At 32.0% G+C, this 144,179-nt stretch overlaps 1 protein-coding gene across 1 annotated transcript; it reads left to right on the plus strand.

Moving 5' to 3' along the window:
* Positions 1–117,545: 117,545 nt before the first annotated feature.
* LOC139870729 (uncharacterized) lies at positions 117,546–120,170 on the plus strand. The gene is made up of 5 exons (XM_071858511.1): positions 117,546–118,290; positions 118,429–118,485; positions 118,600–119,129; positions 119,303–119,443; positions 119,553–120,170. Exons 1-5 carry the CDS (start codon positions 117,546–117,548, stop codon positions 120,168–120,170), a joined length of 2,091 nt encoding a protein of 696 aa, XP_071714612.1.
* The last annotated feature ends 24,009 nt before the right edge of the window (positions 120,171–144,179 follow it).

Here is a 144,179-nt window from a genome sequence, read left to right on the forward strand (position 1 = left end):
TATCTCAAGATTACATAATATACAATACAAGTTGATTAAGTTATGGTTGGAATAGATTTGTTACCAATTTTCACGTAGCTAAAATGAGAAAAATTATCCAATCTTGTTTTACCCATAACTTCTTCATTTTAAATCCGTTTTGAGTGAATCAAATTGCTATGGTTTCATATTGAACTCTATTTTATGAATCTAAACATAAAAGTATAGGTTTATAGTCGGAGAAATAAGTTACAAGTCGTTTTTGTAAAGGTAGTCATTTCAGTCGAAAGAACGACGTCTAGATGACCATTTTAGAAAACATACTTCCACTTTGAGTTTAACCATAATTTTTGGATATAGTTTCATGTTCATAATAAAAATCATTTTCTCAGAATAACAACTTTTAAATCAAAGTTTATCATAGTTTTTAATTAACTACCCCAAAACAGCCCGCGGTGTTACTACGACGGCGTAAATCCGGTTTTACGGTGTTTTTCGTGTTTTCAGGTTTTAAATCATTAAGTTAGCATATCATATAGATATAGAACATGTGTTTAGTTGATTTTAAAAGTCAAGTTAGAAGGATTAACTTTTGTTTGCGAACAAGTTTAGAATTAACTAAACTATGTTCTAGTGATTACAAGTTTAAACCTTCGAATAAGATAGCTTTATATGTATGAATCGAATGATGTTATGAACATTATTACTACCTTAAGTTCCTTGGATAAACCTACTGTAAAAGAGAAAAATGGATCTAGCTTCAACGGATCCTTGGATGGCTCGAAGTTCTTGAAGCAGAATCATGACACGAAAACAAGTTCAAGTAAGATCATCACTTGAAATAAGATTGTTATAGTTATAGAAATTGAACCAAAGTTTGAATATGATTATTACCTTGTATTAGAATGATAACCTACTGTAAGAAACAAAGATTTCTTGAGGTTGGATGATCACCTTACAAGATTGGAAGTGAGCTAGCAAACTTGAAAGTATTCTTGATTTTATGAAACTAGAACTTTTGGAATTTATGAAGAACACTTAGAACTTGAAGATAGAACTTGAGAGAGATCAATTAGATGAAGAAAATTGAAGAATGAAAGTGTTTGTAGGTGTTTTTGGTTGTTGGTGTATGGATTAGATATAAAGGATATGTAATTTTGTTTTCATGTAACTAAGTCATGAATGATTACTCATATTTTTGTAATTTTATGAGATATTTCATGCTAGTTTCCAAATGATGGTTCCCACATGTGTTAGGTGACTCACATGGGCTGCTAAGAGCTGATCATTGGAGTGTATATACCAATAGTACATACATCTAAAAGCTGTGTATTGTACGAGTACGAATACGGGTGCATACGAGTAGAATTGTTGATGAAACTGAACGAGGATGTAATTGTAAGCATTTTTGTTAAGTAGAAGTATTTTGATAAGTGTCTTGAAGTCTTTCAAAAGTGTATGAATACATATTAAAATACTACATGTATATACATTTTAACTGAGTCGTTAAGTCATCGTTAGTCGTTACATGTAAATGTTGTTTTGAAACCTTTAGGTTAACGATCTTGTTAAATGTTGTTAACCCAATGTTTATAATATCAAAAGAGATTTTAAATTATTATATTATCATGATATTATGATGTACAAATATCTCTTAATATGATATATATACATTAAATGTCGTTACAACGATAATCGTTACATATATGTCTCGTTTCAAAATCATTAAGTTAGTAGTCTTGTTTTTACATATGTAGTTCATTGTTAATATACTTAATGATATGTTTACTTATCATAATATCATGTTAACTATATATATAACCATATATATGTCATCATATAGTTTTTACAAATTTTAACGTTCGTGAATCACCGGTCAACTTGGGTAGTCAATTGTCTATATGAAACCTATTTCAATTAATCAAGTCTTAACAAGTTTGATTGCTTAATATGTTGGAAACATTTAATCATGTAAATATCAATCTCAATTAATATATATAAACATGGAAAAGTTCGGGTCACTACAGTACCTACTCGTTAAATAAATTTCGTCCCGAAATTTTAAGCTGTTGAAGGTGTTGACGAATCTTCTGGAAAGAGATGCGGGTATTTCTTCTTCATCTGATCTTCACGCTCCCAGGTGAACTCGGGTCCTCTACGAGCATTCCATCGAACCTTAACAATTGGTATCTTGTTTTGCTTAAGTCTTTTAACCTCACGATCCATTATTTCGACGGGTTCTTCGATGAATTAAAGTTTTTCGTTGATTTGGATTTCATCTAACGGAATAGTGAGATCTTCTTTAGCAAAACATTTCTTCAAATTCGAGACGTGGAAAGTGTTATGTACAGCCGCGAGTTGTTGAGGTAACTCAAGTCGGTAAGCTACTGGTCCGACACGATCAATAATCTTGAATGGTCCAATATACCTTGGATTTAATTTCCCTCGTTTACCAAATCGAACAACGCCTTTCCAAGGTGCAACTTTAAGCATGACCATCTCTCCAATTTCAAATTCTATATCTTTTCTTTTAATGTCAGCGTAGCTCTTTTGTCGACTTTGGGCAGTTTTCAACCGTTGTTGAATTTGGATGATCTTCTCGGTAGTTTCTTGTATAATCTCCGGACCCGTAATCTGTCTATCCCCCACTTCACTCCAACAAATCGGAGACCTGCACTTTCTACCATAAAGTGCTTCAAACGGCGCCATCTCAATGCTTGAATGGTAGCTGTTGTTGTAGGAAAATTCTGCTAACGGTAGATGTCGATCCCAACTGTTTCCGAAATCAATAACACATGCTCGTAGCATGTCTTCAAGCGTTTGTATCGTCCTTTCGCTCTGCCCATCGGTTTGTAGATGATAGGCAGTACTCATGTCTAGACGAGTTCCTAATGCTTGCTGTAATGTCTGCCAGAATCTTGAAATAAATCTGCCATCCCTATCAGAGATAATAGAGATTGGTATTCCATGTCTGGAGACGACTTCCTTCAAATACAGTCGTGCTAACTTCTCCATCTTGTCATCTTCTTTTATTGGCAGGAAGTGTGCTGATTTGGTGAGACGATCAACTATTACCCAAATAGTATCAAAACCACTTGCAGTCCTTGGCAATTTAGTGATGAAATCCATGGTAATGTTTTCCCATTTCCATTCCGGGATTTCGGGTTGTTGAAGTAGACCTGATGGTTTCTGATGCTCAGCTTTGACCTTAGAACACGTCAAACATTCTCCTACATATTTAGCAACATCGGCTTTCATACCCGGCCACCAAAAATGTTTCTTGAGATCCTTGTACATCTTCCCCGTTCCAGGATGTATTGAGTATCTGGTTTTATGAGCTTCTCTAAGTACCATTTCTCTCATATCTCCAAATTTTGGTACCCAAATCCTTTCAGCCCTATACCGGGTTCCGTCTTCCCGAATATTAAGATGCTTCTCCGATCCTTTGGGTATTTCATCCTTTAAATTTCCCTCTTTTAAAACTCCTTGTTGCGCCTCCTTTATTTGAGTAGTAAGGTTATTATGAATCATTATATTCATAGATTTTACTCGAATGGGTTCTCTGTCCTTCCTGCTCAAGGCATCGGCTACCACATTTGCCTTCCCCGGGTGGTAACGAATCTCAAAGTCGTAATCATTCAATAATTCAATCCACCTACGCTGCCTCATATTCAGTTGTTTCTGATTAAATATGTGTTGAAGACTTTTGTGGTCGGTATATATAATACTTTTGACCCCATATAAGTAGTGCCTCCAAGTCTTTAATGCAAAAACAACCGCGCCTAATTCCAAATCATGCGTCGTATAATTTTGTTCGTGAATCTTCAATTGTCTAGACGCATAAGCAATCACCTTCGTTCGTTGCATTAATACACAACCGAGACCTTGCTTTGATGCGTCACAATAAATCACAAAATCATCATTCCCTTCAGGCAATGACAATATAGGTGCCGTAGTTAGCTTTTTCTTCAATAACTGAAACGCTTTCTCTTGTTCATCATTCCATTCAAATTTCTTCCCTTTATGCGTTAATGCAGTCAAGGGTTTTGCTATTCTGGAAAAGTCTTGGATGAACCTTCTGTAGTAACCAGCTAGTCCTAAAAACTGGCGTACGTGTTTCGGAGTTTTCGGGGTTTCCCACTTTTCAACAGTTTCTATCTTTGCTGGATCCACCTTAATACCTTCTTTGTTCACTATGTGACCGAGGAATTGAACTTCTTCCAACCAAAATGCACACTTTGAAATCTTAGCGTACAATTCTTCCTTCCTCAATACTTCTAACACCTTTCTCAAATGTTCACCGTTTTCTTGGTCATTCTTTGAGTAAATAAGTATGTCATCAATGAAAACAATGACAAACTTGTCAAGGTATGGTCCACACACTTGGTTCATAAGGTCCATGAACACAGCTGGTGCATTAGTTAAACCAAACGGCATGACCATAAACTCGTAATGACCGTAACGTGTTCTGAAAGCAGTCTTTGGAATATCATCTTCTTTCACCCGCATTTGATGATACCCGGAACGTAAGTCAATCTTTGAATAAACAGACGAGCCTTGTAGTTGATCAAATAAGTCGTCGATTCTCGGTAGTGGGTAGCGGTTCTTGATGGTAAGTTTGTTCAACTCTCGGTAGTCGATACACAACCTGAATGTACCATCTTTCTTCTTGACAAACAAAACAGGAGCTCCCCACGGTGATGTGCTTGGTCGAATGAAACCACGCTCTAAAAGTTCTTGTAATTGGCTTTGCAGTTCTTTCATCTCGCTGGGTGCAAGTCTGTAAGGAGCACGAGCTATTGGTGCAGCTCCTGGTACAAGATCTATTTGAAATTCAACGGATCGATGTGGGGGTAATCCCGGTAATTCTTTCGGAAATACATCGGGAAATTCTTTTGCAATGGGAACATCATTGATGCTCTTTTCTTCAGTTTGTACTTTCTCGACGTGTGCTAGAACAGCATAGCAACCTTTTCTTATTAGTTTTTGTGCCTTCAAATTACTAATAAGATGTAGCTTCGTGTTGCCCTTTTCTCCGTACACCATTAAGGGTTTTCCTTTTTCTCGTATAATGCGAATTTCATTTTTGTAACAGACGATCTCTGCTTTCACTTCTTTCAACCAGTCCATACCGATTATCACATCAAAACTCCCTAACTCTACTGGTATCAAATCAATCTTAAATGTTTCGCTAACCAGTTTAATTTCTCGATTCCGACATATATTATCTGCTGAAATTAATTTACCATTTGCTAATTCGAGTAAAAATTTACTATCCAAAGGCGTCAATGGACAACTTAATTTAGCACAAAAATCTCTACTCATATAGCTTCTATCCGCACCCGAATCAAATAAAACGTAAGCAGATTTATTATCAATAAGAAACGTACCCGTAACAAGCTCCGGGTCTTCCTGTGCCTCTGCCGCATTAATATTGAAAACTCTTCCGCGGCCTTGTCCATTCGTGTTCTCCTGGTTCGGGCAATTTCTAATAATGTGGCCCGGGTTTCCACATTTATAACAAACTACATTGGCATAACTTGCTCCGACACTACTTGCTCCGCCATTACTCGTTCCGACACCATTTGTTCCTTTCGTTCTATTAACCCCTGGTCCGTAAACCTCACACTTCGCCGCGCTATGACCATTTCTTTTACACTTGTTGCAAAATTTGGTGCAGAACCCCGAGTGATACTTTTCACACCTTTGGCATAGCTGCTTCTGATTGTTGTTGTTGTTGCGATTATTATTGTTGTTGGGATGATTGTTGTAGTTGCTGTTGCTGTTGTTGTTGTTGTTGTTGTTGTTGTTGGGCCGTTTATTGTAGTTGCGATTGATGTTGCGATTGATGGGATAATTGTTGCGATTATTGTTGTAATTGCTGTTGTTGTTGTATTGGTGATTCTTATCACCGTTATCCTCCCACTTTCTTTTGACTTGCTTCACATTGGCCTCTTCAGCAGTCTGTTCTTTAATTCTTTCTTCAATCTGGTTCACTAGTTTGTGAGCCATTCTACATGCCTGTTGTATAGAGGCGGGCTCGTGTGAACTTATATCTTCTTGAATTCTTTCCGGTAATCCTTTCACAAATGCGTCGATCTTCTCTTCCTCATCTTCGAATGCTCCCGGACACAATAGGCACAATTCTGTGAATCGTCTTTCGTACGTGGTAATATCAAATCCTTGGGATCGTAACCCTCTAAGTTCTGTCTTGAGCTTATTGACCTCGGTTCTGGGACGGTACTTCTCGTTCATCAAGTGCTTGAATGCTGACCACGGTAGTGCGTACGCATCATCTTGTCCCACTTGCTCTAGATAGGTATTCCACCATGTTAACGCAGAACCTGTGAAGGTATGCGTAGCGTACTTCACTTTGTCCTCTTCAGTACACATACTTATGGCAAACACCGATTCGACCTTCTCGGTCCACCGTTTCAATCCGATCGGTCCTTCGGTTCCATCAAATTCCAAAGGTTTGTAGGCAGTGAATTCTTTGTAGGTGCATCCTACACGATTTCCTGTACTGCTAGATCCCAGGTTATTGTTGGTATGTAGCGCAGCCTGTACTGCGGCTATGTTTGAAGCTAGAAAAGTACGGAATTCCTCTTCATTCATATTCACGGTGTGTCTAGTAGTCGGTGCCATTTCCTTCAAAATAGTCAAATGGAACAAGTTAATCATACAGAATATTAAGAGTAGTTAATAGTATTTCGTAGCATAATATGAACTCATTTATAAAAGCTTTTTCTTCATATTAGCATTTTATAAGTTTAAATTCGGGTAGTACCTACCCGTTAAGTTCATACTTAGTAGCTAATATACAATTCAACTACTACAATTCTATATGAAAAACTGATTATAATAATATTTCGCGTTCAAACTTTTATACAATATTTTACAAACTTACAATACCGCTTATTTTACATAAAGCATGAAATATAGCACACAATAACTTTGATACAAGATAGTTGTGAAGATAATTCTAGCTAGTACACAAGTCGTTCAACAAAGACAATAAAGACACGTAATTCATACGTCCAGAAACAAGTCATGCATTCTGGTTTTACTAGGATTACTTCCCATCCTTGGTCTTGTGGAACATAACCGTTATGGCCGTTGATAAGACAGCGTGTTGTAACATCGTCAAAAGGACGAGGGTTACGTAATGTCCAACAGTCCCGTAACAATCTAAAAACCTCATTTCTTACCCCAATTACCGACTCCGTCACTTGTGGAAACGTTTTGTTTAATAGTTGTAGCCCGATGTTCTTGTTCTCACTTTGGTGAGAAGCAAACATTACTAATCCGTAAGCATAACATGCTTCTTTATGTTGCATGTTAGCCGCTTTTTCTAAATCACGAAGTCCAATATTCGGATATATTGAGTCAAAATAATTTCTTAACCTGTTGCGTAAAATAGCATTTGGGTTCCCCGCAATATATGCGTCAAAGTAAACACATCGTAACTTATGGGTTTCCCAATGTGCTATCCCCCATCTTTCAAACGAAAGTCTCTTATAAACCAAGACATTCTTGGAACGTTCTTCGAATGTCTTACAAACTGATCTCGCCTTAAATAGTTGTGCCGAGGAATTCTGGCCGACTCTAGACAAGATTTCATCAATCATGTCTCCGGGTAGGTCTCTTAAAATATTGGGTTGTCTATCCATTTTGTGTTTTTAAACTGTAAAATAGACAAGAGTTAGATTCATAAAAAAATACTTATTAATACAAGCAATTTTTACATATATCATAAAGCATAAGAACACTATATTACATATATTACACCACACGAATACAACTATCTTATTCCGACTCGCTCGTTTCTTCTTCTTCGGTTTTGGTTCGTTTTGCCAAGTTTCTAGGGATATATGATGTTCCCCTAATACGAGCCGTCGTTGTCCACATTGGTTTAGAAAAACCTGGTGGTTTAGAGGTTCCCGGGTCATTGTTACAACTTAAGGACTTCGGGGGTTGACGATACATATAAAGTTCATCGGGGTTGGAATTAGATTTCTCTATTTTTATGCCCTTTCCCTTATTATTTTCTTTTGCCTTTTTAAATTCAGTTGGGGTAATTTCTATAACATCATTGGAATTCTCGTCGGAATCCGATTCATCGGAGAATTGGTAATCCTCCCAATATTTTGCTTCCTTGGCAGAAACACCATTGACCATAATTAACCTTGGTCGGTTGGTTGAGGATTCTCTTTTACTTAACCGTTTTATTATTTCCCCCACCGGTTCCGATTCTTCTTCCGGTTCCGATTCTTCTTCCGGTTCCGATTCTTCTTCCGGTTCCGACTCTTCTTCCGGTTCCTCTTCGGGAACTTGTGAATCAGTCTACGAATCATTCCAATTTACATTTGACTCTTCATTATTATTAGGTGAGTCAATGGGACTTGTTCTAGAGGTAGACATCTATCACATAATATCAAACACGTTAAGAGATTAATATATCACATAATATTCATATGTTAAAAATATATAGTTTCCAACAAAAATGTTAAGCAATCATTTTTAAAGAAAACACGGTCGAAGTCCAGAATCACTAATGCATCCTAACAAACTCGATAAGACACACTAATGCAAATTTTCTGGTTCTCTAAGACCAACGCTTGGATACCAACTGAAATGTCCCGTTCTTATTGATTAAAAACGTTCCATATTAATTGATTTCGTTGCGAGGTTTTGACCTCTATATGAGACATTTTTCAAAGACTGCATTCATTTTAAAACAAACCATAACCTTTATTTCATCAATAAAGGTTTAAAAAGCTTTACGTAGATTATCAAATAATGATAATCTAAAATATCCTGTTTACACACGACCATTACATAATGGTTTACAATACAATTATGTTACAACAAAATAAGTTTCTTGAATGCAGTTTTTACACAATATCATACAAGCATGGACTCCAAATCTCGTCCTTATTTAAGTATGCGACAGCGGAAGCTCTTAATAATCACCTGAGAATAAACATGCTTAAAACGTCAACAAAAATGTTGGTGAGTTATAGGTTTAACCTATATATATCAAATCATAATAATAGACCACAAGATTTCATATTTCAATACACATCCCATACATAGAGATAAAAATCATTCATATGGTGAACACCTGGTAACCGACATTAACAAGATGCATATATAAGAATATCCCCATCATTCCGGGACACCCTTCGGATATGATATAAATTTCGAAGTACTAAAGCATCCGGTACTTTGGATGGGGCTTGTTGGGCCCGATAGATCTATCTTTAGAATTCGCGTCAATTAGGGTGTCTGTTACCTAATTCTTAGATTACCAGACTTAATAAAAGGGGCATATTCGATTTCGATAATTCAACCATAGAATGTAGTTTCACGTACTTGTGTCTACTTTGTAAATCATTTATAAAACCTGCATGTATTCTCATCCCAAAAATATTAGATTTTAAAAGTGGGACTATAACTCACTTTCACAGATTTTTACTTCGTCGGAAAGTAAGACTTGACCACCGGTTGATTCACGAACCTATAAGAATATATACATATATATCAAAGTATGTTTAAAATATATTTACAACACTTTTAATATATTTTGATGTTTTAAGTTTATTAAGTCAGCTGTCCTCGTTAGTAACCTACAACTAGTTGTCCACAGTTAGATGTACAGAAATAAATCGATAAATATTATCTTGAATCAATCCACGACCCAGTGTATACGTATCTCAGTATTGATCACAACTCAAACTATATATATTTTGGAATCAACCTCAACCCTGTATAGCTAACTCCAACATTCACATATAGAGTGTCTATGGTTGTTCTGAAATATATATAGATGTGTCGACATGATAGGTCGAAACATTGTATACGTGTCTATAGTTATGGTTGGAATAGATTTGTTACCAATTTTCACGTAGCTAAAATGAGAAAAATTATCCAATCTTGTTTTACCCATAACTTCTTCATTTTAAATCCGTTTTGAGTGAATCAAATTGCTATGGTTTCATATTGAACTCTATTTTATGAATCTAAACAGAAAATTATAGGTTTATATTCGGAGAAATAAGTTACAAGTCGTTTTTGTAAAGGTAGTCATTTCAGTCGAAAGAACGACGTCTAGATGACCATTTTAGAAAACATACTTCCACTTTGAGTTTAACCATAATTTTTGGATATAGTTTCATGTTCATAATAAAAATCATTTTCTCAGAATAACAACTTTTAAATCAAAGTTTATCATAGTTTTTAATTAACTACCCCAAAACAGCCCGCGGTGTTACTACGACGGCGTAAATCCGGTTTTACGGTGTTTTTCGTGTTTTCAGGTTTTAAATCATTAAGTTAGCATATCATATAGATATAGAACATGTGTTTAGTTGATTTTAAAAGTCAAGTTAGAAGGATTAACTTTTGTTTGCGGACAAGTTTAGAATTAACTAAACTATGTTCTAGTGATTACAAGTTTAAATCTTCGAATAAGATAGCTTTATATGTATGAATCGAATGATGTTATGAACATCATTACTACCTTAAGTTCCTTGGATAAACCTACTGGAAAAGAGAAAAATGGATCTAGCTTCAACGGATCCTTGGATGGCTCGAAGTTCTTGAAGCAGAATCATGACACGAAAACAAGTTCAAGTAAGATCATCACTTGAAATAAGATTGTTATAGTTATAGAAATTGAACCAAAGTTTGAATATGATTATTACCTTGTATTAGAATGATAACCTACTATAAGAAACAAAGATTTCTTGAGGTTGGATGATCACCTTACAAGATTGGAAGTGAGCTAGCAAACTTGAAAGTATTCTTGATTTTATGAAACTAGAACTTTTGGAATTTATGAAGAACACTTAGAACTTGAAGATAGAACTTGAGAGAGATCAATTAGATGAAGAAAATTGTAGAATGAAAGTGTTTGTAGGTGTTTTTGGTCGTTGGTGTATGGATTAGATATAAAGGATATGTAATTTTCTTTTCATGTAACTAAGTCATGAATGATTACTCATATTTTTGTAATTTTATGAGATATTTCATGCTAGTTGCCAAATGATGGTTCCCACATGTGTTAGGTGACTCACATGGGCTGCTAAGAGCTGATCATTGGAGTGTATATACCAATAGTACATACATCTAAAAGCTGTGTATTGTACGAGTACGAATACGGGTGCATACGAGTAGAATTGTTGATGAAACTGAACGAGGATGTAATTGTAAGCATTTTTGTTAAGTAGAAGTATTTTGATAAGTGTATTGAAGTCTTTCAAAAGTGTATGAATACATATTAAAATACTACATGTATATACATTTTAACTGAGTCGTTAAGTCATCGTTAGTCGTTACATGTAAATGTTGTTTTGAAACCTTTAGGTTAACGATCTTGTTAAATGTTGTTAACCCAATGTTTATAATATCAAAAGAGATTTTAAATTATTATATTATCATGATATTATGATGTACAAATATCTCTTAATATGATATATATACATTAAATGTCGTTACAACGATAATCGTTACATATATGTCTCGTTTCAAAATCATTAAGTTAGTAGTCTTGTTTTTACATATGTAGTTCATTGTTAATATACTTAATGATATGTTTACTTATCATAATATCATGTTAACTATATATATAACCATATATATGTCATCATATAGTTTTTACAAGTTTTAACGTTCGTGAATCACCGGTCAACTTGGGTAGTCAATTGTCTATATGAAACCTATTTCAATTAATCAAGTCTTAACAAGTTTGATTGCTTAATATGTTGGAAACATTTAATCATGTAAATATTAATCTCAATTAATATATATAAACATGGAAAAGTTCGGGTCACTACACCAGCAACCACATTGCTCCTTGGTTCAAATCTCTTTCCGACAAATCACTATATTTATCTATTGAAATCTCAACATGTACTCATCCGCATCTTGTAACAAGAATTGCCATACCAATTACCAGGAATCAGCAAATCTGTATTGTGAGTCTCGCAACGTTTCCACATTGACAGTTATATGTATCCATACAACATTTATCTCTTAAAACTATGACCTTCCATTCTGAAATTCTGAAAAGCACCCAGTCTACGAATTAATGCTCTAAATTTTGAAAAGTTGAATGAAGCAACAAAAACTGTAAACGACCTCAACAGTCAAAAGTTGATGATAAAAAAAATTGTATGTTGGCAAAGCTCAGAAAAATTTGAAACTGAAAAACTGATTGAGCAAACTACGAAGGAGTCTCTGAACAAATCACAAGGACTAAACTTGTACATTAAGAATCCTGATGATTATGTTTCTGATGAAATCTTTAGCGAATACCTTGCTTCCGACTCCAAACTCTTGCGGACAAATTTTCTTCACCATCCTTCGATATTAGAAATTCTAAAATATCATTGTATCTTTCATTATAAATATCCTCTATATTTCTGAAGATATTTTCATAACTATTTTTATCTGAAATCATAAATCTCTTCGTGCTATCAGTGTTACATCATATAGAAATTGTTAGTTTCTATATTCTGTAAACTTTCGAGCTTAAAATATCAATGCTATTGAAGTAATGTTGGGAATTGATGCATGAGTTAGTATAATATAATGATACTTGATCAACGTGATTATATTACAGTAAGTCATGCTGAGTTTCTAAATGGAACATGATGATTCACAGATTATAACGTCATCATGTGTCATGTTACATAACTCTTTCATTCTGATTAACTTCTGAACATATCAAGAAAGTATATTCTTGATAGTTCTATTCTCAGTGATTCTGGTAATTTGACAAATCAAATCATGCTATTACGTTCTTTCTTGTTTAGAACATTAAGTTCATTCGAAACTCCATACTTACGAATTCTGGACCATTACTCGTTTTACTGGAGGTCGAGAGGAGAATAAAAAGGCAAAGAGCTCCAAAATATAAAAGAAAATATAAAGCCCAATACCAACATGGAGGTTACAAACTGTGGATATTAATACGAATAGCAATATAAAGATACGGTAGAATTAAGAATAGTATCATCCCAAGGTAATAGTAGAAGTAACCAAATCTTTCTGGTAAAAGATTGAAAAGAAGGATGACAGAAATGATAATTAGAAAAATATCAAGGATTAGAATAGGATGAAACATTTTTACGATCTTTTGGATGTATGAACTAAGAAAGAAAATGTAGGAATGGTGAGAATAATGGAACGAAGGAGTTTAATTTATAATGGAAATATCAGGCAGAGTAATCGAGGCAGATCACCTTATTTAATTATAGAGATCTTAATCTCTTTATTCACCGAAGAATCAAATCTCTCAGATTTCGAAGATTTTCTTTAAATCCCTTGAATTCCGGAATTCAATCACGACTACGTCAAAAGTTATGGAAAATCTCCATTTATTCATCTCGATCTTGTCTGATAGCTTCATTCATACGCTTCGATTAATCGAATTATTTTTATTACTCAAAAATGATAAAACTCTACTTATCAACTCATATTCGTCATGAAAACATTTTTATTGTTAGCCATGACCACCTCACTCAAATTTCGGGGCGAAATTTCTTTAACGGGTAGGTACTGTGGAGACCCGAAAAGTTCCGACCAAATTTAAACTTAATCTTTACATTATTTTGGCACGACAAGCAAAGTCTGTAAAGTAGAGTCTCTAAAATTTTAGAACAGTTTTCATAAAACCATTTGACCTTTGATTGTTACCGACGATTCACGAACAATTGTTTGTAAATAAAAATATATAAATATATATGTACAAATATGAAAGTATATAATGACAAAAAAAATAATAAATACAATTTAAGAATTCGAATTAAAATAAATCTATGTATACCAAAATTATGATTTCTATATGTAAGTTAATTTTATGTGTATATTGTAATATATATATATATATATATATATATATATATATATATATATATATATATATATATATATATATATATATATATATATATAATATAAATATTAAATATTAAATATATGTTATTACATAAGTATCAAGTATTAGATAATTAATAATAGGTAACATCAATACAATAAATTTAATTACAAGTAAAATATAAATGTTATAAATATTACTTTCATTATTACTAAAATAAATATTAATACTAATATTAATATCGGTGTTAGTAATACAATAATATATAGATATAAAATTTGATACATATAAATTATTACATCATTATTAATTTAGTATCTCTACCATTAAGATTATTATTAGTATTATTATTAATATTATAATTAATATATAACATATGTGCATATGATTGACGAGAGATTTAAATGGAAAACAATCTACCCATCTAACTTTTACATATATATATTTGGATCCTTATAGTAAATTGAAAGATAAAAAAAAACCATTATTATTATTATAGTTAGAAAATAATACAAATTATTATTATTATCACTAATAATATTAATATTATCATCTTTATTATTATTATCATCAATTATTATGAAACTTATTAAAATCATTATCGTTGTTATTATTATTATTATTACCCAATTATTCTTATTAATTATTAATATTATTATTATTATTACTATTAGTATTTAAATTATTATTAATATAATTATAATTATTAATTATGGATTTATATAAAAATCAAATATCATATATATATATATATATATATATATATATATATATATATATATATATATATATATATATATATATATATATATATATATATATATATATATATATATATATATATATGAAATTGGAATCGTACCATTGTGGCAATCCCTTTCAAACCTTTATTTACTGCATCTAATTGATTCCTGTACCTAATTCAAGTACCAATCACGAATTTAATTTCAGAAGAAGTCGAAAGTTGTTAAGGGTCTTTTTCTTCTTTTATTTTTTTTGTATTCTTACTCCTGGTTCATATTATGTCGACAACCCTTGGTTATGAATCAATTCATTAATTCATGTGTTAGGGAAAAAGCAAACGAGTTTTCTTTCATCTATATCAATTATCAATTTCAGTTTTTCTTTATCAAAATTAATTAAACAGGAAAGACATTAATGGCTCAACATCTCTGTTCGTGACCAATTTCAGCAATTGTCAATTTCGAATCGAGTTTTAAAATTTTTTAAATGCAGTTATGATAGAATTTAATTTCTAAAACTATCTGCAAAGCCTCAATCTCAAATTTTTACTTTCGAATTCTAATTTTGAGGTCAAAGTGTCAATTTAAAAAGTCAACGAATATGTTCTTGAAGAAATTTGAATTCGTTTTTACATTTTAAGTTAAATTAATGGTTGAGAAAGTTTATAGGAAAGAATTAGAGCCTCTTTCATGTTATAATCCCAGTCTAAAACCTTCTAAAAATTCGAAAGTGATATTGAGTTTATAAGTCGTGTTCATCAGAGGTTTTGTTTATTTATTTTTTTTAATTACTGCTACTTCAAAACAATTTATTGCTGGATAACTCTATCTTAAATTAATAAACATTAGTGGGTTAGTTAAGTTAATTGTTAGGATTGATTTTGGACCGATGTTGAACTGAGGAAGAAGAAGGATTAAGGGAATAAGGTTAAACGGGTTAATATATTTAGCATCGGATATGAATCATAAAAACGAGCTAGACTGTATGGTTAGGGTGTTGTCGCGTGTGCGAGAGGTCACGGGTTTGAACCCGGTATGGAGCAATTCTTTTTACAGCAGTTTTTATAAAAGGGTATAAAGCTTTTATTTTTATTTCTTTTATTATTATTATTATTATTATTATTATTATTATTATTATTATTATTATTATTATTATTATTATTATTATTATTATTATTATTATTATTATTATTATTATTATTGTTGTTGTTGTTGTTGTTGTTGTTGTTGTTGTTGTTGTTAATGTTGTTATTATTATGATCGATTATTAATTATTATATTTACTACTAAGTATGTTAATTATCACTAGTATTATAATTATTGTTATTATTATTATTATTATTATTATTATTATTACAAATATAAGAGTATTTATAAAAGTTATCATTCATTATCATAATTATAACATTTGATACAATTATGAATATATTATTATTATTATTATTATTAAGAAATAATAAAAATTATTATTATTTTCATTAATATTAGTATTAGTTCCATTTTAGGTTTGTTAGTATTATTATTATTAACATAATTATTATTATAAATGTTATCATTATTAACATTATTAAGTATCATTGTTGTTGGTATTAGAATGAATAATTGATACTAAATATTAGTATTACCATATAAGTATTAAGATTCTATAAAAACTATCATTCCTATTATCTTTAACATTATTATTATTATGAGTATTATCTATATCATTATTATTAAAGTTTTTAATGACGTTGTAAGATTATAAGTATATAAATAAAGATTATACATACAATAATATATTACATAATTTAGCTATATTAATGTTATTATGTACAAAATGAAATTATATAAATAAATGATAAACATTTATAAATTATTGATATAACAAATACATTTCTAATAATAAACAGAGTTATTCGATTACGAGTAAATGTTTTAATATATATAAATGATATATTTAATACTTATAACATAACAAAAATTAATATTTTTATATACAAAATGAATATATGAAACACACACACACACACACACACATATATAGTAGCATATCGAATACACACATAAAAGGCATAATAGTAGCATAAAAGTAGCATCAGGAAGGCTGGAAGCAACAGTTTTGTGGAGTTAACCGTCCAACATTCTCCGCTGTACATGCTGCTCCGTCATGCGTAAGCCCTGAAGGCCGCCTAGCGTGTAAGCCCTGGCCGGAGAACGCCACCTTCAGCGTAAATTACGGATCACGAATAACAGAACGTATCATCATCTGACACGTGTCCCCGAGCAATCTGGTGGATCTGACACTATAAATAGACCCCTTGGGTCGTCATTTTACACAGTTCAGATATTCTGACAACTTTGAGAGCAGAGACTTCACTTCTCTTTCTCTCTTTACTTTCTCTCACTAAAAGTCATCCGGCTAGCACTCTTACGCTCTACGGACGACAGATTGATTAAGCCACCCCACAAGTTTCTACACTTGTGAACCGGGTCTGCAGGGATTATTTCCCGAGGGTAAAAATCAATCGGCAACACTCCGCCCTCCTAAAGCTAGATTACTTCTAGTATCTTGTTGGCACACTAAGCCTTACCTCATAAGGAAATAGGTGTTAACAATGGCGCCATCCACTAATGCAAAGAACACACGAAACGGAAAAGGAACAAAAACAACTGAAGCTCCATTTGTACTTGAAGCAGTCAACAATCCATCAACTGATGACATGATAACTGTTGAAGATGTACCCGTTCAGCCACTAGATGGTACGATTGAAGAAACAGTTGCTGAAACTGCAGAAAGGCTTAAACATTTGGCAACTAATTCAGAGAAAAGGCCAGTAATCGAAGAAACGACAGCCAAAAGTGCAGAAAGACTTTCAAATTTTGTTACTAATATAGAGCGACGACCATTGATGCAACCACGGCGATGTCCATCATTTATACCTCTTCGGCGGATGGCGGATGGCAGAGACAAGCAAATAATGAAAAGGCAATCTATATCAAAATACAAGTTATCCAGGCTACTCGACAAGCTGGGCAGTCTTATTGATGATTCTGGGGATGATAACGACCTGAGCTATGATAATAATGACTCTGATGATGAAATTGACAAAGATGAGTTCATGTCAGAAAAGCAGGCAGTGTTGCTATTAAATGACATTCTTAAGCAGACAGCTCCGGCAAAACATAAGCAACGCTTAGCGCAGCCCGCCGTCCGTGCTGTGGCAGTGGACAATTTCTTTGCCCTCATTACTGGAGAGCAAGCCACCAAGCCACCAGCCATGGTAGAATCTACACAGTGTTTCATTGATCGAATTGCTAATTATCCATTGCCCAGAAATCTTGCTATACCAACAATTGGAGTTTATGATGGCACAACGGATCCGGAAGATTTTTTGACTATGTTTGAAGGTGTTATGAGGTTGCAGCATTGGGAGGATGAAACTGCGTGCCACATGTTTCCTATGGTACTGCAGAAAATGGCACGCGAATGGTTTGCTAGTTTGCCGCCAAGGAGTATTACTAGTTTTCTTGACTTGAGAGCAAAATTTGTGATGCAATACCAAAATCTCCGGAGCTGTACTCTGACACATCTTGACGCACACGAGATCACAATGCATCATAACGAATCTTTGAGCAATTTTATGAAGCATTATACACTTGAAGTACAGAAGATCCCTGATTGTCCAGAATCACAGCTTGTATCTGGTTTCATTTTCTGTTTGGACCAGCGACGGTTTAGTGCACTTGTTCATGCATTACGGTATGACTTGCCAAAAACATTGCATCAGGCGTTGGAGGTTGCACAGAGGCATGTTCGAGCTGGTGAGCGTGGGTTGAACAAGTTTGATACTGGCAGTAGTAGCAAGCCGCACAACGGAGGACGGTATTTTGACAGAAATCAGAGAAGGAATGACAATTCAAATGGAGGATGGAGAGGAAACAATCACCCTAATGATTTTCACCACAACAGAAGGCCAATAGAAAGGCACCCGTTGATCATGGTGCTTACCAAAACTCCCAAGGAAATCCTTTTCGCTGAACCAATTCGGACCACTTTCAATGCTCCAGCACCTATGGAGGAAAGGGAGGGTCCAAAGAGTGAGTTGTGGTGCGATTTCCATGAGGCTTGGGGCCATGATACAGACAATTGCAAATCTTTGATGAGAGAAATCGTAGCGAAAATAAAGGCAGGAGAACTGAATCATTTGTTGCCTGGCAAACAGTACAGGAGGAATGATCCTCGCAGGAAATTTGCGTGGCAAAGGAATGATGGTAACAGAGGACGCCGTGGAGAGAACAGAAGAGAGCAGCATGGCAGAAGAGATAATCGAAACCAACCTCAGTACGGAGACCGGATCACAGAACGCGAGACAACTCCAGAAGTTGTAATTAGGATGGTTTGGATCAATGACAGTCATTATGAAGAAGGTGAATCAACAAACATCAATTTGAACAGCTGGAGATATGCTCCAATTATCTTTCAGCCAATTCAGAATTGGGCGTTGTCCGTCGAACCAGTGATCATTTCAGTAGTAATAGCAAATAAGTTTGTCAACTGTATCTACACAGATACGGGAAGTGAAGCTGACATCATTTACTGGCATTGCTTGAAGACTTTTCCAAGGCATGTGCAGAGCAGAGCTAGGCAAACGAGGTCGAAAGTTTCTGGATTAATGGAAGCACCGGTAAATGCCATGGGGCAGATTCGTTTGGAAGTTGTTATGGGCACATTCCCATTGTTGAGAACAGAAACAGTTGATTTCACAATCATAGATGGAAATTCTCGGTTTAACGTCCTTTTTGGAAGAGCAGCGTTGGCTAAATTCGGAGCAATAACATCGACAGCTCATGCAGAGATCATGTTCCCAACTCCTAACGGAGTAGCTGCCATACATTCACAGTAAGTGGCATCGGCTAGGGAGAGATCCTCATTTGTAAACTTACCAAAAGGCAACGTAAACTGGAGAAAGCATGATCGGTTGTTTAGTGATGATGAAGTTCATGAGTTTTTCATTCCATAATCAAGTGTGTAGGCCGGATAGTGCTGGGCGCTCGGCGTGTGAAGAATCAAATCTCAGCATGTTATCAAGAACAAAAGTTTATTATCAGAACAGTTTTTTAGCATTTTTATGAAGACATTGCCTTTTACAACCATTGTATTCATGCCAAAATACACATGTTTGGCATTAGAAGAACATATTTTCGCATTATATGAAGAGCAACATTTATCAATTTACTGTGAACCATTGTGGTTATTTTACAGTGCATATGTTAGCAATTGCATACATTAAACATTCATGGCGTACTAATTAGGCTTGATCCACCTAAATTCGTCATCAATCGTTTATGTACTGCACAGTACCGAACAATAAATTTTATATTTTTCTTAAACAAAGTGCTGCCCGTGACAAATGTAAAACATTACATTTATAACCTGCCCACAGAAGGAGTGTATTTTTAAAATACCTCTGATGGCGGAAGCTTTTGTGCCGGCCAGTAAAGGCACAAGGGATCGGCTAGAAAACGTTTAAGTTTTACTAGAACGCACCGAGGCATGATACAAAACTCAGATACTTATTATGACAAACATTATAAAAAACTTACTTCACAGAACGAAGTTCTATATTTTATGTATGAAGGCAAAATAATTAGCAATTCTTCCTCATATACTTTATGACAGAAGGCGTAAGACGGAGAGTCTATTAATTTTTAATCATTCTTCTAAAACACTTCATAATTCTTCCTCATTAATTTTATGATGATAAGCGTGTAACAGAATTCAGACATCATATTCCTTTAGCAAAACTTAATACTACAAGGCGTCTACATATGAATTACCTTATACATTTTTCAAAATGATTTGCTCAAATTATACACTGCACAATTGTGTATAGAAATTTTATGCTCAGGTGCATAATCGATTGGTTTTAAAGCATTAAGCATCAAAATATTTGCAACAAGCATGTAAACACACGTAGTCATCATAATAAAGTCAGTATGTATATAATGTCAAGGTCAGAAGGAAATTTATTACAAAACATTGTTTGACATTTTTACAAAAATCAATCAAACTGCACGCTAAGCACATCTTGAGCAGATGAATCTTCCTTACTGCATACCTCATCATAAACATTTATCTTTAAATTAATCAATTTGTCTTTAGTCTCATCAACCTTTTCCTGAGTACCAGGAGGCATAAGTTTGGTAATAGCAGCAGAAGGGGTCTGGTTGGGAGTAAGGCGTTTAAACAGCTTGCCGGTCACATCAGCAATAGCATGGGCGCAGACAGCATCAACATAATCATTGTAGGGATTCCCTACAAGACTAGATCCAAGCACCTTAGCTATCAGACCTGGTATACCCTTCTTAAGCTCAGCAAAATTACTTTCACCTTTCTCCACCCTCCGGAGAAGCTCAGCAGATTTTTCCCTCTCTGCATTCAGCTGCTTTTCCAGCTCACCCACTTTCACCTGCTCCTCTCCAAGTCTTTTCTTCTCAGCATCCTTTTCCCCTTGCAGAACAACAGCAGCATCTTGAGCACTTTTTAGCTCAACTTCTTTAGCCTTTATTATTTTATGCGCATCACTTAAGGCACGCTCAGCATCAGCAGCTCTTTTACGAGCATTTGCACCTTCAGCTATGTCTTTACGGGCTATAGCAAGAATAGACTCTTGATGCTTCTGCAGTTGCAGCACAGAGTCCAGATGATTGGTTAGCAGTACATGAGCTGCCATAGTTGATTCCCTGAGTTGGTCAGAATGAAGAGCAGTGAATTGGGGTTTCAGCTCAGGGATAACACAACCCTGTACAAGAAAAAATTTTATGAGTAATTTCAGGCAACTCACATCAATAAGTTACAAACGTATACATGCAGAAGGTCTTATCATTCATACCTGAAGAAGAGTTGCAAATTCTTTATCCTTAGTGGCAGGGTTTGCAATGATGGCCTGCAATGCCTTCACATGAGCAGGAAGAGTTGGCTCTTGCACATTAGAGGATGTGATAGCAGGGTTAGTGATATTAGGAGGAGGAGAATGATAAGAAGAGTTGCCTTCCAGCCTATCTTCATGAAATTAAGATTCATCGAATGAAGTAAAGTTTGGGTCAGGCATTTTCAGGCCCTTCTCCCCTTCACTTTCAAGATTCTCCTCCGTCCTCCGTTCACCGCCCTCCGCGGCCTTCCCTTGGCTATCATCCGACTCTGCTAAAATCACTAACAAGAACAAATTAGCATTATGAACAAACATAACGGTTGTACGCAAAAACATGTGCAAATTAACATTTTCAAGAAAGCACAGAATGGACATACTTCTCCTTCGTTTCTGCTTTTTGCCGTCCTCTGTACTCTTCGCCCTTTTGGAGCCTATGCTCTTCTTTCTTGTCTTTTGGGTTGGAGGAGGAGTGGGGTTAGTTTCACCCGTGATGTCAACTGACCCCGATGTTTGTTGATCGACGGTGGTGGTATCATCCGCTGTCCGCTCAGTGTCTGTATGTTCAGACCCGGATTCACTGTTTGAGCTGCTCACAGCAATTTCTTTCCCCTTTTCAGTGGCAGCAGTAGCATCAGCAGCAGCTTTAGTTTCAGCTGCAACTCTCTCCACCTCTAGCTCTTCAGCAGTTTTGTCACGAGCAGTGACCTCTACATCATCATCAAGGTCAGCGGATAAAAGAGCAGAGCGAACCTGCATCACGGAGTTGGCTGCAAAAATTACACATAAACAGCAATATAAGTAAGCATGACAAACAATAGACACAAATCTATATATATAATAGGATGATCATATCACATTCTACCCTGGTTTTTCTCACAAAGTACTGGCACAGAATTGCTTGGCCATTCTTGACTCACTTTGCACAGCACAAGAATTCCCTCATACCTTTCGTATGATCTGGGCGGAAGACGGAGCTCTTTCAAGCTATTTACTATCCGCTGCTCTGAGGGAGAAATCTTAACGCCCTTTCCTATACCAGCATCAATAGCACCCCATTCCCGGACAACAGAGTACTCTTCCGGAATAACGGTCTCATCAACAAAGAAAAATGGACTTTTCCAGTCCTTCAAATTTGAAACTCTATTCGGACCAACAAAATGGTTATTTTTCTTACTATCAATAGTAATCCAGCAATCACTAATTGTGCGAATTCTAAACAAAGAGATAAAAACTTTAATGCGAGGCTTTATATTAATAGCATTGCAGTACATTTCAAAAAGGATGATTTTTTGAAGGCCTTGGGGATGCATTTGACTAAGACAGGCCTTATAATATCTAAGAAGGCGAAGAAGAAAGTTAGTAAGGTGAACACGGAGGTTGCCGTGGGTAATTTGTAAGGCGTATAAAGTAATTTTCCCCTCAGGAGGGTTGTCAGCAGTTTGTCTATTGGTGGGAAGAATAGGGTTGTATTGATTGAGATGGCGGAAGGCAATCTTTAAGCCATCTAAATATTCACTTGTCAATGATGAAGCCATCGTGCTAACTTCTGAGATGTCAGCGGTATTTGACGAAGAAGGCTTAGCGTGCTCTTGGCCAGTACTCCGTGTAGAAGCCATGATAATACAGTAAAAGATATCAACAAGAAGAAAATAGCAGTAAGATGAAGTGTACTGACCTTAAAAAGTTGAAGATTGAAGAAGGCGATGAAGATTTGGGGGAGAAATATGCTTTTTAGATCTTGACAAAAGTAAAAAAGTGATGGTAACAGGGTTGTGACGGTTTTTATAGGAATTCATCGATGCAATTTTTATGGCCACGATTAAGACACGTGTAGGGGTGAGTTTAAACGAAGGGTACGAAATAGCACTTTTTACAGCTGGAGGCACGTGGAAGATCTCAGCCGTAAAAAATTAATCATAATAGCGTCAGTAAAATCCGTCTGCATTTAATGCCTAAAATGTCATCCCCGATGCAAGTGGGCAATGAACAGGCTGGTTTGGCATGCATTATTGCAAGTTTAACAACTTAATCATTTTTCAAATGCTTAAGTCATTAAACTGGGGGGACTTAATGGTGTATCCTATCGAATACACACATAAAAGGCATAATATTAGCATAAAAGTAGCATCGGGAAGGCTGGAAGAAACAGTTTTATGGAGTTAACCGTCCAGCGTTCTCCGTTGTACAGGCTGCTCCGTCATGCGTAAGCCCTGAAGGCCACCTAGCGTGTAAGCCCTGGCCGGAGAACGCCACCTTCAGCGTAAATTACGGATCACGAATAACAGAACGTATCATCATCTGACACGTGTCCCCGAGCAATCTGGTGGATCTGACACTATAAATAGACCCCTTGGGTCGTCATTTTACACAGTTCAGATATTCTGACAACTTTGAGAGCTGAGACTTCACTTCTCTTTCTCTCTCTACTTTCTCTCACTAGAAGTCATCCGGCTAGCACTCTTACGCTCTACGGATGACAGATTGATTAAGCCACCCCACAAGTTTCTACACTTTTGAACCGGGTCTGCAAGGATTATTTCCCGTGGGTAAAAATCAATCGGCAACACTCCGCCCTCCTAAAGCTAGATTACTTCTAGTATCTTGTTGGCACACTAAGCCTTACCTCATAACGAAATAGGTGTTAACATATATATATATATATATATATATATATATATATATATATATATATATATATATATATATATATATATATATATATATATATATATATATATATATATATATATATATATATATATATATGTATATATACTATTACTACAAAAAGAATATAATTAATAAATTCATATATATATTTATTCGATTACAATTATGTATATTAATGAATACATAAATGATATAGGTTCGTGAATCCGAGGCCAACCCTGCATTGTTCAATATAGTCATATGTATTTTTACTTTAAAATACATTAGAGTGAGTTCCTTTTGCTCCCTTTTTATATCCTTTTGCTATATATATTTTTGGGACTGAGAATACATGCGCTGCTTTTATAAATGTTTTACGAAATAGACACAAGTACTTAAAATTACATTCTATGATTGGATTATTAATCAAATATCGCCCTTCAAGTCTGGTAACCTAAGAATTTAGGGAAATGGCCCCTGATTGACGCGAATCCTAAAGATATATCTATGGACCTTGACAAGTCCCATTCGGGGTACGAATGCTTTAGTACTTCGAGATTATTATACAGACGAGAGGTTCTGTTTTAGGGATATTCTATGCATTAAGTTAACGTCGGTTACCAGGTGTTCAATCCATATGAATGATATTTTTGTCTCTATGCATGGGACGTATGTTTATGAGAAATGGAAATATGAAATCTTGTATTCTATTAAAATTATGAAATGATTATTTATGTTAAACTAATGAACTCACCAACCTTTTGGTTGACACTTGAAAGCATGTTTATTCTCAGGTACGAAAGAAATCTTCCGCTGTGCATTTGCTCATATTAGAGATATTACTTGGGTCATTCATGACATATTTCAAAAGATGTTGCGTTCGAGTCGTTGAGTTCATCAAGATTATTATTAAGTCAATTATAGTTAGATATATTATGAAATAGTATGCATATCGTCAACTTTCGATGTAAGGAAGTTTGTCTTTTCAAAAACGAATGCAACGTTTGTAAAATGTATCATATAGAGGTCAAGTACCTCGCGATGTAATCAACTATTGTGAATCGTTTGTAATCGAAATGGACTTCGTCCGGATGGATTAGGACAGGTCATGAAAGATATTAGGTGAGTCGATGGGATTTGTGCTAGAGGTAGACATCTATCACACAATATCAAACATGTTAAGAGATTAATTTATCACATAATATTTACATGTTACAATTTGTAGTTTCCAACAAAAAAAAATATTAAGCAATCATTTTTAAAGAAGACACGGTCGAAGTCCAGACTCACTAATGCATCCTAACAAACGCGATAAGACACACTAATGCAAATTTTCTGGTTCTCTAAGACCAACGCTCGGATACCAACTGAAATGTCCCGTTCATATCGATTTATAAATGATCCATATTAATTGATTTCGTTGCGAGGTTTTGACCTCTATATGAGACGATTTTCAAATACTGCATTCGAATTTAAAACAAACCATAACCTTTATTTTATCGATAAAGGTTTAAAAATATTATGATGATTATCAAATAATGATAATCTAAAATATAGCGTTTTCATGCGATTATTACATAATGGTTTACAATAATATTACACATCAATTTAAGTCTTCAAATGCAGTTTTTAAACAATATTATACATGCATGCTGACTCCAACTCTTGTCCATAAATTAGCATGCAACAGCGGAAGCTTTTAATAATCACCTGAGAATAAACATGCTTTAAACGTCAACAAAAATGTTGGTGAGTTATAGGTTTAACCTATATATTTATCAAATCTTAATAATAGACCACAAGATTTCATATTTCCATTTCTCATAAACAGCATGCAATCTGCATAAAAATCATTCATATGATGAACCCCTGGTAACCGACCTTAACAGGATGCATATAGAATATCCCCATCATTCCGGGACTCTCATCGGACATGATAAATCGAAGTACTAAAGCATCCGTAACTCGGATGAGGCTTGTTGGGTCAAATAGATCTATCTTTAGGATTCGCGTCATTTAGTGGCAATTATAATAAACACCAATTCTTAGGCTACTAAGCTAAAAAGGGGCATATTCGGTTCGATAATTCAACATAGAATGTAATTTTGATCACTTGTGTCTATTTTGTAAAACATTTATAAAACTGCATGTATTCTCATCCCAAAAATAATAGATTTTAAAAGTGGGACTATAACTCACTTTCACAGATTTTTACTTCATCGGGAAGTAAGACTTGGCCACTGGTCGATTCACGAACCTATAACAAATATGTACATATATATCAAAGTATGTTCAAAATATATTTACAACATTTTTAATACGTTTTAATGTTTTATGAAATGTCCCGTTCATATTGATTATAAACGTTCCATATTAATTGATTTCGTTGCGAGGTTTCGACCTCTATATGAGACGTTTTTCAAAGACTTCATTCATTTTTAAAACAACCATAACCTTTATTTTATCAATAAAGGTTTTAAAAACATTACGTAGATTATCAAATAATGATAATCTAAAATACACTGTTTACACACGACAATTACATAATGGTTTACAATAGAAATATATTACATCGACATATGTTTCTTGAATGTAGTTTTTACACAATATCATACAAACATGGACTCTAAATCTTGTCCTTATTTTAGTATGCAACAGCAAAAGCTCTTAATATTCACCTGAGAATAAACATACTTTAAACGTCAACAAAAATGTTGGTAAGTTATAGGTTTAACCTATATATATCAAATCGTAACAATAGACCACAAGATTTCATATTTCAATACACATCCCATACATAGAGATAAAAATCATTCATATGGTGAATACCTGGTAACCGACATTAACAAGATGCATATATAAAAATATCCCCATCATTCCAGGACACCCTTCGGATATGATATAAATTTTGAAGTAATAAAGCATCCGGTACTTTGGATGGGGTTTGTTAGATCCAATAGATCTATCTTTAGGATTCGCGTCAATTAGGGTGTTTGTTCCCTAATTCTTAGATTACCAGACTAAAAAGGGGCATATTTGGTTTAATAATCCAGCCATAGAATGTAGTTTCATTTACTTGTGTCTCTTTTGTAAAATATTTATAAAACTACATGTATTCTCATAACAAAATATTAGATTTTAAAAGTGGGACTATAACTCACTTTCACAGATATTTCCTTTCTCGAAAATAAGACTTGGCCACGGATCGATTCACGAACCTATACAAATATGTACATATATATCAAAGTATGATCAAAATATAATTACAACCATTTTTATTATGTTTTAAAGATTTGAGTGTATTAAGTCAGCTGTCCTCATTAGTAACCTACAACTAGTTGTCCACAGTTAGATGTACAGAAATAAATCGATATATATTATCTTGAATCAATCCACGACCCAGTTTATACACGTCTCAGGCTAGATCACAACTTAAAGTATATATATTTTTGGAATCAGCCTCAACCCTGTATAGCTAACTCCAACATTACTGCATATAGAGTGTCTACGGTTGTTCCAAATAATATATATACATGGGTCGATATGATATGTCAAATCATTTGCATACGTGTCTATGGTATCCCAAGATTACATAATATATTAGAATACATGTATAATACAATATAAGTTAGCTAGGATATTATTTGTATAGATTTGTTAAACATTTCCCGTAGCTAAAAAGATCAAAAATATCCAATCTTGTTTTACCCATAACTTCGTCATTTTAAATCCGTTTTGAGTGAATCAAATTGCTATGGTTTCATATTGAACTCTAATTTAAGAATCCAAAAAGAAAAAGTATAGGTTTATAGTCAGAAATTTAAGTTACATGTCAATTACTAAAGAGGTAGTCATTTTCGTCGAAAGAACGACATCTTGATGACCATTTTGAAAAACATACTTTCACTTTGAGTTTAACCAAGATTTTTGGATATAGTTTCATGTTCATATGAAAAATCATTTTCCCAGAAGAACAACTTTTAAATCAAAGTTTATCATAGTTTTTAATTATCCAAACAAAAAAACCCCCGGTTTCACTACTACGGCATATATCCGATTTTATGGTGTTCATCGTGTTTCCAGGTTTTAAATCATTAAGTTTGTAGTGACCCGAACTTTTCCATGTTTGTATATATTAATTTAGATTGATATTTACATGATTAAATGTTTCCAACATGTTAAGCAATCAAACTTGTTAAGACTTGATTAATTGAAATAGGTTTCATATAGACAATTGACCACCCAAGTTGACCGGTGATTCACGAACGTTAAAACTTGTAAAAACTATATGATGACATATATATGGTTATATATATAGTTAACATTATATTATGATAATTAAACATATCATTAAGTATATTAACAATGAACTACATATGTAAAAACAAGACTACTAACTTAATGATTTTGAAACGAGACATATATGTAACGATTATCGTTGTAACGACATTTAATGTATATATATCATATTAAGAGATATTCGTACATCATAATATCATGATAATATAATAATTTAAAATCTCTTTTGATATTATAAACATTGGGTTAACAACATTTAACAAGATCGTTAACCTAAAGGTTTCAAAACAACATTTACATGCAACGACTAACGATGACTTAACGACTCAGTTAAAATGTATATACATGTAGTGTTTTAATATGTATTTATACACTTTTGAAAGACTTCAATACACTTATCAAAATACTTCTACTTAACAAAACTGCTTACAATTACATCCTCGTTCAGTTTCATCAACAATTCTACTCGTATGCACCCGTATTCGTACTCGTACAATACACAGCTTTTAGATGTATGTGCTATTGGTATATACACTCCAATGATCAGCTCTTAGCAGCCCATGTGAGTCACCTAACACATGTGGGAACCATCATTTGGCAACTAGCATGAAATATCTCATAAAATTACAAAAATATGAGTAATCATTCATGACTTATTTACATGAAAACAAAATTACATATCCTTTATATCTAATCCATACACCAACGACCAAAAACACCTACAAACACTTTCATTCTTCAATTTTATTCATCTAATTGATCTCTCTCAAGTTCTATCTTCAAGTTCTAAGTGTTCTTCATAAATTCCAAAAGTTCTAGTTTCATAAAATCAAGAATACTTTCAAGTTTGCTAGCTCACTTCCAATCTTGTAAGGTGATCATCCAACCTCAAGAAATCTTTGTTTCTTACAGTAGGTTATCATTCTAATACAAGGTAATAATCATATTCAAACTTTGGTTCAATTTCTATAACTATAACAATCTTATTTCAAGTGATGATCTTACTTGAACTTGTTTTCGTGTCATGATTCTGCTTCAAGAACTTCGAGCCATCCAAGGATCCATTGAAGCTAGATCCATTTTTCTCTTTTCCAGTAGGTTTATCCAAGGAAATTAAGGTAGTAATGATGTTCATAACATCATTCGATTCATACATATAAAGCTATCTTATTCGAAGGTTTAAACTTGTAATCACTAGAACATAGTTTAGTTAATTCTAAACTTGTTCGCAAACAAAAGTTAATCCTTCTAACTTGACTTTTAAAATCAACTAAACACATGTTCTATATCTATATGATATGCTAACTCAATGATTTAAAACCTGGAAACACGAAAAACACCGTAAAACCGGATTTACGTCGTCGTAGTAACACCGCGGGCTGTTTTGGGTTAGTTAATTAAAAAATATGATAAACTTTGATTTAAAAGTTGTTATTCTGAGAAAATGATTTTTATTATGAACATGAAACTATATCCAAAAATTATGGTTAAACTCAAAGTGGAAGTATGTTTTCTAAAATGGTCATCTAGACGTCGTTCTTTCGACTGAAATGACTACCTTTACAAAAATGACTTGTAACTTATTTTTCCAACTATAAACCTATACTTTTTCTGTTTAGATTCATAAAATAGAGTTCAATATGAAACCATAGTAATTTGCTTCACTCAAAACGGATTTAAAATGAAGAAGTTATGGGTAAAACAAGATTGGATAATTTTTCTCATTTTAGCTACGTGAAAATTGGTAACAAATCTATTCCAACCATAACTTAATCAACTTGTATTGTATATTATATAATCTTGAGATACCATAGACACGTATACAATGTTTCGACCTATCATGTCGACACATCTATATATATTTCGGAACAACCATAGACACTCTATATGTGAATGTTGGAGTTAGCTATACAGGGTTGAGGTTGATTCCAAAATATATATAGTTTGAGTTGTGATCAATACTGAGATACGTATACACTGGGTCGTGGATTGATTCAAGATAATATTTATCGATTTATTTCTGTACATCTAACTGTGGACAACTAGTTGTAGGTTACTAACGAGGACAGCTGACTTAATAAACTTAAAACATCAAAATATATTAAAAGTGTTGTAAATATATTTTGAACATACTTTGATATATATGTATATATTGTTATAGGTTCGTGAATCAACCAGTGGCCAAGTCTTACTTCCCGACGAAGTAAAAAAAAAATCTGTGAAAGTGAGTTATAGTCCCACTTTTAAAATCTAATATTTTTGGGATGAGAATACATGCAGGTTTTATAAATGATTTACAAAATAGACACAAGTACGTGAAACTACATTCTATGGTTGAATTATCGAAATCGAATATGCCCCTTTTTATTAAGTCTGGTAATCTAAGAATTAGGGAACAGACACCCTAATTGACGCGAATCCTAAAGATAGATCTATTGGGCCTAACAAACCCCATCCAAAGTACCGGATGCTTTAGTACTTCGAAATTTATATCATATCCGAAGGGTGTCCCGGAATGATGGGGATATTCTTATATATGCATCTTGTTATTGTCGGTTACCAGGTGTTCACCATATGAATGATTTTTATCTCTATGTATGGGATGTGTATTGAAATATGAAATCTTGTGGTCTATTGTTACGATTTGATATATATAGGTTAAACCTATAACTCACCAACATTTTTGTTGACGTTTAAAGCATGTTTATTCTCAGGTGAATACTAAGAGCTTCCGCTGTTGCATACTAAAATAAGGACAAGATTTGGAGTCCATGTTTGTATGATATTGTGTAAAAACTGCATTCAAGAAACTGATTTCGATGTAACATATTTGTATTGAAAACCATTATGTAATGGTCGTGTGTAAACATGATATTTTAGATTATCATTATTTGATAATCTACGTAAAGCTTTTTAAACCTTTATTTATGAAATAAAGGTTATGGTTTGTTTTAAAAATGAATGCAGTCTTTGAAAAACGTCTCATATAGAGGTCAAAACCTCGCAACGAAATCAATTAATATGGAACGTTTTTAATCAATAAGAACGGGACATTTCAGTTGGTATCAGAGCGTTGGTCTTAGAGAACCAGAAAATTTGCATTAGTGTGTCTTATCGAGTTTGTTAGGATGCATTAGTGAGTCTGGACTTCGACCGTATTTTCTTTAAAAATGATTGCTTAACATTTTTGTTGGAAACTATATATTTTTAACATATGAATATTATGTGATATATTAATCTCTTAACGTGTTTGATATTATGTGATAGATGTCTACCTCTAGAACAAGTCCCATTGACTCACCTAATAATAATGAAGAGTCAAATGTAAATTGGAATGATTCGTGGACTGATTCACAAGTTCCCGAAGAGGAACCGGAAGAAGAGTCGGAACCGGAAGAAGAATCAGAACCGGAAGAAGAATCAGAACCGGAAGAAGAAATAGAACCGGTGGGGGAAATAATAAAACGGTTAAGTAAAAGAGAATCCTCAACCAACCGACCAAGGTTAATTATGGTCAATGGTGTTTCCACCAAGGAAGCAAAATATTGGGAGGATTACCAATTCTCCGATGAATCGAATTCCGAAGAGAATTCCGATGATGTTATAGAAATTACCCCAACTGAATTTAAAAAGGCAAAAGAAAATAATAAGGGAAAGGGCATAAAAATAGAGAAATCTAATTCCAACCCCGATGAACTTTATATGTATCGTCAACCCCCGAAGTCCTTAAGTTGTAACAATGACCCGGGAACCTCTAAACCACCAGGTTTTTCTAAACCAATGTGGACAACGACGGCTCGTATTAGGGGAACATCATATATCCCTAGAAACTTGGCAAAACGAACCAAAACCGAACAAGAAGAAACGAGCGAGTCGGAATAAGATAGTTATATTCGTGTGGTGTAATATATGTAATATAGTGTGCTTATGCTTTATGATATATGTAAAAAAATTGCTTGTATTAATAAGTATTTTTTTTATGAATCTAACTCTTGTCTATTTGACAGTATAAAAACACAAAATGGATAGACAACCCAATATTTTAAGAGACCTACCCGGAGACATGATTGATGAAATCTTGTCTAGAGTCGGTCAGAATTCCTCGGCACAACTATTTAAGGCGAGATCAGTTTGTAAGACATTCGAAGAACGTTCCAAGAATGCCTTGGTTTATAAAAGGCTTTCGTTCGGAAGATGGGGGATATCACATTGGGAAATCCATAAGTTACGATGTGTTTACTTTGACGCATATATTGCGGGGAACCCAAATGCTATTTTACGCAACGGGTTAAGAAATTATTTTGACTCAGTATATCCGAATATAGGACTTCGTGATTTAGAAAAAGCGGCTAACATGCAACATAAAGAAGCATGTTATGCTTACGGGTTAGTAATGTTCGCTTCTCACCAAAGTGAGAACAAGAACATCGGGCTACAACTATTAAACAAAACGTTCCCACAAGTAACGGAGTCGGTAATTGGGATAAGAAATGAGGTTTTTAGGTTATTACGAGACTGTTGGTCATTACGTAACCCTCGTCCCTTTGACGACGTTACAACACGCTGTCTTATCAACGGCCATAACGGTTATGTTCCACAAGACCAAGGATGGGAAGTAGTCCTAGTAAAACCAGAATGCATGACTTGTTTCTGGACGTATGAATTACGTGTCTTTATTGCCTTTGCTGAATGACTTGTGTACTCGCTAGAATTATCTTCACAACTATCTTGTATCAAAGTTATTGTGTGCTATATTTCATGCTTTATGTAAAATAAGCGGTATTGTAAGTTTGTAAAATATTGTATAAAAGTTTGAACGTGAAATATTATTACAATCAATTTTTCATATAGAATTGTAGTAGTTGAATTGTATATTAGCTACTAAGTATGAACTTAACGGGTAGGTACTACCCGAATTTAAACTTATAAAATGCTAATATGAAGAAAAAGCTTTTATAAATGAGTTCATATTATGCTACGAAATACTATTAACTACTCTTAATATTCTGTATGATTAACTTGTTCCATTTGACTATTTTGAAGGAAATGGCACCGACTACTCGACACACCGTGAATATGAATGAAGAGGAATTCCGTACTTTTCTAGCTTCAAACATAGCCGCGGTACAGGCTGCGCTACATACCAACAATAACCTTGGATCTGGCAGTACAGGAAATCGTGTAGGATGCACCTACAAAGAATTCACTGCCTGCAAACCTTTGGAATTTGATGGAACCGAAGGACCGATCGGATTGAAACGGTGGACCGAGAAGGTCGAATCGGTGTTTGCCATAAGTAAGTGTACTGAAGAGGACAAAGTGAAGTACGCTACGCATACCTTCACAGGTTCTGCTTTAACATGGTGGAATACCTATCTAGAGCAAGTGGGACAAGATGATGCGTACGCACTACCGTGGTCAGCATTCAAGCACTTGATGAACGAGAAGTACCGTCCCAGAACCGAGGTCAATAAGCTCAAGACAGAACTTAGAGGGTTACGAACCCAAGGATTTGATATTACCACGTACGAAAGACGATTCACAGAATTGTGCCTATTGTGTCCGGGAGCATTCGAAGATGAGGAAGAGAAGATCGACGCGTTTGTGAAAGGATTACCGGAAAGAATCCAAGAAGATATAAGTTCACACGAGCCCGCCTCCATACAACAGGCATGTAGAATGGCTCACAAACTAGTGAACCAAATTGAAGAAAGAATTAAAGAACAGACTGCTGAAGAGGCCAATGTGAAGTAAGTCAAAAGAAAGTGGGAGGAAAACGGTGATAAGAATCACCAATACAACAACAACAGCAATTACAACAATAATCGCAACAATTATCCCAACAATCGCAACATCAATCGCAACTACAACAAACGGCCCAACAACAACAACAACAACAACAACAACAGCAACTACAACAATCATCCCAACAACAATAATAACCGCAACAACAACAACAATCAGAAGCAGCTATGCCAAAGGTGTGAAAAGTATCACTCGGGGTTCTGCACCAAATTTTGCAACAAGTGTAAAAGAAATGGTCATAGCGCGGCGAAGTGTGAGGTCTACGGACCAGGGGTTAATAGAACGAAAGGAACAAATGGTGTCGGAACGAGTAATGGCGGAGCCTGTAGTGTCGGAGCAAGTTATGCCAATGTAGTTTGTTATAAATGTGGAAAACCGGGCCACATTATTAGAAATTGCCCGAACCAGGAGAACACGAATGGACAAGGCCGCGGAAGAGTTTTCAATATTAATGCGGCAGAGGCACAGGAAGACCCGGAGCTTGTTACGGGTACGTTTCTTATTGACAATAAATCTGCTTACGTTTTATTTGATTCGGGTGCGGATAGAAGCTATATGAGTAGAGATTTTTGTGCTAAATTAAGTTGTCCATTGACGCCTTTGGATAGTAAATTTTTACTCGAATTAGCAAATGGTAAATTAATTTCAGCAGATAATATATGTCGGAATCGAGAAATTAAACTGGTTAGCGAAACATTTAAGATTGATTTGATACCAGTAGAGTTAGGGAGTTTTGATGTGATAATCGGTATGGACTGGTTGAAAGAAGTGAAAGCAGAGATCGTTTGTTACAAAAATGCAATTCGCATTATACGAGAAAAAGGAAAACCCTTAATGGTGTACGGAGAAAAGGGCAACACGAAGCTACATCTTATTAGTAATTTGAAGGCACAAAAACTAATAAGAAAAGGTTGCTATGCTGTTCTAGCACACGTCGAGAAAGTACAAACTGAAGAAAAGAGCATCAATGATGTTCCCATTGCAAAAGAATTTCCCGATGTATTTCTGAAAGAATTACCGGGATTACCCCCACATCGATCCGTTGAATTTCAAATAGATCTTGTACCAGGAGCTGCACCAATAGCTCGTGCTCCTTACAGACTCGCACCCAGCGAGATGAAAGAACTGCAAAGCCAATTACAAGAACTTTTAGAGCGTGGTTTCATTCGACCAAGCACATCACCGTGGGGAGCTCCTGTTTTATTTGTCAAGAAGAAAGATGGTACATTCAGGTTGTGTATCGACTACCGAGAGTTGAACAAACTTACCATCAAGAACCGCTACCCACTACCGAGAATCGACGACTTATTTGATCAACTACAAGGCTCGTCTGTTTATTCAAAGATTGACTTACGTTCCGGGTATCATCAAATGCGGGTGAAAGAAGACGATATTCCAAAGACTGCTTTCAGAACACGTTACGGTCATTACGAGTTTATGGTCATGCCGTTTGGTTTAACTAATGCACCAGCTGTGTTCATGGACCTTATGAACCGAGTGTGTGGACCATACCTTGACAAGTTTGTCATTGTTTTCATTGATGACATACTTATTTACTCAAAGAATGACTAAGAACACGGTGAACATTTGAGAAAGGTGTTAGAAGTATTGAGGAAGGACGAATTGTACGCTAAGTTTTCAAAGTGTGCATTTTGGTTGGAAGAAGTTCAATTCCTCGGTCACATAGTGAACAAAGAAGGTATTAAGGTGGATCCGGCAAAGATAGAAACTGTTGAAAAGTGGGAAACCCCGAAAACTCCGAAACACATACGCCAGTTTTTAGGACTAGCTGGTTACTACAGAAGGTTCATCCAAGACTTTTCCAGAATAGCAAAACCCTTGACTGCATTAACACATAAAGGGAAGAAATTTGAATGGAATGATGAACAAGAGAAAGCGTTTCAGTTATTGAAGAAAAAGCTAACTACGGCACCTATATTGTCATTGCCTGAAGGGAATGATGATTTTGTGATTTATTGTGACGCATCAAAGCAAGGTCTCGGTTGTGTATTAATGCAACGAACGAAGGTGATTGCTTATGCGTCTAGACAATTGAAGATTCACGAACAAAATTATACGACGCATGATTTGGAATTAGGCGCGGTTGTTTTTGCATTAAAGACTTGGAGGCACTACTTATATGGGGTCAAAAGTATTATATATACCGACCACAAAAGTCTCCAACACATATTTAATCAGAAACAACTGAATATGAGGCAGCGTAGGTGGATTGAATTATTGAATGATTACGACTTTGAGATTCGTTACCACCCGGGGAAGGCAAATGTGGTAGCCGATGCCTTGAGCTGGAAGGACAGAGAACCCATTCGAGTAAAATCTATGAATATAATGATTCATAATAACCTTACTACTTAAATAAAGGAGGTGCAACAAGGAGTTTTAAAAGAGAGAAATTTAAAGGATGAAATACCCAAAGGATCGGAGAAGCATCTTAATATTCGGGAAGACGGAACCCGGTATAGGGCTGAAAGGATTTGGGTACCAAAATTTGGAGATATGAGAGAAATGGTACTTAGAGAAGCTCATAAAACCAGATACTCAATATATCCTGGAACGGGGAAGATGTACAAGGATCTCAAGAAACATTTTTGGTGGCCGGGTATGAAAGCCGATGTTGCTAAATATGTGGGAGAATGTTTGACGTGTTCTAAGGTCAAAGCTGAGCATCAGAAACCATCAGGTCTACTTCAACAACCCGAAATCCCGGAATGGAAATGGGAAAACATTACCATGGATTTCATCACTAAATTGCCAAGGACTGCAAGTGGTTTTGATACTATTTGGGTAATAGTTGATCGTCTCACCAAATCAGCACACTTCCTGCCAATAAGAGAAGATGACAAGATGGAGAAGTTAGCACGACTGTATTTGAAGGAAGTCATCTCCAGACATGAAATACCAATCTCTATTATCTCTGATAGGGTTGGCAGATTTATTTCAAGATTCTGGCAGACATTATAGCAAGCATTAGGAACTCGTCTAGACATGAGTACTGCCTATCATCCACAAACTGATGGGCAGAGTGAAAGGACGATAGAAACGCTTGAAGACATGCTACGAGCATGTGTTATTGATTTCGGAAACAGTTGGGATCGACATCTACCATTAGCAGAATTTTCCTGCAACAACAGCTACCATTCAAGCATTGAGATGGCACCGTTTGAAGCACTTTATGGTAGAAAGTGCAGGTCTCCGATTTGTTGGAGTGAAGTGGGGGATAGACAGATTACGGGTCCGGAGATTATACAAGAAACTACCGAGAAGATCATCCAAATTCAACAACGGTTGAAAACCGCCCAAAGTCGACAAAAGAGCTACGCTGACATTAAAAGAAAAGATATAGAATTTGAAATTGGAGAGATGGTCATGCTTAAAGTTGCACCTTGGAAAGGCGTTGTTCGATTTGGTAAACGAGGGAAATTAAATCCAAGGTATATTGGACCATTCAAGATTATTGATCGTGTCGGACCAGTAGCTTACCGACTTGAGTTACCTCAACAACTCGCAGCTGTACATAACACTTTCCACGTCTCGAATTTGAAGAAATGTTTTGCTAAAGAAGATCTCACTATTCCGTTAGATGAAATCCAAATCAACGAAAAACTCCAATTCATCGAAGAACCCATCGAAATAATGGATCGTGAGGTTAAAAGACTTAAGCAAAACAAGATACCAATTGTTAAGGTTCGATGGAATGCTCGTAGAGGACCCGAGTTCACCTGGGAGCATGAAGATCAGATGAAGAAGAAATACCCGCATCTATTTCCAGAAGATTCGTCAACACCTTCAACAGCTTAAAATTTCGGGACGAAATTTATTTAACGGGTAGGTACTGTAGTGACCCGAACTTTTCCATGTTTATATATATTAATTTAGATTGATATTTACATGATTAAATGTTTCCAACATGTTAAGCAATCAAACTTGTTAAGACTTGATTAATTGAAATAGGTTTCATATAGACAATTGACCACCCAAGTTGACCGGTGATTCACGAACGTTAAAACTTGTAAAAACTATATGATGACATATATATGGTTATATATATAGTTAACATTATATTATGATAATTAAACATATCATTAAGTATATTAACAATGAACTACATATGTAAAAACAAGACTACTAACTTAATGATTTTGAAACGAGACATATATGTAACGATTATCGTTGTAACGACATTTAATGTATATATATCATATTAAGAGATATTCGTACATCATAATATCATGATAATATAATAATTTAAAATCTCTTTTGATATTATAAACATTGGGTTAACAATATTTAACAAGATCGTTAACCTAAAGGTTTCAAAACAACATTTACATGTAACGACTAACGATGACTTAACGACTCAGTTAAAATGTATATACATGTAGTGTTTTAATATGTATTTATACACTTTTGAAAGACTTCAATACACTTATCAAAATACTTCTACTTAACAAAAATGCTTACAATTACATCCTCGTTCAGTTTCATCAACAATTCTACTCGTATGCACCCGTATTCGTACTCGTACAATACACAGCTTTTAGATGTATGTGCTATTGGTATATACACTCCAATTATCAGCTCTTAGCAGCCCATGTGAGTCACCTAACACATGTGGGAACCATCATTTGGCAACTAGCATGAAATATCTCATAAAATTACAAAAATATGAGTAATCATTCATGACTTATTTACATGAAAACAAAATTACATATCCTTTATATCTAATCCATACACCAACGACCAAAAACACCTACAAACACTTTCATTCTTCAATTTTCTTCATCTAATTGATCTCTCTCAAGTTCTATCTTCAAGTTCTAAGTGTTCTTCATAAATTCCAAAAGTTCTAGTTTCATAAAATCAAGAATACTTTCAAGTTTGCTAGCTCACTTCCAATCTTGTAAGGTGATCATCCAACCTCAAGAAATCTTTGTTTCTTACAGTAGGTTATCATTCTAATACAAGGTAATAATCATATTCAAACTTTGGTTCAATTTCTATAACTATAACAATCTTATTTCAAGTGATGATCTTACTTGAACTTGTTTTCGTGTCATGATTCTGCTTCAAGAACTTCGAGCCATCCAAGGATCCATTGAAGCTAGATCCATTTTTCTCTTTTCCAGTAGGTTTATCCAAGGAAATTAAGGTAGTAATGATGTTCATAATATCATTTGATTCATACATATAAAGCTATCTTATTCGAAGGTTTAAACTTGTAATCACTAGAACATAGTTTAGTTAATTCTAAACTTGTTCGCAAACAAAAGTTAATCCTTCTAACTTGACTTTTAAAATCAACTAAACACATGTTTTATATCTATATGATATGCTAACTTAATGATTTAAAACCTGGAAACACGAAAAACACCGTAAAACTGGATTTACGCCGTCGTAGTAACACCGCGGGCTGTTTTGGGTTAGTTAATTAAAAAATATGATAAACTTTGATTTAAAAGTTGTTATTCTGAGAAAATGATTTTTATTATGAACATGAAACTATATCCAAAAATTATGGTTAAACTCAAAGTGGTAGTATGTTTTCTAAAATGGTCATCTAGACGTCGTTCTTTCGACTGAAATGACTACCTTTACAAAAACGACTTGTAACTTATTTTTCCAACTATAAACCTATACTTTTTCTGTTTAGATTCATAAAATAGAGTTCAATATGAAACCATAGCAATTTGATTCACTCAAAACGGATTTAAAATGAAGAAGTTATGGGTAAAACAAGATTGGATAATTTTTCTCATTTTAGCTACGTGAAAATTGGTAACAAATCTATTCCAACCATAACTTAATCAACTTGTATTGTATATTATATAATCTTGAGATACCATAGACACGTATACAATGTTTCGACCTATCATGTCGACACATCTATATATATTTCGGAACAACCATAGACACTCTATATGTGAATGTTGGAGTTAGCTATACAGGGTTGAGGTTGATTCCAAAATATATATAGTTTGAGTTGTGATCAATACTGAGATACGTATACACTGGGTCGTGGATTGATTCAAGATAATATTTATCGATTTATTTCTGTACATCTAATAGTGGACAACTAGTTGTAGGTTACTAACGAGGACAGCTGACTTAATAAACTTAAAACATCAAAATATATTAAAAGTGTTGTAAATATATTTTGAACATACTTTGATATATATGTATATATTGTTATAGGTTCGTGAATCAACCAGTGGCCAAGTCTTACTTCCCGACGAAGTAAAAAAAAAATCTGTGAAAGTGAGTTATAGTCCCACTTTTAAAATCTAATATTTTTGGGATGAGAATACATGCAGGTTTTATAAATGATTTACAAAATAGACACAAGTACGTGAAACTACATTCTATGGTTGAATTATCGAAATCGAATATGCCCCTTTTTATTAAGTCTGGTAATCTAAGAATTAGGGAACAGACACCCTAATTGACGCGAATCCTAAAGATAGATCTATTGGGCCTAACAAACCCCATCCAAAGTACCGGATGCTTTAGTACTTCGAAATTTATATCATATCCGAAGGGTGTCCCAGAATGATGGGGATATTCTTATATATGCATCTTGTTATTGTCGGTTACCAGGTGTTCACCATATGAATGATTTTTATCTCTATGTATGGGATGTGTATTGAAATATGAAATCTTGTGGTCTATTGTTACGATTTGATATATATAGGTTAAACCTATAACTCACCAACATTTTTGTTGACGTTTAAAGCATGTTTATTCTCAGGTGAATACTAAGAGCTTCCGCTGTTGCATACTAAAATAAGGACAAGATTTGGAGTCCATGTTTGTATGATATTGTGTAAAAACTGCATTCAAGAAACTGATTTCGATGTAACATATTTGTATTGTAAACCATTATGTAATGATCGTGTGTAAACAGGATATTTTAGATTATCATTATTTGATAATCTACGTAAAGCTTTTTAAACCTTTATTTATGAAATAAAGGTTATGGTTTGTTTTAAAAATGAATGCAGTCTTTGAAAAACGTCTCATATAGAGGTCAAAACCTCGCAACGAAATCAATTAATATGGAACGTTTTTAATCAATAAGAACGGGACATTTCAAAGTTAGCATATCATATAGATATAAAACATGTGTTTAGTTAATTTTAAAAGTCAAGTTAGAAGGATTAACTTTTGTTTGCAAACAAGTTTAGAATTAACTAAACTATGTTCTAGTGATTACAAGTTTAAACCTTCGAACAAGATAGCTTTATATGTATGAATCGAATGATGTTATGAACATCATTACTACCTCAAGTTTTTTGGATAAAACTACTAGAAATGAGAAAAATGGATCTAGCTTCAAAGGATCCTTGGATGGCTTGAAAGTTCTTGAAGCAGAATCATGACACGAAAACAGTTCAAGTAAGATTTTCACTCGAAATAAGATTGTTATAGTTGTAGAAATTGAATCAAAGTTTGAATATGAATATTACCTTGAATTAGAAAGATAACCTACTATAAATAACAAAGGTTCCTTGATCTTAGATGATTACTTGGAATGGATTAGAAAGCTTGGAAGTAAACTTGCAAACTTGGTAGTATTCTTGATTTTTATGAAACTATACTTATGGAATTTATGAAGAACACTTAGAACTTGAAGATGGAACTTGAGAGAGATCAATTAGATGAAGAAAATTGAAGAATGAAAGTGTTTGTAGGTGTTTTTGGTCGTTGGTATATGCATTAGATATAAAGGATATGTAATTTTGTTTTTATGTAAATAAGTCATGAATGATTACTAATATTTTTGTAATTTTATGAGATATTTTGTGACGACCCGGGAATTTTCGACCAAATTTAAACTTTAATCGTTATATTATTCCGACACGATAAGCAAAGTGTGTTAAGTTGAATCACACGAATTTTAAACTATGTTTATATATTCATTTAAACCTCGACCAAATTCCAATGATTCACGAACCATTAAACAAACGTAAAAGATTATATACAAATACGAGTATATATTATAACTTGATAATGTTAACGAAATATTAAGTATAAATACTTTACAATATAGTATTTGGTTCCATATGTTTGTCGATGGAAATTCCATAGTAATCAATTGATGTAGTTTTCAGCTATACGAAAACACTTTTTCATATAACAGGACTTGTCTATCTAAAGTGCCTGTCAATAAATAAACGTAAGTTGAAATATTGGTTGTAACGTGTATTTAAAACGTGTTCATTAATTATATATGTTTCAAATTAAGTATACGGTGGTAACACCCACCTAGTGACGCAATTGATATTTAAAAACGATTAGTACTTGTATCCATTTAAATTCTTAAAAAGAAAATGTTACGCGCTAAACTATTTTCCTAAATGAAATAAAAATAAACTTTGAAAAATAAATAGTTTTGAAGAAAAAAAACTAAATGTTATATTGTTAGATGAAAGATTTTGAATACAAATTCATATTTCTAAAAAATGTATATATATTCTAACCTCGTCATAAAACGTCTTAATTTAAAATAAAATATTTTTGGTAAACAACGAGTCACTAGTTTATAGAAGCAAATGACCACGACGCTCAAATTTTATAAGATATATTTTCATAAAACATTTTTTTATAAATAAATCAAATTATTATTAAAGGTACACGCCGCGTAACGTAAAAGGCTAGTTTTCTAAACGTACGAAAGTGCGCTCGAAAAACCGAAAGTGGTACATGAGTCATGAGACCACGCCCGTGTCATTTTTGTAAAAATTATATTTTTACCATGAACGTAAATATAATATAATATTTAATTATTTCTAAAGATTAAATATATTATATATAAAATAATATATAAAGTTCTTATGATACGTAAATGGAATTAGATGTAATAAGAACAAACGAAGTGTCGGCAAGAGATGGATACCAGCTGTATGGTTTTTTCATGCGAACGCATGAGGAACACCCACAAACCCCATGCGATTGCATGGGGTGTGGTTTGACAAAATATGTATAAAACTAGTCGCATGTGTCTCTGGTTCATTTCATTTAAAACACAACACACACACATATCACAAGTACTCCGTATATATTTATATTTAATATTATTATTATTATTATTATTATTATTATTATTATTATTATTATTATTATTAGTATAACTATTAGTATTATTCAAACTAATATTATTTATGAGTGTTATTATTATTATTTATACATAAAATACTACGACGAGGTCATGAATGAGCGAGTTCAGAATATGATCTTCGAGTAGGATAGGGCCAAGGAAATTATGGGTTGTAGCTATGGAGGTGATGGGTATGGTTCATGGGTATGCTCATGAGGTCAAATTTAGTGTTTGTCATCTCCGTTGCGTCTACGTACCTTTCCTGCAATATTGAATCTCAATATTGATACGTGAGTACTCATAAATTAATTTTTATATATTAATAGTGTATCTTTGACTAGTGCTCAAGAATATAGGATTTTGCATGTTTGTACTTTTGATATTGCCTTAGACAGAATATGTTGAATCCTGAGTTAGTTACACATGCGTTTGAGATAAGGTATAAGATATGCATGTCATTGGAAAGCTAGCGAAAAATTTAGAACTTTTCGTTTAGATGTCGAATGGTTTCGATGAATGGATTAGAAGTTATCGCCAATTGAATTTTTGTAAAAATGATTATTATTATTGTCGTTATTATCGTCGTTCTAATTTTTATCAAATTATTATTATTACTATTATTATTATTATTATTATTATTATGATTGTTTTTCAATAAAAAGTATTATCATTAAAAATTGTTATTTTTATTATTATTACTATCATTAAAGTTATAATTAGTATTATTATCATTATCATCATTAAAATAGTTATTAGTAATAGCATTATCATAATATTTATTATTATTAGTATTATTATAATTAAACTAATATCAGTAACACTTAATTATTATAATTACTATTATTATCATTAAAAATGAACGCAACATAAAAGACGATTTAAAAGTTACTAACAAATCGATTAGGAAATAATGAGTATGGGTATCATGATGAAATTTAAAAATATTGTAAGGCATGGATTTTGATAAAATTATCGTTTTTCCTTATTTTTATCACTAGTATTATTATTGAAAGTGTTATTAATATTAAAAATATCATTTTATAAAATTATTATTTTTAATAGGAATATCATTATTAATATAAATTTCATTATTATCATGAATTAGAATCATCATCTTATCATAATATCATTTTTAGTAAATATGAAAATTATTATTTTTATTAATAAATAATAGTAATTATTATTACAAAATAATACAACTTTTACTTATTATTATTACCAATGTTATTTTATCAAATAAATAGGTAACACAAATAATATAATTACCTTAATAAAACCTATCATAATAATTTATAATATTGAATGAATTTTATAAATTTTATTATTTAAGATATATAAAAGTATATTTTTTTTGAAATTATATTATTTACTTTAATAAATCTTTTAAAAATATAGAAATGACGATATTTAAGGTATATAATAATCATGTATAAATTTTGGAAAACATTTTGAGTCAAATTGACTTTTGTTGACTTTTGCATATAGTCTCGAGCATTAGGATTGTGGTACACTATGACTTAACCTAAATTGTTAGAACAAATATTGACCAACAAATAAATATATACAAATAATATAGGTTCGTGAATCCGAGGCCAACCTTTCACTTGTTCAATGACGTTATATGTATTTTACTACAAAATACAGTATGGTGAGTTTCATTTACCTTTTTACCCTTTATATTTTTGGGCTGAGAATACATGCGCAATTTTTATAAATGATTTACAAAATAGACACAAGTACGTGAAACTACATTCTATGGTTGAATTATCGAAATCGAATATGCCCCTTTTTATTAAGTCTGGTAATCTAAGAATTAGGGAACAAACACCCTAATTGACGCGAATCCTAAAGATAGATCTATTGGGACTAACAAACCCCATCTAAAGTACCGAATGCTTTAGTATATGCATCTTGTTAATGTCGAAATTTATATCATGTCCGAAGGAGGATCCCGGAATGATAGGGGATATTATTATATGCATCTTGTTAATGTCGGTTACCAGGTGTTCACCATATGAATGATTTTTGTCTCTATGCATGGGACGTATATTTATGAGAACTGGAAATGAAATTCTTGCAGTCTATTAAAATGATGAAAATGAATGATTATGTTAAACTAATGAACTCACTAACCTTTTGGTTGATACTTTAAAGCATGTTTATTCTCAGGTATTAAAGAAATCTTCCGCTGTGCATTTGTTCATTTTAAAGATATTACTTGGAGTCATTCATGACATATATTTTCGAAAGATGTTGCATTCGAGTCATTGAGTTCATCAAGATTATTATTAAGTCAATTATAGTTGGATAGTGGATATTATGAAATGGTATGCATGCCTGTCAACTTTCTATGTAAAGAAAGTTTATCTTTTAAAAACGAATGCAATGTTTGTAAAATGTATCATATAGAGGTCAAATACCTCGCGATGTAATCAACTATTATGAATCGTTTATAATGTATATGAATGGGTCCTTTCAGTTGGTATCAGAGCGGTGGTCTTAGCGAACCAGGTCTTGCATTAGTGTGTCTAACTGATAGTCGTTAGGATGCATTAGAGAGTCTGGACTTCGACCGTGTCTGCATGTCAAAAGTTTTGCTTATCATTTTTGTCGGAATTCATCTGCTTATCATCCTTAGGAAATTACCTGCTCATTATTCTTAGTCTAGACATGTTTTACTGCATTGACTGCATAGATAGTGTATAGACAAAAATTCATATCTTAGCGTATCTGTCACTGTAGACTTTATCTAACACGTTTCCTTAATTATCTCCGTAATTCACGGGATCTTTGGAAGTATGTATAGATATTCTATATATAATTATAATATCATTCGATATTCAAATATCATTTCATATCAAAACCCTTTAACCGATCGTGAGAGATAAATCCTATACCTAGTATGGATTCCATTAGTTCCAAAAGCGATTTCGAGATGTATATTGAAGCAGACTCCGAAGTTAATGAACCAGAAGTGCCTCAACCATTTAGTTATTTTTCTTTCTAAAGAAGATGGGGGTGGGTCCGAGACTTACTCACTCGATGGAGAAATGAAGAAGGCGAGCCCTACCGCGAACCAAACTTACCTCCTAACATCGGAGAAAACGATGTACTCACTGATGAACCTATGCGCAACACTGTATTCACCCTTCTTGCTAAAGTTTTCCACCTCGAAGGTCGCATTACTACAATCTCAGAAAATATTCAACCTCTACTTCCGAATACCAATCGAAGGGGAATATTAGACGAAGTTAGGGAACTTCAAATTGATAATCAAGATCTATCGAATCAGATGAGTGGATGGATAAAAATGATAGAGGGTAGGATAGAAACCCTGACAAGAATGGTGCGTGATTTACAAGCTATACTTACTACACCAACATCATCATCAACCTCAGCACCAACAACACTTGTAACACCAACAGCAATAGTACCACCATCAGCAGCACCAGCAGCATAACCAGTACCAACAACAACAACAACATCATCACACGTCTCAACCTCGCAATCTATACCTCAAGCATAATCTTATTCTACATGACGTTCTACACCATTTATCTTCGTTCTACATATTCATTCTACATCGAATATCTTCGTTCTATATATCGTTCTACATCATTTATCTCCGTTCGACATGGCGATTATGTAATCTCTAATGTTTTAGAGATTATGTACTCTAAGTTCTAACCACAAATCAAATGAGATTAATATCATAATAACTCATTAAATCCATGATTACATCTGAAGAAAATATATATGTATATGTATATTCATAAAGATTGTAGTTAAAAAAAAAATTCTTTTGTACAAAGGATAATTGTGAAAATATTTTAACGGGTAGGTAATACCCGAGGAATATTCAGATTTCACATTAATAAGTTACAATGTACATTCTTCGAAGCTGATTCAAAAGTCTTTTACTATCCTACTTACATCAACCGATATACAAATCCGTTCACCACAGAATAATCATATTCATCCAATTTCATATTTGGATTTGAATTATCAGAATTCAACAAGTGGCATAAGGAAGAAAAAATTTGACAAAATAAAATTTGTTAGAAACAAACAAATTAACTATGATGAATGTTGTTAAGAATCCACGCTAACTGTTCCTAGCTAATTATTCCTAGCTAACTGATTACATTTCATTTATCGCAATTTAATTATCACAATTTACATTCTCGCAATTTTATTTATCGTCATTTAATTTCTGTATTTATTTTACGCACTTTAAATATCGGGACACGTATACAAGGTTTTGACATATCATATCGACGCATATATATATATATATATATATATATATATATATATATATATATATATATATATATATATATATATATATATATATATATATATATATATATATATATATATATTATTTAGAATAACCATAGACACTCTATATGCAGTAATGATCGAGTTCTCTATACAGGGTTGAGGTTGATTCTATAATAATATATATACTTTGAGTTGTGATCGAGTCTGAGACATGTACACGGGTCACGACACGTATTAATTAATTAGAATATAATAAATTAAACTATATATGAATTATTGAACTGTTAATTGTGGACTATCAAATAAGGACTATCAACATTGGACAATTAAAATGAATTAAAATATTGATTATAACATATGAAACTAATTAATTCTTCAAGTTTGTCACTTGATTTCATCTTAAAACTCATTTGTATCTTGACGATTACAATCTGCGTTCAAACCTTTCATGATTCTTGAAAACACCTCAATCGAGAGGAGGAACCAACCGCACTTCATCTACGGAAGAAAAGATTGATGCATACTGTTATGCACCTGAAAAATCTCGAAAACTGAGTAAACGTTTAACGCGTAGCTGTGCTAATTCTTTTAGCGTTATTATTACCGAAAATAACTTTGCAGTTCTTCTTCAAAGTAGCAAATTTTGTCACAGCTCCAGCAAGTCAATTTCGACTTTTCAGTCCGACTAACCTTATTATAACCTTGATATATACGTTGTCTTTTCACCTTCGTTACCGGAAAACCTTTTATATTCCACTATATTACCATTAGTGTTTAATCATCTAAAAACAAAATTCTCTTGAACCCACCTCGGATTGATAACCGATGATTCAGATATGGTTGCATGAAATGCTGACGAAGCAGCATATTGTAGATGGTCTAATTGGCCAAAAGTTTGATGATAACGAATAGGGTGTTGGAAACACTCAATGGAAAATTGATACTGGAAAGCGGATTATGCAAAACTATGAAGGAGGCAGTGGATAAATCACAAGGACCAAACCCTGTATTCAAAGAATCCAGGAAATTCTGGATCCGCCGAAATCTTTAGAGAATATCTTGCTCCGAAGTCATGTTAAAATCTTGCGGAAAATTTTTCTTCATCAACCTTCGAACTTAGAAATTCCAAAATATCATCATAAATATCTCCGATATTTCTGAAGATATTTTCCTAAATATTCTCGTCCGAAATTATATACCTCTTCGTGCTATCTGTATTCCATTATATTGGAAACTTCTGTAAAATCTAAATATAAATTATGAATGAATTGTGGAGAAATGTTGGGAATTGAAGCATGAGTTAGTATAATATAATGACGCTTGGCCAACGTGATTATATTAGAGTAAGTCATGTTGAGTTTCTAATGGAACGTGATGATTCACAGACTATACCATCATCATGTGCCATGTTACATAACTCTTTCATTCTACTTAACCTCCGAACATATTAAGAAAGTATATTATTCATAGTTCTATCTTCCGTGATTTCTGGTAATTTAACAAATCAAATCTTATATAGATTTCGAAGATTTTCTTTAAATTCCTTGAATTCCAGAAATCCACCATGACTACGTCAAAAGTTAAGACGAAACTTTTCACTCTTTTGTGACAACTTCACTCGTACGCTTCACATGATCGAATCGTTTTATCTATATTAATCAATAATTATAAAACTCTAATTGTCACCTCATATTCGTCATGAAAACATTTTTATTGTTAGCCATGACGACCTCACTCAAATTTCGGGACGAAATTTCTTTAACGGGTAGGTACTGTCACGACCCGAAAAATTTCGACTAATTTTAAACCAAACTCACAATACGATTTCATAATTCTGACATGATAAGCAAAGTCCGTTATGTTGAATCTCAAAAAAAAAAATGTTTGAATTATGTTTCATGAAATCATTGACCTGCGACTATTCCCGAAGATTCACGAACAATCATGAGTAAATAAATAAATATATATATATATATATGATAAATATATATATTCATATGCAAACATATATTATACAATGTGTTTATGTTAAAATGTATAAATAATATATATATATGATTTTTAATTACTGTAACATATATATAAATAATGAAAAATTAATAAAAAAAAAGTTATTATTATGATTATTAAATATTCTTACTTTCATTATTATAAAAAAATAAATATCAATATTAATAATATTATGATACAAATATGAAAATTTTATATGTGCAAACTTGTATAGTATTATTATTAATGTTATTATCATATTAATACCATTATAATTAGTATTATTAATCTTATGAATATTATTACTAGTACCATTTTTATAGTTATTATTGTTATATATTAGTATTATAATTAATTAGTACTATTATTATCAATATTTATTAGAAAATAATACATGTTATTATTAACATTAATAATAAAATCATCATCATTTTTATTTGAACCATTATAATTTATTATTAATATAAATATTATTATTAATAATATATTTATTATTTATTTATTATATAAACTATAAATATCAAAATAACCGTATCATTTTGTTAGATGTAGCAATCAAAACTGTGTACAATTTGTTTCTTGCCCTTGAATTGATTATAAAACGGAATCAAAATCAGATTACAATACAAAAACTGTTACAGATCGATACAAACTTTTTATATTTTTTATATTTTTTTCTTTCTATTCCTTGATTCTATCTGTCGATTAAAAACTTATAAATCGATACATTTGTCATTTAATTTTCACTACAATCATTCACAGAGCTACATCAATTCATTCAACTACTCATACAACCCTTTACCCACTGAAATTCAAAATTAAAAACAGATAAAAAGAAGTCGACCCCTGTTCTTGACCAAAAATCACAATGGTTCGATTTCGAATGAATTTTAAAAATCTATAGATGTAATTGTGCTTTAAATCTCTCACTCAAACTATCTGTAAAGTCTCAATGTCCAATTTCTCTTAACGATTGTGAATTTTCGAGTCAAAGTTTAATTTGAAAAAGTCAACCATTTGGTTCATTGTAAAATTCGTAATCATTGTGAAGTTTTCAGTTAAATTGATGTTTCAAAAAGATTCTAGGAACTAATTAGAACCTAATTCATGTTATAAATTTCACCTAAAATGATCTGTAATTCGAAAATTGATTTTGGGTTCGTAATCTAATTACAGCGGCTGTTATATTTTTTTTTATTTAATTGATGTTGATTAATTTTGCTAAGGAAACACACAATACAATTGTGTCTGTTTCGTTTGTGAGTTAAAAATTAAATCATTGTTTTGATTGTTATGATTTACAGATACCAGTCGACTTGTTAAATATGAAGAAGAAGGGTGAAACAGAAACAAGTATTAATTATATGCTGTATGGTAGAAAATCAGAAAGATAAGCAGCATCGTGTTGGTTTGTATGGGGGTCGTGTTAACTAGAGGTCGAGTGTTCGAGTCCGGTTCACAACAATTTTTTTTAAGCTTTATTTGAGGTAGTTTTCCTATCAACATTTTTATTATTATTATTATTAATATCATTATTATTAGAATTAGAATTATTATTAACATATTCATTATCATTGTTATTATTATTAGTATAATTATTATTATTATGGTTAGTATAACACTTATTATTATAATTATAATTAAGAATATTGTTATTATAATAATTATTATTACAATTTTAGTAATTATACTTATCATTAAAATTGTTATTACTAACACTATTTTCAATATCAAGTATTATTATTATTTAGTATTATTGTTATTATTATATTTAACATAGCTATTAAAAATTAGTATCATTAATATGGTTTATATAAATGTCACTACTAATATTATTATTAAGTAGTATTATTCCTAATATTATCAAAAGTATTATTATAAATTATTGGTATTTTTGTAAATATTAACATTATTGTCATTTTTAGAACCATTATTAGTAACAAGTATATTAGTAATATCACTATCATTATTTTTATAAATATTAGTATTAACTTTATATAAATAGAATTACGGTTTTGATAAACAAATATACATATAAATAAAAAGGTATTTTATATGTATAACATCACAAAATTTATATTTTGTATACAAAATGAATATATGAAACCTATATATATGTTATTAATATAAAAATAATATAACTAATAAAGTTATATATATAAGTGTTCAAGTACAATAATGTGTGTTAATAAATATACATATGATATAGGTTCGTGAATCCGAGGCCAACTCTGCACTAGTCAATATTGTTATATGTATTTTTACTACAAAATACATTAGGTGAGTTTCATTTGCTCCCTTTTTAATTGCTTTTGCAATATATATTTTTGGGCTGAGAATACATGCGCTATTTTTATAAATGTTTACGAAATAGACACAAGTACTTAAAAATATATTCTACGTTGAGTTGTACCACTGGCATATTTTCCTGTAGCTTGTTAACTACTATTTACCTGGGTATTGTAAACGTGAATCCTGTTGATAGATCTATCGGCCTGACAACCCCAACCAGACTGGACGACCAGTATTCAACGGTTGCACAGTACTTCATTTCGGTGACTACACTTGGTACGGTGTAGTGAGATTTCATAATAAAGGGAATATGCGACGTGATTAAATGTTAAGTATGGTTACCAAGTGCTCAACCACTTAGAATGCTTTACATACACTTGCGAGTGTATTATGTTTATAATTATGAAATCTTGTGGACTATTAATATATTAAAAAGATTGTTATGATAAACCTATGAACTCACCAACCTTTTGGTTGACACTTTTAAGCATGTTTATTCTCAGGTACGAATTAAGTCTTCCGCTGTGCATTTGCTCATTTTAAGGACATTACTTGGAGCGAACATCACAATGGGACCAAATGTTGATGACTTCGTCCAGGTGGATAAGGACTGGTTGTTACAATCTTCTACTAAAACTACCTGTAAAGTTTCAAATCCCAAATCTTCCTATCGAATCTGAATTTTGAAGTCAAAGTTTTTGAATTTAAAAGTCAACTAATTGTTCATCAAGAAATTCGATGTCGTGTTGATGTTTTTGGTTAAATTAACGAGTTCAGAAGTTTCTAGGAACAATTTAATACATAGTTCATGTAGAAATTATTATTTATTCGGTCCTAATTTAAAAATCAAGTTTTTTTTTCTCTTCGCGAATACAGCAGCATCACTCTTTTAAAAAAAAATTTATTTTTTTTTCTGTTCAAATTAAATCAAACACCTAAAAGCTGAATGTTTCTGTTTCAATTCAAGTTATAAAGTAAGCTGGTAAATTCAATTTTTATGAGGATCGATTTGCCTCTGGTTGATTGAATTTAGAAGAAGAAGAAGAAACAGAAAAGAAGGGTTAAATATAATTAAGTTATGGTTATAATCATAAATAAAGAGACAGACGAGTGGTTGGGGTTTAGTTGGGTGAGCGAGAGGTCACGGGTTCGAGCCCCGTCTTGGACATTTTTTTTTATAAAGGCTTAATTGAGGTAGTTTTCAATTTTAAAATTTTTTATTGTTATTATTATTATTATTATTATTATTATTATTATTATTATTATTGTTATTGTTATTATTATTATTATTATTATTATTATTATTATTATTATTATTATTATTATTATTATTATTATTATTATTATTATTATTATTATTATTATTGCTATTAGATATTGTTAACCTTACTAGTATTATAATTATTATTAGTGTTAGTATTATAATTATTATTATTAACATAGTCACAAGTATTAAAACCATTATTATTATTATTAATGTTATTATAAGTATTATCAATGTTATTAGTATTATTAATTTAACATTTTATTATTATTATTATTATCATCATCATTATTATTATTATTATCATTAACATAACCAATAATATCATTATCATCATTATTATTATTCTTATTATTATTATTATTAGTAAACCATTATTTTCAAAACTATCATTTTAACAAAGAAATATTTTGTATATAAAAATATACTTATTACATATACTATAACTATATTAATATTACATATACATTATATATTAAATCTAATAACATGTTTACATAAATATTTACATATAACAAATTTTTGATTTAACAATATAAAACTAATTAAATAGTTATATATGTATTAGTATAACTATATGTATAAATATTAATATACAAAATAAATATATATATAACCTTTGAAGTAACAAGTATATTACTAAATTAAATAAGTAATATACATAAACTAGTTTGATTATTATTACATATTAATTATATGTATTAATAAATATACAACTGATATAGGTTCGTGAATCCGAGGTCAACTCTACATTTGTTCAATACCGTGATGTGCATATTTACTACAAACTATCATATCGTATCGTGAGTTTTCATAGCTCCCTTTTTTTATCTATTTTTTTGGGCTAAGAATACATGCGCAACTTTTATAACTATTTTACATGTTAGACACAAGTACTCAAACTTTTATGCTGAATACGTGCTTTGTCATGCTAAATCCCTGCAGTAATATCGTTAATTGCTTGGTGAACGCAAACTTAGTTATTATGAATAGCGCTATTGAGAGTAACGTCTCTAATTATTTGACCTCAGGTCTTTGGTTAAATAATAATGATTCAAACTAACACTGACTGTTCAAGGTGTCTCGGGGAAAAATTCTGTTTAGTCGTGATATTACAAACAGCAACTCTTTCGATTGATATATTTGGTATCAATCAACTTTAAACTGAAATCTTGTGGTCTAATGCTATACTGAACTATTGATTTATGATAAACCTATGAACTCACTCAACCTCGTGTTGACTTTTTAAAGCATGTTTATTCTCAGGTACTTAAATATTGCTTCCGTTGTATATCTGCTGCTTGATGATGATTGCTTGCTATGCTTGGAGTCTTCATTACATATCATATGAATTAAAGACATTTAATGCGTTGTTCATTAAATACAATGTAATCTATTTATCTTCCGCTGCAAAACTCAATAAAACGTCTCATATAGAGTCGTTCTCATTTATACAACTGTGATTTGATATAATTAGTCACAAATACCCCAGGCCCTATTTGGGGGTGTGATAGATTGGTATCAGAGCAGACTATTGTAGAGAACCAGGATTGCATTTTATATGTGCCTTATACAATTAAGTACCATAGCAATGTAGGACTACAACTTTCCTTGACCATAGTGCCTTTAATTGTTGCCTTTAATTGTTAAATGCTACACTATACCTTAGAAACTATGCTTATTAAATTCTTTAATCTTCCTTAGAATGCCAAGACAATCTAAGAACTCTGCTCACTTTCCTAAGTATTATCCAATTCCGCCATCATATTTAAATGCGACACCGTTCTCGACATTCCTTTATCATCTATCATGGTTTTGTGTATTACATATGTATTACATGAAATGTTATCCATGATTCTTGAAATCTCTACTATTCATATTCATTACTTTCAAAATCTTTGCTTTCTCGTTATTTTCATTGAATTTTCTTGACGGGTGGCGTCTACGAAACTCTAGAATGGAAGGGTTTGGAATACCGATTTAAAGGATCCTATAGCTCAAGCCCCTAGACCTGAATAGGCCATCATGAATTGAAAGTCTTTAATCAAAAGTTTATCTGATTACATACTTATCATTTTTAAATCTCGACACGTCATACTGCCATTATTACATAAATGGAGTATAAACACATCATATCTATCCCAATAGACTTTGTCTAACACTTTTTCTAAATTTCCTCCGTAAATTACAGAAATCTTTTGCTATATATACTAATTCAAGGAAACGAATATATCATTCAATACCCAACACCCATTTCATATCAAACCCTATTCCAAAACACATAATATGGATTCCTCGAACTCCTCGAGCTCTAATGGCAGCGTAACTGGAACAAACGAACCAATCCGCCATCATCTATTTTGGATGAATTGGGGATGGGTTCGTAGTCGACTTAATCAATGGAGATAAGAAGAAGGTGGTCCCTTCCACCAAGCGAATTCACCTCTTAGTGAAGAACCTGAAGCGCTTACCGGCGATGAAATGTCCCGTTCTTATTGATTAAAAATGTTCCATATTAATTGATTTCGTTGCGAGGTTTTGACCTCTATATGAGACGTTTTTCAAAGACTGCATTCATTTTTAAAACAAACCATAACCTTTATTTCATAAATAAAGGTTTAAAAAGCTTTACGTAGATTATCAAATAAAGATAATCTAAAATATCCTGTTTACACACGACCATTACATAATGGTTTACAATACAAATATGTTACATCGAAATTAGTTTCTTGAATGCAGTTTTTACACAAGATCATACAAACATGGACTCCAAATCTTGTCCTTATTTTAGTATGCAACAGCGGAAGCTCTTAGTATTCACCTGAGAATAAACATGCTTTAAACGTCAACAAAAATGTTGGTGAGTTATAGGTTTAACATATAAATATCAAATCGTAACAATAGACCACAAGATTTCATATTTCAATACACATCCCATACATAGAGATAAAAATCATTCATATGGTGAACACCTGGTAACCGACATTAACAAGATGCATATATAAGAATATCCCCATCATTCCGGGACACCCTTCGGATATGATATAAATTTCGAAGTACTAAAGCATCCGGTACTTTGGATGGGGTTTGTTAGGCCCAATAGATCTATCTTTAGGATTCGCGTCAATTAGGGTGTCTGTTCCCTAATTCTTAGATTACCAGACTTAATAAAAAGGGGCATATTCGAGTTCGATAATTCAACCATAGAATGTAGTTTCACATAGTTGTGTCTATTTTGTAAATCATTTATAAAGCTTGCATGTATTCTCATCCCAAAAAAATTAGATTTTAAAAGTGGGACTATAACTCACTTTCACAGATTTTTACTTCGTCGGGAAGTAAGACTTGGCCACTGGTTGATTCACGAACCTATAACAATATATACATATATATCAAAGTATGTTCAAAATATATTTACAACACTTTTAATATATTTTGATGTTTTAAGTTTATTAAGTCAGCTGTCCTCGTTAGTAACCTACAACTAGTTGTCCACAGTTAGATGTATAGAAATAAATCGATAAATATTATTTTGAATCAATCCACGACCCAGTGTATACGTATCTCAGTATTGATCACAACTCAAACTATATATATTTTGGAATCAACCTTAACCCTGTATAGCTAACTCCAACATTCACATATAGAGTGTCTATGGTTGTTCCGAAATATATATAGATGTGTCGACATGATAGGTCGAAACATTGTATACGTGTCTATGGTATCTCAAGATTACATAATATACAATACAAGTTGATTAAGTTATGGTTGAAATAGATTTGTTACCAATTTTCACGTAGCTAAAATGAGAAAAATTATCCAATCTTGTTTTACCCATAACTTCTTCATTTTAAATCCGTTTTGAGTGAATCAAATTGATATGGTTTTATATTGAACTCTATTTTATGAATCTAAACAGAAAAAGTATAGGTTTATAGTCGAAAAAATAAGTTACAAGTCGTTTTTGTAAAGGTAGTCATTTCAGTCGAAAGAACGACGTCTAGATGACCATTTTAGAAAACATACTTCCACTTTGAGTTTAACCATAATTTTTGGATATAGTTTCATGTTCATAATAAAAATCATTTCCTCAGAATAATAACTTTTAAATCAAAGTTTATCATAGTTTTTAATTAACTAACCCAAAACAGTCTGTGGTGTTACTACGACGGCGTAAATCCGGTTTTATGGTGTTTTTCGTGTTTCCAGGTTTTAAATCATTAAGTTAGCATATCATATAGATATAGAACATGTGTTTAGTTGATTTTAAAAGTCAAGTTAGAAGTTTAGAATTAACTAAACTATGTTCTAGTGATTACAAGTTTAAACCTTCGAATAAGATAGCTTTATATGTATGAATCGAATGATGTTATGAACATCATTACTCCCTCAAGTTCCTTGGATAAACCTACTGGAAATGAGAAAAATAGATCTAGCTTCAAAGGATTCTTGGATGGCTTGAAAGTTCTTGAAGCAGAATCATGACACGAAAACAATTTCAAGTAAGATTTCCACTCGAAATAAGATTGTTATAGTTATAGAAATTGAATTAAAGTTTGAATATGATTATTACCTTGTATTAGAAAGATAACCTACTATAAGTACCAAAGGTTTCTTGATCTTGGATGATTACTTGGAATGGATTTAGAAAACTTGGAAGTAAACTTGCAATCTTGGAAGTATTCTTCATTTTATGAAACTAGAACTTTTGGAATTTATGAAGAACACTTAGAACTTGAAGATAGAACTTGAGAGAGATCAATTAGATGAAGAAAATTGAAGAATGAAAATGTTTGTAGGTGTTTTTGGTCGTTGGTGTATGGATTAGATATAAAGGATATGTAATTTTGTTTTCATGTAAATAAGTCATGAATGATTACTCATATTTTTGTAATTTTATGAGATATTTCATGCTAATGATGGTTCCCACATGTGTTAGGTGACTCACATGGGCTACTAAGAGCTGATCATTGGAGTGTATATACCACGAGTACGAATATGGGTGCATACGAGTAGAATTGTTGATGAAACTGAACGAGGATGTAATTGTAAGCATTTTTGTTAAGTAGAAGTATTTTGATAAGTGTCTTGAAGTTTTTCAAAAGTGTATGAATACATATTAAAACACTACATGTATATACATTTTAACTGAGTCGTTACATGTAAATGTTGTTTTGAAACTTTTAGGTTAACGATCTTGTTGAATGTTGTTAACCCATTGTTTATTATTACAAATGAGATGTTAAATTGTTATATTATCATGATATTATTATATATAATATATCTTAGTATGATGTATATACAGTTAAATGTCGTTACAACGATAATCGTTACATATATGTCTCGTTTCGAAATCATTAAGTTAGTACTCTTATTTTTACATATGTATTTCATTGTTAGTACACTTAATAATATATTTAATTATCATTTAACATAATTAACCAAGTGTATCAATATCTTAATATGATTCATATGTACCTAGTAAGACGTTGTTATAACGATAATCGTTATATATATCGTTTTCGAGTTTCTTAAATTAATAGTCTCATTTTTATGTATATAATTCATTGTTAAAATACCTAATGAGATACATACTTATAATAAAATCATGTTAACTATATATATAACCATATATATGCCATCGTATAGTTTTTACAAGTTTTAACGTTCGTGAATCACCGGTCAACTTGGGTGGTCAATTGTCTATATGAAACCTATTTCAATTAATCAAGTCTTAACAAGTTTGATTGCTTAACATGTTGGAAACACTTAATCATGTAAATAACAATTTCATTTAATATATATATAAACATGGAAAAGTTCGGGTCACTACAGTACCTACCCGTTAAATAAATATCGTCCCGAAATTTTAAGAAGTTGGAGGTGTTGACGTATCTTCTGGAAATAAATGCGAGTATTTCTTCTTCATCTGATCTTCTCATTCCCAGGTGAACTCGGGTCCTCTACGAGCATTCCATCGAACCTTAACAATTGATATCTTGTTTTGCTTAAGTCTTTTAACCTCACGATCCATTATTTCGACGGGTTCTTCGATAAATTGAAGTTTTTCGTTGATTTGGATTTCATCTAACGGAAGAGTGAGATCTTCTTTAGCAAAACATTTCTTCAAAATCGAAACATGGAAAGTGTTATGTGCAGCCGTGAGTTGTTGAGGAAACTCAAGTCGGTAAGCTACTGGTCCGACACGATCAATAATCTTGAATGGTCCAATATACCTTGGATTTAATTTCCCTCGTTTACCAAATTGAACAACGCCTTTCCAAGGTGCAACTTTAAGCATGACCATCTCTCCAATTTCAAATTCTATATGTTTTCTTTTAATGTCAGCGTAGCTCTTTTGTCGACTTTGGGCGGTTTTCAATCGTTGTTGGATTTGGATGATCTTCTCGGTAGTTTCTTGTATTATCTCCGGACCCGTAATCTGTCTATCCCCTATTTCACTCCATCAAATCGGAGACCTGCACTTTCTACCATAAAGTGCTTCAAACGGCACCATCTCAATGCTTGAATGGTAGCTGTTGTTGTAGGAAAATTCTGCTAACGGTAGATGTCGATCCCAACTGTTTCCGAAATCAATAACACATGCTCGTAGCATGTCTTCAAGCGTTTGTATCGTCCTTTCGCTCTGCCCATCAGTTTGTGGATGATAGGTAGTACTCATGTCTAGACGAGTTCCTAATGCTTGCTGTAATGTCTGCCAAAATCTTGAAATAAATCTGCCATCCCTATCAGAGATAATAGAGATTGGTATTCCATGTCTGGAGACGACTTCCTTCAAATATAGTCGTGCTAACTTCTCCATCTTGTCATCTTCTCTTATTGGCAGGAAGTGTGCTGATTTGGTGAGACGATCAACTATTACCCAAATAGTATCAAAACCACGTGCAGTCCTTGGCAATTTAGTGATGAAATCCATGGTAATGTTTTCCCATTTCCATTCTGGGATTTCGGGTTGTTGAAGTAGACCTGATGGTTTCTGATGCTCAGCTTTGACCTTAGAACATGTCAAACATTCTCCTACGTATTTATCAACATCGGCTTTCATACCCAGCCACCAAGAATGTTTCTTGAGATCCTTGTACATCTTCCCCGGGTTCCGTCTTCCCGAATATTAAGATGCTTATCCGATCCTTTGGGTATTTCATCCTTTAAATTTCCCTCTTTTAAAACTCCTTGTTGTGCCTCCTTTATTTGAGTAGTAATGTTATTGTGAATCATTATATTCATAGATTTTACTCGAATGGGTTCTCTGTCCTTCCTGCTCAAGGCGTCGGCTACCACATTTGCCTTGGGTAACGAATCTCAAAGTCGTAATCATTCAACAATTCAATCCACCTACGCTGCCTCATATTCAGTTGTTTCTGATTAAATATGTGTTGAAGACTTTTGTGGTCAGTATATATAATACTTTTGACCCCATATAAGTAGTGCCTCCAAGTCTTTAATGCAAAAACAACCGCGCCTAATTCTAAATCATGCGTCGTATAATTTTGCTCGTGAATCTTCAATTGTCTAGACGCATAAGCAATCACCTTCGTTCGTTGCATTAATACATAACCGAGACCTTGCTTTGATGCGTCACAATAAATCACAAAATCATCATTCCCTTCAGGCAATGACAATATAGGTGCCGTAGTTAGCTTTTTCTTCAATAACTGAAACGCTTTCTCTTGTTTATCCTTCCATTCAAATTTCTCCCCTTTATGCGTTAATGCAGTCAAGGGTTTTGCTATTCTGTAAAAGTCTTGGATGAACCATCTGTAGTAACCAGCTAGTCCTAAAAACTGGCGTATGTGTTTCGGAGTTTTCGGGGTTTCCGACTTTTCAACAGTTTCTATCTTTGCCGGATCCACCTTAATATCTTTTTTGTTCACTATGTGACCGAGGAATTGAACTTCTTCCAACTAAAATGCACACTTTGAAAATTTAGCGTACAATTCTTCCTTCCTCAATACTTCTAACACCTTTCTCAAATGTTCACCGTGTTCTTGGTCATTCTTTGAGTAAATAAGTATGTCATCAATGAAAACAATGACAAACTTGTCAAGGTATGGTCCACACACTCGGTTCATAAGGTCCATGAACACAGCTGGTGCATTAGTTAAACCAAACGGCATGACCATAAACTCGTAATGATCGTAACGTGTTCTGAAAGCCGTCTTTGGAATATCAGCTTCTTTCACCCGCATTTGATGATACCCGGAACGTTAGTCAATCTTTGAATAAATAGACGAGCCTTGTAGTTGATCAAATAAGTCGTCAATTCTCGGTAGTGGGTAGCGGTTCTTGATGGTAAGTTTGTTCAACTCTCGGTAGTCGATACACAGCCTGAATGTACCATCTTTCTTCTTGACAAACAAAACAGGAGCTCCCCACGGTGATGTGCTTGGTAGAATGAAACCACGCTCTAAAAGTTCTTGTAATTGGCTTTGCAGTTCTTTCATCTCGCTGGGTGCGAGTCTGTAAGGAGCACGAGCTATTGGTGCAGCTCCTGGTACAAGATCTATTTGAAATTCAACGGATCGATGTGGGGGTAATCCCGGTAATTCTTTCGGAAATACATCGGGAAATTCTTTTGCGACGGGAACATCATTGATGCTCTTTTCTTCAGTTTGTACTTTCTCGACGTGTGATATAACAGCATAGCAACCTTTTCTTATTAGTTTTTGTGCCTTCAAATTACTAATAAGATGTAGCTTCGTGTTGCCCTTTTCTCCGTACACCATTAAGGGTTTTCCTTTTTCTCGTAGAATGCGAATTGCATTTTTGTAACAAATGATCTCTGCTTTCACTTCTTTCAACCAGTCCATACCGATTATCACATCAAAACTCCCTAACTCTACTGGTATCAAGTCAATCTTAAATGTTTCGCTAACCAGTTTAATTTCTCGATTCCGACATATATTATCTGCTGAAATTAATTTACCATTTGCTAATTCGAGTAAAAATTTACTATCCAACGGCGTCAATGGACAACTTAATTTAGCACAAAAATCTCTACTCATATAGCTTCTATCCGCACCCGAATCAAATAAAACGTAAGCAGATTTATTGTCAATAAGAAACGTACCCGTAACAAGCTCCGGGTCTTCTTGTGCCTCTGCCGCATTAATATTGAAAACTCTTCCGCGGCCTTGTCCATTCGTGTTCTCCTGGTTCGGGCAATTTCTAATAATGTGGCCCGGTTTTCCACATTTATAACAAACTACATTGGCATAACTTGCTCCGACACTACTTGCTCCGCCATTACTCGTTCCGACACCATTTATTCCTTTCGTTCTGTTAACCCCTGGTCCGTAGACCTCACACTTCGCCACGCTATGACCATTTCTTTTACACTTGTTGCAAAATTTGGTGCAGAACCCCGAGTGATACTTTTCACACCTTTGGCATAGCTGCTTCTGATTGTTGTTGTTGTTGCGATTGTTATTGTTGTTGGGACGATTGTTGTAGTTGCTGTTGTTGTTGTTGTTGTTGTTGTTGTTGTTGGGCCGTTTGTTGTAGTTGCGATTGATGTTGCGATTGTTGGGATAATTGTTGCGATTATTATTGTAATTGCTGTTGTTGTTGTATTGGTGATTCTTATCACCGTTTTCCTCCCACTTTCTTTTGACTTGCTTCACATTGGCCTCTTCAGCCGTCTGTTCTTTAATTCTTTCCTCAATGTGGTTCACTAGTTTGTGAGCCATTCTACATGCCTGTTGTATGGAGGCGGGCTCGTGTGAACTTATATCTTCTTGGATTCTTTCCGGTAATCCTTTCACAAACGCGTCGATCTTCTCTTCCTCATCTTCGAACGCTCCCAGACACAATAGACACAATTCTGTGAATCGGCTTTCGTACGTGGTAATATCAAATCCTTGGGTTCGTAACCCTCTAAGTTCTGTCTTGAGCTTATTGACCTCGGTTCTGGGACGGTACTTCTCGTTCATCAAGTGCTTGAATGCTGACCACGGTAGTGCGTAAGCATCATCTTGTCCCACTTGCTCTAGATAGGTATTCCACCATGTTAACGCAGAACCTGTGAAGGTATGTATAGCGTACTTCACTTTGTCCTCTTCAGTACACTTACTTATGGCAAACACCGATTCGACCTTCTCGGTCCACCGTTTCAATCCGATCGGTCCTTCGGTTCCATCAAATTCCAAAGGTTTGCAGGCAGTGAATTCTTTGTAGGTGCATCCTACACGATTTCCTGTACTGCTAGACCCAAGGTTATTGTTGGTATGTAGCGCAGCCTATACTGCGGCTATGTTTGAAGCTAGAAAAGTACGGAATTCCTCTTCATTCATATTTACGGTGTGTCGAGTAGTCGGTGCCATTTCCTTCAAAATAGTCAAATGGAACAAGTTAATCATACAGAATATTAAGAGTAGTTAATAGTATTTCGTAGCATAACATGAACTCATTTATAAAAGCTTTTTCTTCATATTAGCGTTTTATAAGTTTAAATTCGGATAGTAACTACCCGTTAAGTTCATACTTAGTAGCTAATATACAATTCAACTACTACAATTCTATATGAAAAACTGATTATAATAATATTTCGCGTTCAAACTTTTATACAATATTTTACAAACTTACAATACCGCTTATTTTACATAAAGCATGAAATATAGCACACAATAACTTTGATACAAGATAGTTATGAAGATAATTCTAGCTAGTACACAAGTCGTTCAGCAAAGGCAATAAAGACACGTAATTCATACGTCCAGAAACAAGTCATGCATTCTGGTTTTACTAGGACTACTTCCCATCCTTGGTCTTGTGGAACATAACCGTTATGACCGTTGATAAGACAGCGTGTTGTAACATCGTCAAAGGGACGAGGGTTACGTAATGACCAACAGTCTCGTAATAACCTAAAAACCTCATTTCTTACCCCAATTACCAACTCCGTCACTTGTGGGAACGGTTTGTTTAATAGCTGTAGCCCGATGTTCTTTTTCTCACTTTGGTGAGAAGCGAACATTACTAACCCGTAAGCATAGCATGCTTCTTTATGTTGCATGTTAGCCGCTTTTTCTAAATCATAAAGTCCTATATTCGGATACATTGAGTCAAAATAATTTCTTAACTCGTTGCGTAAAATAGCATTTGGGTTCCCCGCAATATATGCGTCAAAGTAAAAACATCGTAACTTATGGGTTTCCCAATGTGATATCCCCCATCTTTCAAACGAAAGTCTCTTATAAACCAAGACATTCTTGGAACGTTCTTCGAATGTCTTACAAACTGATCTCGCCTTAAATAGTTGTGCCGAAGAATTCTGACCGACTCTAGACAAGATTTCATCAATCATGTCTCCGGGTAGGTCTCTTAAAATATTGGGTTGTCTATCCATTTTGTGTTTTTAAACTGTAAAATAGACAAGAGTTAGATTCATAAAAAAATACTTATTAATACAAGAAATTTTTACATATATCATAAAGCATAAGCACACTATATTACATATATTACACCACACGAATACAATTATCTTATTCTGACTCACTCGTTTCTTCTTCTTCAGTTTTGGTTCGTTTTGCCAAGTTTCTAGGGATATATGATGTTCCCCTAATACTAGCTGTCGTTTTCCACAACGGTTTAGAAAAACCTGGTGGTTTAGAGGTTCCTGTGTCATTGTTACAACTTAAGGACTTCGGGGGTTGACGATACATATTGAAAGGACCCGTCCTAATCCATCTGGACGAAGTCACCAACATCTGGTTCCATTGCGATGATCGACTCTAAATCATGTCTTTAAAATGAGCAAATGCACAGCGGAATGTTTCTTTCATACCTGAGAATAAACATGCTTTCAAGTGTTAACCAAAAGGTTGGTGAGTTCATTAGTTTAACATAAATAATCATTTCATAATTCTAATAGACCACAAGATTTCATATTTCCATTTCTCATAAACATACGTCCCATGTATAGAGACAAAAATATCATTCATATGGATTGAACACCTGGTAACCGACATTCACAATATACATATAAGAATATCCCCATCATTCCGGGATCCTCCATCAGACATGATATAAATTTCGAAGTACTAAAGCATCCGGTACTTTGGATGGGGCTTGTTGGGCCCGATAGATCTATCTTTAGAGTTCGCGTCAATTAGGGTGTCTGTTCCCTAATTCTTAGATTACCAGACTTAATAAAAAGGGGCATATTCAGTTTCGATCATTCAACCATAGAACGTAATTTCGATTACTTGTGTCTATTTCGTAAAACAGTTGTAAAAATTGCGCATGTATTCTCAGCCCAAAAATATAAATGGTAAAAAGGAAAATGAAACTCACCTAATGTATTTTGTAGTAAAAATACATAGAACGACATTGAACAAGTATAGGGTTGGCCTCGGATTCACAAACCTATATCATTCATACATATATATTAAAACGTATATTTGTAATCGAACAAATATATATATTTTTAGTGATTTTTAATAGTTACTTTAAATCATGTGTTTTATTAATAACTTAATTAAATGTATTTATTGTATATATTTTAAATAAATAAAGATATAAATATAGTTTTGTTAAGTATATTTTTATATGACTAATTTTCATTGTAATAGTGATGATAATATTAGGAGAAATTTTGATATTAATAATAATATGTTTTTTTTTTATAATAATGATACTAGTAATAATAAAAATAATAATAATAATAATAATATTAGTAATATTTATTAAATTAATAATATTTATAAAATTAATAATAATGAAAAAAAATGATAGTTTTAATAATACTATTAATAATAATAAAGTAATAATGTTTAATAACAATAAAGAAAATAATGATACTTTTAATAATAAAAATGATAATTTCTATAATAATGTCAATTCTTAGTAATGATAATAATAATGTTAATAACCTTAATAATCATAATGATAACTTTTATACTAATAATAATAATAATAATAATAATAATAATAATAATAATAATAATAATAATAATAATAATAATAATAATAATAATATAACAATAACAATAATAATAAAGGTATTAGTAATACTACCTCAAGTAAATAGCCCTTAAAAATGAAAGAATGCCCAAGCACGGATTTGAACTCGCGACCTCCCACTCCTCAACAACACTCCCTACCATCTACTCTATCATGTTTTTCTGTTTTATCTCTAACGGGAATCAATATAACTCGTTTCTTGGCCCAACGAAAAATAAGACATAGCCCAAACAAAACACTTATTTCACGAGCCCAACAATAACATTAAGACTCTCGGCCCAACTACTAATTTACAAGCCCGATTCAGTTGAAATATTTATGGTTATGTTTTGTTTTCCCCAGCTAGTTCGTCCGAGACCAAAAAAAATATATATATATAACACGGTCCATATTATTGATAAAAGGGATTCATTTGTTTACTAACTCAATGAGTCATGTTCCACTAACTAAAGTACTTGGCCCCAGTAGAAGATGAAACCGCAACATTCAAGTTTCTTGTGCAAATATCGACCCTACTAGAATCATAACATTCCACTAATTCAAAAGTTGGAAAGTGATTGAATGGTTTATGGTGAGGTTCAAAAGATAAAGAAACAGGAAAAGGTTAGCTTGATGATTGTGTAGGGATCGGTTCTAAAGTAGAAACAACAACACATCATGTATCCACTGGTCCTTCCATCAAACAGCCAGATAGATAATTCCTTCCCCATTCGTGTATTTGTTCCAGGGTTTAGGACTTCGATTTGGTAGTCACGACAGGGAGAAAAGGTAACAACGACCACCACTATCGTTTCTTTAATCATCATCATTTGTTACCATTAACCCCACAATCCCATGCTTTATACCTTTATCAACATAGCTACTAAAAAAAAAATTGAAACGTTTCTTTTGATGACCCATATTGGTCGGCCACAAGTGGTACTTGTCCCACTTGCTTTCATAAGTAACACGCCATTTTATTGAAATCTTATAACCATATTGCCAAAACTTTATGCTAACATACTCCACCCTTACATTTCTTATTTTTAATTTCCTGAAACATCATTCTCCATCTCGTTGAGACAGAAACATAAGGCTGTTATTGCAGCACTGCAACTGCATCAGATTCGCGTTTGGGACTAGATAGAAATGAAAATAGTCGTAGTAGCTGTAGAGTGTATAATGGGTTTTGTCAAATAGTAACCACAATAGTGGTAACAACTGAAGGTCGTTAGTAGTAGAAAAAGAGTTATGGTTACTGCTGAAATTTAAGGGAGGTGGTTATGAAAGTGACGATGATCGATGGTTACAGTGGTTTGTTTGTGTGGATTTTCGGTTAGAAGTTAAAACAGAAGTGAAGATGTGTTTGGTTCATACTTGTGGTGGCGGTTTTGATCAAAACATAAACAAACAGAAGAGAGTAACATTGTAGTAGTTTGATAAGGTGATCAATATAGGTTTAAGGGTTTTGGTTTGGGCTTTCAACAGAAACAGAATAGCATTCGAGCAAAAATTTTACGTGGGTGTTTGAGGTTGTTGATTGAAGTAAAACAGAAGATAATTAGGATGAGGATGATAGGGGTGGTCGTGGTTCATCAAGAAGAAAACAAGAAGGTAAGTATATATCTCTTATGTATGTGTATGTGTTTGTATCTTAATATTTCCATTTTCTTTTTACCACTGTAGTAGCGGATATATATATATATATATATATATATATATATATATATATATATATATATATATATATATATATATATATATATATATATATATATATATTGTGCATTTGAATGATTGTAATAGAACTCTAATGTACGATCAATTTGGTTTGTAGTGCAGTTATAGTCGACAAGATATTCTCAAGCAGGAAGAAAGAAAATAAGGAGAATGGAAATAGATAAAGACTTGAAATAGGTTCGTACGCTTCACTGATATTGATGGCTAACAAGATTCGTTTGAATTTGTTTTGTAGTGTTTATTTGAGTCGTCCAAGAATCTCAAACAGGGGAAGGAAATAAGAAAATAGAAATAGATAGAGACCTGCAACGGATTCGTATGCTTTAACTGTTATTGATAGCTAATAGTTTTTGTATATGTCTGTTTGATTTTTTTTTTTTTTATCGAATTGTAGTAATGAATCTTATAGGGTATAAGTATATCATGGATACAGTAGCAAGATTTGATATATGGTTGTTTGTAGTGGAGATATTGAATTCGACAAGATTTCTATCAGGGGCAGAATATAAAAATGTAAAAGCTACAATTGATGTAACATAAAAGCTGCAATTGCTGTTCAACTGATTTCGTTGTATTGTGGAATAATCTCTGACATGTAATAATGTTAAAGATAGGAAACAAAATCAAGTAAAGTTAGATAGCTAAGTTAAACAGAATTTGATTCTTTTATCTGAGTATATACATGTAATATATAATTAATGTTAATAATTAGTAATTATGATATATTAATTATAATAATACTTTTAATATTATTAATAATAAAAATAATAATATTAATCTCAATAATAGGTACAATAATAGTTATTAATAATAATTATGGTATTAATAACATTAATAATGATATAAGTAATAATAATAATATAACAAATTAAATGTATCAAATCTTATATCTATATATTAGATTAAAATGATAATACTTATAATACCGATATTAATATCAATATTAATATTTATGTTTACATATCATATATTAAATATTATACATTTTAATATATAACAATATACATAATTATCAATTAAGTATATATTTCATATATATACACACACATTCATTTTAACAGCACTTAATTATTCTGTATCTTATTTTATGTTTTTAATTCTAATGATTAAATTATATTTTATTATATCACATTAATATATTTACTATTTTATTTATAAATATATCTAAATATATTTACATATTTATTTACACACATTGGTTCGTGCATCATCGGGAACAGTCGAAGGTCCATTGAATGTATAGAAACAGTTCAAAAATTTTGAGACTCAGGATAACAGACTTAGCTTATCGTGTCAAAATATATTAAATCGTATCGAGAGTTCGGTTTAAAATTAGTCGAAAATTTCCGGGTCACTACAGTACCTACCCGTTAAAGAAATTTCGTCCCGAAATTTGAGTGGTGACAGTTGGAATTGAAATCGAGAATGTTTTAGTACCAGATTTGAACTCAGATTCATAATAGAAAGATTTTAGTCGTCAAAGAATATTTCATCGAAGAAAAAATGAAAATATTAGAGATTTTCTTCAAGGTTGATACGCAAATGATTTTATGAATGCCCTTCTTGGGTCAAGTTTAGTTTCATGATGAATTTGAATCAAGTAACATGGTTCATGATGAATACAAGTCGAGTAATATGGTTCGTGATGATGATAAGGTCGATCAAGCATTACCATCATCACGTTCCATTAGAACTTCCGTATGATTTACTGTAATATAATTACGTTGATCAAGTGTCATTATATTACATTAACTCATGCATCAGTTCCCAACATTACTTCAATAGCATTCATATTTTAAGCTCGAAAGTTTACAGAATATAGAAACTAACAGTTTCTATATGATGCAACACTGATAGCACTAAGAGATTAATGATTTTAGATAAGAATGGTTATGAAAATATCTTCAGAAATATGGAGGATATTTATAATGAAAGATACGATGATATCTTGGAATATCTAAAATCAGAGGATGATAAAAACTATTGTCCGCAAGGGTTTAGAGTAAGGAGCAAGATATTCACTAAAGACTTTAGCAGACATTGAATCATTTGGATTCTTTGAAGTCGAACTTATTCTTTGTGATTTGTCCACGGCTTTCTTCATAGTTTCGCATAATCTACTTTTCGGTACTAAATTTTCTATTGAATGTTTCCAATATAATGATACACAGGAAGCATGAAGAGGTATATAATTTCGGACGAGAATATTTATGAAAATATCCTCAGAAATATCGAAGATATTGATGATGATATTTTGGAATTTCTAAATTCGATGGTTGATGAGGAAGATTTTTCCGCAAGATTTTAACATGAGTACGGAGCAAAATATTCGTTGAAGGTTTCATCGGATCCAGAATTATCTGGATTCTTTGAATATATGGAATGGTCCTTGTATTTGTCCTTGGTCTCCTTCGTGGTTAGCTCAATCCGTTTTCCAGTTCCAACCTTTCTGAGCTTTTCCAACATATTATTCTTTATCATCAAACTTCCGATGATTAAGGGCGTTTATAGTTGTCTATGGTTTCTGCTGCTTCATTCAGCTTTTTCAACATTCAGAGTATTGATTTGTGACTGAGTGCTTTTCAGAATTTCAGAATGAGGGATCATAATTCTAAGCGATATATGTCATACATATAACTGTTGATGTAGATATGCTGTGAGTTTTCAAAGTACTGATTACTGATTCCCGGTAATTGGTGTGGCAGTTCTCGCTACAAGATGTGGATGAGTATATGATAGGCTTTCAATGAATAAATATAATGATTTGTCAGAGAGATTTAAGCCAAAAAGTAACGAGGTTGCTGGTACGTCTGCTGGTAATATGGTGGAATATAAAAGAATTCTCCGGTATCAAAAGGGTAATCGTATATATCAGGATTTATAGTAAGGTTACTCCGAATGAAAAGTCGAAGTTGAATTGCTGAAGCTGTGACAAAATTGGCTAATTTGGAAAGGAATTGCAAAGTTATTTTCGGTAATAATAACACTAAAGGAATTAGCACAGCTATGTGTTAAACGTTTACTCAGTTTTCGAGTATTTTCAGGTGCATAACTATATGTATCAATCTTTTCTTCCGTAGATGAAGTGCGGTTGGTTCATCCTCTCAATTGAGGTGTTTTCAAGAATCATGAAAGGTTTGAACGTAAATTAGAATTATCAAAATACAAATGGCGTTTAAGATGAAATCAAGTGGCAAACTTGAGGAAATATTTAACTGTAGTAGATGTAATTTATTTACAATCTGTTTAAGTCGAAATGTGTTGTATTTAATATTTCCTACTCTTTTAATACTTTTTAATTGTCCATGATAGTAGTCCAATAATCTAATAGTTCAATAGTTCTACCAAAACTAGTATATTTTAAGGAAGCAGTTAGCTAGAAACAGTTAGCTAGGATTTGGTTAATATAGTTGTAAAGTTTTACGTAGTTAATTAATTGATTACTAATAAATTTTATTTTCTTCATTATGCCACTTGTCAAATCTTGACTTGGATTCTGATCGGTCAAAATCCGAATATAAAATTGGACTTGGATGAAAATAGTTGTTCTTTGGTGAACGGATACGTATATGTGTGAATTTGAGCAGTGTTGTTAATAACTGCTAAATCTGATTTGAAGAATGTACAGCGTAACTTATTAATGTGAAATATAAATATTCCACGGGTATTACCTACCCGTTAAAATATTTTCACCATTAACAGTTTGTACGAAGGAATTTTTAATCACAATCTTTATGAAAATATATATACATATATATTTTCTTCAGATGTAATTATGGATTTAATGAGTCAATGTGATATTAAACTCATTTGGTTTACCATTAGAACTATAATACATAATCTCTAAATCATTTAGAGATTACTTAATCGTCATGAAGAAAGAAGATGATCGATATGGAACGTTACGTAGAACGATGATTATACTCGAGGTACATAATGAGATGTTGAGGCATGGATTGTTGATTGTAATGGTGCTGTTACTGATGGTACTGTTGGTGCTGATGATGTTGCTGAAGCTGGTACATTTTGTACCATATTCTCCAGATTGATTACTCGAGCGCGAAGTTCGTTGACTTCTCCTATTATTCCAAGATGATTGTCGGTCAGAACAAGCAGATGAATAAGGTTCAGAATTGTGGATAGAATATAATCTTTTCGAGTTACTCTGGAAATAAGACTGAAAATGGTGTCTCAAACAAGTTCGCCGGTAAACGCTTCAGGTTCAGTGTCAAGAGGTGAATTCGGTTGGTGGGAGGGATTGCCTTCTGCGCGTTTCTATTAATTAAGTCGACTACGAACTCATCATATGATTTGGGGATGGTTGGTTGGTTGATTCATTCTGGTGACGCTGCTTTCGGAGCTTAGGTGAACGTCCACGTCGGAATAGCTGTCGGAATAACTATCGGAATAACTATCGGAATTCGAGGGTCTCGAACTGGTTGGAGGATTCATCCCGTACAATTAGATAAAGAATTTTCGATAAGAAATAGATTATAGGATGTAGATTAGTACCTTGCAATACATAATTTACATATGCATATATAATACTAAAATCCCATAAGTTACGGAGGAATCTACGGAAACTGTCAGGCAAAGGTAACAACAACAGATATGCTAAGATATGAATTTATCTATACACTATCTATGCAATAGCGGCAGTAAGACGTGTCTAGACTTTAAGGATGATAAACAAGTAATTTTCGACAAGAAATGATAAGCAAAACTTTTGACATGCACACACGTTCGAAGTCCAGACTCACTAATGCATCCTATCGACTTATCAGTTATACACACTAATGCAGACCTGGTTCGCTAAGACCATCGCTCTGATACCAACTGAAAGGACCCGTCCTAATCCATCTGGACGAAGTCACCAACATCTGGTTCCATTGCGATGATCGACTCTAAATCATGTCTTTAAAATGAGCAAATGCACAGCGGAATGTTTCTTTCATACCTGAGAATAAACATGCTTTCAAGTGTCAACCAAAAGGTTGGTGAGTTCATTAGTTTAACATAAATAATCATTTCATAATTCTAATAGACCACAAGATTTCATATTTCCATTTCTCATAAACATACGTCCCATGTATAGAGACAAAAATATCATTCATATGGATTGAACACCTGGTAACCGACATTCACAATATACATATAAGAATATCCCCATCATTCCGGGATCCTCCATCGGACATGATATAAATTTCGAAGTACTAAAGCATCCGGTACTTTGGATGGGGCTTGTTGGGCCCGATAGATCTATCTTTAGAGTTCGCGTCAATTAGGGTGTCTGTTCCCTAATTCTTAGATTACCAGACTTAATAAAAAGGGGCATATTCAGTTTCGATCATTCAACCATAGAACGTAATTTCGATTACTTGTGTCTATTTCGTAAAACAGTTATAAAAATTGCGCATGTATTCTCAGCCCAAAAATATAAAGGGTAAAAAGGGAAATGAAACTCACCTAATGTATTTTGTAGTAAAAATACATAGAACGACATTGAACAAGTATAGGGTTGGCCTCTGATTCACAAACCTATATCATTCATATATATATATATATATTAAAACGGATATTTGTAATCGAACAAATATATATATTTTTAGTGATTTTTAATAGTTACTTTAAATCATGTGTTTTATTAATAACTTAATTAAATGTATTTATTGTATATATTTTAAATAAATAAATATATAAATATAGTTTTGTTAAGTATATTTTGATATGACTAATTTTCATTGTAATAGTGATGATAATATTAGGAGAAATTTTGATATTAATAATAATATGTTTTTTTTTTTATAATAATGATACTAGTAATAATAAAAATGATAATAATAATAATAATATTAGTAATATTCATTAAATTAATAATATTAATAAAATTAATAATAATGAAAAAAAATGATAGTTTTAATAATACTATTAATAATAATAAAGTAATAATGTTTAATAACAATAAAGAAAATAATGATACTTTTAATAATAAAAATGATAATTTCTATAATAATGTCAATTCTTAGTAATGATAATAATAATGTTAATAACCTTAATAATCATAATGATAACTTTTATACTAATAATAATAATAATAATAATAATAATAATAATAATAATAATAATAATAATAATAATAATAATAATAATAATAATAATAATAATAATAATAATAATAATAATATAATAATAACAATAATAATAATAAAGGTATTAGTAATACTACCTCAAGTAAATAGCCCTTAAAAAATGAAAGAATGCCCAAGCACGGATTTGAACTCGCGACCTCCCACTCCTCAACAACACTCCCTACCATCTACTCTATCATATTTTTCTGTTTTATCTCTAACGGGAATCAATATAACTCGTTTCTTGGCCCAACGAAAAATAAGACATAGCCCAAACAAAACAATTGTTTCACGAGCCCAACAATAACATTAAGACTCTCGGCCCAACTACTAATTTACAAGCCCGATTCAGTTGAAATATTTATGGTTATGTTTTGTTTTCCCCAGCTAGTTCGTCCGAGACCAAAAAAAAATATATATATAACACGGTCCATATTATTGATAAAAGGGATTCATTTGTTTACTAACTCAATGAGTCATGTTCCACTAACTAAAGTACTTGGCCCCAGTAGAAGATGAAACCGCAACATTCAAGTTTCTTGTGCAAATATCGACCCTACTAGAATCATAACATTCCACTAATTCAAAAGTTGGAAAGTGATTGAATGGTTTATGGTGAGGTTCAAAAGATAAAGAAACAGGAAAAGGTTAGCTTGATGATTGTGTAGGGATCGGTTCTAAAGTAGAAACAACAACACATCATGTATCCACTGGTCCTTCCATCAAACAGCCAGATAGATAATTCCTTCCCCATTCGTGTATTTGTTCCAGGGTTTAGGACTTCGATTTGGTAGTCACGACAGGGAGAAAAGGTAACAACGACCACCACTATCGTTTCTTTAATCATCATCATTTGTTACCATTAACCCCACAATCCCATACTTTATACCTTTATCAACATAGCTACTAAAAAAAATTGAAACGTTTCTTTTGATGACCCATATTGGTCGGCCACAAGTGGTACTTGTCCCACTTGCTTTCATAAGTAACACGCCATTTTATTGAAATCTTATAACCATATTGCCAAAACTTTATGCTAACATACTCCACCCTTACATTTCTTATTTTTAATTTCCTGAAACATCATTCTCCATCTCGTTGAGACAGAAACATAAGGCTGTTATTGCAGCACTGCAACTGCATCAGATTCGCGTTTGGGACTAGATAGAAATGAAAATAGTCGTAGTAGCTGTAGAGTGTATAATGGGTTTTGTCAAATAGTAACCACAATAGTGGTAACAACTGAAGGTCGTTAGTAGTAGGAAAAGAGTTATGGTTACTGCAGAAATTTAAGGGAGGTGGTTATGAAAGTGACGATGATCGATGGTTACAGTGGTTTGTTTGTGTGGATTTTCGGTTAGAAGTTAAAACAGAAGTGAAGATGTGTTTGGTTCATACTTGTGGTGGCGGTTTTGATCAAAACATAAACAAACAGAAGAGAGTAACATTGCAGTAGTTTGATAAGGTGATCAATATAGGTTTAAGGGTTTTGGTTTGGGCTTTCAACAGAAACAGAATAGCATTCGAGCAAAAATTTTACGTGGGTGTTTGAGGTTGTTGATTGAAGTAAAACAGAAGATAATTAGGATGAGGATGATGGGGGTGGTCGTGGTTCATCAAGAAGAAAACAAGAAGGTAAGTATATATCTCTTATGTATGTGTATGTGTATGTATCTTAATATTTCCGTTTTCTTTTTACCAATGTAGTAGCGGATATATATATATATATATATATATATATATATATATATATATATATATATATATATATATATATATATATATATATATATATATTGTGCATTTGAATGATTGTAATAGAACTCTAATGTACGATCAATTTGGTTTGTAGTGCAGTTATAGTCGACAAGATATTCTCAAGCAGGAAGAAAGAAAATAAGGAGAATGGAAATAGATAAAGACTTGAAATAGGTTCGTACGCTTCACTAATATTGATGGCTAACAAGATTCGTTTGAATTTGTTTTGTAGTGTTTATTTGATTCGTCCAAGAATCTCAAACAGGGGAAGGAAATAAGAAAATAGAAATAGATAGAGACCTACAATGGATTCGTACGCTTTAACTGTTATTGATAGCTAATAGTTTTTTATCTGTCTGTTTGATTTTTTTTTTATTTTTTTTTATCGAATTGTAGTAATGAATCTTATAGGGTATAAGTATATCATGGATACAGTAGCAAGATTTGATATATGGTTGTTTGTAGTGGAGATATTGAATTCGACAAGATTTCTATCAGGGGCAGAATATAAAAATGTAAAAGCTACAATTGATGTAACATAAAAGCTGCAATTGCTGTTCAACTGATTTCGTTGTATTGTGGAATAATCTCTGACATGTAATAATGTTAAAGATAGGAAACAAAATCAAGTAAAGTTAGATAGCTAAGTTAAACAGAATTTGATTCTTTTATCTGAGTATATACATGTAATATATAATTAATGTTAATAATTAGTAATTATGATATATTAATTATAATAATACTTTTAATATTATTAATAATAAAAATAATAATATTAATCTCAATAATAGGTACAATAATAGTTATTAATAATAATTATGGTATTAATAACATTAATAATGATATAAGTAATAATAATAATATAACAAATTAAATGTATCAAATCTTATATCTATATATTAGATTAAAATGATAATACTTATAATACCGATATTAATATCAATATTAATATTTATGTTTACATATCATATATTAAATATTATACATTTTAATATATAACAATATACATAATTATCAAACAATATACATTTTAATATCCACGACCCAGTGTATACGTATCTCAGTATTGATCACAACTCAACATTCACATATAGAGTGTCTATGGTTGTTCCGAAATATATATAGATGTGTCGACATGATAGGTCGAAATATTGTATACGTGTCTATGGTATCTCAAGATAACATAATATACAATACAAGTTGATTAAGTTATGGTTGGAATAGATTTATTACCAATTTTCTCGTAGCTAAAATGAGAAAAATTATCCAATCTTGTTTTACCCATAACTTCTTCATTTTAAATCCGTTTTGAGTGAATCAAATTGCTATGGTTTCATATTGAACTCTATTTTATGAATCTAAACAGAAAAAATATAGGTTTATAGTCGGAAAAATAAGTTACAAGTTGTTTTTGTAAAGGCAGTCATTTCAGTCGAAAGAACGACGTCTAGATGACCATTTTAGAAAACATACTTCCACTTTGAGTTTAACCATAATTTTTGGATATAGTTTCATGTTCATAATAAAAAACATTTCCTCAGAATAACAACTTTTAAATCAAAGTTTATCGTAGTTTTTAATTAACTAACCCAAAACAGCCCGTGGTGTTACTACGACGGCGTAAATTCGGTTTTACGGTGTTTTTCGTGTTTCCAGATTTTAAATCATTAAGTTAGCATATCATATAGATATAGATCATGTGTTTAGTTGATTTTAAAAGTCAAGTTAGAAGGATTAACTTTTATTTGCGAACAAATTTTGAATTAACTAAACTATGTTCTAGTGATTACAAGTTTAAACCTTCGAATAAGATAGCTTTATATGTATGAATCGAATGATGTTATGAACATCATTACTACCTCAAGTTCCTTGGATAAACCTACTGGAAATGAAAAAAAATAGATCTAGCTTCAAAGGATCCTTGGATGGTGTAACGACCCGGAAATTTCCGACCAAATTTAAACCCTAATCTCTATATGTTTCCAACACGATAAGCAAAAACCTTAATTTTAAGTCTAGAAAGTGTGAAATTTATACTCGAATGATTAGTTACCCTTTGACCAAGCCTGACGATTCACGAACAATTAAGTGTATACCGATATGTATATATAGTTATAGGTACAAACTTTATTGTTATAGTATAGTCATAATTAATATCATTAGTATTATTGAATGTATTATTAATATCATATTACTTTCATTACTATTATTAGAATATGTACCTAATATTAATAACAGTGTTACTATTATTATTTTGTATATATATAAATATGAAATTTAATATAATTGATTGTTATATAACTACTATTATTAGTAGTATTAGTAGTATTGTTATTATCAATATTCATATCGTGATTTGTTGTAAGATTATAATTTTAGTTACTACAAATGATTATGTGTCATCATTATTATCTTTATCAGGATTAATATTATTAAAGTCGTTATCATTATAATTATTAGTAAAAAAAATATATATTTTTTTTAGTCATTATGTCTATTATTACTAAAAAAAAAATATTTTTATTTAAAAGATATTATTATCACCAGTAAATTTATTTCTATCCTTATTATTATCATCTATTATTATTAATGTTATCAACAATATATCTTTTATATTATTAGATTTCTTATTAAAACCACTAATATAATAATTAATATTACAAAAGTTAATAATATAGGTATACACATAAACAGATATATATACATAGTTACAAATAAATATAAAATACAGCTATTTACATAATTATAAATTAATATAAAGGAAAATTCAGTAAAATATATAATACAGATATGTATTATTCGGGTTTTTACAGAAGGGTACACATTTATATAAAAAAAAAAACTATACGTAATATGATTATAAATATATCTGTTAAGGGATTTAACATTCACATCTGAGTCGCCTTTTTCTTCTTCCCTTTTCATTTTTTTCTGCTACCCGTGATCCATTGTCGAACAACCATTGCTATCAAACATCCATTATCATTTACTTAAATTCGATTTAAAAAAAAAAAAAAGATCAGATAACAGAAGCAATATTTTTTTTTTTCTTCTTGAAGCCGTCAGACATATATATTGTCCACTTTATGGCCAAAAACCAAAATCGAACCGATTAACAAGTTCCTGTAATTCAGTCTTGATAGGAATCATTCACTAAACCGTTCTTCTAAATCTCAGGTTTCAATTTGTTGTATTGAGTTTGAATTTTCGAGTTAAATTTTTATTTTAAAAGACAAACAGTTGAGTTCTTGACAAAATTCGATTTCAATTAGAAGTTATAGGTTTAATTGAAGTTACAGAAGGTTTCAAGGAACGTTTTAAAACCTATTTCAAGCAGAAAATCGGGTTTAATAGTGTTTAGAATTTGAAGTCAAGAATTTAGTTTTGTATATATTTTTTTCGAGTACCTGCTGTATTTGTTTTTTCTTTTATTTCTTTGTGTTAAATCAATCCAATAAGTAACTGATTATTTTTATTTTATTCACACCTTAATTCAACTTTTAAACGTAACTTGATTGATAAACTGGGTTTCTGATCGATTATTTGAGAAGAAGAAGAAGAAACATAAATAAAAACAGAAAATACATGTTAAGTAAAAACGGGTTGTAGATACATCAGTAAAAACATAAGGCGGATCAATGGTTAAGGGTCTCTGTGGGAAACAGGAGGTCTCGGGTTCGAGTCCTGTTGTGGGCAATTCTTTTTGGAAAGGCTTTAAGAAAGGGTATATACTTTATACTTTCATTTTTATTATTATTATTAATATTATTATCATTATAATAATTAATATTATTATTATTGTTATAAATATGATTCTTATTATTAATCTTATTACTATTATTAAAATTGATTATTATTATTGTTATTATCACATATATTTAGAATTACAAATGATTAGTACTAAGTATTATTAAATCTTTGGAATTATATTCAAACTAATGTTTTTGTTGTAAAAATAATACAACTTTTATGTTTATTATTAGTATTATTAATATGATTTTTTTTTACTATTATTACTATTATTATTATTATTATCATTAATCCGGTATTATAATAATTATTAAATTCTTGCAAACGAAAGGTGGTTATATAAAAGTATAAATAATATAACACCTAGCTATACTAATAATGTCATTTATTTATTATATATAAACTGACATATAAAAATTACTAATATAAAAACTACAACATTAATAATATATATATATATATATATATGTGTATAATTGCTCGATTACAAGAACATGTGTTAATATATATGAATGATATAGGTTCGTGAATCGAAGGCCAACCTTATAAGTTACCAATGGTGTTATATGTATTTTTACTACAAAATACATTAGGTGAGTATATAGTCCCTTTTAAACTTTAAATATTTTTGGGCTGAGAATACATGCGCTGTTTTTATAAATGATTTAGGTTATGGACACAGGTGATCAAAAATAAAATCTACGTTGAGTTGTACCATGGCATATTTCTTTATACTTGGTAGCTAATATTTACGTGAGGAGCGTAAACGCGAATCCTGTTGATAGATCTATCGGGCCTGACAACCCCAACCGGGCTGGACGAACAGTTTTTAACGGTTGCACAGTACTTCGTTTCGTTACTACACTTGGTACGGTGTAGGGTTTATTTAAGAATATGCTGCTGTGATTTAAATGTTAAGTATGGTTACCAAGTGCTCAACGACTTTTCATACACGAGGAGTGTATTATGTATAAACATGAAATCTTGTGGTCCATAGTTATAACACTGCTAGCATCAAAAACCTATATCTCACCAACTTTATGTTGACGTTTTAAAGCATGTTTATTCTCAGGTACGATTTAAGTCTTCCGCTGTGCATCAGCTAATACTAAAGACATTACTTGGAGTCGATCATCGCAATGGAACCAAATGTTGAAGACTTTGTCCAGGTGGATAAGGACGGGTCGTTACATGTGGTATCAGAGCGTTGGTCTTAGCGAACCAGGTCTCCCATTAGTGTGTCTAACTGGTAGTTGTTAGGATACATTAGTGAGTCTGGACTTCGACCGTGTTTACATGTCAAAAAGTTTTGCTTACCATTTCTAGTCGGAAACCATCTGCTTATCATCCTTAGGAAATTGTCTGCTTATCATTCTTTAGTCTAGACACGTCTTACTGCATTTAGTGCATCGATAGTGTATAGACAAAAATTCATATCTTAGCACATTTGTAGACTTGCTTGTCGTATGCCGTAGGTTCCTCTGTAGGCTACGAAATCTTTGGTATTATATATAGATATTCTATGAAGTTAGAATATCATCCTATATCTGAAAATCATTTCACATCAAGAATCCTTTCCATCCACCAAATTGTCTTTTTGGCGATGAACCTGAAGCACTTACCGGCGAACCTGTACGAGAAACCATTTCTTCCTCATTTTCCGAGTGTCTCGTCACGATTATATATTATCCCATATTCCGAATCCTATTCATCTATACGCCTCAACCGCCAATCATCCCGGTGTACTAGCAGAAGTTAACGAACTACGCGCTCGCTTGACGGCTTTAGAGAATATGGTGCGAAAGTTACAAACACCAGCAGCAGCACCGGCAGCATAATCTGTATCATCATCATCAACGCCGACAATGCTCTTAACACCCCAACCACAATCACGTCGTAAATCACAACATCACAATCTCTATCTAGGATATCAACATCACACGCCTCAATATCATCATCTGTACTTCAAGTATAATCCTCATTCTATATATCGTTTTATATCGATTACCTTCGCTTTACGTAACGTTTTACCTCATATATCTTCGTTCGACATGGTGATTATGAAATCTCTAATGTTTTAGAGATCATGTAATCCAGTATTAACGATAAATCAAATGAGTTCAATATCTTATTGGCTCATTAAATCCATAATTACATCTGAAGAAAATATATATGCAAATATATTTTCATAAAGATCGTAATTAAAAATTCTTTCGTACAAACTGTTAATGATGAAAATATTTTAACGGGTGGGTAGTACCCGAGGAATATTTAGAATTCACATTAATAAGTTACACGGTACATTCTTCGAATCTGATTCAACGATCATTTACTATCCTACTTACAACTACCGATATACGTATCCGTTCACCCCAGATTAACCATTTCCATTTAAATTTCATATTTGGATTTTTACCTATCCAAATCCAACAAGTGGCATAACGAAGAAAACATTAAAAAAAAAAATGTTAGAAACAAACGAATTAATTAATTGAAATTGTGATAGGATTTCACGCTAACTGTTTCGGTTAACTGTTCCCAGCTAACTGATTAACATTTAATTTATCGTAATTTACATTCTCGCAATTTTAATTTCTGCACTGTACATACTGTCGGGACACATGTACAACAAAACGTCGGATTAATTCTGAGACAACACGTTGTATAATGGGTCATGATATATATTTATTTTACGCATTTAAAATAACGGGACACGTATGCAAGGTTTCGACTTATCATATCGACCCATCTATATATATATTTCGGAACAGCTGTAGACACTCTATATGTGAAGGTGGGAGTTGGCTATACAGGGTCGGAGTTGATTCCAAAATATATATATACTTTGAGTTGTGATCGACACTGAGACCGGTACACGGGTCACGATACGTATTAATTATGTATATTAAATTATATATGAATATATTGAACTGTTGAACTATTGGACCATTGGACAATCGGACTAATAGACTACTAACTATGGACAAGTAAAATAAATTAAAATATTGATTATAACATATGAAACTAAACGGATCTTCAAGTTTGCCACTTGATTTTTATCTTAAACCTCATTCGTATCTTGACGATTACAATTCGCATTCACAACTTTTCATGATTCTTGAAAACGCTTCGATCGAGAAGTTGAACCAGTCGCACCTCGTCTACGAAAAAAAAAAGATTCATGCATATGGTTATGCACCTGAAAACTCTCGGAAACTGAGTCAACACGTAGCAGTGTAAATTCCTTTAGCATTATTATTACCCAAAATAACTTTGCAATTTCTTTCCAAATTAGCCACTTTTATCACAGCTCCACTTTGACTTCTCAGTAAAACTAGTCTTATTATCATCTTGATATAAATACGTTGTCCTTTCGCCGTCGTTACTGGAGAACCTTTCACGACATCATTTACCAGCAGCTCGGCATCCTTTTGACGGAATCCGCAAGTCGTATTTTGAAAATCTGGAAGAACTTCTCCAGCTATACTTATGACGTTTATCTCTAAGAATTTCATACCCCGAATGTGAAGTTTCTGAAAAACGTCTTCAACTATGAAGTAGTTCTTGAAATGCTGACGAAGCAGCATGTTGTAGACAGTCTTAATGACCAAGAGTTCATGATAAAAGGAGGAAGTGATAGGAACGCTCGATAGAAAATTTGGTACTGAAAACCGGATTGAGCAAACCGTGAAAGAAACTCTGAACAAATTACAAGGACGAAACTTGTACATAAAGAATCATGACGATTCTGTAGCAAACATCTTGCCTCTGAATCTAAACCCTTACGGGTCAATCTTCATCATCACCCTTCGACATTAGAAATTCCAAGATATTATCATATCTTTCGTTATAAATATCCTCAATATTTCTAAAAATGTTTACACGGCTATCCTTATCTGAAATCATTTATTCCTCCATAATATCTGCGTTATAATATAAAAGAAACTGTGTTAGTTTCTAAGTTCTAAAACCTTCAAGTTTAAAATAGGAATGTTCTGAAGCAGTGTTGGGAACTGATGCATGAATTAGTATAATATAATGAAACTTGATCAACTTCATTATATTACAATAAGTCATGTTAAGTTCCTAATGGAATGTGATGATTTACAGTACCGTCATCATGTACCATGTTACACGACTCTTACATTCTATTCAATCTTCAAACATAACAGGAACATATCGCCTTGATAGTTCGATCTTTTCCAGGATATTCTGGTAATTTGACAAATCAAAATCGTGCCATTACCCATTTCTTTCTGACAGCATTAGCTATAATTATTCCAAATTTCATACATACGAACTCTGGACCATTACTCGCTTGGCTCGAGGACGGGAAGAAGAAACGAAGGGACAAAACCCCAAAATAGAAATTGGAGTATAAACCACAGCAAATAGGAGAGAGTATTAGCTGTGGATGACAATGATTATGGAAGACAGACGTAGGGACATCGAAGTATAAGGGAAGATATAAAACTCAATAACAACCCTGAAACTACAAACCGTGCATATCAATACGTATTGCCACGTAAAGGCATGGGAAGATTAAAAACACTATAACACCAAGATAATAGTAGGAGTAAATAAAATCCTCCGGTGGTAGATGAAATAGAAGAATGACGGATGTGAAAATTTAGAGTATATCAAGAATTAGAATAGGATGAAGCATATTGATGAATGTCTTAAGGTAGGAATAAGGAGAAAGAGTAGAAGATGCGAGATATGGAAATAAGGAAACGAAGGAGGTAGTTTTATAGTGAAATATCTGACAAAGAAATCAAAACAGATTTGCCACATTAAATCAAGGATCGCCGAAGAACCAAATCTTATCACGTAAGATTTTTTTTTAAAATCCCTTAAATTCTGGAAATAAATCCTAATCGCGTCATCGGTTAAAACAATTCCATATTCACTCATTTCATTCTTTTGTAATAGCTTCACTCGTGCGCTTCACATGATCGAATCATTTTATCCATATCTTCCAATAATGATAAAACTCTATTATTACCTCATATTCGTCATGAAAACATTCCTATTGTTATTTATGACAACCTCTACCAAATTTCGGGGACGAAATTTCTTTAACGGGTGGGTACTGTAACGACCCAGAAATTTCCGACCAAATTTAAACCCTAATCTCTATATGTTTCCAACACGATAAGCAAAAACCTTAATTTTAAGTCTAGAAAGTGTGAAATTTATACTCGAATGATTAGTTACCCTTTGACCAAGCCTGACGATTCACGAACAATTAAGTGTATACCGATATGTATATATAGTTATAGGTACAAACTTTATTGTTATAGTATAGTCATAATTAATATCATTAGTATTATTGAATGTATTATTAATATCATATTACTTTCATTACTATTATTAGAATATGTACCTAATATTAATAACAGTGTTACTATTATTATTTTGTATATATATAAATATGAAATTTAATATAATTGATTGTTATATAACTACTATTATTAGTAGTATTAGTAGTATTGTTATTATCAATATTCATATCGTGATTTGTTGTAAGATTATAATTTTAGTTACTACAAATGATTATGTGTCATCATTATTATCTTTATCAGGATTAATATTATTAAAGTCGTTATCATTATAATTATTAGTAAAAAAAAATATATTTTTTTTAGTCATTATGTTTATTATTACTAAAAAAAAAATATTTTTATTTAAAAGATATTATTATCACCAGTAAATTTATTTCTATCCTTATTATTATCATCTATTATTATTAATGTTATCAACAATATATCTTTTATATTATTAGATTTCTTATTAAAACCACTAATATAATAATTAATATTACAAAAGTTAATAATATAGGTATACACATAAACAGATATATATACATAGTTACAAATAAATATAAAATACAGCTATTTACATAATTATAAATTAATATAAAGGAAAATTCAGTAAAATATATAATACAGATATGTATTATTCGGGTTTTTACAGAAGGGTACACATTTATATAAAAAAAAAACTATACGTAATATGATTATAAATATATCTGTTAAGGGATTTAACATTCACATCTGAGTCGCCTTTTTCTTCTTCCCTTTTCATTTTTTTCTGCTACCCGTGATCCATTGTCGAACAACCATTGCTATCAAACATCCATTATCATTTACTTAAATTCGATTTAAAAAAAAAAAAAAAGATCAGATAACAAAAGCAATATTTTTTTTTTCTTCTTGAAGCCGTCGGACATATATATTGTCCACTTTATGGCCAAAAACCAAAATCGGACCGATTAACAAGTTCCTGTAATTCAGTCTTGATAGGAATCATTCACTAAACCGTTCTTCTAAATCTCAGGTTTCAATTTGTTGTATTGAGTTTGAATTTTTGAGTTAAATTTTTATTTTAAAAGACAAACAGTTGAGTTCTTGACAAAATTCGATTTCAATTAGAAGTTATAGGTTTAATTGAAGTTACAGAAGGTTTCAAGGAACGTTTTAAAACCTATTTCAAGCAGAAAATCGGGTTTAATAGTGTTTAGAATTTGAAGTCAAGAATTTAGTTTTGTATATATTTTTTTCGAGTACCTGCTGTATTTTTTTTTCTTTTATTTCTTTGTGTTAAATCAATCCAATAAGTAACTGATTATTTTTATTTTATTCACACCTTAATTCAACTTTTAAACGTAACTTGATTGATAAACTGGGTTTCTGATCGATTATTTGAGAAGAAGAAGAAGAAACATAAATAAAAACAGAAAATACATGTTAAGTAAAAACGGGTTGTAGATACATCAGTAAAAACATAAGGCGGATCAATGGTTAAGGGTCTCTGTGGGAAACAGGAGGTCTCGGGTTCGAGTCCTGTTGCGGGCAATTCTTTTTGGAAAGGCTTTAAGAAAGGGTATATACTTTATACTTTCATTTTTATTAATATTATTAATATTATTATCATTATAATAATTAATATTATTATTATTGTTATAAATATGATTCTTATAATTAATCTTATTACTATTATTAAAATTGATTATTATTATTGTTATTATCACATATATTTAGAATTACAAATGATTAGTACTAAGTATTATTAAATCTTTGGAATTATATTCAAACTAATGTTTTTGTTGTAAAAATAATACAACTTTTATGTTTATTATTAGTATTATTAATATGATTTGTTTTTTTACTATTATTACTATTATTATTATTATTATCATTAATCCGGTATTATAATAATTATTAAATTCTTGCAAACGAAAGGTGGTTATATAAAAGTATAAATAATATAACACCTAGCTATACTAATAATGTCATTTATTTATTATATATAAACTGACATATAAAAATTACTAATATAAAAACTACAACATTAATAATATATATATATATATATATATATATATATATATATATATATATATATATATATATATATATATATATATATATATATATATATATATATATATATAATTGCTCGATTACAAGAACATGTGTTAATATATATGAATGATATAGGTTCGTGAATCGAAGGCCAACCTTATAAGTTACCAATGGTGTTATATGTATTTTTACTACAAAATACATTAGGTGAGTATATAGTCCCTTTTAAACTTTAAATATTTTTGGGCTGAGAATACATGCGCTGTTTTTATAACTGATTTAGGTTATGGACACAGGTGATCAAAAATAAAATCTACGTTGAGTTGTACCATGGCATATTTCTTTATACTTGGTAGCTAATATTTACGTGAGGAGCGTAAACGTGAATCCTGTTGATAGATCTATCGGGCCTGACAACCCCAACCGGGCTGGACGACCAGTTTTTAACGGTTGCACAGTACTTCGTTTCGTTACTACACTTGGTACGGTGTAGGGTTTATTTAAGAATATGCTGCTGTGATTTAAATGTTAAGTATGGTTACCAAGTGCTCAACGACTTTTCATACACGAGGAGTGTATTATGTATAAACATGAAATCTTGTGGTCCATAGTTATAACACTGCTAGCATCAAAAACCTATATCTCACCAACTTTATGTTGACGTTTTAAAGCATGTTTATTCTCAGGTACGATTTAAGTCTTCCGCTGTGCATCAGCTCATACTAAAGACATTACTTGGAGTCGATCATCGCAATGGAACCAAATGTTGAAGACTTTGTCCAGGTGGATAAGGACGGGTCGTTACAGATGGCTTGAAAGTTCTTGAAGCAGAATCATGACACGAAAACAATTTCAAGTAAGATTTCCACTCGAAATAAGATTGTTATAGTTATAGAAATTGAATTAAAGTTTGAATATGATTATTACCTTGTATTAGAAAGATAACCTACTGTAAGTAACAAAGGTTTCTTGATCTTGGATGATTACTTGGAATGGATTTAGAAAACTTGGAAGTAAACTTGCAATCTTGGAAGTATTCTTGATTTTATGAAACTAGAACTTTTGGAATTTATGAAGAACACTTAGAACTTGAAGATAGAACTTGAGAGAGATCAATTAGATGAAGAAAATTGAAGAATTAAAGTATTTGTAGGTGTTTTTGGTCGTTGGTGTATGGACTAGATATAAAGGATATGTAATTTTGTTTTCATGTAAATAAGTCATGAATGATTACTCATATTTTTGTAATTTTATGAGATATTTCATGCTAGTTGCCAAATGATGGTTCCCACATGTGTTAGGTGACTCACATGGGCTGCTAAGAGCTGATCATTGGAGTGTATATACCAATAGTACATACATCTAAAAGCTGTGTATTGTACGAGTACAAATACGGGTGCATACGAGTAGAATTGTTGATGAAACTGAACGAGGATGTAATTGTAAGCATTTTTGTTAAGTAGAAGTATTTTGATAAGTGTCTTGAAGTCTTTCAAAAGTGTATGAATACATATTAAAACACTACGGGCCTGTTTATTAATGGCTTATTGGACTTAATTGAAGCAAAGGATTATTCGGTAAGATTTTGTTAGTGTTTCTTTACACCTTATTGGATAATTTTTGCTGACCGAATGGCATTCCCATAAATCTGAAATTGGTATGTGTTCCCCATATAGCTCCCCTTTTCCCAAATTTACCCTCTACTCCCTTAATTTATTCACCATCGTTACTCGCAAATTCAAAAAAGCACTACTCCATCACCATGTAATCGCTACTATCATCGTCGCTTGATTCCGGCACCATCTAATCGTCCCTATCGACGGTGCAAAATTCCGGCACCATCGCTGCTGCTCCGGTGACCTTTGCACACTTCGATGTCTCTAAATGGGTTTGTTCCTTGCGAATTGCGATGTCTCAAGTTCCTGCTTCAATATATATTTCATCGACTCTCTGCTTTTGATTTGATAGTATGCATGTTTTTTGTGTTGGATATGTATATATAACCAACTGATTGAGGTGCTATGTTTTTTAGGTTGTTTAATATCTCTACTGTGTAATCCATATAAAGAATCAAAACTTGAATATGAGGTTGAACTTAGCACTTTGATTCCAATCCTGACGGGTAAATCATGGGTGATTTTGAGGATTTTTTGGTTTGATTTATGTGAAAAACCAAGACACCGTTTGTTATTTTGTAAAGGTTGAAAATCGAATTTTGTAATTTGTTTATTGCTTGCCCGGAAGAAATTTGGTCTATTGAATGTTTTTGTATTTTAACCGATTCTACTTCAATTAAAGAGTGTTGTTTATGTTTTATATTTTATTTTATTGTTTAAAATAATAAAAAGGGTAAAAGTGTCATTTTCATCATTAAGACGTTTTATTTAGCAAAATTAGTAAACAGAATTTGCATTCAGTAGATTACTACATATAGTCATTCAACATCCATTCTGCCATCTTTATCCATAAATGACTTAATGGAAGAATTAGTAAACAGGCCCTACATGTATATACATTTTAACAGAGTTGTTAAGTCATCGTTAGTCGTTACATGTAAATGTTGTTTTGAAACCTTTAGGTTAACGATCTTGTTGAATGTTGTTAACCCATTGTTTATTATAACAAATGAGATGTTAAATTGTTATATTATCATGATATTATGATATATAATATATCATAGTATGATGTATATACAGTTAAATGTCGTTACAACGATAATCGTTACATATATGTTTCGTTTCGAAATCATTAAGTTAGTAGTCTTATTTTTACATATGTATTTCATTGTTAATACACTTAATAATATATTTACTTATCATTTAACATAATTAACCAAGTGTATCAATATCTTAATATGATTCATATGTACCTAGTAAGACGTTCTTATAACGATAATCGTTATATATATCGTTTTCGAGTTTCTTAAATTAATAGTCTCATTTTTATGTATATAACTCATTGTTAAAATACCTAATGAGATACATACTTATAATAAAATCATGTTAACTATATATATAACCATATATATGCCATCGTATAGTTTTTACAAGTTTTAACGTTCGTGAATCACCGGTCAACTTGGGTGGTCAATTGTCTATATGAAACCTATTTCAATTAATCAAGTCTTAATAAGTTTGATTGCTTAACATGTTGGAAACAATTAATCATGTAAATAACAATTTCATTTAATATATATATAAACATGGAAAAGTTCGGGTCACTACAGGCGAACCAGTCCGAAACACCATTTTCTCTCTTCTTTCCAGGGTATCCCGTCAAAATTATATAATATCGAAGATTCTAGATCTTATTCACCCCCTTGTTCCAACCGCCAATCATCCCGGAATATTAGAAGAAGTCAACGAGCTTTGCGCTCGAGTGGTGGCTCTGGAGAATATGGTACGAATTCTACAAGCATCAGCAGCACCACCAGCATAACCAGCACCACCACTACCATCATCACCACTAATAACAACATCCGCATCCCACGCCTCAACATCACACTCGGTACCTCGGATATCAACATCATACGCCCCAGAGATACCAAGGAATATTAGCAATAATGAGTTAAGATGTATTAACTCATTCTTCGTGAAAAATTATATATGTATACTTATATATATATATATATATATATATATATATATATATATATATATATATATATATATATATATATATATATATATATAGATATATGATATGGAACAATAATAAATCTTGTCATACTAAGCAATTACGTGTGAATCTCAACTAGTATGTACTACTTGGTTAATTCATATCACTAATATGCTATGATGTACACCATTCATTAATGACTTAACAATTGTTAATCACTGCTTCAACACAATAAACTCCATTTCATAATAAATCAAGTTTAACGACGAATGTATTGATTCTTAACTTCATTAGCAAAATATTTCGCGACAATTATGAAATCTCTAAGATTTTGGAGATTATTCATTCTCGTTTCAACCGTAAATCAAATGAGTTTAATATTATATTAACTCATTAAATCCATGATTACATCTGAAGGAAAATATAAATGTACGTATATTTTTCATAAAAATTGTAATTAAAACTTTTTTGTACAAACTGTTAATTGTGAAAATATTTTAACGGGTAGGTAATACCCGAAAAATATTTATATCTCACATTAATATGGTACATTGTACATTCTTCAAAATTTTTGAAAACACCTTAGAACTATAACCAATGATTCAGATTCGTTAAACTTTGAGAATGCTTACGAAGTAGCAAAAGCTGTAGAGGGTCTTAATGACCAAAAGCTTGATAATAAAGAATGGTACGATGGAGAAGCTCAAAATAAAACTTGGTACCCATGAAGGAGGCTGTTGACAAATCACGAAGATTAAACCTATACATAAAGAATCTAGATGATTCGATTTCTGATGGATATCACCGAAGATCTCTTTACGCATTCTAAATTTCTACAGAAGAATTTTCCTCATTATCATTTGATCTTAGAAAATTCTAAGATATCATCGTATCTTTCGTTATAAATATCCTCGATATTTCTAAAGATATCTTCATAATGATTCTTGTCCGCAATTAATTATCTCTTTATGATATCTTTATTACATCATAAAGGAAAACTATTTAAGTTTCTATATTCCATTAAAATTTTGAATGATTTGAAGTAGTGTTGGGAATTGAAGCATGAGTTAGTATAATATAATGACGTCAGGTCAACGTGATTATATTACAGCAAGTCATGCTAAATTTTTAATGGAAGATGATGATTCATAGACTTTATAATCATCATTTTCCATGTTACACGATTCTTACATTCTATTTAACCTCTAAACATGTCAAGAAAATATTTTTCTTGATGATTCGGTCTTTTTTGGATATTCTGGTAATTTGACAAATCAAATTATGCTATTACCTTTCCTTTCTACTTTATATATTATGATCATTCGAAACTTCATACCTCCTAATTCTGGACCATTACTTGCTTTACAAAAGCATGAAGCTTCGACATATAAGGAAAAATATAAAGCCCGATAACAACACTGAAATTACAAACCGTGTATATCAATGCGTATAGCAATATAAAGACACGGGAGAACTAAAAACACAATAAATCCTAGAGCATAGTAGAAGTAAACAGACTCCTCTGGTGGGAGTTGGAAAAGAAGGAAGATTGTGGCGATAACCAATATAAGGTCAAGAACAAGAACTGGATTGAGCATATTAACAAATCTTTTGGAAGTATAATTTGAGGAAGAAAGTATAGAAGTGGTGAAGATAATGAAATGGAAGAAGCTAATTTATAACGAAATTCCAAACACAGCAATCAAGGCAATTCACCACATTTAATCAAAGAAGATCCCAGAATTCCTAAAATACCGGAGAATAAAATCTTATAAAGATTACGAAGATTTTCTTTTAATTCCTTAAATCCCGAAAATCAATCATGACTACGTCAAAAGTTAAGGCGAACATTTAATTTCCTCATTTCACTCTTTTGTGATAGCTTCGTTTATACTTTTCCTGTAATTGAATCGTTTTATCCATGTTATTCAAAGATGATAAAACTCTAATTTTCAACTCATATTCATCATTCTTGTTGTAAAGAATGACGAACTCTATCAAATTCCATGATTATAATTTTCATGAACTCCTCTCTATTTTGTCTACCCTAATATTGTGGCATAAACGCTCAAGGTTTAAATAAGCTCACTATTATTCATAACACATTTTATGTGTATTGAAATGCTAGTATAGCGTCATCATCTCTTTCTGAGAAAATCTAATCAATGACACTCTTGTTAAATCCTTTAGATAACCTCCGCATAGAATTTATGGATCATAAAATTTAAACTCTTGAAACAAAACAATATTCTATCCATTAGAATTCACGTAAGGCCCCGAGCATACCTGGGAATGTGAAAACCAAATAAAAAGAAAATATCCTCACCTGTTTACAAACAACGCCAACTGATGGCAACAACTAAAATTTCGGGACGAAATTTCTTTTAACGGGTAGGTACTATAACAACCCGGAAATTTCCGACAAAATTTAAACCTAACTTTTATGTAATTTCAACGATTCACAAACAATTATTTGAAAATAATTATGTATTAGTATTATTATTAATATTGTTTTAAACAAAATTATCATTTATTATTTTATATCATTTACAATCATTATTATTATCAGTATTATTAATATTATTATTAATATCATTAATATAATTACTAATATATTATTAACATCGTCATTATCAATATAATTCATTATTAATAATATTATTATTAATATTATTATTGATACTTATCATTATCCTTATTACTATGAAACTAAGACAATTTATTATTATTATCATTAATTATTATCATTTGCAATTATTATTATCAGTATTGTCATTTAATATTATTATTATCAAAATTATTATTATTATTATCATTTATTATATGATTTAAATTATTATTATTAGTATTATTATTACTAATATTATTATTATTATTACACTTATTATTATTAATTATCATTATTAATAATATTAAAAGTATTATTATTATTATTATTATAATTATTATTAATTGTATTATTATTAAGATAATTATTAATTATTAATATTAATTAAAAAAATAAAAAGTAGCACATACCTAAATTAGGTCAAAACACTATCTATATTTTTTTATTTTTTATTATTTTTTATTGTGATTGTGATCAGCTTTTATATTTTTTTTATATTTTTATCTTCTTTTATATTTTATATACTTTTCTGTTTGATTGTTTGATCGTGATTATCAAGTCAACAACCACTCAGTACTAACTAACGATCACATCTTTCTTGTTTATAAAACAAGTCGACACCCTCTCAAATCAATTATCAAATTTAAATAGATATTATTTATTTTTATTTTTACCCTAACCTCTGTTCTGGATAAAAAAAATTCAAAAGCTCAAATTCGATTTCAACTTCAAAAACTGTAAACGTAGAGTTGTTAGGAATCTTCTACTAAAACTACCTGCAAAGTTTCAAATCCCAAATCTTCCTATCGAATCCGAATTTTGAAGTCAAAGTTTTTGAATTTAAAAGTCAACTAATTGTTCATCAAGAAATTCGATGTCGTGTTGATGTTTTTGGTTAAATTAATGAGTTCAGAAGTTTCTAGGAACAATTTAATACATAGTTCATGTAGAAATTATTATCTAAATCGGTCCTAATTTCCAAATCAAGTTTTATTTTTTTTTTGTTCTCTTCGCGAATACAGCGGCATCACTCTTTTAATTTTTTTTTTTCTGTTCAAATCAAATCAAACACCCAAAAGCTGAATGTTTCTGTTTCAATTCAAGTTATAAAGTAAGCTGGTAAATTTGATTTTTATGAGGATCGATTTGCCTCTGGTTGATTGAATTTAGAAGAAGAAGAAGAAACAGAAAAGAAGGCTTAAATATAATTAAGTTATGGTTATAATCAGAAATAAAGAGACAGACGAGTGGTTGGGGTTTAGTTGTGTGAGCGAGAGGTCACGGGTTCGAGCCCCGTCTTGGACATTTTTTTTATAAAGGCTTAATTGAGGTAGTTTTCAATTTTAAAATTTTTTATTGTTATTATTATTATTATTATTGCTATTAGATATTGTTAACCTTACTAGTATTATAATTATTATTAGTGTTAGTATTATTATTATTATTATTATTATTATTATTATTATTATTATTATTATTATTATTATTATTATTATTATTATTATTATTATTATTATTATTATTATCATAGTCACAAGTATTAAAACCATTATTATTATTGATGTTATTATAAGTATTATCAATGTTATTAGTATTATTAATTTAACATTTTATTATTATTATTATTATTATTATTATTATTATTATTATTATTATTATTACTATTATTATCATTAACTTAACCAATAATATCATTATCATCATTATTATTATTCTTATTATTATTATTATTAGTAAACCATTATTTTCAAAACTATCATTTTAACAAAGAAATATTTTGTATATAAAAATATACTTATTACATATACTATAACTATATTAATATTACATATACATTATATATTAAACCTAATAACATGTTTACATAAATATTTACATATAACAAATTTTTGATTTAACAATATAAAAATAATTATATAGATATATATGTATTAGTATAACTATATGTACAAATATTAATATACAAAATAAATATATATATAACCTTTGAAGTAACAAATATATTACTAAATTAAATAAGTAATATACATAAACTAGTTTGATTATTATTACATATTAATTATATGTATTAATAAATATAAAACTGATATAGGTTCGTGAATCCAAGGTTAACTCTACATTTGTTCAATGCCGTGATGTGCATATTTACTACAAACTATCATATCGTATCATGAGTTTTCATAGCTCCCTTTTTATCTATATTTTTGGGCTGAGAATACATGCGCAACTTTTATAAATGTTTTATATGTTAGACACAAGTACTCAAACTTTTTTGCTGAATACGTACTTTGTCATGCTAAATACCTGCCGTAATATCGTTAATTGCTTGGTGAACGCAAACTTAGTTATTATGAATAGCGCTATTGAGAGTAACGTCTCTAATCATTTGACCTCAGGTCTTTGGTTACATAATAATGATTCAAATTGACACTGACTGTTCAACGTGTCTCGGGGTAAAATTCTATCTTTAGGATCCGCGTACTAAATCGAAGTACTAAAGCATCTGTAACTCGGATGAGGCTTGTTGGGCCAAATAAATCTATCTTTAGGATTCGCGTCAATTGGTGGCAATTATAATAAACACCAATTCTTAGGCTACCAAGCTAAAAAGGGGCATATTCGGTTCGATAATTCAACATAGAATGTAATTTTGATCACTTGTGTCTATTTTGTAAAATATTTATAAAACTGCATGTATTCTCATCCCAAAAATAATAGATTTTAAAAGTGAGACTATAACTTACTTTCACAGATTTTTACTTCGTCGGGAAGTAAGACTTGGCCACTAGTCGATTCACGAACCTATAACAAATATGTACATATATATCAAAGTATGTTCAAAATATATTTACAACATTTTTAATACGTTTTAATGTTTTAAGTTTATTAAGTCAGCTGTCCTCGTTAGTAACCTACAACTAGTTGTCCACAGTTAGATGTACAGAAATAAATTGATATAAATTATCTTGAATCAATCCACGACCCAGTGTATACACGTCTCAGGCTAGATCACAACTCAAAGTATATATATTTTTGGAATCAACCTCAACCCGGTATAGCTAACTCAATCATTACTGCATATAGAGTGTCTATGGTTGTTCCAAATAATATATATACATGGGTCGATATGATATGTCAAAACATTTGCATATGTGTCTATGGTATCCCAAGATTAAATAATATTTTAGAATACATGTATAATACAATATAAGTTAGCTAGGATATGATTTGTATAGATTTGTTACAAATTTCACGTAGCTACAACAAGCAAAATTTTTCAATCTTGTTTTACCCATAACTTCTTCGTTTTAAATCCGTTTTGAGTGATTCAAGTTGCTATGGTTTCATATTGAACTTAAGTTTATGAATCTAAACAGAAAAAGTATAAGTTTATAGTCAGAAATACAGGTTACAAGTCATTTTTGTAAAGGTAGTCATTTCAGTCGAAAGAACGACGTCTAGATGACCATTTTGGAAAATATACTTCCACTTTGAGTTTAACCATGATTTTTGGATATAGTTTCATGTTCATAAGAAAAATAATTTTCCCAAAAGAACAACTTTTAAATCAAAGTTTATCATAGTTTTTAATTAGCTAACCCAAAACAGCCCGCGGTGTTACTACGACGGCGTATATCCGGTTTTACGGTATTTTTCGTGTTTTCAGGTTTTAAATCAATAAGTTAGCATATCATATAGATATAGAACATGTGTTTAGTTGATTTTAAAAGTCTAGTTAGAAGGATTAACTTTATTTGCGAACAAGTTTAGAATTAACTAAACTATGTTCTAGTGATTACAAGTTTAAATCTTCGAATAAGATAGTTATATATATATGAATCGAATGATATTATGAACATCATTACTACCTCAAGTTTAGTAGGTAAACCACTGGAAGTAACAAAAATTGATTTAGCTTTAAAGGATTCTTGGATGGCTTGAAAGTTCTTGAAGTAGAATCATGACACGAAAATAAGTTCAAGTAAGATTTCCACTCGAAATAAGATAGTTATAGTTATAGAAATTGAATCAAAGTTTGAATATGAGTATTACCTTGTATTTGAAAGATATCTTACTGTAAATAAGAAAGATTTCTTGAGCTTAGATGATTACTTGGATTAGATTAGAAAGCTTGGAAGTAATCTTGCAAACTTGATAGTATTCTTGATTTTATAAAACTAGAACTTATAGAATTTATGAAGAACACTTAGAACATGAAGATAAAACTTGAGAGAGATCAATTAGATAAAGAAAACTAAAGAATGAAAGTGTTTGTAGGTGTTTTTGGTCGTTGGTATATGGATTAGATATAAAGGATGTGTAAGTTTGTTTTCATGTAAATAATTCATGAATGATTTATAATATTTTTTGTAATTTTGTGAGACATTTCATGCTAGTTGCCAAATAATGGTTCCCACATGTTTAATGAATCACATGGGCTGCTAAGGAGCTGATGATTGAGTGTATATACCAATAGTATATACATCTTAGAAGCTGTGTATTGTACGAGTACTAATACGGGTGCATACGAGTAGAATTGTTGATGAAAATGAATGAGTATGTAATTGTAAGCATTTTTGCTAAGTAGAAGTACTTTGATATGTGTCTTGAAGTCTTTCAAAAGTGTACTAATACATATTAATACACTACATGTATATACATTTTAACTGAGTCGTTAAGTCACCGTTAGTCGTTACATGTAAGTGTTGTTTGAAACCTTTAAGTTAACGATCTTGTTAAATGTAATTAATCTATTGTTATAATACTTAAATAAGATGTTATTTTGTTATGTTATCATAATAACATGGTGTATAAATATATCTTAATATCATATGTATATATGTTAAAATACTATTACAACAATAATCGTTACATATATGTCTCATTTCGAAATCCTTAAGTTAGTAGTCTTGTTTTTACATATGTAGTTCATTGTTAACACACTTAATGATTTACTTAATTATCATTTTATCATGTTAAATATAGTGTAACAATATCTTAATATGATACATATGTATTTAGTAAGACGTTGTTATAACGATAATCGTTATATATATATCATTTTCGAGTTTCTTAAATCAATAATCTCATTTGTTTGTATATAACTCATTGTTAACATATTTATGGAGATACTTACTTATCATAATCTCATGTTAACCATATATATATATATCCATTTATATAACACCATGTAGTTTTTACAAGTTTTTAACGTTCGTGAATTGCCAGTCAACTTGGGTGGTCAATTGTCTATATGAAACTCATTTCAAATAATCAAGCCTCAAATAATCTCATTTAATATATAAATATATAAACATGGAAAAGTTTGGGTCACCACAGTATCTAGCCTGAGACGTGTATACACTGGGTCGTGGATTGATTCAAGATAATATATATATATATATATATATATATATATATATATATATATATATATATATATATATATATATATATATATATATATATATATATATATATATATATATATATTGATTTATTTGTGTACATCTAACTGTGGATAACTAGTTGTAGGTTACTAACGAGGACAGCTGACTTAATAAACTTAAATCATTAAAATGTAATAAAAAATGTTGTGAATATATTTCGATCATACTTTGATGTATATGTACATATTGTTATAGGTTCGTGAATCGACCACTGGCCAAGTCTTATTTCTGACAAAGTAAAAATCTGTGAAAGTGAGTTATAGTCCCACTTTTAAAATCTATTATTTTTGGATGAGAATACATACAGTTTATAAATGTTTTACAAAATAGACACAAGTAATCAAAACTACTTTCTATGTTGAATTATCGAACAGAATATGCCCCTTTTTAGCTTGGTAGCCTAAGAATTAGGGAAATGGCCCCTAATTGACGCGAATGCTAAAGATAGATCTATTTGGCCCAACAAGCCTCATCCAAGTACGGATGCTTTAGTACTTCGAATTATCATATCCGATGAGAGTCCCGGAATGATGGGGATATTCTATATGCATCCTGTTAAGGTCGGTTACCAGGTGTTCAACATATGAATGAATTTTTATCTCTATGCAGTCTGCGAAATGCCTGATATGAGATGTATATTTATGGAAAAAAATGAAATCTTGTGGTCTATTATTATGATTTGATAATATATAGGTTAAACCTATAACTCACCAACATTTTTGTTGACGTTTTAAGCATGTTTATTCTCAGGTGATTATTAAGAGTTTTCGTTGTTACATATTAAATTAAGGACAAGATTTGGAGTCCATGTGTGACGACCCGGAAATTTCCGACTAAATTTAAACCTAACCTTTATATGTTTCCGACACGATAAGCAGAATTTGTAATGTTGAATCTCAAAAGTTTGGAACTACATTCATGTAATCAATTACCCTTTGACCGTGTTTGACGATTCACGAACAATTATGTGTATATAGATATGTATATATAATATATAATAACTGAAAACATTAACAAAGTATTTGATATATATGATACTTTACATGAACGTATTTGTTTCGATATATTTATCGACAGAATTAAGAGATAATATCAAATGATTGAATTATCAGATACATTATGATATGATTACGGGCTAATGTTATGAGGTCCACTGTGATTTAAGAAATCTATTCTTTTTGACAATATTCAGAAAATGGTAAAGTGATCTATAAGTAAGAACGTGGAGTGTAAATAACTTAGATGTTGGATATCGACAAGTTAAGTAACTCGACATTTTTCATTAAGATGATTTCATACGTTTATTAAACCTTTGGATTTTATCCCATGCTTCACCAACAGACTGTAATTTAAAAACTTGAAACCTATTATGAATATATATAATTCTACTTTTCTAAAATGTTTTATGATATAACGATTTAAATTAATATTAAATATATTTATACGCGTATTATACGTACATAGTTTTATACTTTTACTACACTTTAACTTTACCTTTACTTTACTTTTACCTTACTTTTACTTTACTTTAACTTTAATAATTCACTTTAATAATTCACTTTAATAATTCACTTTAATAATTCATAGTTTAATAATTCACTTTAATAATTCATACTTTAATAATTCACTTTAATAATTTAAAAATCTATTATAAATAGAATTCAATAGGTTTTATTATTTCATAGAAACTTGAAAATATATTTCTCTAAACTCTCTCAATCGAATTACATATATATATTTACTTAGTATTATTTCAAGATATTATTAGTATACATAAAATACTACGACGGAGTTATATTCAGACGATTTCAAAATAAGTTTTCAAACGGGATAGAGCTAAGGAAATTATGGGTTATAGCTATGGAGGTTATGGATATTGTTCGAGGGTATTGCTCGTGAGGTCAACCTAACTTTTATCATTTTCGTTGCGTCTACGTACTTTCCTGCAATATTGAATCACAATATTGATACGTGAGCATTCATATCTTATCTTTTATATATTAATAGTGTATCCCTGACTAGTGCTCGAGTATATATGATTATGCATGTTTGTATGCTTAGTTTCGTCGTTAAATAGTTTATGATAAATCACGAATTTGATACATATGCTACTGAGATAAGGTATATGATATGCATGTCGTTGAAAAGCTAAAGAAAAATTAATAACTTTTCAATTAGAAATCGTGTGGGTTCGATGAACGGATTAAAAGATATGGTCAACTGAATTATTATTAATTTTAATATTATTATTAAAACGATTATTATAATTGTTATCAGTTGATGTTATTACTAAAATTATTTTTATTACTAAAAATTAATATTTTTATTGAAACTATCATTTTATTATTTTTATCATTATTATTATTATCAATATTATATTATTTAATCAAATAAATATGCGTACAAAGATATTTTTACCACACGTAATATAATTACATTAATAATACATACCACTATATTTTTATGATATTAAGTGAATTTTATAAATTTTATTACTTGAGATATATAAAAGTATATTTTTATCATATATGAATTTAAATATAAATTTTTATTTATTAATAAATGACTTGTATTATTTAGTATAATAAGATCTGATAAATATATTTAAATATATAAAATGACTATATATAAGTTATATAATAAACATGTATAGATTTTGGAAGTCATTTTGGGTTAAGTTGACTTTTGTTGACTTTTGCATGTCGGTCTCGAGCATTAGGATTGTGATACATTACGACCTGACCTAAATTGTTAGACAGATATTGACCAACATATAAATATATATATACTTAATATAGGTTCATGAATCCGAGACAAATCCTGCACTTTTTCAGTGCCGTCATATACATAATTGCTACGAAATACAGTATTGTGAGTTTCATTTGCTCCCTTTTTAATTGCTTTTGCAATATATATTTTTGGGCTGAGAATACATGCGCTGTTTTATAAATGTTTTACGAAATAGGCACAAGTACTAAAACTAATTCTACGTGGGTTTAAACTAGAAATATACCCTTAGCTTAGTAACATTAAACTACTTGTCTATGTATGGTAGGCGCGAATCCTAAAGATAGATCTATTGGGCCTGACAAACCCCATCCTGACTATGGAATGCTTTAGTACTTTGAGGTTATTTTAAATACACCTGATCTGGTGTACTTCAGAGGGTAAAACATGAACGTTAAGGCTTGTTACCGGGTGCCTACAACTTATAGAATACTTTTATACACTTGCGAGTGTACATATATTTATAAACAGAAATCTTGTGGTCTATTAATATATTGAAATGATTGATATGATAAACCTATGAACTCACCAACCTTTTGGTTGACACTTTTAAGCATGTTTATTCTCAAGTATTAAAGGAATCTTCCGCTGTGCATTAGCTCATTTTAAGGATATTACCTGGAGTCATTCATGACATACTTTGAAAGACGTTGCATTCGAGTCGTTGAGTTCATCAAGATTAATATTAAGTCAATTATAGTTGGATGTAATATGAAATGGTATGCATGCCGTCAATTTTTGATGTAAAGAAAGTTTGTCTTTTAAAAACGAATGCAATGTTTGTAAAATGTATCATATAGAGGTCAAATACCTCGCGATGTAATCAACTATTGTGAATCGTTTATAATGTATCTAAACGGATCCTTTCAGTTGGTATCAGAGCGGTGGTCTTAGCGAACCAGGTCTTGCATTAGTGTGTCTAACTGATAGTTGTTAAGATGCATTAGTGAGTCTGGACTTCGACCGTGTGTGCATGTCAAAAGTTTTGTTTATCATTTTTAGTCGGAAATCATCTACTTACCATCCTTCGGAAATTACCTGCTTATCATTCTTAGTCTAGACACGTCTTGCTGCATTGATTGCATGAATAGTGTATAGACAAAATTCATATCTTAGCGTATCTGCTAAATCATATCTTATCGTATCTATTACCGTAAACTTTTCCTGACATATTCCGTAAATTCCTCCATAATCTATGAAATCTTTTGATCTATATATATATATATAGATATTCTATGTAGTTAGAATACCACCCGATAGCCGGAAAATCATTTCGTATCAAAAAAATCCTTTATCAAATCGTACGAAATGGAATTCGTCATCAGTTCAAGTTCCTCGGATTCTGAAATGGAATCCCACTCAAGCTCCGAAAGCAGTGTGACTGGAATGGATCAACCAATCAGCCATCATCTATTCTGGATGAATTGGGGATGGGTTCGTAGCCTCCTTAATCATTGGAGACAAGAAGAAGGCGATCCTTTCCATCCACCACATTGCCCTCTTGGCAATGAACCTGAAGCACTTACCGGCGAACCTGTCCGAAACACCATTTTCTCTCTCATTTCCAGAGTATCTCGTCATGATTAGATACTACACCAAATTCTAGATCTTATTTATCCGCTCGTTCGAACCGACAATCACCCCGGTGTAATAGAAGAAGTCAACGAGCTTCGCGCTCGGGTAGTGGCTTTGGAGAATATGGTGCAAAGGTTACAAACACCAGCAGCAGCAGCAGCATAACCAGTACCACCATTAACAACATCAACAGTACCATTACCACCACCAACAACAACCGCATCGCAAACCTCAACTTCACAATCTGTCCCACGAGCATCGACGTCATACGCCATGTAGATACCAAGGAATACCACAACGATGAAGTACTGATTCATAACTTCATTGGGAAAACATTCTACGACGATTATGTAATTTCTAAAGTTTAGAAATTATCTATGCTAGCCTTAACCATAAATCAAATGAGTTTAATTTAATATTAACTCATTAAATCTATATTATATCTGAAGAAATATACACATATATATTTCCATAAAGACTGTAATAAAATTCTTTTGTACAAAATATTAATTGTGAATTTTTTTTTAACGGGTAGGTAATACTCGAGAGATATATAAATTCACAATTAATATGTTACATTCTTCGAATCTGATTCAGCAAATCATCCATTATACTCCCTACTTTCACAACAATATACATTCTTTTATAGAAATCAAAACAACCATACTCATTCAAAATCTAATTACATATTCTGATTTTGAAATCTCAGAATTCGATTCAAGATATAACCGAAATCATCACTCTTATATTTCTACATCTTTCAAAACTATACTTTGACTTCAAAACTGTCCTAGAACCTCATTTCTATTCATGGAACTCACAAAAATATTTGTATCATTCAAAATCTTAGAACATCATATGTATATTAACAATTACAATATGTGTTCAAACACTTCGAAATTATTAAAGACATGCGATATGATGATCCAACCACACATTACCCATTGCCATGCACCTGAAAAGCTCTCGAAACCAAAGTTATAGTTTAACACGTATCCGTGTCAGATCCTTTGATATTTATTACCAAATATAATTTTTCAATCTCTTTCCAAAATAGACAGTTTTGTCATAGCTTCAACAAATCACCTTCATTTGTTTATACGAATAAACCTTATTATAACAATTACCCCTTCATCATTGTTACCGGGGAACCTTTCATATCTCGCCACATTAGCAGTAAACTTATCAAAAACTTCATTAACCTTCGACTTAAGCCTCTCCGAAAAGCCACTATACTTATTCATTAAAACCCCATCATGTACTCACCTACATCCTGTAACAATAATTATCACACCAACTACTGGGAATTAGCAATCAGTATTTTGAATTTCGCGACAATTTTACGTCAAAAGTTATATGTATACATATAACGTCTCTCTCCTAGACTTACATACTTCGAATGTGAATTTTCTGAAAAACATCCCAAACTATGAACTAGTTCTCCGAAATTGGAAAAATGCTGATGAAGCAGCAAAAACTGTAAACGACTTTAACAGTCAAAAGTTTGATGATAAAGAAGAGTATGGTGGTAAAGCTGAGAAAAAGAGAAGGTTTGAAACTGGAAAACGGATTGAGCAGACCATGAAGGAGGCTGTGGACAAATCACAAAGACTAAACCTGCCTTCAAAGAATCCAAATGATTCAGAGTCTACTGAAATAGTTAGCAAACACCTTACTTCTTATTCTAAACCTTCACAGACAAATCTTCTTCATCATCCATCTATGTTAAGAATTCTAAGATATTATCGTATCTTTTATTATAAATATCTTCGATATTCCTGAAGATATTTTCACAACTATTCTTATCCAAAATCTTCTATCTATTCGCAATATCTGCGTTACAACATAAAAAGAAACTGTGTTAGTTTCTAAATTCCGAAGGAAAAAAAATTCGAATTTAAAATAGGAATGTTTTTGAAGTAGTATTGGGAACTGAAGCATGAGTTAGTATAATATAATGACACTTGATCAATGTGATTATATTACAGTAAGTCATACTGAGTTTCTAATGGAACGTGATGATTCACAGAACATACCGTCATCATGTACTATTTACACGACTCTTACATTCTACCCAATTTCCAAACATATTAAGAACGTATCATCTTGATAGCTCTATATTTTAGGATATTCTGGTAATTTGCCAAATCAAGATCATGCCATTACGATTTTATTCTTGGAACATTAACTATGTTCATCCAAAAATTCATATCTACAAATTCTGGACCATTATCCGCTTGACTTAAGGTCGGGAAGAGAAAACGAAAGCATGAAGCTCCGAAATATAATGGATAATATAAAGCCCGATAACAACCCCGAAATTACAAACCTTGTATATCAATGCGTATAGCAATATAAAGACACGGGAGGATGAAAAACACAATAACCCCAAGGTAATGGTAGAAGAAAATAACTTCCTCCGGTGGTAGATGAAAAAGAAGAATGACAGATATGAAAGTTAAGAGTATATCAAGAATCAATACTGGATGAAGCATATTAATGAATGCTTTAAAGTATGAATTGGGGAGAATGACTAGAAGGTGTGAGCTGTGGAAATAAAGAAACGAAGGGGCGGATTTATAGTAAAATATCAGACAGAGAAATCGAGACAGATTATCGCATTTAATCAAATAAGATTCTGATTTCCTTAATCGCCAAAGAACCAAATCTTATTGCAAATATTTTCTTTAAATTCCATGAATTCTGGAAATCAATCATAACTACGTCATCGGTTAAAACGAATATACGTTTACTCATTTCACTCTCTTGCGATAGCTTCACTTATACTCTTCGCGTAATTAAATTGTTTTATCTATATTACTCAATGATGATAAAACTCTATTTATCAACTCATATTCGTCATGAAAACATTTTTAAAGTTAGCCATGACGACCTCGATCAAATTTCGGGACGAAATTTCTTTAACGGGTAGGTACTGTGACGACCCGGAAATTTCCGACCAAATTTAAACCTAACCTTTATATGTTTCCGACACGATAAGCAGAATTTGTAATGTTGAATCTCAAAAAGTTTGGAACTACATTCATGTAATCAATTACCCTTTGACCGTGTTTGACGATTCACGAACAATTAAGTGTATATAGATATGTATATATAATATATAATAACTGAAAACATTAACAAAGTATTTGATATATATGATACTTTACATGAACGTATTTGTTTCGATATATTTATCGACAGAATTAAGAGATAATATCAAATGATTGAATTATCAGATACATTATGATATGATTACGGGCCAATGTTATGAGGTCCACTGTGATTTAAGAAATCTATTCTTTTTGACAATATTAGGAAAATGGTAAAGTGATCTATAAGTAAGAACGTGGAGCGTAAATAACTTAGATGTTGGATATCGACAAGTTAAGTAACTCGACATTTTTCATTAAGATGATTTCATACGTTTATTAAACCTTTAGATTTTATCCCATGCTTCACCAACAGACTGTAATTTAAAAACTTGAAACCTATTATAAATATATATAATTCTACTTTTCTAAAATGTTTTATGATATAACGATTTAAATTAATATTAAATATATTTATACGCGTATTATACGTATATAGTTTTATACTTTTACTATACTTTAACTTTACCTTTACTTTACTTTTACTTTACTTTTACTTTACTTTAACTTTAATAATTCACTTTAATAATTCATACTTTAATAATTCACTTTAATAATTCATACTTTAATAATTCACTTTAATAATTCATACTTTAATAATTCACTTTAATAATTTAAAAATCTATTATAAATAGAATTCAATAGGTTTTATTATTTCATAGAAACTTGAAAATATATTTCTCTAAACTCTCTCAATCGAATTACATATATATATTTACTTAGTATTATTTCAAGATATTATTAGTATACATAAAATACTACGACGGAGTTATATTCAGACGATTTCAAAATAAGTTTTCAAATGGGATAGAGCTAAGGAAATTATGGGTTATAGCTATGGAGGTTATGGATATTGTTCGAGGGTATTGCTCATGAGGTCAACCTAACTTTTATCATTTTCGTTGCGTCTACGTACTTTCCTGCAATATTGAATCACAATATTGATACGTGAGCATTCATATCTTATTTTTATATATTAATAGTGTATCCCTGACTAGTGCTCGAGTATATATGATTATGCATGTTTGTATGCTTAGTTTCGTCGTTAAATAGTTTATGATAAATCACGAATTTGATACATATGCTACTGAGATAAGATATATGATATGCATGTCGTTGAAAAGCTAAAGAAAAATTAATAACTTTTCATTTAGAAATCGTGTGGGTTCGATGAACAGATTAAAAGATATGGTCAACTGAATTATTATTAATTTTAATATTATTATTAAAACGATTATTATAATTGTTATCAGTTGATGTTATTACTAAAATTATTTTTATTACTAAAAATTAATATTTTTTATTGAAACTATCATTTTATTATTTTTATCATTATTATTATTATCAATATTATATTATTTAATCAAATAAATATGCGTACAAAGATATTTTTACCACACGTAATATAATTACATTAATAATACATACCGCTATATTTTTATGATATTAAGTGAATTTTATAAATTTTATTACTTGAGATATATAAAAGTATATTTTTATCATATATGAATTTAAATATAAATTTTTATTTATTAATAAATGACTTGTATTATTTAGTATAATAAGATCTGATAAATATATTTAAATATATAAAACGACTATATATAAGTTATATAATAAACATGTATAGATTTTGGAAGTCATTTTGGGTCAAGTTGACTTTTGTTGACTTTTGCATGTCGGTCTCGAGCATTAAGATTGTGATACACTACGACCTGACCTAAATTGTTAGACAGATATTGACCAACATATAAATATATATATACTTAATATAGGTTCATGAATCCGAGACAAACCCTGCACTTGTTCAGTGCCGTCATATACATAATTGCTACGAAATACAGTATTGTGAGTTTCATTTGCTCCCTTTTTAATTGCTTTTGCATTATATATTTTTGGGCTAAGAATACATGCGCTGTTTTATAAATGTTTTACGAAATAGGCGCAAGTACTAAAACTAATTCTACGTGGGTTTAAACTAGAAATATACCCTTAGCTTAGTAACATTAAACTACTTGTCTATGTATGGTAGGCGCGAATCCTAAAGATAGATCTATTGGGCCTGACAAACCCCATCCTGACTATGGGATGCTTTAGTACTTCGAGGTTATTTTAAACACACCTGATCTGGTGTACCTCAGAGGGTAAAACATGAACATTAAGGCTTGTTACCGGGTGCCTAAAACTTATAGAATACTTTTATACACTTGCGAGTGTACATATATTTATAAACGGAAATCTTGTGGTCTATTAATATATTGAAATGATTGATATGATAAACCTATGAACTCACCAACCTTTTGGTTGACACTTTTAAGCATGTTTATTCTCAGGTATTAAAGAAATCTTCCGCTGTGCATTAGCTCATTTTAAGGATATTACCTGGAGTCATTCATGACATACTTTGAAAGACGTTGCATTCGAGTCGTTGAGTTCATCAAGATTAATATTAAGTCAATTATAGTTGGATGTAATATGAAATGGTATGCATGCCGTCAATTTTTGATGTAAAGAAAGTTTGTCTTTTAAAAACGAATGCAATGTTTGTAAAACGTATCATATAGAGGCCAAATACCTCGCGATGTAATCAACTATTGTGAATCGTTTATAATGTATATGAACGGATCCTTTCACCATGATTGTATGATATTGTGTAAAAACTGCATTCAAGATCTTAGTTCGATGTAACATATTTTTATTGTAAACCATTAAGTAATGGTCGTGTGTAAACGCTATATTTTAGATTATCATTTCTTGATAATCTACGTAATGCTTTTTAAACCTTTATCGATAAAAATAAAGGTTATGGTTTTTTTAAAAATGAATGCAGTCATTGAAAAACGTCTCATATAGAGGTCAAAACCTCGCGATGAAATCAATTAATATGGAACATTTATAGTCAATATGAACGGGACATTTCACCCTGCTAGTGGCTTTTTTTTTTAAATCCTATCCTTTTGAGGTATAACTTCTTTTAGTATTATTATTATTATTAGTATTATTTTTATGATTGTTATTGCTAGTGTTAATTATTATTGTTAAAATTGTTATTATTACAAATATTATTATCATTACTTAATATTATTGTTATTATTACTAATATTAATATATGTAGTATTACTATTATAATTATGATCATTATTATTATTATTAACATTATTATGAACATAATACAATATAACATTATAAATATTATTATAAGTATCATAATTGTTATTATTATTATTATCAAAATTAAAAGTATTAGTATCATTTTAGACTTACTATTATTATTATGAATAAAAGTATTATTATTAGGATTACCACTAATAATAAGATTGTTATAATTATTATTATTATTAAATATTATGTAATAATATCAAAATTATTAATTTCATTACCATTATTATTAAATTATCAATCTTATTAAAACTACTGATGTTATCTTTATATTTAATATTAGTACTATCATTATATTACTTCTAATATTATCTTAGTATTATTAAAATTCTGTTTTAACAAACAAATGATATACATACATACATATATATATATATATATATATATATATATATATATATATATATATATATATATATATATATATATATATATATATAAATTTAATATATAAAACATAACAAACTTAATATCTTATTTAGTTAAAATATATAAAATGAATACACAAAACATATAAGTTATTAACATAAAAACGATAACTAAGAAATTTATATATATATATATTTATTCGATTACAATTATATATATTAATGAATACACAAATGATATAGGTTCGTGAATCCGAGGCCAACCCTACATTATTCAGATTTGTCATATGTATTTTTACTACAAAATACAGTATCGTGAGTTTCATTACTCCCTTTTTATATATATTTTTGGGACTGAGAATACATGCGCTGATTTTATTAATGTTTTACGAAATAGACACAAGTGATCAAAAACTACATTCTATGGCTGGATTATGAATATTGAATATCACCCCTTTTTAGCTTGGTAACCTAATAATTATGAAACGGGTATGGCCCATAATTGACGTGAATCCTAAAGATAGATCTATGAACCTCGACAAGTCCCATCCGGGGTACAGAAAGTACTTCGAGATTATTATTATTATACAGACGAGAGGTTCTGTTTGGGGATATTCTATGCATTAAAGTTAAGTCGGTTATCATGCGTTCACCATATGAATGAGTTTTAATTCGCGGGTTACGCGTGTTATTATGTACTCGGGTTATGTGTACAATTAAATATATGAAATCTTATGGTCTATTAAAATGATGGAAATGAATTTTGTTGATAAACTAATGAACTCACCAACCTTTTGGTTGACAATTTAAAGCATGTTTATTCTCAGGTATGAAAGAAATCTTCCGCTGTGCATTTGCTCATTTTAAAGATATTACTTGGTGTAGTTACCCATCCTAATCCATCTGGATGAAGTCTTCAACAGTTGGTCCCATTGCGAGGTTCTGACCTATATATGCCATGAACGACTCCATGTAATATGAGCAAATGCACAGCGGAAGATTTCTTTCATACCTGAGAATAAACATGCTTTAAAGTGTCAACCAAAAGGTTGGTGAGTTCATAAGTTTATCATAAAACAATTAAATTCATCATTTTGATAGACCACAAGATTCAAATACAGTACACCTATCTCGTGTACGAAACCATTTTCATAAATCTTAGTAACCGTACACATATCTCGTGTACAAAAATATCATACACATAACCTGTGTATAAAATCATTCTCTCGATACATAACATTCACTTTTCATTCATTGCTTGGCTTGGTAACCGACCTTAACATATAATGCGCATAAATAATATCCCCAAAAACAGAACATCTCGTCTGTATAATATATAAACTTCGAAGTACTAAACACCATGCCCACTAGCTCTTCCATCTAGTGAACATTCTGGGTGGGGGTATTAAACCCGGTAGCTACATTTAGGATTCGCGTAAATTAGGGCCATACCCGATTCTAATTCTTAGGTTACCAAGCAATAATAATCAGGGTAAAATATTTATAACAATTAGTGGCAATTATAACGTCCAACTAATTCAATCATAATCCACATAACTTCTGTCTGCATAATAATTCAATCGAGGAATGTTTTGCTTGTGTCTATCTCGTCAAACATTTATAAAAGTATTTCATGTATTCGCAGTTCAAAATATATTTCAAAAGCATTTAATAAAGCAGTTGTAAAAACAGCGCATGTATTCTCAGTCCCAAAAATGTAAAGAGTAAAAGGGAATCAAATGAACTCACAATACGATATTTTTTAGTAAAAATATGCATACGACGGAACTGGACAATGCAAGGTTGGCCTCGGATTCACGAACCTGTATTAAGTATATATATTAACACACATAATCGTAATCGAACAAGTTTATGTATTATTAGTAATTGTTATTTTAGTAACTTGTATGTTTCATTAATAACTAAATCAATTATAATTATTTGATATACTTTAGATAAATAATTAGTATTTATTACGAAAATATTAATGTTGTTATGTGATATGTATTAAATATATTCTTATATAACTATTTATTTGGTAAAATAATATTAATAATAATAAATAAAAATTTGTATCTTTTTATGATAATAATAATAATACTAAAAATAATTAGATTTAGTAATGATACTGATATTAGTAGTTTTGATAATCATACTAATAATAATGATAACTATAATAGTAATTTTTAATATTAATGATAATGGTTTTAATCCTAATGATACTACTAATAATAACCTAATTAATAATACTAATAATAATACATATAATAATAATATTAATAATAATCTTAATATTAATATTAATGATGATACTAATTACAATAATATCACTTATGATAATAATATAAATGATAATCATATTACTAATAATCATACTTTTATAAATGATAAAAATCATATTTTTAAGAATGATAATATTATTAGCAATAATAATAATAATAATAATAATAATAATAATAATAATAATAATAATAATAATAATAATAATAATAATAATAATAATAATAATAATAATAATAATAATAATAATAATAATAATAATAATAATAATAATAATAATAATCATAATAATAATAGTAATAGTAATAATAATAAAAATAATAAATAGAGTGAAATTACTACCTCAAAGAAGTAGCCCTTAAAAAAAAGCTCAAGCTACACTTCCATTTCTATTTTAATCACAGCTTGAATCATTTTATCCAAATACATCTGTCTGTTTCTTCTTCTTCTTTAAAAAAAAAAATGCCCCAGCCGAGGCTTGAACCAGTGACCTCTCGTTCCACACAAATACACCCATAAACCAGTTGAGCTAACTTGTTTTTCTGATTTAATTTACGATCCAGAATTATATAACCCGTTTTTCTGTTTCTCTTTTCTTCATCACAAGTTAAATCAAAACCTTCCATCATTATTATTTATATCATCTTTTTCATGTTCTATTATCATAATCATCATCACCTATTTATTTTCTATCTACGGTATCATAATGACCATCATAATCCATTCAGTATTATCATCATCCTTCTAATCGCTGTAATCAGGAATAGGATTGAAATGGTAGCAGTCTCGTCCCATTTTACCTTGGCCTAACAAAATATGACAGCTCAACTTTTAATCTAATTAAAGTACTAAATGACCCATGTAATTCGAATCAAACAATAGTCTAGTAACTTGATAAATTGACGGCCCACTTTAATATACCTTTGATTACTTGTCGGATGAAAGAAATTTTGTAGCAAAACTAATTTACGTCCAAGTGGTTTGATTTAAAATAGAAATAGTAGCCTTCGAATATATAATTACAAGTTGCACAAGTGGGGCTTTCACCTTAGTAGTGGTCGGCCAAAACAAGAAAGGAAAAATCACGCACTAGCTGTCCCATTTATCTTCATTATCATTTACCAATTGGTTCCACTTGCACTTTCAATAAAGTATGCAATATTCTATATTAAGTTGACAAAACCACACACAATTTTGTTGCATATTCTTTCTTCTTGTTTTGTAAATTCACGAATTCAAACAAGTGAATACACTCTTTTCTTGTTTTGCGTCTGACTGATCAGAAATACAGCAGGCTGTTGTAGCTGCAGTGACTTGGTGGTTTAGGGTGTCAGAAGGTGACATGGTGATGGTGATCGATGGAGGAGAAAGAAAAAAAGGGAAGGTGATCGTTTGTTGTGGGTTCACGAAGGAAACCAAGAAAATGTGTGTACATATGTATCTATAGAAAGAGTTGATGATGGAGCGATGGTGGTTGATTTGGGTAAACGAGTTTTTGTTGGGTGATTTTATGTCTTGCGAAGAAGAAAGAAAAAGAGAGAAGAAAGACGTGGAGAGAGAGAGTAATAGGTGAGAGAGATGGTGGCGATGATCAAGGTGGGGGTGGCGGATAGCTTATGAGGTGGTAGCCGATGGTTTTGGTTACAGGAACAAGGAATAAGAAATGTTTAGGTGGTGTTTGGGTGGCGTTTGACGGCTGTAAATCGTAGCAGCAATAATAAATAATCGAAGGTGATTAAAGTTGGATTCATGAAAAATATAAATATAGTAGAGAGAGAGAAGAGAGAGATGGTGAAGGAGATGGTTGTGTTGATCGATGGGTAGCCAAAAGACAAACTGTAGCAGTAGTTGGTTGTGGTGTGGTTTACGGTGATGATCTTGGTAGTGAATCAACAAAGAAGGTGGTGAAGGTGGATGTATGTTTTGTTTCGTTAAGTTCTTCATTTACTTGTTTGGAACTAGCAATGGAAGTTAGCATTTGATTTTAATTATTGTAAGGGGAGAATTATAAAGATTGAGTGATGTAGCAATTTTAATTGAACAGTATTGTCTTGGAGTAGGATGGTGGAAGACAAGAATATTCCATTAGAACAAGAAGACATCAGATAAAATTAAACCTGATAAGGATGTTAATGGATTCGTACAATTATCAAATGTTAATATCTAACAAATTTAGATAGGAAACAAAGTTATAAAAAGTTGATGTTAAGTTCCAACGAATTTTGTATATGGTGTTTCTTTTCTTTAATGAAATCTCATTTTATATGTATATACAAGTGATAAGAGATATGGTAGTAAAAATAATAGTATCACCTTTTAATAATGAAGATTCCTCAATTCATTCACGGACGAATTAGTATTTAGTATGTTAAATAATAATATAATAAAAATCTAAAGTTTGATAGATTGTTGTTTGATACATTTAATCCCCGAACAGTAAAGACAAAGGAACACTAGTAAGAGTAGTGGTTTTGAGAAAAGGTGATGTTGATTGAATCATGAAGATAGTTAATGCATGAATGCACATATATATATATATATATATATATATATATATATATATATATATATATATATATATATATATATATATATATATATATATATATATATATATATATATATATATATATAACAGTTGTTCGTGAATCGTTGAAAATGGTCGAAGGTCAATTTAATATATGAAATAGTTCAAAAATTTTTTTGAGACTCAACCTAACGGACTTTGCTTATCGTGCCGAAATCATATAAAGATTAAGTTAAAATTTGGTCGAAAATTTCAGGGTCGTCACACTTGGATTCATTCAAGACATATTTCAATAGACGTTGCATTCGAGTCGTTGAATTCATCAAGATTATTATTAAGTCAATTATAGTTGGATATATTATGAAATGGTATGCATGCCTTCAACTTTCGATGTAAAGAAAGTTTGTCTTTTGAAAATGAATGCAATGTTTGTTAAATGTATCATATAGAGGTCAAATACCTCGCAATGAAATCAACTATTGTGAATCGTTTATAATCGGTATGAACGGGGCATTTCAGTTGGTATCAGAGCGGTGGTCTTAGCGAACCAGATCTTGCATTAGTGTGTCTAACTGATAGTTGTTTAGATGCATTAGTGGGTCTGGACTTCGACCGTGTCTGCATGTCAAAAGTTTTGCTTATCATTTCGTGTTGAAAATTACCTGCTTTTCATTCTTAGGGAATCACTTGCTTATCATTCTTAGTCTAGACACATCTTACTGCATTGATTGCATAAATAGTGTATAGACAAAATTCATATCTTAGCGTATCTGCTAATTCATATCTTAGCGTATCTCTTACTGTAGACTTTGCCTGACAGCTTTCGTAGAATCCTTCGTAAGTTATGTGATTTTAGTATTATATATGCATATGTAAATCATGTATTGCACGGTACTAATCTACATCCTATAATCTAATTCATATCGAAAATCAATTCCCTGATCATACGAAATGGATCCTCCAACTAGTTCCAGTTCCTCGAATTCTGACAGCTATTCCGATATGGATTTCCACACGAGCTCCGGCTATGACGACCAGAAAATTTTCGATCAAATTTAAACTTAATCTTTATATAATTCCGACACGATAAGCAAAGTCTGTAATATTGAGTCTCGAAAATTTTGGAAACTATGTTCATATATTCAAATTACCCTTTGACTATTTTCGACGATTCACGAATAACTATTTGTAAATAGGTATGTATATATTTAAATAAATATATATATGATTTGAAATATAATTTATGATGTAATTGTTAGAAAATAATTATGAAAAAATAATAATTATTATTTAAAACATATCTATATACAAATAAAGTATATTAAAAATAAATATTAAATAATTGTAATACTCATTGATGTTTCGATTGATATTAAGCAAGTTAAATTCAAACTGATATTATTTTAAAATAAACGGTGATCCGAAAATGAGTTCTATAAATTTTAGGCTTATTAAAGATATATTTAGGAACCATTTGTTGAATTTTAAAACTTTTTATATTTTACTTAGGGTTGGGAGTGAATAATTAATGTAATTTTTATTTAGTAGTTAATGACTGAATTTTATACCATAATGACTGAAATAAATAAAGGAAGTTAATTTAAAATTTTGGAAATTTTTTTGAAGACTTTTATCCTCTCCTGGTTAACGACGGAGTACGAACTTCAGTCCGTGAAAGGCGACAGCTAACTTAATAACACGTTTAGAATATAATTATTATTATATATTTTTATATTAATTATTAAATTATTCTAAGATACTATAATTATAATTATATATGGATAAATTGAAGACAGATGGAATCAACCATCACCAACTTTTGTTTCTTGTTTCCCATTATCTCAATTCTACTTCACGAGATTGCAAAGGAGTTACTGTTTTCTTTGTCTACTTCCATCTATCTATATTTTTATATATGCACATACTTATGTAGGTAGTGAGACACACTTACACATACATAAACCAATCCATCTATTGTGACGACCCGGGAATTTCCGACCAAATTTAAACTTAATCTTTATATGTTTCCGACACGATAAGCAAAGTACGTAATGTTGAGTCTAGAAAATTTTGAAACAGTGTTCATATATTCAATTGACCTTCGACTGCTCTCGATGATTCACGAACAACTATTTGTAAATAGATACACTCATATTTAAATATAAATGTAATTATATATATTTTTTATTTGAAATAGAAACTTATATGAGTTAGTTTATTTTTTTAAATAAAATAATACATGACATTACTATAAATCTATCTATATGAAAAGTACATTGATTATATATAATTTAGAATTTATTTAATAAACGCTCGTTGATCATATACATAGCATTGTATATGTATATTTTATTTGCTAAAAGCCTAAAGCATAATTACGCGAACTATAAGGCAAAAATATGAAATATTCGCTGAAAATAAGTACAACAGCTATACTTCCGCACAAACAAAGGACTGCGGTTTAATCCGCTGAGTTTCCGTGGATAGTTAAGTAATTCGCAAACCGCGGATACCTCGAATACTATAAATAAGGAGCATGGCCTCTCATTTATAGGTTGTTGATTCCCTGCTATTTGCCCAAGCCTTTGTGATTTTCACTTGTGACTTTGCCCAAGGAATTTCCACATTGAGTTAAGGTGAATCATGCTAATTATCAATCAAGACCAGGTCGGGGTGGTTGATCACTTGATAGTTAAAGTGAAAGACGATCATCAGGGCCCAAAATAATCATCAAACATTCCATCCTCCATCTTTATTATTGCACTCAATCCTTAATTAAGTAACATCGCTAATTATGGATTGATCAATTGGCGCCATCCGTGGGACACGTTTTACGAATTAAACTGAAAATTTTTTGTTTCGTGCTATCAAACGATTAATTCCTTAGTTTAATTTCAATCGTGTTTTTGTTGTGATGATTTGCAGGCGAATACATTTAAAATTGGCGATAAGTTGTTTGATTGCTTAGAACAATGAATAATGTTAGAAATGATAGCGATGTAGTGGTCGCTGTACGAGTGAATGCCCAAAAGAGGGGAAAAAGCGAAAATCCGCTAAAATGTATCAAAATTGGCAATTTGCGCCAATTAGTTTCCCTAAAATGCAGAGCGATGATTTCTCCGAAATGCCGATAGTAATTTCATGCAAAATCACAGACGCTGGAATTACAATCATGAAAGTTCATATTGATAATGGCAGCAGCATTGATATTGTTTACGAGCAATGTTTCATTCAACTGCCAGAGAGTATTAAAGCAAACCTACAGCCAACTGCAGTTTCGCTAACTGGTTTCGCAGGAGAATATTCATTGCCTATAGGCATTTTGCCTTTAGACATTGAGTTAGTTGATGTAAATGATGACGCTTTCGCGCGAAAAGCGCGTTTAGATTTTTATGTTATGCGAGCCTCATCTCGCTATAACATGCTACTGGGAAGCATCATGCCCATTTGTGCGGCTGTTAACGTAAAAAGCGCAGGACAAGAAATCGCTGATGACGCAGATAATATGGAAATAATTAATCTTGCATATCCTGAACAGAAAATTAAAGTGGGACGCAATGTTAGTGCGGACACTAGAAAACAAATTGTACAATTACTTGTTCAGTACATGGATGTTTTCGCTTGGTGCGAAAATGATATGACCGGTGTTCCACGACATATTGCGGAACACAGGCTCACTATAAATCCAGCCCTAAAACCTATAGTACAAAAGCGAAGGGGTATGGCCCCAGATCGCGTAAAATGGTTGTGCGATGAGGTAACAAAATTGGTGAGGGCTGGAATATTGCGCGAAGTTCAATACCAATCATGGATAGCGAATCCAGTGTTTGTGAAAAAACCTGATGGTTCTTGGAGAATGTGTATTGATTACAAAGATTTGAATAAAGCGTGCCCTAATGATAACTATCCGCTTCCAGAAATTGATTTGAAAGTGGAATCTTTGCATGCTTTTCAATATAAATGTTTTCTGGATGCGGCAAGAGGTTATCATCAGATTCCAATGGCTCAAGAGAACGCAGATAAAGCCGCATTTCACACGGGTAAAGGCATCTTTTGCTATATAATGATGCCTTTTGGTTTAATCAATGCGGGTGCGACATATCAACGTTTGATTGATATCGCGTTTGACAAACAAATCGGGCATAATCTCGAAGCCTATGTAGATGATTTGGTGATAAAAAGCACAATGCAAGAGCAGATTATTGAAGATATGCGCGAAACATTTGATACACTGCGAAATATAAACATGAAGCTTAATCCGATAAAATGCAGTTTTGGCGAAACTGAAGGAAAGTTTTTGGGATATCTTGTTACAGAGCAAGGTATTCAGGCTAATCCAAAAAAGATTGCGGCTATTGAAAACATGACCGCACCAAGAACGGTTAAAGAGGTGCAAAGTTTAACAGGAAAACTGGCCGCGTTAACGCATTTTTTGTCTAAAGCTGCCGAAAGGCAGTTGCCGTTTTTCAAAACTCTAAAAGGTTGTTTGAAGCAAAAATGTTTAGTTTGGTCCAGTGAAGCAGAAACTACATTTCAAGAAATGAAAAAGTTGTTGAAAACCTTGCCTACCCTAATAGCGCCAGTTGATGGCGAAATTCTTTATCTTTATATATCCGTGGAAAATGAAGCTTTTGGTTCAGTTCTAATAGCGGAAAGGAATAAAATACAAAAGCCGGTGTATTTTGTTAGTAAAGCTCTTACAGAAAGTGAAATAAACTATGCGCCTATTAAAAAGTTTGTATATGCTCTTATTTTAACATCACGAAGGTTAAGAAGATATTTTCAAGGGCATCAAGTGCATGTGTTAACTAATCTGCCGATCAAGCAAGTCTTAACAAAGCCAGAAATATCTGGTAGACTCGCATTGTTGGTAGTAGAGTTAGGTATCAAATATCTTACCTTCCGCGTAGCGCGGTAAAAGGACAGGTTATGACAGATTATCTCGCTGAAATGTCTGGAGAGTTGGAGGTGGTCAATGAGAGAACCGCGTTAAAACCGGTACTTGGCGAAACTTAGGATTTATTTACTGATGGTGCTTCATAAGTAGAAGGTGCAGGTACGCATTGCGTACGCATTGCGTTTTAATTTTGATGTGACAAATAATGAGGCAGAATATGAAGCATTGCTTGCTGGTTTAAATATCGCGCGAAAAATGAACATTACTAAGTTGTGCGCATTTACAGATTCACAGTTAGTAGCGAATCAGTTTAATGGCTCTTTTGAAGCACATGATCCTTCTATGCAGAAATACTTGCAGTTATTGAAAGAAATGGCAGCGTGTTTCGAGCATTTTAAACTTGCGCCAGTGCCAAGAAGTCAAAACAAGAAGGCGGATGCTTTGAGTAAATTGGCCGCTTTAACGTTTTCGCACTTTCAAAAACAAGTATGGGTTGAGGAATTACCAAGTAAGTCAGTAGATAGTGACTTAATGGTCGCATCTGTTACAGAAGCACAACCAAATTGGATGGAGCCAATCCTGCAATATATCCGCAATGATATTCTACCAAGTGATAGCCGCGAAGCTCGTTTAGTAAGAGAGCGGGAACCAATGTATATCATCCAAAATGATATCCTATATTGCAAATCGTACTGCGGACCAATGATGCGATGTATTGGCCTAATTAAGGCAGAAATGATTGTAGAAGAAGTGCATAATGGTACTTGTGCACTGCATTCAGGCTACAAAATTATCGCAGCAAAAATTATGCGTATGGGATACTTTTAGCCATCCCTATACCGTGACGTGGCGAAAATTGTTAAACGCTGTAAAAGTTTCCAAAGGCATGCCCCGCAGAATCGAATGCCGCTGCATGATATGATTCCTGTTAATTCGCCATGGCCATTTCACAAATGGGCTATTGATATTGTAGGGTCATTTCCTGCAGGGCCTGGAAATGTTAAGTTCCTGATTGTGGCAATCGATTATTTTACCAAATGGGTTGAAGCTAAGGCGGTTCGCACTATTACTGGTGTGCAAGTGTGAAATTTTGTATGGGAATACATTGTTTGCAGATTTGGCATTCCGTGAGAATTAGTTAGCGATAAAGGCGCACAAATAGCGAAAGATCCTTTCAAAACATGGTGCACTGATTTAAATATAATACATAAGTTTACATCAGTAGCGCACCCACAGGCTAATGGTTTATGCGAAGTAACCAATCGTGATATAGTAAACGGTATTAAAAAGAGATTATGCGAAAAACGAACTGGTTGGGTAGATGAATTACCCAATGTACTGTGGGCACATCGCACAACTTTCAAAAAGAGTACCGGGGAAACACCTTTTAGTTTGGTGTATGGCTCTGAGGCAGTAATCCCCGCAGAAATTCTGGTACCAATGTATATAATTGCTAACTTTGAGGAAGAAGCAAATGATGCTGCGTTGAGCGAAAATCTGAATTTCATCGAGGAGCGGAGGCTAATGCTGCTATCATAGAAGCGAATAATAAACAGCAAATTGCTAAGTATTATAACAAAAGGGTGCGTGCTTTGTCCTTCGCTATAGGCGAATGGGTACTGCGAAATAATGAAGCAAGCAGAGGAGAAAAGCTTGGCAAATTGGGTCCTAATTGGGAAGGCCCATATCAAATTGTGGCAATTAATGCCACAGGTTCATATAAGCTCGTGGATATAGAAGGGAGACCTTTACCTAATGCGTGGCATGTTGTCTTATTAAAGCGATAGTATGCATAACTTTACGAAAACTATCAAGGATATATGTACAAAATGTGAAACTGGATTCAAGGCCTATGCATGATATACTTATTATGTGTTCTTGTTTTTAATTTTTCAAGTCTTGATCACGCTTGTAGGAATTTCAAAAATAGTCACTCATAAAAGTATGCGAAAACTTTATCTGTGAAATGCAAATGATTATGAAATGTTTTGTAATTTGTTTCATAATGTTATAGTATTACGCAGTGGTTGAATAGCAAAGTGATGAAATTGCACACTTTTGCATACAAATTATTGCGAAAGGAAATTTTATATCCTAAGTATTTGATTTTGCCAATACTTAGATGCTTCACAATGCTAATTAATTGCCTAAGGATCGTTTCGACGGACTTAGAAGATTCATAACGTATAAGTATATACGCGTACAGATTGTTTCGCAAAAGTACAAATTTATTATGTGCACAATAATAAAAGTTGGAAATTGCAAAGGACAAGTTTGTGTTATGAATATTGTTAATAACAGCGCTATATAAATAAAGAGTACTCGCAAATAAATATGAAAAAGTGAAATTTCATTGATAACGCCGTAGAGATAGCTACGCGCTAATTTTTACAACATTTTATTCTAGCTTAGATAAATCAAGTTCAAAGATGTCTTTTAATGTAGCATCATCTAGTTGACTTATTGCAGTAACTTTGTCGATTGGGATATCCGCTAAGTTTGCTTGTGCAGTAGCAGCTGCATCACGCGCTTCAGCAAGTGAACAAACGCGATCTCCAATGGCGGGAGGTAGTGGATCTGGTATGGTGCAATGTGGATCAATTTCATCCAGAAACTCTACTCTCTCGCGCAGTCGTAAAGCGGATTCGTAAGTAGAAAACAGAACATTCACGGGACGCGAATTGAGAACCTTTTTAGCAAACTCCTGTAAGTGTTCGCGGAGTTGGGTGAACTCAAATTTTGCGGAGGCTGCGGAGGCCAGAGCATTGTCTCGCTCCGCAGTAAGCTTTGAAACCTCCTCTTGTAGTGAGGAGATTGTAGTCTGAAGGTTGTTTTGTTTGTCAGCTGCAGCAGTCACTTGTAGCTTCAAATCGTCTACCGCGGTTTTGGCCGCGGTGAGCTCATAGGATAGGTCAATACAGCGTTTATTGCTATTTTCAGCCTTAATCTTCTCGGCATTGTACTTCTGCTGTTCGGCTTCAAGAACGGTAAAAAATTGTTCTTGACGGCATATCACATCGTATGCCGAGTTGAAACACATATAAAAGTTTTGAACAAAATTGTTGTGCGCATCAAGCGTAGAGAGCTTAGAAAATTCGCGCCGAAGCTCGCCTGGAATGGGCAACTTCATCTGTTGACGCTGGTCAAGTGCAGCAGCAGCAGAGACATAAGTATACCCCGATAGGCCATCAATCCGCACCCCATACGAGTCTGGCGGAGTGCAGAATAGCTCTGTAATCTGCTCCATGGATTGCAGGCTCGGGTAGCGTAGATTGAAAGGGGAGTGCTTTGTTTGGGCTTTTTGCTCTGCGATGATGGAGTCTGAAGTGGTCGTTTCGTCGAACTCGGTTGTGACGGTGGGGACTTCGATGTCAAATCAACAACAGGAATAGGTTGTTTTTCCTGTTTGATTTGGCCGCTGGAGGATGCCGTCGATTTAGACTTCGGACTTGTCAGCACCTTTGTAATTAAAGCTTTGGGATCCGCCTTTCTGTCGACCTCGTCAATCTTCATTGTTCGGTGGAAAGTGAAGTTGTGATTGAGAATTAATAGGGGTTAATAATGAATTTATGTAATTGCGAAGTGTGTTAGAGGAAGCAAGTGAGAAATTGGTGATTGTGAATCACAATATATATATAGGGGAGATAAATGTGGCAATTGGTTGTGTTAATTATCCGTTGTGATAACTCAAATGGTAATATTTGAGATAATGGATAAAAATGGTAACTTTTCTCCTATAACGGTAACTAAGCTAAGGAAAAATGATCAAATGTGTATGCTTGTTATGGTAACTGTGGAATTTTAGAGTTTATTATGATACATCTGCTTCGCGAAATGTATCATAATAAACTGGGGGGACTTGATCATATACATAGCATTGTATATGTATATTTTATTTGCTAAAAGCCTAAAGCATAATTACGCGAACTATAAGGCAAAATTGTGAAATATTCGCTGAAAATAAGTACAGCAGCTATATTTCCGCACAAATAAAGGACTGCGGTTTAATCCACCGAGTTTCCGCGGATAGTTAAGTAATTCGCAAACCGCGGATAGCTCGAATACTATAAATAAGGAGCATGGCCTCTCATTTATAGGTTGTTGATTCTCTGCTATTTGCCCAAGCCTTTGTGATTTTCACTTGTGACTTTGCCCAAGGAATTTCCACATTGAGTTAAGGTGAATCATGCTAATTAACAATCAAGACCGGGTCGGGATGGTTGATCACTTGATAGTTAAAGTGAAAGACGATCATCAGGGCCCAAAATAATCATCAAACATTCCATCCTCCATCTTTATTATTGCACTCAATCCTTAATTAAGTAACATCGCTAATTATGGATTGATCACTCATAGCACTCGTTTATCATCTTGATGGTTATTAATCAAGTTAAAAACTAACTTATATGATTTTAAAATAAACGGTGATCCGAAAATGAGTTCTATAAATTTTAGGCTTACTAAAAATGTATTTAGAATCTAGTTATTTAATTTTAACACTTTTTTATATTTTTCCCAGAATTGAGAGGGACAGTTGATGTAATTTTTATTTATTAAATTAATGATTGAATTTTATACCATAATGACCAAAATAAATAAATGGATTTAATTTTAAAAAAATGGGATTTTTCTGGATTAAGTTTATCAATAACTGTTTAGCAACGGACCACGATATAACATCCGTATTAAACTGTCGGTACAAAGGATAAGTGAATGGTGGCTTTCAAAATTTTAACATGTGATTATGTCTTTACGTAATTATTAAATTATTAATATTATTATATATTTTCTGTTATCAATTAGTAGGGAATATGTCCGTGATTGATAAAAACACCATATTAATTGAATGAGTGCTGTGATATGTTGATTGATTACATAATATTATATAATATACATGTACTAAATATCTATGTATGTTTATAGGAGCTCTTATATGATATATGTAAACAGAGACCCAACGACACCACCTCTATCACTACTCTTGTCACCACCCTTTCTATCCATCTCCTTTCACCATTGACTACCACCACCTTTCAACACCACAAACTGCCATCATTCACTAACATCATAAATCCACCCAACAACTTATTGTTTTCTATTTATTGCAATTGTCTAAACCAACCATCACAGCCACGAAATCCATGTAGACCATCAAGTGGTTAGCTGCCATTACTATGTTTCTATTTCTGTTTGAGTGAACCAGAAAAACCGTCACCTGCTAACCATGCTTCCATTTTTCTATTTCCTGTAACCCGCCTGTTCGAACACCTTCATTAAACCATAAAGCTACCAGTTTCTTCTTATTTGATCATACACTTGTTACCTTATTGTGTGCTACTTTGTTCGAGGACCATCGAACCTCACCACAACCCGCCATCAAACCCACCAACTAACCCACAACCATTGAACATATCTATCAAATCACTCGTACACCTTAACACTTCTATTCTTTCAGTTCCGATCACAAAATAACCACAACAAACCATCACTAGATCATCATAATTGCAATATGTTTTCTTTAACTACCGATTCGTTTTTTTCTTTCTTCTCTTTAATCGAATATTGTAGTGACCCGAACTTTTCCATGTTTATATATATTAATTGAGATTGATATTTACATGATTAAATGTTTCCAACATGTTAAGCAATCAAACTTGTTAAGACTTGATTAATTGAAATATGTTTAATATAGACAATTGACCACCCAAGTTGATCGGTGATTCACGAACGTTAAAACTTGTAAAAAAAAACTATATGATGACATATATATGGTTATATATATAGTTAACATGATATTATGATAAGTAAACATATCATTAATTATATTAACAATGAACTACATATGTAAAAACAAGACTACTAACTTAATGATTTTGAAACGAGACATATATGTAACGTTTATCGTTGTAACGACATTTAATGTATATATATCATATTAAGAGATATTCGTACATCATAATATCATGATAATATAATAATTTAAAATCTCTTTTGATATTATAAACATTGGGTTAACAACATTTAACAAGATCGTTAACCTAAAGGTTTCAAAACAACACTTACATGTAACGACTAACGATGACTTAACGACTCAGTTAAAATGTATATACATGTAGTGTTTTAATATGTATTTATACACTTTTGAAAGACTTCAATACACTTATCAAAATACTTCTACTTAACAAAAATGCTTACAATTACATTCTCGTTCAGTTTCATCAACAATTCTACTCGTATGCACCCGTATTCGTACTCGTACAATACACAGCTTTTAGATGTATGTACTATTGGTATATACACTCCAATGATCAGCTCTTAGCAGCCCATGTGAGTCACCTAACACATGTGGGAACCATCATTTGGCAACTAGCATGAAATATCTCATAAGATTACAAAAATATGAGTAATCATTCATGACTTATTTACATGAAAACAAAATTACATATCCTTTATATCTAATCCATACACCAACGACCAAAAACACCTACAAACACTTTCATTCTTCAATTTTCTTCACCTAATTGAACTCTCTCAAGTTCTATCTTCAAGTTCTAAGTGTTCTTCATAAATTCCAAAAGTTCTAGTTTCATAAAATCAAGAATACTTTCAAGTTTGCTAGCTCACTTCCAATCTTGTAAGGTGATCATCCAACCTCAAGAAATCTTTGTTTCTTACAGAAGGTTATCATTCTAATACAAGGTAATAATCATATTCAAACTTTGGTTCAATTTCTATAACTATAACAATCTTATTTCAAGTGATGATCTTACTTGAACTTGTTTTCGTGTCATGATTTTGCTTCAAGAACTTTGAGCCATCCAAGGATCCATTGAAGTTAGATCCATTTTTCTCTTTTCCAGTAGGTTCATCCAAGGAACTTAAGGTAGTAATGATGTTCATAACATCATTCGATTCATACATATAAAGCTATCTTATTCGAAGGTTTAAACTTGTAATCACTAGAACATAGTTTAGTTAATTCTAAACTTGTTCGCAAACAAAAGTTAATCCTTCTAACTTGACTTTTAAAATCAACTAAACACATGTTCTATATCTATATGATATGCTAACTTAATGATTTAAAACCTGGAAACACGAAAAACACCGTAAAACCGGATTTACGCCGTCGTAGTAACACCGCGGGCTGTTTTGGGTTAGTTAATTAAAAACTATGATAAACTTTGATTTAAAAGTTGTTATTCTGAGAAAATGATTTTTATTATGAACATGAAACTATATCCAAAAATTATGGTTAAACTCAAAGTGGAAGTATGTTTTCTAAAATGGTCATCTAGACGTCGTTCTTTCGACTGAAATGACTACCTTTACAAAAACGACTTGTAACTTATTTTTCCGACTATAAACCTATACTTTTTCTGTTTAGATTCATAAAATAGAGTTCAATATGAAACCATAGCAATTTGATTCACTCAAAACGGATTTAAAATGAAGAAGTTATGGGTAAAACAAGATTGGATAATTTTTCTCATTTTAGCTACGTGAAAATTGGTAACAAATCTATTCCAACCATAACTTAATCAACTTGTATTGTATATTATGTAATCTTGAGATACCATAGACACGTATACAATGTTTCGACCTATCATGTCGACACATCTATATATATTTCGGAACAACCATAGACACTCTATATGTGAATGTTGGAGTTAGCTATACAGGGTTGAGGTTGATTCCAAAATATATATAGTTTGAGTTGTGATCAATACTGAGATACGTATACACTGGGTCGTGGATTGATTCAAGATAATATTTATCGATTTATTTCTGTACATCTAACTGTGGACAACTAGTTGTAGGTTACTAACGAGGACAGCTGACTTAATAAACTTAAAACATCAAAATATATTAAAAGTGTTGTAAATATATTTTGAACATACTTTGATATATATGTATATATTGTTATAGGTTCGTGAATCAACCAGTGGCCAAGTCTTACTTCCTGACGAAGTAAAAATCTGTGAAAGTGAGTTATAGACCCACTTTTAAAATCTAATATTTTTGGGATGAGAATACATGCAGGTTTTATAAATGATTTACAAAATAGACACAAGTACGTGAAACTACATTCTATGGTTGAATTATCGAAATCGAATATGCCCCTTTTTATTAAGTCTGGTAATCTAAGAATTAGGGAACAGACACCCTAATTGACGCGAATCCTAAAGATAGATCTATTGGGCCCAACAAGCCCCATCCAAAGTACCGGATGCTTTAGTACTTCGAAATTTATATCATATCCGAAGGGTGTCCCGGAATGATGGGGATATTCTTATATATGCATCTTGTTAATGTCGGTTACCAGGTGTTCACCATATGAATGATTTTTATCTCTATGTATGGGATGTGTATTGAAATATGAAATCTTGTGGTCTATTATTATGATTTGATATATATAGGTTAAACCTATAACTCACCAACATTTTTTGTTGACGTTTTAAGCATGTTTATACTCAGGTGATTATTAAGAGCTTCCGCTGTCGCATACTTAAATAAGGACGAGATTTGGAGTCCATGCTTGTATGATATTGTGTAAAAACTGCATTCAAGAAACTTATTTTGTTGTAACATATTTGTATTGTAAACTATTATATAATGGTCGTGTGTAAACAGGATATTTTAGATTATCATTATTTGATAATCTACGTAAAGCTTTTTAAAACCTTTATCTATGAAATAAAGGTTATGGTTTGTTTTAAAAATGAATGCAGTCTTTGAAAAATGTCTCATATAGAGGTCAAAACCTCGCAACGAAATCAATTAATATGGAACGTTTTTAATCAATAAGAACGGGACATTTCAGTTGGTATCAGAGCGTTGGTCTTAGAGAACCAGAATTTTGCATTAGTGTGTCTTATCGAGTTTGTTAGGATGCATTAGTGAGTCTGGACTTCGACCGTGTTTACTTGAAAAATGATTGCTTAACAAATTTTGTTGGAAACTATATATTTTTAACATGTGAATATTATGTGATATATTAATCTCTTAACGCGTTTGATATTATGTGATAGATGTCTACCTCTAGAACAAGTCCCATTGACTCACCTAATAATAATGAAGAGTTAAATGTAAATTGGAATGATTCGTGGACTGATTCACAAGTTCCCGAAGAGGAACCGGAAGAAGAGTCGGAACCGGAAGAAGAATCAGAACCGGAAGAGGAGGAACCGGATGAAGAAATAGAACCGGTGGGGGAAATAATAAAACGGTTAAGTAAAAGAAAATCCTCAACCAACCGACCAAGGTTAATTATGGTCAATGGTGTTTCCGCCAAGGAAGCAAAATATTGGGAGGATTACCAATTCTCCGATGAATCGGATTCCGACGAGAATTCCGATGATGTTATAGAAATTACCCCAACTGAATTTAAAAAGGCAAAAGAAAATAATAAGGGAAAGGGCATAAAAATAGAGAAATCTAATTCCAACCCCGATGAACTTTATATGTATCGTCAACCCCCGAAGTCCTTAAGTTGTAACAATGACCCGGGAACCTCTAAACCACCAGGTTTTTCTAAACCAATGTGGGTAACGACGGCTCGTATTAGGGGAACATCATATATCCCTAGAAACTTAGCAAAACGAACCAAAACCGAAGAAGAAGAAACGAGCGAGTCGGAATAAGATAGTTGGATTCGTGTAGTGTAATATATGTAATATAGTGTGCTTATGCTTTATGATATATGTAAAAATTGCTTGTATTAATAAGTATTTTTTTATGAATCTAACTCTTGTCTATTTTACAGTTTAAAAACACAAAATGGATAGACAACCCAATATTTTAAGAGACCTACCCGGAGACATGATTGATGAAATCTTGTCTAGAGTCGGTCAGAATTCCTCGGCACAACTATTTAAGGCGAGATCAATTTGTAAGACATTCGAAGAACGTTCCAAGAATGTCTTGGTTTATAAGAGACTTTCGTTTGAAAGATGGGGGATATCACATTGGGAAACCCATAAGTTACGATGTGTTTACTTTGACGCATATATTGCGGGGAACCCAAATGCTATTTTACGCAACGGGTTAAGAAATTATTTTGACTCAATATATCCGAATATTGGACTTCGTGATTTAGAAAAAGCGGCTAACATGCAACATAAAGAAGCATGTTATGCTTACGGATTAGTAATGTTTGCTTCTCACCAAAGTGAGAACAAGAACATCGGGCTACAACTATTAAACAAAACGTTTCCACAAGTGACGGAGTCGGTAATTGGGGTAAGAAATGAGGTTTTTAGATTGTTACGGGACTGTTGGACATTACGTAACCCTCGTCCCTTTGACGACGTTACAACACGCTGTCTTATCAACGGCCATAACGGTTATGTTCCACAAGACCAAGGATGGGAAGTAATCCTAGTAAAACCAGAATGCATGACTTGTTTCTGGACGTATGAATTACGTGTCTTTATTGCCTTTGCTGAACGACTTGTGTACTAGCTAGAATTGTCTTCACAACTATCTTGTATCAAAGTTAATGTGTGCTATATTTCATGCTTTATGTAAAATAAGCGGTATTGTAAGTTTGTAAAATATTATATAAAAGTTTGAACGCGAAATATTATTATAATCAGTTTTTCATATAGAATTGTAGTAGTTGAATTGTATATTAGCTACTAAGTATGAACTTAACGGGTAGGTACTACCCGAATTTAAACTTATAAAACGCTAATATGAAGAAAAAAGCTTTTATAAATGAGTTCATATTATGCTACGAAATACTATTAACTACTCTTAATATTCTGTATGATTAACTTGTTCCATTTAACTATTTTGAAGGAAATGGCACCGACTACTCGACACACCGTGAATATGAATGAAGAGGAATTCCGTACTTTTCTAGCTTCAAACATAGCCGCAGTACAGGCTGCGCTACATACCAACAATAACCTTGGATCTAGCAGTACAGGAAATCGTGTAGGATGCACCTACAAAGAATTCACTGCCTGCAAACCTTTGGAATTTGATGGAACCGAAGGACCGATCGGATTGAAACGGTGGACCGAGAAGGTTGAATCGGTGTTTGCCATAAGTAAGTGTACTGAAGAGGACAAAGTGAAGTACGCTACGCATACCTTCACAGGTTCTGCGTTAACATGGTGGAATACCTATCTAGAACAAGTGGGACAAGATGATGCGTACGCACTACCGTGGTCAGCATTCAAGCACTTGATGAACGAGAAGTACCGTCCCAGAACCGAGGTCAATAAGCTCAAGACAGAACTTAGAGGGTTACGAACCCAAGGATTTGATATTACCACGTACGAAAGACGATTCACAGAATTGTGCCTATTGTGTCCGGGAGCATTCGAAGATGAGGAAGAGAAGATCGACGCGTTTGTGAAAGGATTACCGGAAAGAATCCAAGAAGATATAAGTTCACACGAGCCCGCCTCCATACAACAGGCATGTAGAATGGCTCACAAACTAGTGAACCAGATTGAAGAAAGAATTAAAGAACAGACTGCTGAAGAGGCCAATGTGAAGCAAGTCAAAAGAAAGTGGGAGGAAAACGGTGATAAGAATCACCAATACAACAACAACAGCAATTACAACAATAATCGCAACAATTATCCCAACAATCGCAACATCAATCGCAACTACAACAAACGGCCCAACAACAACAACAACAACAACAACAACAGCAACTACAACAATCATCCCAACAACAATAATAACCGCAACAACAACAACAATCAGAAGCAACTATGCCAAAGGTGTGAAAAGAATCACTCGGGGTTCTGCACCAAATTTTGCAACAAGTGTAAAAGAAATGGTCATAGCGCGGCGAAGTGTGAGGTCTACGGACCAGGGGTTAATAGAACGAAAGGAACAAATGGTGTCGGAACGAGTAATGGCGGAGCAAGTAGTGTCGGAGCAAGTTATGCCAATGTAGTTTGTTATAAATGTGGAAAACCGGGCCACATTATTAGAAATTGCCCGAACCAGGAGAACACGAATGGACAAGGCCGTGGAAGAGTTTTCAATATTAATGCGGCAGAGGCACAGGAAGACCCGGAGCTTGTTACGGGTACGTTTCTTATTGACAATAAATCTGCTTACGTTTTATTTGATTCGGGTGCGGATAGAAGCTATATGAGTAGAGATTTTTGTGCTAAATTAAGTTGTCCATTGACGCCTTTGGATAGTAAATTTTTACTCGAATTAGCAAATGGTAAATTAATTTTAGCAGATAATATATGTCGGAATCGAGAAATTAAACTGGTTAGCGAAACATTTAAGATTGATTTGATACCAGTAGAGTTAGGGAGTTTTGATGTGATAATCGGTATGGACTGGTTGAAAGAAGTGAAAGCGGAGATCGTTTGTTACAAAAATGCAACTCGCATTATACGAGAAAAAGGAAAACCCTTAATGGTGTACGGAGAAAAGGGCAACACGAAGCTACATCTTATTAGTAATTTGAAGGCACAAAAACTAATAAGAAAAGGTTGCTATGCTGTTCTAGCACACGTCGAGAAAGTACAAACTGAAGAAAAGAGCATCAATGATGTTCCCATTGCAAAAGAATTTCCCGATGTATTTCCGAAAGAATTACCGGGATTACCCCCACATCGATCCGTTGAATTTCAAATAGATCTTGTACCAGGAGCTGCACCAATAGCTCGTGCTCCTTACAGACTCGCACCCAGCGAGATGAAAGAACTACAAAGCCAATTACAAGAACTTTTAGAGCGTGGTTTCATTCGACCAAGCACATCACCGTGGGGAGCTCCTGTTTTGTTTGTCAAGAAGAAAGATGGTACATTCAGGTTGTGTATCGACTACCGAGAGTTGAACAAACTTACCATCAAGAACCGCTACCCACTACCGAGAATCGACGACTTATTTGATCAACTACAAGGCTCGTCTGTTTATTCAAAGATTGACTTACGTTCCGGGTATCATCAAATGCGGGTGAAAGAAGATGATATTCTAAAGACTGCTTTCAGAACACGTTACAGTCATTACGAGTTTATGGTCATGCCGTTTGGTTTAACTAATGCACCAGCTGTGTTCATGGACCTTATGAACCGAGTGTGTGGACCATACCTTGACAAGTTTGTCATTGTTTTCATTGATGACATACTTATTTACTCAAAGAATGACCAAGAACACGGTGAACATTTGAGAAAGGTGTTAGAAGTATTGAGGAAGGAAGAATTGTACGCTAAGTTTTCAAAGTGTGCATTTTGGTTGGAAGAAGTTCAATTCCTCGGTCACATAGTGAACAAAGAAGGTATTAAGGTGGATCCGGCAAAGATAGAAACTGTTGAAAAGTGGGAAACCCCGAAAACTCCGAAACACATACGCCAGTTTTTAGGACTAGCTGGTTACTACAGAAGGTTCATCCAAGACTTTTCCAGAATAGCAAAACCCTTGACTGCATTAACGCATAAAGGGAAGAAATTTGAATGGAAGGATGAACAAGAGAAAGCGTTTCAGTTATTGAAGAAAAAGCTAACTACGGCACCTATATTGTCATTGCCTGAAGGGAATGATGATTTTGTGATTTATTGTGACGCATCAAAGCAAGGTCTCGGTTGTGTATTAATGCAACGAATGAAGGTGATTGCTTATGCCTCTAGACAATTGAAGATTCACGAACAAAATTATACGACGCATGATTTGGAATTAGGCGCGGTTGTTTTTGCATTAAAGACTTGGAGGCACTACTTATATGGGGTCAAAAGTATTATATATACCGACCACAAAAGTCTTCAACACATATTTAATCAGAAACAACTGAATATGAGGCAGCGTAGGTGGATTGAATTATTGAATGATTACGACTTTGAGATTCGTTACCACCCGGGGAAGGCAAATGTGGTAGCTGATGCCTTGAGCAGGAAGGACAGAGAACCCATTCGAGTAAAATCTATGAATATAATGATTCATAATAACATTACTACTCAAATAAAGGAGGCGCAACAAGGAGTTTTAAAAGAGGGAAATTTAAAGGATGAAATACCCAAAGGATCGGAGAAGCATCTTAATATTCGGGAAGACGGAACCCGGTATAGGGCTGAAAGGATTTGAGTACCAAAATTTGGAGATATGAGAGAAATGGTACTTAGAGAAGCTCATAAAACCAGATACTCAATACATCTTGGAACGGGGAAGATGTACAAGGATCTCAAGAAACATTTTTGGTGGCCGGGTATGAAAGCCGATGTTGCTAAATACGTAGGAGAATGTTTGACGTGTTCTAAGGTCAAAGCTGAGCATCAGAAACCATCAGGTCTACTTCAACAACCCGAAATCCCGGAATGGAAATGGGAAAACATTACCATGGATTTCATCACTAAATTGCCAAGGACTGCAAGTGGTTTTGATACTATTTGGGTAATAGTTGATCGTCTCACCAAATCAGCACACTTCCTGCCAATAAGAGAAGATGACAAGATGGAGAAGTTAGCACGACTGTATTTGAAGGAAGTCGTCTCCAGACATGGAATACCAATCTCTATTATCTCTGATAGGGATGGCAGATTTATTTCAAGATTCTGGCAGACATTACAGCAAGCATTAGGAACTCGTCTAGACATGAGTACTGCCTATCATCCACAAACTGATGGTCAGAGTGAAAGGACGATACAAACGCTTGAAGACATGCTACGAGCATGTGTTATTGATTTCGAAAACAGTTGGGATCGACATCTACCATTAGCAGAATTTTCCTACAACAACAGCTACCATTCAAGCATTGAGATGGCGCCGTTTGAAGCACTTTATGGTAGAAAGTGCAGGTCTCCAATTTGTTGGAGTGAAGTGGGGGATAGACAGATTACGGGTCCAGAGATTATACAAGAAACTACCGAGAAGATCATCCAAATTCAACAATGGTTGAAAACCGCCCAAAGTCGACAAAAGAGCTACGCTGACATTAAAAGAAAAGATATAGGATTTGAAATTGGAGAGATGGTCATGCTTAAAGTTGCACCTTGGAAAGGCGTTGTTCGATTTGGTAAACGAGGGAAATTAAATCCAAGGTATATTGGACCATTCAAGATTATTGATCGTGTCGGACCAGTAGCTTACCGACTTGAGTTACCTCAACAACTCGCGGCTGTACATAACACTTTCCACGTCTCGAATTTGAAGAAATGTTTTGCTAAAGAAGATCTCACTATTCCGTTAGATGAAATCCAAATCAACGTAAAACTTCAATTCATCGAAGAACCCGTCGAAATAATGGATCGTGAGGTTAAAAGACTTAAGCAAAACAAGATACCAATTGTTAAGGTTCGATGGAATGCTCGTAGAGGACCCGAGTTCACCTGGGAGCGTGAAGATCAGATGAAGAAGAAATACCCGCATCTATTTCCAGAAGATTCGTCAACACCTTCAACAGCTTAAAATTTCGGGACGAAATTTATTTAACGGGTAGGTACTGTAGTGACCCGAACTTTTCCATGTTTATATATATTAATTGAGATTGATATTTACATGATTAAATGTTTCTAACATGTTAAGCAATCAAACTTGTTAAGACTTGATTAATTGAAATATGTTTAATATAGACAATTGACCACCCAAGTTGATCGGTGATTCACGAACGTTAAAACTTGTAAAAAAAAACTATATGATGACATATATATGGTTATATATATAGTTAACATGATATTATGATAAGTAAACATATCATTAATTATATTAACAATGAACTACATATGTAAAAACAAGACTACTAACTTAATGATTTTGAAACGAGACATATATGTAACGTTTATCGTTGTAACGACATTTAATGTATATATATCATATTAAGAGATATTCGTACATCATAATATCATGATAATATAATAATTTAAAATCTCTTTTGATATTATAAACATTGGGTTAACAACATTTAACAAGATCGTTAACCTAAAGGTTTCAAAACAACACTTACATGTAACGACTAACGATGACTTAACGACTCAGTTAAAATGTATATACATGTAGTGTTTTAATATGTATTTATACACTTTTGAAAGACTTCAATACACTTATCAAAATACTTCTACTTAACAAAAATGCTTACAATTACATTCTCGTTCAGTTTCATCAACAATTCTACTCGTATGCACCCGTATTCGTACTCGTACAATACACAGCTTTTAGATGTATGTACTATTGGTATATACACTCCAATGATCAGCTCTTAGCAGCCCATGTGAGTCACCTAACACATGTGGGAACCATCATTTGGCAACTAGCATGAAATATCTCATAAGATTACAAAAATATGAGTAATCATTCATGACTTATTTACATGAAAACAAAATTACATATCCTTTATATCTAATCCATACACCAACGACCAAAAACACCTACAAACACTTTCATTCTTCAATTTTCTTCATCTAATTGAACTCTCTCAAGTTCTATCTTCAAGTTCTAAGTGTTCTTCATAAATTCCAAAAGTTCTAGTTTCATAAAATCAAGAATACTTTCAAGTTTGCTAGCTCACTTCCAATCTTGTAAGGTGATCATCCAACCTCAAGAAATCTTTGTTTCTTACAGAAGGTTATCATTCTAATACAAGGTAATAATCATATTCAAACTTTGGTTCAATTTCTATAACTATAACAATCTTATTTCAAGTGATGATCTTACTTGAACTTGTTTTCGTGTCATGATTTTGCTTCAAGAACTTTGAGCCATCCAAGGATCCATTGAAGTTAGATCCATTTTTCTCTTTTCCAGTAGGTTCATCCAAGGAACTTAAGGTAGTAATGATGTTCATAACATCATTCGATTCATACATATAAAGCTATCTTATTCGAAGGTTTAAACTTGTAATCACTAGAACATAGTTTAGTTAATTCTAAACTTGTTCGCAAACAAAAGTTAATCCTTCTAACTTGACTTTTAAAATCAACTAAACACATGTTCTATATCTATATGATATGCTAACTTAATGATTTAAAACCTGGAAACACGAAAAACACCGTAAAACCGGATTTACGCCGTCGTAGTAACACCGCGGGCTGTTTTGGGTTAGTTAATTAAAAACTATGATAAACTTTGATTTAAAAGTTGTTATTCTGAGAAAATGATTTTTATTATGAACATGAAACTATATCCAAAAATTATGGTTAAACTCAAAGTGGAAGTATGTTTTCTAAAATGGTCATCTAGACGTCGTTCTTTCGACTGAAATGACTACCTTTACAAAAACGACTTGTAACTTATTTTTCCGACTATAAACCTATACTTTTTCTGTTTAGATTCATAAAATAGAGTTCAATATGAAACCATAGCAATTTGATTCACTCAAAACGGATTTAAAATGAAGAAGTTATGGGTAAAACAAGATTGGATAATTTTTCTCATTTTAGCTACGTGAAAATTGGTAACAAATCTATTCCAACCATAACTTAATCAACTTGTATTGTATATTATGTAATCTTGAGATACCATAGACACGTATACAATGTTTCGACCTATCATGTCGACACATCTATATATATTTCGGAACAACCATAGACACTCTATATGTGAATGTTGGAGTTAGCTATACAGGGTTGAGGTTGATTCCAAAATATATATAGTTTGAGTTGTGATCAATACTGAGATACGTATACACTGGGTCGTGGATTGATTCAAGATAATATTTATCGATTTATTTCTGTACATCTAACTGTGAACAACTAGTTGTAGGTTACTAACGAGGACAGCTGACTTAATAAACTTAAAACATCAAAATATATTAAAAGTGTTGTAAATATATTTTGAACATACTTTGATATATATGTATATATTGTTATAGGTTCGTGAATCAACCAGTGGCCAAGTCTTACTTCCTGACGAAGTAAAAATCTGTGAAAGTGAGTTATAGACCCACTTTTAAAATCTAATATTTTTGGGATGAGAATACATGCAGGTTTTATAAATGATTTACAAAATAGACACAAGTACGTGAAACTACATTCTATGGTTGAATTATCGAAATCGAATATGCCCCTTTTTATTAAGTCTGGTAATCTAAGAATTAGGGAACAGACACCCTAATTGACGCGAATCCTAAAGATAGATCTATTGGGCCCAACAAGCCCCATCCAAAGTACCGGATGCTTTAGTACTTCGAAATTTATATCATATCCGAAGGGTGTCCCGGAATGATGGGGATATTCTTATATATGCATCTTGTTAATGTCGGTTACCAGGTGTTCACCATATGAATGATTTTTATCTCTATGTATGGGATGTGTATTGAAATATGAAATCTTGTGGTCTATTATTATGATTTGATATATATAGGTTAAACCTATAACTCACCAACATTTTTTGTTGACGTTTTAAGCATGTTTATACTCAGGTGATTATTAAGAGCTTCCGCTGTCGCATACTTAAATAAGGACGAGATTTGGAGTCCATGCTTGTATGATATTGTGTAAAAACTGCATTCAAGAAACTTATTTTGTTGTAACATATTTGTATTGTAAACTATTATATAATGGTCGTGTGTAAACAGGATATTTTAGATTATCATTATTTGATAATCTACGTAAAGCTTTTTAAAACCTTTATCTATGAAATAAAGGTTATGGTTTGTTTTAAAAATGAATGCAGTCTTTGAAAAATGTCTCATATAGAGGTCAAAACCTCGCAACGAAATCAATTAATATGGAACGTTTTTAATCAATAAGAACGGGACATTTCAAATATCACCCAGCAAGAAACACCATCATGAATCACCAAATCACCACCCATACAACCCATTAAAACCACCACCTTTGTGATATATTTTTAACCAACACCTTTACTGTTAAATTTTTTTCTACGGCCTACTATGTTCTTCTCCATTCGAATGCTACGATGGCAGCCTCCACCGTCACCATAACACCATCACAAACCCACTTTGTGTTTTTATTTTTTTCTTTTATATTTTAATTTTTCTTTTCTTCTCTCTTTTGACAAACCATGGAACCAGGCCACTAATACTAGAAATTCTCGCTTTCACTTTTGCTGTTTCTGTGAGAATTAAAAACGAAAACAAGTGAATTATTAACAATAGGAATGATAAGCTGGGAAAGTTAAGGTATGATGGGGACCGTTCCTTTTTGTTGATTGAACCGAAATCCAAACCCCAATTTATTAACTGGAATCGTAAAGCCATTTTCTTTCTTGGGCTTAAATAATTATTAGGCCATTATGTTTTAAATGGTGTTATGGGCTGTATGGTTGGGCCGAGAGCTTGTAAATTCAGTTGGGCCGAGAGCTTGTAATTTCAGTTGGGCCACGTTTCCTGTTTTGCTGTGGAACTTGTAGTGACCCGAACTTTTCCATGTTTATATATATTAATTGAGATTGATATTTACATGATTAAATGTTTCCAACATGTTAAGCAATCAAACTTGTTAAGACTTGATTAATTGAAATATGTTTCATATAGACAATTGACCACCCAAGTTGACCGGTGATTCACGAACGTTAAAACTTGTAAAAACTATACGATGACATATATATGGTTATATATATAGTTAACATGTTTTTATTATAAGTATGTATCTCATTAGGTATTTTAACAATGAGTTATATACATAAAAATGAGACTATTAATTTAAGAAACTCGAAAACGATATATATAACGATTATCGTTATAACAACGTCTTACTAGGTACATATGAATCATATTAAGATATTGATACACTTGGTTAATTATGTTAAATGATAAGTAAATATATTATTAAGTGTATTAACAATGAAATACATATGTAAAAATAAGACTACTAACTTAATGATTTCGAAACGAGACATATATGTAACGATTATCGTTGTAACGACATTTAACTGTATATACATCATACTAAGATATATTATATATCATAATATCATGATAATATAATAATTTAACATCTCATTTGTTATAATAAACAACGGGTTAACAACATTCAACAAGATCGTTAACCTAAAGGTTTCAAAACAACATTTACATGTAACGACTAACGATGACTTAACGACTCAGTTAAAATGTATATACATGTAGTGTTTTAATATGTATTCATACACTTTTGAAAGACTTCAATACACTTATCAAAATACTTCTACTTAACAAAAATGCTTACAATTACATCCTCGTTCAGTTTCATCAACAATTCTACTCGTATGCACCCGTATTCGTACTCGTACAATACACAGCTTTTAGATGTATGTACTATTGGTATATACACTCCAATGATCAGCTCTTAGCAGCCCATGTGAGTCACCTAACACATGTGGGAATCATCATTTGGTAACTAGCATGAAATATCTCATAAAATTACAAAAATATGAGTAATCATTCATGACTTATTTACATGAAAACAAAATTACATATCCTTTATATCTAATCCATACACCAACGACCAAAAACACCTACAAACACTTTCATTCTTCAATTTTCTTCATCTAATTGATCTCTCTCAAGTTCTATCTTCAAGTTCTAAGTGTTCTTCATATATTTTACAAGTTCTAGTTACATAAAATCAAGAATACTTTCAAGTTTGCTAGCTCACTTCCAATCTTGTAAGGTGATCATCCAACCTCAAGAATTCTTTGTTTCTTACAGTAGGTTATCATTATAATACAAGGTAATAATCATATTCAAACTTTGGTTCAATTTCTATAACTATAACAATCTTATTTCAAGTGATGATCTTACTTGAACTTGTTTTCGTGTCATGATTCTGCTTCAAGAACTTCGAGCCATCCAAGGATCCGTTGAAGCTAGATCCATTTTTCTCTTTTCCAGTAGGTTTATCCAAGGAACTTAAGGTAGTAATGATGTTCATAACATCATTCAATTCATACATATAAAGCTATCTTATTCGAAGGTTTAAACTTGTAATCACTAGAACATAGTTTAGTTAATTCTAAACTTGTTCGCAAACAAAAGTTAATCCTTCTAACTTGACTTTTAAAATCAACTAAACACATATTCTATATATATGATATGCTAACTTAATGATTTAAAACCTGGAAACACGAAAAACACCGTAAAACCGGATTTACGCCGTCGTAGTAACACCGCGGGCTGTTTTGGGTTAGTTAATTAAAAACTATGATAAACTTTGATTTAAAAGTTGTTATTCTGAGAAAATGATTTTTATTATGAACATGAAACTATATCCAAAAATTATGGTTAAACTCAAAGTGGAAGTATGTTTTCTAAAATGGTCTTCTAGACGTCGTTCTTTCGACTGAAATGACTACCTTTACAAAAACGACTTGTAACTTATTTTTCCGACTAAAACCTATACTTTTTCTGTTTAGATTCACAAAATAGAGTTCAATATGAAACCATAGCAATTTGATTCACTCAAAACGGATTTAAAATGAAGAAGTTATGGGTAAAACAAGATTGGATAATTTTTCTCATTTTAGCTACGTGAAAATTGGTAACAAATCTATTCCAACCATAACTTAATCAACTTGTATTGTATATTATGTAATCTTGAGATACCGTAGACACGTATACAATGTTTCGACCTATCATGTCGACACATCTATATATATTTCGGAACAACCATAGACACTCTATATGTGAATGTTGGAGTTAGCTATACAGGGTTGAGGTTGATTCCAAAATATATATAGTTTGAGTTGTGATCAATACTGAGATACGTATACACTGGGTCGTGGATTGATTCAAGATAATATTTATCGATTTATTTCTGTACATCTAACTGTGGACAACTAGTTGTAGGTTACTAACGAGGACAGCTGACTTAATAAACTTAAAACATCAAAATATATTAAAAGTGTTGTAAATATATTTTAAACATACTTTGATATATATGTATATATTGTTATAGGTTCGTGAATCAACCAGTGGCCAAGTCTTACTTCCCGACGAAGTAAAAATCTGTGAAAGTGAGTTATAGTCCCACTTTTAAAATCTAATATTTTTGGGGTGAGAATACATGCAGGTTTTATAAATGATTTACAAAATAGACACAAGTACGTGAAACTACATTCTATGGTTGAATTATCGAAATCGAATATGCCCCTTTTTATTAAGTCTGGTAATCTAAGAATTAGGGAACAGACACCCTAAGTGACGCGAATCCTAAAGATAGATCTATTGGGCCTAACAAACCCCATCCAAAGTACCGGATGCTTTAGTACTTCGAAATTTATATCATATCCGAAGGGTGTCCCGAAATGATGGGGATAATGTCGGTTACCAGGTGTTCACCATATGAATGATTTTTATCTCTATGTATGGGATGTGTATTGAAATATGAAATCTTGTGGTCTATTGTTACGATTTGATATATATAGGTTAAACCTATAACTCACCAACATTTTTGTTGACGTTTAAAGCATGTTTATTCTCAGGTGAATACTAAGAGCTTCCACTGTTGCATACTAAAATTAGGACAAGATTTGGAGTCCATGTTTGTATGATATTGTGTAAAAACTACATTCAAGAAACTGATTTCGATGTAACATATTTGTATTGTAAACCATTATGTAATGGTCGTGTGTAAACAGGATATTTTAGATTATCATTATTTGATAATCTACGTAAAGCTTTTTAAACCTTTATTTATGAAATAAAGGTTATGGTTTGTTTTAAAAATGAATGCAGTCTTTGAAAAACGTCTCATATAGAGGTCAAAACCTCGCAACGAAATCAATTAATATGGAACGTTTTTAATCTATAAGAACGGGACATTTCAGTTGGTATCCGAGCGTTGGTCTTAGAGAACCAGAATTTTGCATTAGTGTGTCTTATCGAGTTTGTTAGGATGCATTAGTGAGTCTGGACTTCGACCGTGTTTACTTGAAAAATGATTGCTTAACAAATTTTGTTGGAAACTATATATTTTTAACATGTGAATATTATGTGATATATTAATCTCTTAACGCGTTTGATATTATGTGATAGATGTCTACCTCTAGAACAAGTCCTATTGACTCACCTAATAATAATGAAGAGTCAAATGTAAATTTGAATGATTCGTGAACTGATTCACAAGTTCCCGAAGAGGAACCGGAAGAAGAGTCGGAACCGGAAGAAGAATCGGAACCGGAAGAAGAATCGGAACCGGATGAAGAAGTAGAACCGGTGGGGGAAATAATAAAACGGTTAAGTAAAAGAAAATCCTCAACCAACCGACCAAGGTTAATTATGGTCAATGGTGTTTCCGCCAAGGAAGCAAAATATTGGGAGGATTACCAATTCTCCGATGAATCGGATTCCGACGAGAATTCCGATGATGTTATAGAAATTACCCCAACTGAATTTAAAAAGGCAAAAGAAAATAATAAGGGAAAGGGCATAAAAATAGAGAAATCTAATTCCAACCCCGATGAACTTTATATGTATCGTCAACCCCCGAAGTCCTTAAGTTGTAACAATGACCCGGGAACCTCTAAACCACCAGGTTTTTCTAAACCGTTGTGGAAAACGACAGTTAGTATTAGGGGAACATCATATATCCCTAGAAACTTGGCAAAACGAACCAAAACCGAAGAAGAAGAAACGAGCGAGTCGGAATAAGATAGTTGTATTCGTGTGGTGTAATATATGTAATATAGTGTGCTTATGTTTTATGATATATGTAAAAATTGCTTGTATTAATAAGTATTTTTTTTATGAATCTAACTCTTGTCTATTTTACAGTTTAAAAACACAAAATGGATAGACAACCCAATATTTTAAGAGACCTACCCAGAGACATGATTGATGAAATCTTGTCTAGAGTCGGTCAGAATTCCTCTGCACAACTATTTAAGGCGAAATCAGTTTGTAAGACATTCGAAGAACGTTCCAAGAATGTCTTGGTTTATAAGAGACTTTCGTTTGAAAGATGGGGGATATCACATTGGGAAACCCATAAGTTACGATGTGTTTACTTTGACGCATATATTGCGGGGAACCCAAATGCTATTTTACGCAACGGGTTAAGAAATTATTTTGACTCAATATATTCGAATATTGGACTTCGTGATTTAGAAAAAGCGTCTAACCTGCAACATAAAGAAGCATGTTATGCTTACGGATTAGTAATGATCGCTTCTCACCAAAGTGAGAACAAGAACATCGGGCTACAACTATTAAACAAAACGTTTCCACAAGTGACGGAGTCGGTAATTGGGGTAAGAAATGAGGTTTTTAGATTGTTACGGGACTGTTGGACATTACGTAACCCTCGTCCCTTTGACGACGTTACAACATGCTGTCTTATCAACGGCCATAACGGTTATGTTCCACAAGACCAAGGATGGGAAGTAGTCCTAGTAAAACCAGAATGCATGACTTGTTTCTGGACGTATGAATTACGTGTCTTTATTGCCTTTACTGAACGACTTGTGTACTAGCTAGAATTATCTTCACAACTATCTTGTATCAAAGTTATTGTGTGCTATATTTCATGCTTTATGTAAAATAAGCGGTATTGTAAGTTTGTAAAATATTGTATAAAAGTTTGAACGCAAAATATTATTATAATCAGTTTTTCATATAGAATTGTAGTAGTTGAATTGTATATTAGCTACCAAGTATGAACTTAACGGGTAGGTACTACCCGAATTTAAACTTATAAAACGCTAATATGAAGAAAAAGCTTTTATAAATGAGTTCATATTATGCTATGAAATACTATTAACTACTCTTAATATTCTGTATGATTAACTTGTTCCATTTGACTATTTTGAAGGAAATGGCACCGACTACTCGACACACCGTGAATATGAATGAAGAGGAATTCCGTACTTTTCTAGCTTCAAACATAGCCGCAGTACAGGCTGCGCTACATACCAACAATAACCTTGGATCTGGCAGTACAGGAAATCGTGTAGGATGCACCTACAAAGAATTCACTGCCTGCAAACCTT

Source organism: Rutidosis leptorrhynchoides, chromosome 10 (assembly GCF_046630445.1).
Source record: "Rutidosis leptorrhynchoides isolate AG116_Rl617_1_P2 chromosome 10, CSIRO_AGI_Rlap_v1, whole genome shotgun sequence".
Classification (NCBI taxonomy): Eukaryota; Viridiplantae; Streptophyta; class Magnoliopsida; order Asterales; family Asteraceae; genus Rutidosis; species Rutidosis leptorrhynchoides.

What these genes read in the sequence shown, in the direction of transcription:
- LOC139870729 (XM_071858511.1), top strand. Translation starts at nt 117,546, where the DNA reads ATGCAGAGCGATGATTTCTCCGAAATGCCGATAGTAATTTCATGCAAA. An exon ending in GTTTGTGAAAAAACCTGATG is followed by an intron (nt 118,291 to 118,428) that starts GTTCTTGGAGAA and finishes ATGCGGCAAGAG; the next exon opens with GTTATCATCAGATTCCAATG. An exon ending in AGAGAACCGCGTTAAAACCG is followed by an intron (nt 119,444 to 119,552) that starts GTACTTGGCGAA and finishes ACAAATAATGAG; the next exon opens with GCAGAATATGAAGCATTGCT.